General features: G+C 36.5%; 6 protein-coding genes, 3 long non-coding RNA genes and 2 other non-coding genes across 25 annotated transcripts; 5 read left to right on the forward strand and 6 right to left on the reverse strand.

Moving 5' to 3' along the window:
* Window positions 1–9,993: 9,993 nt before the first annotated feature.
* Window positions 9,994–14,391, forward strand: LOC113347480 (aspartic proteinase-like protein 1). Its single transcript, XM_026591144.1, has 10 exons — window positions 9,994–10,572; window positions 10,731–10,869; window positions 11,560–11,801; window positions 11,946–12,173; window positions 12,279–12,417; window positions 12,506–12,576; window positions 12,668–12,767; window positions 13,082–13,142; window positions 13,233–13,304; window positions 13,815–14,391. The coding sequence occupies exons 1-10, from the start codon at window positions 10,259–10,261 to the stop codon at window positions 14,045–14,047; spliced, it is 1,599 nt and encodes a 532-aa protein (XP_026446929.1). The 5' UTR covers window positions 9,994–10,258; the 3' UTR covers window positions 14,048–14,391.
* A 4,004-nt stretch (window positions 14,392–18,395) lies between these two features.
* Window positions 18,396–22,441, reverse strand: LOC113347481. 5 transcript variants are annotated; one of them, XR_003358996.1, is made up of 7 exons: window positions 21,822–22,441; window positions 21,450–21,711; window positions 21,207–21,319; window positions 20,871–21,093; window positions 20,464–20,666; window positions 19,480–19,603; window positions 18,396–19,322 (listed from the first exon to the last, which is right to left on the reverse strand). It is a non-coding gene; the product is annotated as an uncharacterized LOC113347481 (long non-coding RNA). The 5 variants fall into 5 exon arrangements; XR_003358995.1 differs by having other exon boundaries at window positions 21,442–21,711; XR_003358994.1 differs by having other exon boundaries at window positions 21,438–21,711.
* Window positions 22,442–25,913: 3,472 nt separating this feature from the next.
* LOC113347482 lies at window positions 25,914–29,773 on the reverse strand. 6 transcript variants are annotated; one of them, XR_003359001.1, is made up of 6 exons: window positions 29,468–29,773; window positions 27,323–29,326; window positions 27,121–27,222; window positions 26,749–26,908; window positions 26,528–26,648; window positions 25,914–26,303 (listed from the first exon to the last, which is right to left on the reverse strand). It is a non-coding gene; the product is annotated as an uncharacterized LOC113347482 (long non-coding RNA). The 6 variants fall into 6 exon arrangements; XR_003359000.1 differs by having other exon boundaries at window positions 29,435–29,773; XR_003358999.1 differs by having other exon boundaries at window positions 27,323–27,504; window positions 27,687–29,773.
* LOC113354782 lies at window positions 28,056–28,169 on the reverse strand. Its single transcript, XR_003361999.1, has one exon. It is a non-coding gene; the product is annotated as a small nucleolar RNA Z278 (small nucleolar RNA).
* Window positions 28,386–28,472, reverse strand: LOC113354889. The gene has a single exon (XR_003362091.1). It is a non-coding gene; the product is annotated as a small nucleolar RNA U36a (small nucleolar RNA).
* Window positions 29,774–48,045: 18,272 nt separating the features above from the next.
* Window positions 48,046–48,817, forward strand: LOC113353165 (heavy metal-associated isoprenylated plant protein 23-like). Its single transcript, XM_026596850.1, has 2 exons — window positions 48,046–48,324; window positions 48,426–48,817. The coding sequence occupies exons 1-2, from the start codon at window positions 48,105–48,107 to the stop codon at window positions 48,728–48,730; spliced, it is 525 nt and encodes a 174-aa protein (XP_026452635.1). The 5' UTR covers window positions 48,046–48,104; the 3' UTR covers window positions 48,731–48,817.
* Window positions 48,818–50,084: 1,267 nt separating this feature from the next.
* Window positions 50,085–52,914, reverse strand: LOC113353166 (sm-like protein LSM7). Of its 2 annotated transcripts, none has more exons than XM_026596852.1 (6): window positions 52,813–52,914; window positions 52,606–52,661; window positions 52,401–52,482; window positions 51,412–51,483; window positions 50,670–50,714; window positions 50,085–50,463 (listed from the first exon to the last, which is right to left on the reverse strand). In XM_026596852.1, the coding sequence occupies exons 2-6, from the start codon at window positions 52,606–52,608 to the stop codon at window positions 50,423–50,425; spliced, it is 243 nt and encodes an 80-aa protein (XP_026452637.1). In that variant the 5' UTR covers window positions 52,609–52,661; window positions 52,813–52,914; the 3' UTR covers window positions 50,085–50,422. The 2 variants fall into 2 exon arrangements, with proteins under 2 accessions (XP_026452637.1, XP_026452636.1); XM_026596851.1 differs by having other exon boundaries at window positions 50,662–50,714.
* Window positions 52,915–53,953: 1,039 nt separating this feature from the next.
* LOC113353168 (protein gamma response 1-like) lies at window positions 53,954–54,459 on the forward strand. The gene has a single exon (XM_026596854.1). The coding sequence runs from the start codon at window positions 53,956–53,958 to the stop codon at window positions 54,442–54,444; it is 489 nt and encodes a 162-aa protein (XP_026452639.1). The 5' UTR covers window positions 53,954–53,955; the 3' UTR covers window positions 54,445–54,459.
* An 85-nt stretch (window positions 54,460–54,544) lies between these two features.
* Window positions 54,545–55,704, forward strand: LOC113353167 (protein gamma response 1-like). Its single transcript, XM_026596853.1, has 2 exons — window positions 54,545–54,806; window positions 54,998–55,704. Exons 1-2 carry the CDS (start codon window positions 54,554–54,556, stop codon window positions 55,702–55,704), a joined length of 960 nt encoding a protein of 319 aa, XP_026452638.1. The 5' UTR covers window positions 54,545–54,553.
* Window positions 55,705–57,067: 1,363 nt separating this feature from the next.
* On the forward strand, window positions 57,068–60,345 carry LOC113353169 (agamous-like MADS-box protein AGL104). Of its 5 annotated transcripts, none has more exons than XM_026596855.1 (11): window positions 57,068–57,370; window positions 57,728–57,781; window positions 57,888–57,906; window positions 58,015–58,076; window positions 58,189–58,216; window positions 58,329–58,390; window positions 58,471–58,576; window positions 58,670–58,726; window positions 58,810–58,943; window positions 59,440–59,623; window positions 59,909–60,345. In XM_026596855.1, the coding sequence occupies exons 1-11, from the start codon at window positions 57,186–57,188 to the stop codon at window positions 60,062–60,064; spliced, it is 1,047 nt and encodes a 348-aa protein (XP_026452640.1). In that variant the 5' UTR covers window positions 57,068–57,185; the 3' UTR covers window positions 60,065–60,345. The 5 variants fall into 5 exon arrangements, with proteins under 5 accessions (XP_026452640.1, XP_026452641.1, XP_026452643.1 ...); XM_026596856.1 differs by having other exon boundaries at window positions 57,186–57,370; window positions 58,816–58,943; XM_026596858.1 differs by having other exon boundaries at window positions 57,228–57,370; window positions 57,863–57,906.
* A 3,476-nt stretch (window positions 60,346–63,821) lies between these two features.
* On the reverse strand, window positions 63,822–66,021 carry LOC113347483. The gene is made up of 2 exons (XR_003359004.1): window positions 65,586–66,021; window positions 63,822–64,342 (listed from the first exon to the last, which is right to left on the reverse strand). It is a non-coding gene; the product is annotated as an uncharacterized LOC113347483 (long non-coding RNA).
* Window positions 66,022–144,179: the final 78,158 nt, after the last annotated feature.

Raw genomic sequence — 144,179 nt, forward strand, 5'->3', positions numbered from 1 at the left:
TTGAAATTAGGGTTGGACTATATCTTTTGCAAGCTCTTTCTGCCCAACTTTTAAAAGTTGATAGAGTTTCAAAGTCATTTGCATAAAAAGCACTTTATAATATTTTTACCAAACACTCGGGTGAAAAAATATTGCTATAAATATGTTTTCAAAGTACTTTTCTTGAAAGAAAAAAGTAATACAAAACTCAGTCAGACTGGCAAACAATTATATTAGTGGACCGTAGAGATGGTGGCAAGTATTAGTGCGCAGTGAGTAATTTTTTATCGTCTCACTAATTTATTAATGAATGATTTAAAGTTATTTTCATTCGAAGATGATGGATAACATTTTTTATTATTATTAGAATATATTGTTATTAGGTTAAGTAGTTAACCATTTGACTTACTAACTAATATCATGGTTTCATTATTTTTATGCAACGAATAACCTCACATTTGGAAGGTTAATGTCGTAGAATGCAATGGCCTGACCTTTTTTCATTTGGCCATTGTGGTTATCCGACAGTATGGGATTTCCATGGTCGCCGCTGCGGTCATCCAAAGGCATTTTCCTAGGAGGTCACCCATCTCAGGAATAATACCTCCCGAACATGCTTAACTATAGAACTTTTTTCCAACTCTGAAGCCAATTATGTTAAAAGGGTCTCGGTGTTAGGAAAGAAAAAAACATTACCTATATTATATTCGACGAAACCTACCTGCCGAGTCAGAGTATTATAATACCACCACCTTAATTGTAGTCGTCCTCGGCTCCGGAATATGTTCAATCCTAGACTCTGGGGTTATTTGTCACTCATGAGACCCTTACCTGACACAACGTACCCCTCCAACATACTCTTTCACCCTCGACAGGTAACCCATGGTCGGCTCGGTTACCATTTGTAATGACATGATCTTCCGCCAATACTGTCCCCACTTAGCCACTGCGGTTATCTGACGATGCGGGGTTTTCAACTGAAACTGATGCAGTTATCCATCAATAGTTTCCGGGGAAGTAACCCATTCGTGGATTACTCTCGACCGATAATGCATAAATATAGAGTTTTTTGCCAACTCTGGATCCAACTATGCTGAAAACGCCTCAATGTTAGGAAATGACAAACCATTACCCATATTCAGTTCGGTGAACCATACCCTCCGAATTGGATTATGTACATACTATCTAGGTATTTTGAAGAATTAGATCCTATATGAGTAGAATGGTTTCCATCGGAAATGGCTTAACGTTTTAAAATATAGTAACTTAAGCGAATACATTAGTTGTTCTTTATGTTATTGAAATAGCAAGAACATACAATGCGATATGTATCGTTGAGTATTTTGAGTTTTACTCTTTTCAGACTATTCTTAAAGGGGACAAAATCAACAAGGATCTGAGTACTGTTAATACCTACATAATTATTCTCGAGACGTATGAGTTCAGGTGCTGGAATTTTGTTACAGCCTACATAGCTTAATAAGGGATATGCAGAAGGGCAATACCATTTCAAATGATTGATAAGATAAACATATCAAATAATGGTTCTTTTCTTTGTTTGGGAAAAATTATGGAAAACTAATACCGATATACTTCTATGGATGGATTGAGGATACAACTCGGGGAAAGGAGGGGCATAGTTTGGGAGAGCGACAAGACGGAAAATGCTATAAATGGATCATATATGAGTACATAGATTTGCGGACTGAAAAATAGAAATATTTATCTATTTTTCCTTTACCTTTATCATTGATAAAAAGGAAAGACTTAATAATTAATAAATATTATATTTAATATTCATGCGTAAAAAAAAATACATAACCAAATAAAAATTATGCATGTGCCGTTACGGCACGGGTTAAGCCCTCTTATATATACATAGGAAGAATTTCGTCAACAACGAAGAAGCCCGGTCGAAGATTCAAAATTGGATATCATTGACCTTTGTGGATGCTCAGTGTCCGGTAAAGAATTCTTTTCCTATGACTAAGAGGTTCCACCGAGTTGTTTAAGGTCATGAAAAAACCACACGTTTATCTGTAGTATTTTATTGGATGGATGAGTCCCCCTGGACAGACCCACCCACCTCTCCTGAGCAGGTTCGACCTAAACCCCGAATTAAATATGCAAGCATTCCTTAAATCCCCCCACCTTAGAGCATCCACAGTGGTACGATCAAAACCAAAGATCAAAGACCAAAACAAACGATCAAATTTGAGTTTAGTCTGTAGTGTCACGTTAAGGCAGTGGAGTATATTTAGTCGGGCGGATGTATAATCCACGCTTGCATGTGGAGCATTGGTATAATCTTCGTTTGGGCCGGGCGGAGATATAGTTAATGCTGGTTGTGGGGCGTTGGTAAAGAATACGCTGGTTGTGGGGCGTACATATAGTTCACGCTCGAAGAAGGGGCGTAGGTATAATCTACGCCTGGTGTGGCGAACGTATAATCAACGCCTGAATGAAGCGTACGTATAATCAACGCCTGTTTCAGGCGAACGTATAATCAACGCCTCATTCAGGCGTACGTATAATCAACGCCTCACTCAGGCGTACGTATAATCAACGCTTCTCTCAGGCGTACGTATAATCAACGCCTCACTCTTCTCTCAGGCGTACGTATAATCAACGCTTGGTTTCACTCAGGCGAATGAAGGAATCAACGCCTCATGGCAGGCGTACGTATAGTGTTGGAGTTGTATTAACACATGTATCGAGCACGTGTGGAATTAAAGCCCAGACAATCTCTAACCACCACGTATAGCCCACGTGTTCACTTGCCCTTTACCCTAATCGTCTCCGTCTTCTTCTTTTCTTTTCTACCTCCTCTTTGTTTCTACCGCCCACAAACACAGCTTCTAAACCAACACATCATAGTAACGAGCAGTAAAAGAAAACAAAAAAAACGAGATACTTGATGAACCCGGGTTACAAAAGAGGTATGTTTTTTTTTCTTAATCTCTTTTGTTTTATCCATATTGTTGTATAATTTATTTAGGGTTTTATTTGTTAAAATTATTTTATATAAAATTGGGTTTTAACGAACAAATATGAATATGAAATTGGTTAAATTTAATTGGGTATGTGTGTTTTATGTTTTTTTAGAGATTAATATGTATGTGAAAAAAACCATATTTGTTGCTTATGTAAATTTGGTTAAATTTTTTTTAAAATAGTTATAGAAGATCTAATTTGTGGGCGGAATAGATTTATAATTTTTGGGTATTGTAAAATCTGTGGTATGTAGATTATGTGGGAAATAGTTCTCACCCTCATCTGTTTCAATCAACCTATTTCAATTGAGAGCTTTTTTATTGCTTTTCTGCATGTTGTCTGTGGTAATTAATTTTAGTGAATATGGTTATCAATAATTGTAGTTATGTAAATTATTGGATTAATTTTAAAATTTATTGGATTAATTTTAAAATTGTAGTTATGTAAATTATTGGATTAATATTGCTTTTCTGCATGTTGTATGCATATGGTTACCAATAATTGAATTGTATTGTTTTTTATTGAATTTTGAGGTGATTAATTTTAGTTATGTAAATTGTAGTTATGTAAATTTTGGGAGTTACATATGTAGAAGAGCTAATTGCGTGAGTATGGAATTGATTTTTTAGTGATTTTTAATCTTGAAGTGATTAAATTGGGTTGTGGAATCTTGTAATGATTTTCGAAATGCATCGGTGACGATTTAATTTGTGTTTGTGGAATTATAGAATTTGGAATTGATATGGTTTGTGTTAAGGATTTATAGTATTTGGAATATAAATGGTGATGGACTAATAAAAATATTCGTTAATGAGGGTTGGTCTTTTAATAATGTAACTGCATCTATATTGTGTGTGCACAGATGTTGAACAAATTCACAGCGCGGTTCAATGGTCGCATGAAGACGAACAAGAAACAAAAATCTGTAGCCGAAGAGGATTATAACTTAATCCCTACTGGTACAATTAAGGAGGTTGATATTCCCCGGTTAGGGAGGTTTCCTATACTGCAAGATGATAAACCGCACGCTACTACGGACATCACATTTACAGGGGAGCACAAATTGAAGTATCAACATCGTGGATCTTTGGCATCGGTAATTCATCACTATCAAACTATTTCACAACACTGTCCTAGAGCTAAATATATTATTGAAAAAGCGGGATGGCAAAATTTACTGGACATACAATGTAGCGAAACCAACCATTCAATGGTTGATTATATTGCTGAGCGGTTTTGGGATACAACAAACACTTTTCACTTCCCATTTGGTGAGATGGGATTCACCCCCTAGATTGGCTCATGTTGACTGGACTGAGTATCGGTGATGGGCCTGATGTTCCTTATGATTCGGGGAAGTACCAATTTGAACATGTTCGTGAGCATATCTTTCCGGATATCCAAGATGTCACGCTCTGTCCAAAAGCACCGTCGTGGGTTTCAAATTCAATTACAATTAAATATTTAAGGTCATATTTCTTCGAAGACAAGTTGGTTGCGGCTGAAAATGATAGCACCCTTGCTCATAGAGTAGCAATTGCCTTTTTCATGTATGTTTTGGGACATTTTTTCTTTTCTAATGCAAAGACTTATATTGATGCTGGATGGTTAGCTGCTTTTGAAAATCTTGATGTATCCACGTATGACTGGGGTGGTGCTGCGTTTTCGAAATTGTATGCGGCACTCCGTTTATCTGGGAGGAGACAGAAGGCACTATGTGGTCCATTCCAAGTATTAGAGGTATTCTTTCAATCTAGTTATTTTTCCTCTCATTGTTTATTTTGTTGCTAAGTTATTAAATTGGCTAATTATTTTGATGGAGTAGTTTTGGGGGTATGAATACCTGGGCATATGTCGACCAGAAATCCCAGAGGCGAGTACAGAACAAAAATGGCCCGTATCTTCTAAATGGAATGTACCGAAGAATACAAATGATATTTTCCGTTGTAGGGATTTACTGAGTAAGCTTACTGCTGAACAAGTGACATGGCGCCCATGGGAATCATACAGAGAAGTTCTTGCATCTGATATGGGATGCACGGCTACGCGGCTATCAGACTCGAGATATATATTTTCTTACATGGGCATTGTGAGTTAATAATTAAATTTTATTATATAACATACTTACTATATAACATACTTTTTTTCTATATAACATACTTACTAAATTCTTATTCCCTTTCTAACTGTACAGCACAACATGTATCTTGGTGAAAGGTGTTGGCGGCAAAACCATTGTACTTTCGCTGTTCCTATAAGACTACACACAGTTATAGGGGATATTGGCAATATTCAAGCCGAACGCCTAAAAAAGAAGGTTTGGTCGATGCAACAGAGATAGTGCAAGTTGTTAAAGATTATGATATATATTTACAATACTGGAGAATGGTAACCAACTACAAAGATTACGTGACTCATCCTATTTGGGAAGCCCAACATATGGGTATGTCGGTGACTTGTATACGGACCAATTGAACAACCTGTGAACATGTACATATCCCTCCTCCACATCTATTATCCCACGTAAGTGTACTTTCGACTTTTTATTGTACGTTCGATTTTTGTTGGTATATTTGTACTTATGTATTTTATTTTTTCTTGACAGCATGAAGCTTACACATTATTTCAAGAAAATGCTGATTTTAATCAACAATTTCGCGAATTTACATTAAAACAAACGAAGGAGAGGATGGACGTTATTATGTCGAAAGAAGCAGAAATACAAAGGCTAAATAATGCGAACGTTGATTTGCAGCAACAACTATCTCTTTTCCGTATGCCGCACACTGTCCAACCTCCCCTTGGATACGGTTCCTTTTCCCAAACAATGCCATCACAAGTTTGGAGTTGTATGAATCAAGGATCAGCTTCAACAATGTCCTCAGTCAATACCAATCGAGAACGCACATGCCTTTTATGGCACCAAGATCGTCGACTTCGGATAATGATAATATGAAGGGTTAATTTGTTATGACTATTTAGATGACCTGTCTTTGGAGTTATCTTTTCTTATCTTATATATAGTATATCATATAGTAGTCATATCATATATAGTATAGTCATATCAGGTCACTGACAAACACTTTATCTTTTTTGGAAAACACTTTGCGTGAACCCAAAAAAATATCTATTTTTGGTTTTTTTTGCTCTTGAAAATGGGTTATAAATTAAAGACCTGATCACTCAATATATGAATAACAATACATCTCTTCTGCTTCATATAGTAATGGAACACTATGAGAAAACCGCTCATTATTGCTCTTCTGTTTCTTCTCTCTTCTTCTTCTAATAGTAGTTTTTATTCCTCGGATGATGATGCAATAGCAATTATGCAAAATAACATGGCCGTTAGTTTGGGAGTCCTTGTTACAAATTCAAAATGGCCTCAAACTCGTATCAGAATACCAAGAGATCGTGAGTCAGGGGCTGAACTTCTATGGAACGACTATTTCTCTCCGTACCCAAACCAACCACCCAATGTTTTTCGCAGAAGATTTAGAATGCGTCGACAATTGTTTAACCGGATAGTGGAAGGTGTTACCAATGCAAACAGATATTTTGTTCAAAAGCCCGATGCTTGTGGAGTTTTAGGATTAAACCCTCATCAAAAAGTAACAGCAGCAGTACGAATGTTAGCTTACGGATGTGCGGCAGATGCAATAGACGAGTACTTACGCATAGGAGAAACAACTGTGCTGGAAGCTACTCGTAGGTTCTGTAAGACGATTGTGAATGTGTATGGGAAAGAATATTTGCGTGAACCAACGGCTGGTGATATTGAACTGTTGCTCAAGCAAAACAAAGACCGGGGATTTCCTGGGATGCTGGGTAGTCTAGATTGCATGCATTGGAAATGGGATAAATGTCCGTCGGCAGAATCTGGGGCTTACACCGCGTATAAAGGGAGCGAAAGTATCGTGTTGGAGGCAGTGGTGTCGTATGACCTATGGTTTTGGCATGCTTTTTTTGGTATGCCCGGCTCTAACAACGATATTAATGTTATGAACCGTTCATATGTTTTTCGAAGTCTTGTAACAGGAAAAGCACCGCCGGTGAGCTATGAGGTGAACGGACATTCATATGATATGCCGTATTATCTAGGTGATGGAATATACCCAGAGATTCCTACTATTATTATGGCCATTAAACATCCGGTTGGTAGGAAAAAGGAAATATTTTCATCGATGCAAGAGGGTGCAAGAAAAGATGTTGAACGGGGATTTGGTGTACTTCAACAACAATTTGGAATCATCAAACAACCTGCAAGAATGTGGAATCCAGATGTGCTTGCCTATATCATGAAAACTTGTATTATCTTACATAATATGATAGTCGAGGATGAGCGTCTACCCGGTGACTGGCCACATGTTTATGAACAACGTAGCAACGCAGCACCGGTTAATATATTAAGAGGCAATAGTGACGAGTTTTCCCAAATTAGAGCTCAGCAACGCCGACGTGCAATGCGTAACAAAGATGCACATATTCGCTTGCGTGATGACTTGATCGAATATATATGGGCAGAATATGGGAATTAAAAATTGTCGTTTGTCATTTCCTTTCTATGTTAAATTTGGTAATCATCCTCAAGTTTTCCCAAATGATTTTGCTGTACGTTCTATTATCTCTTTGTATGTAAACATCCTCAAGTTTTAATTAAGGTCGTATGTTTCAAAAAAGTAGAAATTTAATTCAAATCAACGGAAGTAAATTTAAAATCCAAAAATTACATAATAATAATGCTAATTGTTCAGATAATAAGAAATTTAAAACATAATAATACTAATAATACTACTAATCACTAAATAGGAGAAATAATTAAGGTTTGAACTATTCCGCCTTTGTGTTAAGATTGGTTTCTTCTATTCCGAACTATCTCCGCCCTGCGAAGTTGGAAGTACTCTTGTTGTACAGGATCCATTTTTTGAAGATCCATCATAATGATGCGAAATTCGTCGTCTTCAGCTTGCTTGGCTATTTTTGCCGCATGTTCAGCTTGTTTTGCTGCAAACTCTGCTGCTCTTTGTTCCATCTTGAATCTTGATTGTGCTTGGTAATGAGTATTGAAATTTTGTTGTTCTTTAATAATTATTCCCATCAATTCCTCTTGGTGACTGGATTTCTCTCTCCCTGTTTTCTTCAATCTTTTTGCTGCTTTTTTCCCCATCTTACGAAGATATGTGTTCTCTATGTCTCCCCCATCTGTGTCGTTACCGGTCTCTCCTTGAGTTGTTGTTTGCGGTCCTTCATCATCTTCCTCGTTATTCTCATAAGTGTCCAAATCATGCGTCGTATCGAATACAAAAGTCGATCGCCGATTATATTTTATATTTTCTAACACAATTGGGTAGCACTCTTCGTGCTTAAATTTTTTCCCATCGTTGCATTCCTTGAACCTCTTGTTAACTTCTTCAAGCTGTTAATGTTTTTAAAAACACTTAAGTACATGGACGCTTATTAAATATTAGAAAACAATTGTTCGAAAAATCAAGAATGCTTACCTTCTTTTCAGGACCCCATCCAGTATGATATTCACCTTCAACTTCTGCCTCTTTTGCCGAAAATAACGCCACATCTTTACTTATTCCCTGATATCTTTTTTGCCAAGAACTCCAAGACCGCTCTGGATTATTAGGTAAATGAAGTTCAATATCATCCTTGATACGAGTCCACAACGTCGCCTCTGATTGATCAGCTCCAACACTAGAATCTTGAGATATAGATAAATGAATTTTACACATTGTTACATCTTCGATTGTCGTAAAATTTGGACCTCGTGCTACTCTTGGTGCCATTGTAAGCGAATCGGTGAAAATTTTCCAAATGATTTGAAAGCAGAAATAATATTTCTTCTTATTGGTGTGATAGATAGTTTGAAGTATTAGTCGTGGGAAAATGTCACAGGATCTCATGTGTATATATAGGTGTTTCTTCCGAAATTTTCAACGTTCCAAAATGTCTTCCAAACTTTCCAACGTTCCAAATTATCCAACGTTCCATTTTCTTCAACGTTCAAATTACCAACGGTATAAAAAAATTTCAAAATCAATTTTGTCTAACGTTTTAATTTTTTTTTTTAAACTCAAGCTTGGGGCGGAGCTATTAAGTCCGCTCAACAACAGGCGTTAACTATATAAACGCCTGGCGTGGGGCGTTAACAATATCAACGCCGGGCTGGGGCGTTAACTATATATACGCCTGGAGTGGGGCGTTAACTATATTAACGCCGGGATGGGGCGTTAACTATATAAACGCCTGGCGTGGGGCGTTAACAATATCAACGCCGGGCTGGGGCGTTAACTATATATACGCCTGGAGTGGGGCGTTAACAATATCAACGCCGGGATGGGGCGTTAACTATATATACGCCTGGCGTGGGGCGTTAACAATATCAACGCCGGGCTGGGGCGTTTGTATAATCTTCGTCTGAATGGGGCGTTAATTTTATGAACGCCTGGCGTGGGGCGTAAACTTTAGCAACGTCCCAACGGGCGAACATTTCAGCAACGCCTGAACCGGGCGTAACTTATATACACGTCTCTTTATGGGGCGGTGACTTTACGTACGTTTCACAACAGGCGTAGATTATATACACGCCCGATGACAAACGGTGATTATACATCCGCTTCACTATATATAGTTTTGGTCTTGGTCCCAGACCAAATATGGTCTGAAATTTGATTTTGGTCCAGATTTTAGTCTTTACTCCGTCCCGTTGCGTCTCGTCCATAGACCATAATTATAGGTTTGCTCGTCCACTGCAGTTGCTCTTAGTAGACCTTATGTAAAGTGGGATAGATTGTGATTGTTTGCTAACATTTCTACTAGTCGGAACTGAATCCTCGCCTTTCTACTTGCAAGGAAACAGAGAATGGGTAATTTTTTCTAATTATGACCGTTTTCAACTTTTCATAAACGGCTACAACACTGTTAATCGTTCCGAAGGAAGGATTTATCTAAGGCCCATGCGCACAAGCGTAAAGTAGCAGTCTCGGCGCAAATTCCTCTAGTAGTGTGCATATTCACAACAGAGGTTGGAAACACGAACACTTTCCTTTTCTGCTTTTTCAGTATACTTTCATTATTAATTCTCCAACCAAAAAAAGCTTTCTTGCATAAACCCTAGATTTCCATTTCTCCATAAATTACACTCAGCTGCTTAGATCTTCACCACCTAGTTTACCGCTACAAAATCTATAAGTTCATCTTATCTAATCGACGTGAAAAAAACACTAGAATGTGAAGAGAGTGAAGTCTATTTTCAATTATTTAGAGTGAACTAGTTATGGAGACTCGGTTACTGGTTTGTCTAGTAATGACTGCTCTTGTTCTTACTGATTTGAGTGTAGTAGTTGTCGCTGCTACTTTTACATCGAAGCTTATTCATAGATTCTCTGATGAAATGAAAGAATTTAGGGTTTCTAAAAATGGGGGAGATAAAATGTTAAGTTCATGGCCGAAACGTAAGAGTTTAGATTATTATCAGTTATTAGTGGGTAATGATTATCAGAGACAGAATATGAAACTTGGAGCTGAATATCAGTTCTTGTTTCCTTCTCAAGGGAGTAAAACTATTTCCTTTGGAGATGACTTTGGCTGGTGAGTTTTTTTTCCTTCTTTAGCTACTTTTGTAAGATTTTCTTAAATGTTGTGTATCTGGATGTTGAATTTAGTTAGAACAGCTAGGGTTCAATGGGCATAGTAGGAGACTTATAAATTTCAAATTCTTATACATTTGTATGGTTGTTGTTGGATAGGTTACATTATACATGGATTGATATTGGAACACCAAATGTTTCATTTCTTGTTGCTTTGGATGCTGGTAGTGATTTGCTATGGGTTCCATGTGATTGCATAGAATGCGCTCCACTTTCTGCTAGTCACTACAATAGTCTGGTATGCAAATCAACTGTACTTTCTTTCTTGATTTTGTTCAAATAAGAAAATGATTGCCCATATACATTTTTTGTTAATTATTACTTTGCGACCCAAGTTGCTGTAATCAAAGTGAGGGCTATTAGTTATTTCATAAATATTAATTGATAAGCTGTAATTTACTTGTTAATGCACTTCATCAACAAAACCGGTAAGCTTGAGTAACACCATCTTCATATAGAGATTTGTCATGGTTTATTCATCAACTTTATAAATTCGTACTAGAATAAATGTGTTGCACAAGTATGTTTCATTCAGGAAGGAGTGGTGCTTGTAAATGATGTTTATAATTTGTGTATAAACAATTTTATCAGGTTGGGAAGTAACAAATTTGGATTTCTTTACCTTTTTTGCATCTCAAAGTAACTATAACCCTCAGCATCTACTCAATTGTAACTTTGCTATTATCTATGAATCTGCTACAAAAAGAAAATCCCCATGCTTCTGGATTGTTACTTCGCCATCATGTAATCCATAGACCTTTAACAGAGCATTGTTAGTAAATTTGTTATCACTCTACTCACAAACATAATTCAGGATTCCTGATGCATCAAGTTTTAGGGTTTCATGCTAAGACTTGGTAACAGGTTTAGCACTTATTTCCAATGATTGATTGGCAGGTGCTCCCTGGTAGGAGCATCTATTATGCAGGATAGAGATTTGAGTGAGTATAGCCCATCTGAGTCAAGCACCAGCAAGCACGTATCTTGCAGCAATGAGTTGTGTCAGCTGGGTTCCAATTGCAAAACCCCAAAGCAACCCTGTCCTTATATTGCTAACTATTATTCAGATAATACGTCGAGTTCTGGGTTGCTAGTCGAAGATACACTACACTTGGCCTCAAGCAGTGGTCATGCATCAAAGAGTTTGGTGCAAGCTCCAGTCATCATAGGGTGTGTTCTATTTTGTCTTCTATCTACAGTTGTATATGTTGAAGTTCTCAATTCTAATGTTAGTATTTTCTTAGACTATGATTATTGATTTGATAAGTATTTTAATTTTGTCAGTACTAAGTCAGGGGTCTTTTCATCACACAGGTGTGGTAGAAAACAGAGTGGTGTATATTTGGACGGAGTTGCTCCTGATGGTGTAATGGGATTGGGACTAGGGGACATTTCAATTCTAAGTTCTCTAGCAAAAGCTGGATTGGCACCAAACTCTTTCTCAATGTGCTTTGATGATGATGATTCTGGTCGAATTTTCTTTGGGGACAAAGGAGCTGCATCTCAAAAATCCACATCTTTCTTGCCATTGGATGGGAAAATGTATGGCAGTCTTGACAACTTTATATGAAACATGTGCATTAGATTACCGTTGGTTGTCCACGTCATTAGTTATGCTTTGACTAATTTGGCTTTTGTTATATTCAGTGATGCCTACATGGTTGGAGTGGAGGGTTGTTGCATAGGGAGTTCTTGTTTGGAGCAAACCAAGTTCGAAGCACAGGTTGATAGTGGCACGTCATTCACGTTCCTTCCAAAGAAAGTATATGGGGAAGTCGTCTCGGAGGTAGTTCTTTTATCACAATTCCTTGGCTGAAATCTGTTTCTGTTTGGTTTGGTTCAATTACCATCTTATTTGTTATCCTTACTGATAGTTTGACAAGAAAATCAGTACTGAAAGGTCTAGTTATGAAGGATCCCCTTGGGAGTACTGCTACGAGACCAGGTATGATGTTTGTTAGATGTTGGTAAGAAGTTTCAGAATATTCCTGCGTGCTCCTTTTTGAGGTAACTTGTGTTTGCCTCGTGTTGAACAGTTCAGAGGGGTTGCACAAGATTCCTACCTTGTCTTTGATGTTTCCTCATAACAACAGCTTTGAGGTCCATAATCCTGTTTTTCTTATCTACGAAAATGAGGTAAATACCCTTCTCATATCTGTATTGCTTTCCCATAATCACATGCCCATATGGTGGGGGATATGAAGTGGATTTTGGATCATTCTGGATGAATTTTTGAGAGCAATTGGACTGCCATTATCATAACAATTTTTTTTTTGAGAAGCATATTAGACTGCCATTATCATAACAATTTTTTAAATCAAAATTAAAACACAGATCACTAAAATATCGAGTACTGGACCATGATGTATCTGTACAGTATTTATATTTATGCATGCACTGCTTCTAACTTACTAGTTGAATTCTCAAGTACTCTTAATTTTTCGCTACAGGAGGTTACTGGCTTTTGTTTGGCCATACAACCATCAGCAATAAATTACGGCATCATTGGCCGTAAGTTGAAAATTTTGCCTTTTGGAATCCTTTTTGTTCTCTGCATCCAAGTTTTTTTTTCTGATCACTAATTACATTTTTTTTTTGCAGAGAACTTTATGACGGGTTACCGTGTAGTGTTTGACAGGGAAAAGTTGAACCTGCATTGGTCACGTTCCAATTGTGAGTAACTGTGCTTCCATCTATTCTTGATAATATTAGCTAGGACTTGATAATCATTTCACAGTTAACAACGGTATTATCAATTTTGTTAGTGTTGGACTTTAGATGAATTTGGGTCATAAAGCTCCTTGAAGTTGCTACTTTTTAACATGTAATCGATGACAGAATTTAATGAGATTTGGCAGTGTCAAGACACACCTTCAGTCTGCACATCTTTACTCTAATTAATAATTATAGTTCAACCATATCAAACATTTAGTAATTCTGCAGTTGCGTACATTTGCCTTTCTCATTTTATAAGGTGCTTTGACCTCCCGCATAAGTACTACAATTTTGTGGAGACACTGCCATTTATGAGCAAGAATGGCTGAGTGATTGGTGTGGACAATCTGACATGATCATGATTTTATTCTTTTAATCACATGGGAATATTTCGTTAACCCACGTTAAATCCGAATTCGCTCCTTGAAAGCAGTGATCTGAGCCTAGTCTGTCATTGTTTACGTACAGGTCAAGATCTCAGCAATACAGAAGGTACCTCCGATCAAGATAAACCAGAGAACCCATTACCAACAAATGAGCAGCAGAGTACAGGTGGCGGTAAACATGCAGTCGCTCCTGCGGTAGCTGGCAGAACTACTACTCCCTCGACTGCCTCAAGACGGTTTATGAACAAATTGCAGTTACCTGCCCAATTGAGCTTATTACTTCTCGTCACCTCCCTCTTACGTTCAGTAATCTAAGTTAGGCAATATGTTCTCTTAGATTCTATCTATGTATAGAGAGATAGTATGCCTGTAAATGTTTTTAATCATGTCAAAGCTTTTTATGTTATCCAGTGTAGGGTTTTTTTTGTTTCCCTTTCAATAGTCATTGGATGCATTGGAGTTCGTAGAGAATACTTGGGGATGTTTACATTCACATTTTGGTTTCGCTATAGTTTTGAGTTTGCTATCCTTGTAAAACCGTAGGTTGTGTTACTGAGCTGTTTCACAGTATGTTGGGCGTAGCGATGCCGTTGTATCTGTAACTTGACACATGAATATTCTCTAGTTGGGATTATGATTTTTCATTTTTTTTCTTCTTCCGGATTTGATGAAAAGGGTACACGTCTTGCAGCGGCGACACGTTCCTTTATATGTTTGCGCCTTTTGTACATGGAGTCTAGGCATGGTTAAACTTTCTCACAAGGTTCTATCTGGTGCAGGTGGGGCCTTATCGTTCAGAATCCTACGTGTTTGCTTCCCTATACGGCAGTTAGTAGAATGCTTTGTCGATGCTGTCACTTTCTGACTCCTGACTCCGGCATCTAGTCATGCTTAGACCGGGTCTTATGGAGCTTCTCAAGCTCTTCCCCGCTGAAAAAATCGTAGTCTAAAGCACCTCTTACCTCTCCCCTTTCCTGCTCTGTGAGAATCTCAGTGGGAAGACTCCCGAGACAGACAATGGTTATCCGTTCTCAAAAAGGTGAAAATGGCTAGCCAGTCCGTTCTTCAATAAAACCCGGTTTAACTATTAACCGTTTAAGAGGAACGACTACTCATTAACCGTTTTTGTATTTTAGAAACGGGTACGCATTGTCTGTTTCTTGACCTTTTTCCGTTTAAACCCTGTCGACATTCACTTTTTAGTTTCATCAACCAACAAATTCTTGACATTCGGGCTGTGGTAGACGTTTCCGAGATTTCTTGTTATACGTGTTGATACATGAAAAATAATTCCCCTTAACTAGGCTGGGGTGCCCCACAGAGGGGAAAGGTCACACACAAAACATGGGGACTAAGGCCGAAATCCATCAAAGAAATATTCATAAGATAGAAGAGACAATAAAGGAATTAACAAGAAAGAAGAAGGTTATATTAGAGAAGTGATGGCATTAGTTGTAATTAAGGAAGTTTAGGACACATGGCAAGGTGTCATAGAAAGAAGGGGCTTTTGGAAAGTCTATATAAGAAAGGACAAGGTACAATGGAAAGACAACTCTCTCTCATACTATTCTAAGAAAAGTGAGGTCATCTTGGTATACTAGGACGGGTAGGACCTAACGAGAATTCCGGTAATAACAATACGAATTTTTCCGTTGCGTTGGATCAGCGTGTTTAAGGCGCATTGTGCTGACCATTTTTTAGAATGGCAATCTACCTAACGGGGTGTAGCATACACATTGAGTCGAGAAGTCGTATTAAGATCGATGATTGTAAATAGAAGCGAGAAATACGCGTAAAAAAATCATTTTATTCAGATACAACACAACGTAGTACACTTAATAATTATTGAAAACTAAACCTAGCTCACTGTCGTAGGCAACACAACTGCACTTAGCCCGTGCACTAAACCTTTAAACCTTTAGGTGTCCCTAACGACCGAGTGTAGTCTCGGGAGGGTTTGCCATAGGTTTACCCACAAAACCTTTACGGTCGGTACAACGGTACTAGTCTTCATCACCATCTTCACCAGAATCTCGGCATACCACATCGGGCAACCTCAGCTTCAGGAGTAAATAACATTCGTATAATTTGAATGGCTTGCCAATTGCGGCTTCGTATCTACCTTGCGACTCCATTTCCTATATGAAACTACAACCAAAAATTAACTAGTGTTTTATTAAAATATTGTTTTAACATAGTTTTAATTAAAACGGAAAACACATAAACATATGCTCAAAGCCATTAATTATACCTATCAAGTGTTAGTTCCTAAAATACAAAATACAAAACCCAAAAACCCCTGCTGATTACAGACCAACCAGTATGTGTAATGTTAGCTACAAAATTATTTCAAAATTTTTAGTTAACCGTCTTAAACCTCTTCTTGACAGACATTATATTTCCTACTCAAACTGTTATTATCACAGGTAGACATTTCCAAGACAATATCTTTATTGCTCATGAGATCCTGTATAGTATGAAACTTACAAAGATTAAGCAGGCTCTGGTAGGTCTGATGTCGAAAGCATTCGACAGGGAGGTATTTTTTGTTGTCTATTTTTTGGCAACTGGGTTTCGTAATGACTGGATTATTTCGATTGATCAGTGTATATGTACTTCAAATATCTCTATTCTTATTAATCATAGTCGTAGTTCAACTTATTCTACGATTCAGGGTATCCGCCAAGAAGATCCATTGTCTTCTTATTTATTTCTTTTCATCATGGAAGCTTTTTCTCGACTTTTGCAGCTTAGTATTGATTCTGGTCATCTTTCACAAATTAAAATTAATCAACATTGTCCTTCAATCAATCATCTGTTTTTTTTTTTTGCAGATGATTGTTTGTTATTTTTTCAAGCTAATTCTTCTCAGATGAGACATCTTCAACACTTGCTTTACATTTTCGGAAAGCTTCAGATCAGGTGATAAATATGCATAAATCTACTTTGTATTTTGGTAAACACACTTCTAATGCGTATAAGTTTAGTATAACTGGTATTTTTGGTATGAAAGGACTTGGAGAAAAATATTTGGTATACCTATTATGATGCACAAATCCAGACACAAGTATTATTGATAACATGTACAATAAGTTGCAGGGTTGGTAGAGTAAAATTGTTAATCAAGCTGGAAAAACTACTCAAGTGAATGTTGTTCTGAGCACCATAGCCATGTATCAAATGCAGGTTTTTAAATTACGTGAAAAAAAAATTCATCAAATTGACAGAATTTAGAGAAGTTATTGGTGGAATAATTACAACAACCCTCATTCTCAGAAATACATTTCATGGAAAAGGGTATGTGTTAGTGAAATTGGCACCCAGAGCACATCGGAACACATGATCACAAAGGGGAATTGGTGATTTGAATTAAACATGGGAAATATAATAAGAAATACAAAAGATAAAGAAGCACACACAATCACAACACAAGATATACATGGTTCACCTTTACATGTTACATCCACATCCAACAAACACCACCAGAAAAACTTCCATTATAAACCAAGATCATTACATGCTCTTTAACCAACCCATATAAGACCCAAAGAGTTAACAAGACATACCTGAGAACACCATTAAAGAAACAATAGAATCCAACTCTCTAAACCAGCCTCATGTCTTCTCTTTTACACTTTCTTCATGGTTGCTAGTAACATAGGAGAAACATAGAAACACTAGAGATTTGGCCTTAAACACTAGAACACCAAAATCCTCTCTAGACAAGCTTTGCTCTCACACCGATAGTAACCTTCATGGTAGCGCTCGACCCTCCTTACAAAAGAGACCAAAATCCTAGGCACAAGGATTTACTACTCTTTTAGGCTGGATGTCTACAAACCTACAATTCTAGTCCTATATATAAAGAACACAAACTTGGCCACCAAGTATTAGTCTCCTATTAGGATACCAAACTCTTTCCTAAACTCTATCAGACCTAGATAAGAAAATCCACCTCAATATGGTTTCAAACCTAAAATATGAAACCCATGGTTTTCCTAACAATGTTTGTAGCGGCTTAATAGAGTGTGTGTTCAATCTGGACTAGGTACCGAGGTTTTTCTGCATTTGCGGTTTCCTCGTACAAAATTTCTGGTGTCTGTGTTATTTATTTTCCGCATTATATTTGTTTATATAATTGAAATAATACAGGTTGTGCGTTGTTCAATCAATTAGAATATCCGACCTTTTGGTTGTTGATTTAAATTGATTGACACTTGGATATTGGTCTTTGGTATCATCCAAGATTATCTCTCTTGTATTTAAATTGAGACTCGCAGTTTGCTTGAGTAAGATTTAAATCGAGAGATAGAGATAAAATCTCTTTGATATACTTTTTGTCTAGATTGAGTCTGACTGTCTAGTTGATTCTCTAGAAAGTACATTGGATTTTGTCCATACAGATTGCTAAGCTAAATATTGGGTATGGTTGTTAGACCCCCGCTTTTTCAGGCATGTAGGTAATGGTACCCATTGACATCTGGACCTCTAAGTGGATTCATATTACGAATTATGCATTACAAAATTGGGGGATTTGGATACTTCAAAGTATCACTGGTTTTCAGATCTTATAGATACTCGTGCTGAAAAGTGGAATGTGGCGCTTCTTCGTCACCTTTTTACGCCTGATCAGGTGAACTCCATTTTAACTATACCCATTCAGTTAGATCAAGAAGATAAATTAATGGCTTTTTAAAAGTACTAGTATTTTTACAACTGCCTCAACTTACAAGATGCTTTGTGACAAGGATTTGATCACAGACAACTCTATGGGCTTATCTCAACATTTTTGGTTATCCTTCTGGAAGTTGAAAGGACCTTACGAGTTTCAAAATTTTCTAAAGCAGTTCCCAATGCATAATACTGATTTCATTGTGTGCTTTGCAGTCTACACCAGACAGAAAACCTGGATCATATGTTTCTTCATTGCCTTTCTCTAAGGCAATATGGCAGTATTTTTTTCCTCAACAATTTCATTCCATTTTGCAGCATTCTTCTATCTTATCTTGGATTCAGACTTGGCAGCTAAAAGATTCCATCATCAACATTCAGAAGACCCCTCAGATTATACAATTAGCCATGTGCATTATACATTTCATTCAGAAACTCAGATGTAGAGCTTTTTTTAGCAACATAACTCCCAATCATAACTCTTTCATCTATCCAGTTAATGCACATGTTGCACAACATCATCTAGGAATCTCTCCTACTACTCATAATCATTCCAACATTCATAATTATACCTTACATCATAATTGGGAACCTCCCTCCTATGCAGTTTTTGAAAATTAATATTGATGCTGCTTATAATTCTAGGTCTTTGTCAGATGGTATTGGAATTATAATTCGGAACTCCGCAGGAGCATATGTCATGGGAAGGGGAGCATTAAGGAGAGCTAGCAATGTCCAACAAGAAGAAGCCTGAGCTATGTTGGGACTACATAAGCCGAAATTTCAATTAACCTGCGTCCAACTTTCATTCCATCCATCATCCACATTCAACCACTTCATGTCAAAGTAGAACACAAACTCTTCCAAGTACCAAATTCTAAGGGAATACATAAGTTCCTAAATTCAGTTCACAGTGATCCTGTCCAATGATAAGGAAGTTGTTTAGAATGAATTTACATCTGACCCATTAGCATATAACAAGACTCATCGATCAAAACTCGTATATTATATCCTTTAAGAAGAATGAATTTCAAGGTAAATTTGAGGTTCTTGCACTATACAGAACAGTAGCAAACCTTGCAAAGTCGTGGGTTCCAAAGAACTGTACGCAAACTGATTTCTCAATTACATTGGATTTAAGAGCTTTAAATGCAGCAATATCTGATCCATTCACAACAACTGCTGGCCACATTGCGTAACCTACACCATAATTAATATAAAGACGCTTATAATCTCAGCTGAAGAGAAAAAGAGTGATACCCAAAATAACTTATTGAGTCACCAACAATTCGAGTGAAGTGTTTTTTTATACTAATTTGTACTAGACAAGCAAGAAAACATATTGCAGGCTAGTAATCTCATTAACACGGAACACATGCAATTCAGATACTGTAGGCTGTCTAACTTATCTACATCATTTAGCGGGAAAACAAAATCCCCGATTTAAAAGCAGTCTAGTAAAATTTGAGGGGATAGCAAAAATGGAATTCAATAGCCAGAAAGAATAATATATTCAAGGAACAAAAAAGAAGCAAAACTGAAAGTAATATCTTAGGACTTCAAAGATGGCGACGAAATGAGAGTTCCTTTACCATTTAAAAAAAACAAGGATAAGATAAGTGCTTCCTTGTCGTAATTATAAAAAAGGCTGCATTTGTTATCATAATGCTTCTTTACTAACAAAGAAGTGAATTTCGCACATCACTGTTTTCGTTCTAATGGTAAAAACATAATGCCTAAATCAAATAAAACCTGACCCCTAAAGAACAAAAACCAAGGTTGCCGGAGATAATATAAGATGCCCCAAAATCACATTTGAGATTCCCAGATTTCTACTCAGAGCAGACTAGATCAGACAAGATGGTGTATATCTATGATACCAATGGGCAGCGAGAGCATTGGAAAATCTGTATATGTCAGCCTGATTTAATTAACCGATGTTGTCCAAACCTACACTTATATTGAAGGCCACTAAAACAACCTTGGATGACACTGTCACGTCATGAAATGTGTACAGAATATACTTTTCACTGTACAATTAATTAACGTAGCTAACCAACCTGTTAATTTATCCCATATTATATCCCAGTTTCAAGCTCTGCGCAGCCAGCACAAGCATCTCATCATAGCCAAGGCCGCCAATGTCGCTGTTCGCAGAACGCGGTCTCAGTTTTAAAGACTGCATTTCCTCACGAGAAAGATAAAACTTTATCTTTTCAGTTGAAAGAGTTACATTTTCACAATCTCCGTCTTCATATTTAACCTGCATTTTATGTTGCACATGTAAACAATTGACTCCAGATATCATTGAGCACCCAGATAACCATATACATGCTTTCAAGCAAACAGTATGATCAAGATATAAGAATCATGCTAAGAAACTTTTGAAGTATATATCTAGTCTTTCAAACAGACAATGGGTTAATAAGTGAACACCACAGTTAAATGATGAAAGTAAGAAACAAACCTGATGCGCCTTGGTCTCTGGATCAAATCCCGCAACTGATCCTGGATACCAATCTTTATCTAAAGGCTGGTATACCTATAATTCAACCAGTTAAAATTCAGAAGAAAGACACAATAACTAAAAAATGATATAACCCAATCAATGAACGGCATAATGCCCCTAACTAATTTCCTTGCATGACATTCCAATGAATGTTTGCGGATCAACATCCTTCAAATTCAACCTACAATAGCAACAAACACGTATTTCTCAATCAAAATCCACTTTCCTAAAAATTAAAAATTTCCGAAACATTTATCCAATACAAACACTAGAAGAAAATATCGAAAAACTTACTCAACCCATTTCTTAACTGAACCAGATGCAGAACGCTTATTCAACTGGGGAGATGCGTGTTTACCTCCATCAACTCCTCCACCTACAAGCATCTGTTCATTAGCTGCATTTACCTGTCACAAGAAAAGGGTCATCAAATACTCATATCACAGAACAACCCCACATGGGCAATGCAAGCCAATATAAAATGTCACAGAATTTCACAATGAGTTATACAAATCTGACCAGCACCTACACCTCCACCTAATAGTAAAATTCTCCCAATTCGGAGCTCTTATTAGTCACCACCACCACCACAATGAGGTTTACATATCAGATCACCAATCCCACCACCTCCAGAATGAGGTCTACAATTCTGACCACACCTTCACAATTAATGAAGTTCACATTTCTGGTTACCAATCCGACCACCTCCGTACCGCCCTGCACCACCATCACCACCTCTGGAGTGGGGTTTGCAGTTCTGACTACCACCACCACTGTCAGGCCACTAAACCCACTAGACCTAAAACCCACAGAATCAGTAAATTAGTGACCAAACCCTAGAGATTTCAGAGTGAATTCAAAGGAATCAAATTGAATTGAGTAAATCTAAGAAATTTTAAGAAAACTTACAATGGCATCAGAAGTACCATTGATAGGCCACTTTCTGATATCACCTCTTCGAATTTTGACACTGCTTGATGAAAAAATTTTGAAAACCTAACTACCATCGTTAACAGTGCCTCCACTTTCGCCACCGTTAGACGCCATTGACGGTGTGATGAAAAGTGAAGTGGAGGAGGAGTCGGGGATGAGTGTAGCTTCTGAGGTAAGTGCAATATTTGTTGATGAAATTGAATTTCTTGTCGGGAGATTTCGATTTTGTGTGTATTGAAACCAATTTCTAGGGTTTGTTTTTGGTCGATAAGTTCGAGACAACACGACCCTTGCCGTCGTTATATTCTCTAACCCTAACTTCAACATCAGAGTAACCAGCTTCAGAAAGCTCTCTACAAATCGAACCCAAAACATGAACAAAACCCTAATGATGAAACCCTAAAATCTGATATAACAGATGATGAAACCCTAAAATAGAAAACAACTGATGATGACTTACACGGATCAAAACTGAAATCGAAACCTTAAACTCAATGAACAGTTCATTGAACATCAGTTTTCCAAAGATCAGAAAAGAGAAAATAGAGGCGGGTTTGAGAAAAGAGAGAGAAATGAAAGAAAATAAATGAAAGTGAGAAAATTCGAGATCGGAAAGGATTATCTAGGTTAGGGAGGAAATATTCTCTTGTTTAAGGATTTTTGGGTGGAAAAATATGTCACGCGTGTGAATGACACGCACAAAATCATAGTGTTACGAACAAAGTGTGGCCAGGCGTGTGAGTGGCACGCGTAAAAAACAATTGTAACGGCTTATTTCTGTTCGAATTTTTAAAAGTAACGGTTCCTGCCTGTTACGAATATTTTGTAACGGGCATTTGTAACGGGAATTTTGTAACGGGCACAAAGCCAATCCGGGAATTTGGTGTACTGGTAATGGTACTCATATTGACATCTGGACCTCTAAGTGGATTCCTATTACGAATTATGCATTACAATATTGGGGTGATTTGGATACTTCTAAGTATCACTGGGTTTCAGATCTTATAAATACTCGTGCTGAACAGTGGAATGTAGCGCTTTTTCATCATCTTTTTACTCCTGATCAGGTGAACTCCATTTTAACTATACCCATTCAGTTAGATCAAGAAGATAAATTAATGGCTTTTTAAAAGTACTGATTTTTTTACAACTTCCTCAACTTACAAGATGCTTTGTGACAAGGATTTGATCACAGACAACTCTATGGGCTTATCTCAACATTTTTGGTTATCCTTCTGGAAGTTGAAAGTAACTTACGAGTTTCAAAATTTTCTAGGGAAAACAGTTCACAGTGTTATTCCAGTTAAAGCAAGAATCTTCATTAGCCCTGTTTTCTAACCTTAGACGCGGCTTGACGTTGTGATGTATTGATATCTTTGTCGTGGGACATCGAAGAACCATATGACGAGGTTGGACCGCTAGATGCGCCAGAGAATCCAAAAGTGAGTAACATGATAAACAAATCCCGATAGTTTATAACAAAAATAAGGGGAGGAGAGAGGGAGAATCATTCATAAACGCATGACAGAATTTTGGTTACCTTGAAAGCCCCTAGTAGGAAACGCCACGTGGGTTGAGGACCCACCAACCACTGATCGATTAGACCTAGATGGTCTCATTGATTCTAGGACAGCATTAGGAGATATAGGCACTTCATTTGAATACGAACAGTCTGTGCCCGGGGAGGATTGACTGACAACACCTTCAGGCACGGAGAAACCCATCCGCCGCCACCCTCGGACAAGCTTCTTCTGAGATTGTGTAATTGATCGGAAAAGGAGGGAGATGAATTTTTGACAACACCATGAAGAGACTGCGACGCGCCTCTTTGATGAGACTGCCCAAATTGTAAAGGGGAAACGTTAGCAGAGGAACAAGGGCGCATAAGAAGATCCGAGAACTTGGCTGCTTCGCGTTTAGCCTTTTTAGCAAGACTCTTCTCGGTCCAGTCGCGTTCATGCATGTTTAAATACTCTTCCATTACATAAGAAGGGGCTTTACACCCCATAAAAGTGGAAGGCGGATCACCCTGGGTTCAGAGGGATTGCAAGGACTTGGAGGGCGGAGCACTCTGTTTTTTGGAAAGCTTTAGATCAGGTGATAAATATGCATAAATCTACTTGGTTTTTTGGTAAACACATTTTTAATGCGTATAAGTCTAGTATAACTGGTATTCTTGGTATGAAAGGACTTGGAGAAAAATATTTGGGTATAACTATTATGATGCACAAATCCAGACACAAGTATTATTGATAACATGTACAATAAGTTGCAGGGTTGGCAGAGTAAAATTGTTAATTTAGCTGGAAAAACTACTCAAGTGAATGTTGTTCTGAGTACCATAGCCATGTATCAAATGCATGTTTTTAAATTACGTGAAACAAAAATTCATCAAATGGACAAAATTTAGAGAAGTTATTGGTGGAATAATTACAACAATCCTCATTCTCAGAAACACATTTCATGGAAAAAGGTATGTTTGTTAGTGAAATTGGCACCCAAAGCGCAGCGGAACACATAATCACAAAGGGGAATTGGTGATTTGAATTAAACATGGGAAATATAATAAGAAATACAAAAGATAAAGAAGCACACACAATCACAACACAAGATGTACATGGTTCACCTTTGCATGCTACATCCACAGCCAACAAACACCACCAGAAAAACTTCCATTATAAACCAAGATCATTACATGCTTTTTAACCAACCCAGATAAGACCCAATGAGTTAACAAGACATACCCGAGAACACCATTAAAGAAACCATATAATCCAACTCTCTAAACCGGCCTCATGTCTTCTCTTTTACACTTTCTTCATGGTTGCTAGTAACTGAGGAGAAACATAGAAATACTAGAATTTTGGCCTTAAACACTAGAACACCAAAATCCTCTCTAGACAAGCTTTGCTCTCACACCGATAGTGACCTTCATGGTAGCGCTCGACCCTCCTTACAAAAGAGACCAAAATCCCGGGCACAAGGATTTACCACTCTTCTAGATTGGATGTCTACAAACCTACAATTCTAGTCCTATATATAAAGAACACAAACTTGGCCACCAAGTATTAGTCTCCTATTAGGATACCAAACTCTTTCCTAAACTCTATCAAACCTAGATAAGAAAATCCACCTCAATATGGAAACAAACCTAAAATAAGAAACCCATGGTTTTCCTAACAATGTTTACCTAAAAGGTTTGGTGGATTAGGCCTAAAAAATTTGAGTAGCTATAACATATCTTTTCTTGCAAAACTGGCTTGGCAATCTTTACACAACCAAGATGCTTTATGGGCAAAATTGTTGAAAGGTGAACATTTTCCTCGTAATGACTTGCAATTTTTCCCTCCACCAGTAAGCTCTAATTTAAGTTGAATTTGACAAAGTATTTATATTGCGCGTGAGATTGTTTTTGAAAAATGCTAAATGGCATTGTTAGAGCATTGCTCGGTCGAACTCGCATGCGTTGCTATCTCAAGCATGTTTGTCAATGTTAGTGATCAAAACAATAAGTCTTGATTTCTAGTCTACTATAGCTAAGATCTCGGACTCACTACACCATTTCCAGGATTTTGTCACAGGCTATTTTTGTTAGTTATTAAATTTGTAACGATTATAACCTGTTGTAAAAACGCTGTAATAAATAAGTGTGGTGTAATTCTGTAACTTTTTTATGTGACAATGGCCAAATACAGTCACACATAAACAATAATTAATTTTATAAATTCGACACGTGTCATATTTGTCACATTTATGTTCACGGTTTAACTGTTACTCGCTATTTGCAAAACTTCGCAATGCGACACGTGTCTGGCCCAACAACAAATACAGCAACGGTTAAACTGTTACTGAATCCTTGTCATGATTGTTTCGGCGACACGTGTCCTTTTTGTCACGAATGTAACATATATTTGTGTAACCATCGTTTTTGTAACATTTACTCACAGGAGTTTCGTCACGGCTAAACTGTTACTCTCATTTGTAACAACAGTAAGTTGATGACACGTGTAGTTTTTAGTTCAAAACTTTTGTAATAGTTATATCTGTGACAATTCTTTCTGTTGCAATAAAAAAAAATGGGTAGCCCAGACCATATTCATGGACACGGGCTTCCGATTTATAGGCCTGTAATTCAACTAAAACTAAACCTGGAACCCAGGCCTGCAATTTCAAATTTTTCAACTGTAGTTCATGCATTCTCAACAAATAAATCTAGTAGAAACTGCACCTGCAAAGATGCAATACAAATAAATCTAGTAAAAACTGCAGTTGCAAATGAAATCCATTCGCTTTCATCCTACAAACCCATTCAAATACTGCAATCCAGCACTTCTCCAGACCTTGATGTCTTTGCCACTGAAGTAGTAGTAGATGACATCAACATCATTCACCATGTAAGAAGTCCACAGCAAAGATGCAGTCTCTCGTAGATATTGTCAGGTGATCGATCCCATAAGACTGAAATCAAACAGAAGTAGATAGAAAAAGGGAAAAGGATTACTTCAACTTCTTTGACTTAACACTATCAGTTCACACTTATAAAAGATAAATACATATCAACAATCTGTTTAACCACTCTACGTCGTCGTGTTAAATGTATGATGATTTATAAGAGATATCTTCATCCATTCAAGTTCATGATAGTCCAAAATGAAAAATGGAGTATATGTTGTATACCTTACCTGTAGAATGACACCAATTTCTAAAAGGAGAGGTCCCAAAACGAAGCCACCACCAGAGCCTAGGAGACCACCAATTGTACTTTCCCTTTGAAACCATATTTCGATCTCAACCACATCACTCCTATCCATAAACATCATAAAACAGCATTACCAAATCAGCAACTCAGACATCTCAAAACAAACATTGCAGGGGTACAACACGGAATATTTGTAGTTGTTACCTTGATATGTTTCCTCTTCGACCGAGTGGGTATATCAGAACCAAGTAATCTGTAGTTATTTTTGATCGAGTTGGTATTTCAGATTCAAGAGGTGATAGTTATTTCCTAGACGCAAACAGACATAGCAGTTCACAACCTAAGTGGAGGGTAGTCTCATTCACTGCAAAAAAGAATTCACAAGAAAACAATACATAGGAAATCATAACACCAAAAAATCACAAACCTTAGCCTAAACACATCGTAGTAATACGCTGTTATTCAGGAAAAATCACACTTCGCATTACCAGGTTTCTCGGTACAATTGCTTTGATGCTTCAGATTGGAGAATTATGAAACAAACAATGAGTTTTAATGTAAAGTGGAGAAGCTTACATTTCCACTTTATGTCTAAGAGAGTTGCCGAGTCCACACATCGGATAAATTGACTGGGACATCTCTCAGGGAAACAACAATACTGAGTTTACCGACTGTTGGCTGACATAATAAAATTATAATAAGAAATTGGTCATTTAGTGGGTGTGGTTGTGATGGCCAAGGGAGTGATTAATCTGACTTAGAAAAGCAATTTCCCTACCGTGACATCTGTGCTCCAATTAACGCTCTTAAACCAGCTGAAACCGTGAACTCTGCCGAAACAAAGAAGGAAACCTGATGTCTCAATACTGCAGTAGCAAATCCACCACCAGCATTGTTACTAACACTCAAATTTCCACCAACTGCCATAGTAGAGACTGAGTTTCACTTGACATTGCCATCCTGGTCATTAATTTGAGAAGGAGTTAGTAATGCCAACAGATGAAAAAAAAAGAAAACTTCTCATACTATCGAAAAGTTGTATTAACAGCAAAATAAACAGATAAAAGGTCAAGCCATAAACTTCAACTAGCTACTTTCACTTATGGAAACAAATAGAAATAAAAATAAAGAACTACATTCACCGTTCTTCTAAATGTAACACTAATAACTGGGTTGTACCAAGCCATCATCATTATGGCCATCTGTATTAAAATCTTGTGCAACAGAACTGTAACTGCTTATCGTTTCTTCAACTGACGAAGATCATGATAACTCAAAGCTTTGCTCTTCTTCCGTCGAAAGAGCAATAACAACGAACAAAAGAACACTTACATTGGGGAAGTCATTATTCAAAAAATCAGGTACATAGAACGGAAACCTCTTAACAAGACACCAAGTTAAAACTCAAAATGTGCTAAAAAGCAAACTAAATAATTACAATGATGTATCATAAACTCAGCAAAAAAGAAGTACTGCAGACCAGGTCAAATCAGGGTGAAAAATGCCATAGTGCCTCAGTTAGATCCATTATTGGCATGCGAATATAGTTTCTCCAAGGGGTTCTCCCTGTAAACAGGGTCTCAGTTCCACTGCACCTCAACTAATTGGATAACATCATCATAGGCCTCTCAATTAACACAGTGATTATTAATCTTAATTTATAATATTCCATACACACATCTATAAAAAAGATAAACAAATTTCAGTTCTCTCTATCAAGAAATTTCTGAAGCAGAACTAGCATAAAAGCTGTGTGATGAATATCACAGCCAAATTCATAATTAATTCAATCACATAAATGAATAAAATATCCAATACTACATGGCCTAGTATATCAATTATGGCTCATATCAAGAAATTCAACCATTTTTACCTTTTCAACATCATAGATTACTCTCAGGAGTGCGGGTGTTTTGTAATCAAAGCGATTTATGATCATAGACTAAAACAAAAACATGTACTCACAATCTAACACAAATTCAATAGTTAAAATTGCAGACAAAATTTTTAGAGGTAAACCATCGAAATAAGCGAATGCCAAGCAGTTTGTTACTGGTTCTCAATAAAATGAAGAAAGTAAACATCGAAATTAAAGCCTAAAAGCCTCAAACTTGCGGAATATATCACCAAGGAGTTAAGCCATTCAGTCAAGAAATTTATGATGGTAACTACTATTCATCAAAAAGAGCATGACATTTAGGGGAGGCTACTTCTTATCATACACTTCCACATGAATCAGTCTAAAATGAACACATCTTACTTTACATGAAAAACTCATCCAAATAAAAAAATTGTCTTTCTCCTCTACCCAAATGATCCATATATAACCTTTAAAACAATCTTCAGAAACCAAATCCTAAATCATAAAACCCTCGTTATTACCCAAACCACAAATTTTTCATGCATATAAAATCTCGAAAACCCAAATTCAAATTTTTAAAAAAAATCTCAAAATAAACAACACAACACAACACAAAGAATCAAACCACAGAAAGAATAAATGTAAGACAAGTAATAAACCCAAGAGTTATTGAGAAACAAAGGATTTACAAAAATCAGGGTTTTTCTCTATGAAAACCCGCAAAAAAAAAATCGAAGCAGTAACAGACGTGCAAGGCTAGGGTTTCAGAGGAAAGATAAGGGTGTTGTACAAAGAGATAGCGAGTAGCTTCACTAAGTAAAACCGATTAACCCGTTTCTTATTTGAAACTAGAAGCAAGGAATTCATCAGTTCTTGCTGATGAATGTAGGGGTTCTCATCTTCCCGTCCTTCTCAAAAGACCTGATGAAATTAAACAAAAAAGAATTATAATTACTATCTCAAAAAACAACTTATAATCGATTTAAAAAAACAACTGAAACATAAATGTAAGTTATTAGATTCATTCACTTATCAGAATATGTAGGAGATGGAAAACATAACTCCTAGGTTTTAATGGGCTTTGTTGATTTGCTGTTGATTCTGAAAACTCAGGATTTGATTATGAAGTTAGGGCTTCCAATTTTCTAAAGAGATTTTGATGGGTTTTCATCTTCAAACAATTTCAAGAAATAAAACAATAATAATTTCATGAAATTATAAAGAGATTTGAAGAGAAGCAGATCGAGAGTGCTAACTCCATTACGATTTTGTGTGCTACTGTTTCAGTCTATAGAGAAGAAGGGTGAGTATGTTAGGGTTCCATTCGCAGGAGAAGGAGACGGTTGGGGAGAGGGAGAGGCGGAGAAGGAAAATAAATTTAGGTTTTGTTTTTGTTTTTCTCTCTCATCTAAGAATATATAGAAAACTCATGTTGTAGTAGAGCTGGACGATTAGTGTGTTCGACACCCATTTGACTGGTTTTAAAAGATCAAATGGTTAACTTCTTTTCACGTGTCACAAACAAATTCATTGAACGGCACTCATTACTTTAAATTAGGTGGTGCATTTTATCACTTACCAAACCATGTGACATCGTACCGTAGGGTCCATAACTTTGGAAAGAAAAAACTTAGAAGTTTACGTTTATTTAGACGCGTATACCACACTAAATTTAAAAAATATATATGAACAAGAATAAAAACGAATTACAAAAATGAGAAACTAAAAACTCTAAAAATCGGAAGTTGGCCTTCAATTAGATACAAATCCGAATAATACATAAAAATATGAACTGTAAAAATGAGAAATGAATCTCCCATAATCAACAATTGACCAGGTTAATAGAGATAGACCTAAGGTTTTAATTTCGATGAACGGGAGATAAAAAATATCAAATTATAAGATTCTTTAGAGGAACTAGTTATGTATAATACGAACTCAGGATACCATATTACTAGAGATAGACCTTGTGTTCTAATTCATATGAATTGGAGATGTCAAATATCATATATTAACATCTCAGGTTCAAAAATTACTAGAGTTAGACATGAGTTTCCCATTCGGATAAACTGAAGACAAAATATATCAGAATTGAACATCCCAGGTTCAAAGATTAATAGAGTTAGACCTGAGTTTCCCGTTCGGATGAATGGAAGAATACATATATCAGAATCGAACAACCCAGGTTGAAAGATTCCTAGAGTTAGACCTGAGTTTCCCATTCGGATGAACGGAAGACGAAATATATCAGAATTGAACATCCCGGGTTCAAAGATTACTAGAGTTAGACCTGAGTTTCCCGTTCGGATGAACGGAAGATGAAACATATCAGAATCGAACATCCCAGGTTGAAAGATTATTAGAGTTAGCCCTGAGTTTCCCGTTCGGGTGAACGGAAGGTAAATATATCAGCTTTTGAATATATCCGGGGTTCAAAGTTTACTAGAGTTAGACTTAAGTTTCCCGTTCGGAAGAACTGAAGACGAAATATATATCAGAATCGAACATCCCAGGTTCAAAGATTACTAGAGTTAGACTTGAGTTTCCCGTTCGGATGAATGGAAGATGAAATATATCAGAATCGAACATCCTGGGTTCAAAGATTACTAGAGTTAGACCTGAGTTTCCCGTTCGGATGAACGGAAGACGAAATATATCAGGATCGAACAACCCAGGTTCAAATATTACTAAAGTTAGACCTGAGTTTCCCGTTCAGGTGAACGGAAGATGAAATATATCATAATCGAACATCCCGGGTTCAAAAATTACTAGAGTTATACCTGAGTTTCCCGTTCGGATGAACTGAAGACGAAATATATCAGAATCGGACATATCCCAGGTTCAAAGATTACTAGAGTTAAACCTAAGTTTCCCGTTCGGATGAACGAAAGATTAAATATATCATAATCGAACATCCCTGGTTCAAAGATTGCTAGAGTTAGACCTGAGTTTCCGTTCGGATGAACTGAAGACGAAATATATCAGAATCGAACATCACAGGTTCAAAGATTATTAGAGTTAGACCTTAGTTTCTCGTTCGGATGAACTGGAGATGAAATATATCAGAGTCAAGCATCACATGTTCAAAGATTACTATAGTTAGACCTGAGTTTCCCATTGGATGAACTGGGGACGAAATATATCAGAATCAAACATCGCAGGTTCAAAGATTACTAGAGTTAGATATGAGTTCCCCGTTCGGATGAACTGGGGACGAAATATATCAGAATCGAACATCACAGGTTCAAAGATTACTAGACTTAGACCTAAGTTTCCCGTTAGGATGAACTGGAGACGATATATATCAGAATCGAACATCACAGATTCAAATATTACTAGAGTTAGACCTGAGTTTCCCGTTCGGATGAAATGGAGACGAGATATATCAGAATCGAACATCACGGGTTCAAAGATTACTAGAGTTAGACCTGAGTTTCCCGTTCAGATGAATTGGAGACGAAATATATCAGAATCGAGCATCACAGGTTCAAACACTACTAGAGTTAGACCTGAGTTACCCGTTCGGATGAACTGGGGACGAAATATAACATCACAAGTTCAAATATTACTAGACTTAGACCTAAGTTTCCCGTTCGGATGAACTGGAGACGAAATATATCAGAATCGAACATCACAGGTTCAAACACTACTAGAGTTAGACCTTAGTTTCCCGTTCGGATGACCTGGAGGCGAAATATATCATAATCGAACATCACAGGTTCAAAGATTGCTAGACTTAGACCTGAGTTTCCCGTTCGGATGAACTGGAGCAGAAATATATCAGTTTCGAACATCGTCGGTTCAAAGATTACTCGAGTTAGACATGAGTTTCTCATTCGGACGAACTGGATCAGAAATATATCAGAATCGAACATCACAGATTCAAAGATTACTAGAGTTAGACATGAGTTTCTCGTTCGGATGAACTGGAGCAGAAATATATCAAAATCGAACATCACAGGTTCAAAGATTACTAGAGTTAGACCTTAGTTTCTCGTTCGGATGAAGTGAATACGAAATATATCAGAATCGAACATCACAGGTTCAAAGATTACTAGAGTTAGACCTTAGTTTCTCGTTCGGATGAACTCGAGACGAAATATATTAGAATCAAACATCATAGGTTCAAAGATTACTAGAGTGAGACCCGAGTTTCCCGTTCGGATGAACTGGGGATGAAATATATCATAACCGAACATCACAGGTTCAAAGATTATTAGAGTTAGACCTGAGTTTCCCGTTTGGATGAACTGGGGACGAAATATATCAGAATCGAACATCACAGGTTCAAAGATTACTAGAGTTAGACATGAGTTTCTCGTTCGGATGAACTGGAGACGAAATATATCAGAACTGAACATCACAGTTTCAAAGATTACTAGAGTTGGACCCGAGTTTCCTGTTCGGAAGAAATGGAGACGAGATATATCAGAATCGAACATCACAGGTTCAAACACTACTAGAGTTAGACCTGAGTTTCCCGTTCGGATGAACTGGAGACGAGATATATCAGAATCGAACATCACAGGTTCAAAGATTACTAGAGTTAGACCTGAGTTTCTCGTTCGAATGAACTGGAGACGAAATATATCAGAATCGAACATCACAGGTTCAAAGATTACTAGAGTTAGACCTTAGTTTCTCGTTCAGATGAACTGGAGACGAAATATATTAGATTCGAACATCACAGGTTTAAAGATTGCTAGAGTTAGACCTGAGTTTCTCGTTCGGATGAACTGCAGACGAAATATATCAGATTCGAACATCACAGATTCAAAGATTGCTAGAGTTAGACCTGAGTTTCTCGTTCGGATAAACTGAAGACGAAATATATCAGATTTGTTAGTGCAATAAATATCATGGAGATAGTGAAAATGACCATAATACCTTTATCGGGAATAAGTGAAATAAATATTATAGATTGTGAAAATGAACATATTACCCTTACTAGATATAAGTGCAATAAATATCACGCAGACAGTGAAAATGACCATATTACCCTTACTAGGAATTAGTGCAATAAATATCATGGGGATATTGAATATGACCATACTACCCTTATCAGAAATAAGTGAAATAAATATTACAGATTCTGAAAATGACCATATTACTCTTACCAGAAATAAGTGCAATAAATATCACACAGATAGTGAAAATGACCATATTACCCTTACTAGGAATTAGTGCAATAAATATCATGGAGACAGTTAAAATGACCATACTACCCTTATCATATATAAGTAAAGCAAATATTACAGATTGTGAATATTACCATTACCAGAAATAAGTCAATAAATATAACAGAGACAGTGAAAATGACCAAACTACCCTTATCAAAAATAAGTAAAGTAAATATTATAGTCTGTGAAAATGACTATTTTACCCTTACCGGAAGTAAGTGTAATAAATATCATGGAGATTGTCAAAATTACCAAACTACCCTTATTGAAAATAAGTGCAATAAATATCACACATACGGTGAAAATGACTATACTACCCTTACTGGAAATTAGTGAAATAATATTATGGAAACTGTGAAAATGACCAGACTACCCTTAAGTAAAGTAAATATTACAGATTGTGAAAATGACTATTTTACCCTTACTGGAAATAAGTGCAATAAATATTATGGAGACTGTCAAAATGACCAGACTATCCTTATCGGAAATAAGTAAAGTGAATGTTATAGACAGTGAAAATGACCATACTACCCTTACTGGAAATAAGTGCAATGAATATTATGAAGACTGTGAAAATGACCAGACCATCCTTTTCGGATACGAGTAAGTAAATATTACAGTTTGTAAAAATAACCATTTTACCCCTTGCATGAAAGTTAAGCGAAACATCTATTGATTTGAAAAGTTTATAAAATGACCATTTTGCCCCTGGACCTTAATTCCACATAAGATAATTATTTTCTAAAATGACAATTTCGAACCCCGGTTAGTAAAATGGTGAAAGAGATTAGCATCGGGTAATATACAAGATAGAGCGAACTTGGCGTGATTCGAACACGCATCTTCTGACGTAGGGCCAGACGTGCTACCATTGCAACATAAGTTCCACATGTACACACAAATACCAAAAAATTTATAACAAAAAAAAGTTTAATGAAAGGTCGGGTATTATTTCAGCTAAAACCAAACTAAGAGATCCCTGCACCAAACAGACTAATTCTAAGTTGATGACCCACCGACGATGGTCTTACTAAAGTTAAAAGTTTTCACAAATAGGTGCAGACATAGTCTGTTAAGAATAGGTACTACTGCTCAGAGGTGCTAGACAGTACATTAATACACAAGTATGAAAAGGAAAACAATCACCATAGAATAAAATCTCATTTCCAAATCTCTAGACCACTGACATACGCGATTGCACATTTTATAGCCAATGCATGTATTGAAAATTACATGAAAATCAAAACTAGCTTGTACCAACTTCAATTTGTCTGTGTTAATCACTGAAATAGATTTCAACCAAGATCAGTACCTTGTCTGCAAGTGGATCGAATGTTGCATACAGTTCAAAATCCAACTAAGTGTAACTGCCAAAAGAACAAAAACTCCATTTAAATGCAAACAGCACTTTTTTTCGGTTCACATCCTCCATCGATATTCCAAAAAACACCCTAAAAGGAAAAGAAAAGATTTCATACCATAATTTTCATTTCTTCTAAAGTTGTGACTTTCTTATATGTCAATTTATATAAGGCCCTAAATCAGAGTGGACATCAGAAGCAGGTTACAGTATTAGCTTATGGAGCAAGACTGGACACTAAACTTGCACTTTTGAGTAAACCTCTGACAACAGAAATATGCACTTTTCTCCACAGAATCTTTTGTAGCAACTTGCAGCCTTGTCTTTAGAACAGAGACCGGGTATAACGCCACTGTAACCCCAGTAAAAAGCCCAGCTCCTACAACATAGAACTTTCTCTTGTCAAGCCTGCATAACCAAGAGACATTAACAGCATAAGAAACCCAATAAATCACCTGCCGATCACATGACCCATTTACATTCGCATTTCTTGGGATCACAAAATGCAATTAAGATCACTACAAACTACAACCAAAACAAGGCATTCTAAGAGCCATGGAACTGAAATTTCAGAAATAATTTACTAACACGAAAGAGGATATTGCAGAAATCATTGATACTTAAAATTTCGCAAAACCAGAATGCATCAGAGTTGCTCCAGATAGAATCATGGAAACTATGCACAAACCAGAACATAAGTTCAAGTATGACCCAATTTTACAGATAACTACATAAGTACTGAATTACACCATCTAACGCAACACTAACTTAGTGATTTTAGCTATTAAGTATTCACCTAAACCAGAATACTGGAAAAGTTCAAAGTTCATCAAGAAACAAATGCACAGGACATGAAGGATTAAGTCTCAACCAAGCATCAACACAGATAAGATGAAAATAATGTTTAAAAACCTGCAATTATAAAATCATTAGGATACAAGCTTTGAGTGTTTATAAAGTAAATTACTGTTTTATGAAGTAAATTACAGGACAAAGGAAAATAAGAAGAAAATGAAGGTGCAACAAAGTCATTGATATCAACTACAGGGAAACACATACTGATGGAGTGCTATCAGTCTAAAACTGCAAGAAGACTTGTTAAACTCAAGATAAGAGAAGCCAAACATGTAGTGAGTGACATCCGCAATAACCAAGTAAATCAATGGGAGGAAAGGAGCACAACTTCATATCAATGCAATGTGTTTTCTTGGTCTATTGAAGCCCAGGGATAAAATGACTAACATAAAAGTATAAGCATCTTACAAATTTTCACCTAAACCCAACTCTTAATGATAATCAATCCTACATGAGAAAGGAAAATCAACCAAATCTTATTTCTAAGGACCAATTTCTAAGCAAGTTTAGCGAGTTCACCCATTTACGAAATTCTAATTTAGCAAACAACATAACCAGAAAAGTACAAGTATTCTTGAAAAACAAAATGGCCAAAACACCTTCACCGGAGTTCAAACACCAACAACAACACCACATATCCATGTATAACTCCATCCCTGAAATCACCAGCAATAATAACTAACAGCTCAACCCCTTTAATTCTGGCTTCAATCACTTCATTTGACTTGAATCTTCACGGCAACAATATATATTCTAATTTCTCTTCTTCCATAACACAGCATCAGATCCCATTTCTGAAGCATACCCTAAATCAAGCACCTTCCTCATTCAACTAAAAACCCTTTAATTCTTCACTACCAAATACCAGAAACCCCAATCATAACTCTTTCATATATCCAGTTAATGCATATGTTGCACAACATCATCTAGGAATCTCTCCTACTACTCATAATCATTCTAACATTCATAATTATACCTTACATCATAATTGGTAACCTCCCTCTTATGCAGTTTTTGAAAATTAATATTGATGCTGCTTATAATTCTAGGTCTTTGTTAGATGGTGTTGGAATTATAATTCGGAACTCCGCAAGAGCATATGTTATGGGAAGGGGAGCATTAGGGAGAGCTAGCAATGTCCAACAAGAAGAAGACTGAGCTATGTTGGGACTATGCATCTGGAAGCAACAACTTGGCCTCATGTTATTTTTGAAACTGACAATCTTGGTATCTAATCTTACTTACAACCAAAATCTTCTCTTTGTCACAGGCATATCATGTCTTTACTGAGAAAATGTGTTAACATATGTAACATTAATACTGTGTGGTCTTATGCTTTTGTGTACATAACTTGTAATAAAGTTGCACATGTAATAACTAAGGCAGCTCGCAAACATAATCAATGTGGGAAATGGTGGTTTCATCCACTTGCTATGTTAATTTTTTACATAAACCATGATGTAAGAAATAATCCTATTTAATATGCAGTTGTTCTTCTGTTCAGAGAAAAAATAAAAATAAGGAGGAAATTATTCATTTATGTTTGCATAGTGCAAGCATATCACTAGAACACCGCTGCCACGGTGGGAGGACCGACCGAAAAAAGACGAAACACGCACCTGATTGCATAGCGCGCTATATATCTTTTTTTTGTCGTAATGTTATTTTTTATTCTGAGGCATCTACATCGTTTTAGTGGTTGCGTAACCAAATTAGTTGATGCATGAACCAAAATACGACTGAACTGTTATGCATCATTTGTGGTGGCTTTATAATTCGTTATGCATCTTTTCTTTTTTAGAATGATATTTTTAAGCATATACTACTTTCATTTCAGAAAAAGAGATACTTCACAATTTTATTTTTGCCTAAAAATAGGTCAAATTGAAAAAGTGAAAGTATCACGTTTCCTGAAACGAAATGAAAGTATCTCTTTTTTCAGAAACAGAATGTGAAAGTATCACTTTTTCTGAAACAAAAAATTATTCGATGCATGAACCAAAATATAGGTGCATAATGTGTTATGCATCTTTTGTGGTGGTTTGCAAAATTATCATTTTTTTGAGAATTTTTCATAAAGTGAAAGTATCATTTTTTTTGAAACGGAGTGAATGTATCGTTTTTGCAGTTAAAATGATTAATTAGATGGAATATAGTTGCAACGGAAAATTAGTTGATGCATAAACCAAAATAGGGGTATATAAAGTATTATGTATCCTTTGTAGTGGTTTACATAATGGATATATATATTCAATTTTTCTAGAATTGTGCCTAAAATGACAAACACCTCCGAATTTTTCATAAAAACTCTAAATTTGATATTGTTACTTGTACTCGTTGAGTAAATTTTTTTAAACCTTTCCAACGAGATAAAATTTGTAAAATTCCAAGACACAGGTTTTTAGATATGATATATTAAAAAGTTTGGTTGCTAATTATACCCTTAAAGAAGTATGATACATAAGGAGTTATAGTAATTGGACTAAAAAAGAGGGATATTTTGGTATCATCAAGTGCACACTACTAAAATCTTTTTATCAAATTGTAAATTTATATGAGGTTTCATTTAAAAAAAATGGTCATAAAAGAGACTCCCTCTTTTACGGCCCGGATTGGTCGGCCCAATTGTTGTGCACAATTAGCAGGGACCTGGACAAAATATCTAATCTCTAACTATTGACAGAGCCAATCATCAAGTGGTTTTGTGGTAGGCATGCTCCCTCCCACTGCAGAGGTAGGGGTTCGAACTCTATAATTACTGAAATTCACTCCAATTTAAGGAGTTTGGATGTAGTCTACGGACCACTAGTCTAGAACCAAAAAAAAAAAACTATTGACACCAAGTTAGATATTTGAATTTATGTGATTAAAAATACCATTAGGTTTGCCGAATACGTTGTTTAAGTGGTTGGTGCTAGATTCTAAGAACCTTTTGGGTTGGTGACTTCGTGTCACGGTCTTACGCAGTCTTGCATACACGCACAGTTAGAGTTGGAGAGTTGAGGCAGCCAACACCTGGTCGGTGTTTAAGAGAAGATATTAATATCATCTAAATGGGGGCTAATATAGAAAGTTAGGTTCCTTCGTGCGGTGTTTATTCTGAACAACTAATACGTTGAATATGTTAATCGTTCATCCATATCAACACCTCCCAACCAACTAGGAATAACCAAACTGGTCAGGGACACAATCTCATACACGCACAGCACACTTAAAGATTAGTAGTTCAAAAGCATAAACATAAGCATTTCACTAACCGGTGTAGCAGAATTTGCAGTTAATTGAGAGTAGAACATTGCATTTTTTTCTTTCTTTTTCTTTTCCTTGTAATTTAACAATAACTATACAATACCTTTAGACATCAAATACCGGCGGCAGCATTTTCCTTGATAGAACCTTCCTCTATTTCTTGTCTTATAGGAGGAAGTAATGTTGGGTGCAATCAAAAACAAGGAAAAATCAAATAAGCAAAAATTATTGATACTTAGCTCCTTTATAATGGAAGTGATCGATTTGATGAAACGGACAAGCTCTCCGTATCTCCGCAACAACAACAAGGCAAAACTTTGGAAAAACAGAGTGAGTCACGTGTTCAACACGTTGCCCTTAAAACATTAGCACCCGGCTACACTCAAGAGTGATGCTATATCCCTCACATGACGGATATCTCCAGGATAAAACACCCTACTACACCTACTACTAGCATATGTAGTAGATGCTCAACTTGAGCTTAAAACATTAGCACCCGGCTACACTCAATATAAAATGTTTTTTTTTCCTTAGGGGTCTCTCTAAATATAGAGCAACCCCTTTCCCATAGATTTTACAAAAGTAGTGAATTTGTTTATATAATTGACAAATACAACTTAAGAAGAAAAACTCTCCGATGTGGGACTAAAAGGTTTATATAGTTTCTTAAAACTATTAAAAATTGGAAACTCCACAATGTGGGACTAATAAATTTCATTCACAAAAGAAAACAATAAATTATAATTTTTATTAAAACTTTAAAAAATTATTTTTTAGTAATCATTTTCCAACAATCCCCCACATGAATGAAAACTCAACAAAACATGAAAACACAGATAGATCTTGGTAAATCAACATCCCAATCTCACGATCCAAACGGACTGATCGTGCAAGTGTTGAAATCATACTAGTCATTTCTACGTCCTCTCCCTCACACAAAAGTGTGTGGACCTCAGGGTCATACTATGGATTGCACAAATCATAATAGTATTGAGAGCTTTCATCTTTAGTTCTCACACGGTGAGACTATAGGTATCTTTCACCAAAGTGAAAAAGCATGAACTAGTGAACCCTTAGTGACTTTTAGGTCCTAAGTTCCAGTAATACCAAAACCATCAAAACGAAAATCACATAAAAAGCGCAGGAAATACCATTTTAGGCAGAGGTGTCCATGAGGTCTTGAACCTTTGCTTAGTGAGATATTACCGGAATTAATTGCTAGAGACAGTGAACTATGTCTTGAACTGCTAGCATTTGATGTAATTCGCGATAACAACCACGGGTGATATCTCCAAGGTTGCTGCCAAGCTCGTGCCGTTTTGTCCAATTTGGCCCTGGACATATCCTGTTTCTCAAAATGCTCTAGAGAATCAAAGCTCATATTCTCGTAGGAAGCGGCCCACTTCCTCATTCAGATAGGTGAGTTTTAATAAAGAGTGTTACTGCTACACCCCACTTCAATCTTAGATTGAAACTATAGAACTCATTAAGACTTCTTAAAAGTCATCCTTCACATGCAGTCACACTATCACGTCTACACCATAGGGAAGTGACAAAGAATAAAATTCTCTGATAGTGTTTACCTTTACCCACCACAAACTAGTTGTCTCATCGAAACCTTGATCTTGGGATCTCTATTTCCACAAACTAGTTGTCTCCTTCATGGAAAGTTTAATTTATGAGCTTAAGCCCCTTCCCCTCGATGCATTTCTAACTATCTCTTGGGATAAACCTTTCGTCAAAGGTTGCGCGATATTCTCCTTGTACTTTATCCAATCAATGGAAATAACGCCGGTTGAGATTGGTTATTTTCAGCTTTAGCTATTATAGCTTGGTGATAGAGACATTTTTGTGTCTAATTTGTCTTCAATGTCCGTATTGTTGGAACTCTATTTTTGTACTAATATTGTGTTTTTATGTATTTTTAGGAAATAAACATTTTTGGAAAATTCGGCTCGAAAAGTTGATTTTGGCACCCGGAGGACAAGTGTTATTCGGACTCTCGCTTTTGCATAAGGGGTAACCTAATTACTAAGGGGCACCCCCAGGTCACCCCCAATGCAGTTGTTATTCTCACCCCTATTATGGATAGGGGGCTACCAGTTTCTTCCCCATTTGAACCGAGATTTGGTGGGAAAAATAGTTCTTCACCTGCGTAATTGTTGAAGCAAATTTTGGACGTGATATAAGGAGATTCAAGGGCTAGTTTTCATTGGGTTGGACCTGCTATAGCCTAACAGGGATGGTATGGGTGTTCGAATCAAGTTATTTGGGCTGGATAATCGTGGGATGCAAAACAGGGAAGATATTCTCAAAACAGGGAAGATATTCTATTCTCGGAATTTTTGGATGGAATATACGTGCATGGGTCGACTGTATTGGTTGGAAACAAATTCTACAGCTCAGAGAAGACGCATGAAAGAGATAAACCAGGAAACAAATCCCGTAACAAGTCAGAAGAATAAAAAAAATATATCGGGAATATTTTCATTCACTGCCGAGTAATGGGAAGATTTTTTTGGATTAATGAGAAGTTATTCTTGGTCCAAAGGTGTATAAGTATAACTCTTGGGTTAGCATAGAGGGGTGTCGAGAGTTGGAGGTCGAGAGGATAGCTCAGGAGCAAGAAGTCACGAGTTGATCAAACTCTGTTTCTGCTGCTGATGAAGAACACCAAGAACACGAAGAACAGACTAGCGTAGACAGTCGATAATCAACAGTGTCTAAGACGCACACTGGAGGGTCGCAGTGCAGTCTCAACATCAGCAGCACCTGTCTCTTATCGTTCTTTTTGTGACGCCTTCTGTGGGTCGTACATTCACTGTTTTACTCATTTTTATCATTTTAATCAACTTTTGAGCAACAAACATGTATTTTGAGCAAGTGATTAATATGAGAAGCTAAATCCCAAACACTGGGACGACGGATGGAGCCCTATTTCACGCATGTGGTAATTTTAGTAATTCTTTTTATGACTTTTGCACTTGTTTTTAATTGATTTATGGTTCGAATTAATTAGTTATCATTTTATTTGATGGGCCATGCTTGCTTAAATGTTTGATGTTCCATGCTTACGATTTATAACTAATATTTTGAGAATCTATATTGGCATAGAATAAGAGTCCATATTTTTAATATTTGAGCTATAATTGCATGGAATTATTATTTGAATCACATGAACGGAATTTGGTGAAATTCTTAATCCCAGTACCTCTCACCATTGTTAATATTTTTTTTTGTATATAATTTTATTAAACCTTTAAATTTAATCTTCACAAGTCCGAGAGTTTGAACTTCATTACTACAACCCCATCAAGAAATTAAATCACTTGGCTAACACAATGTATAGATATAGCTGGCACTGGCCTATGCCAGAGAGGAATGTCTTCTAAAAAGCATCTTAGGCACTCGGCCCCCTCTCGTGCTTTATCTAACTCAATACTCTCAGATTCCATAATGAATTGAGCAATATATGTTTGTTTGTAAATCTTCCAAAAACAAACCCTCATGCTAGAGTGAAACAAATCCACTCGTAGACTTAGACTCCTCTGAGTCAACTATCCAGTTTACATCACAAAGTCCCTCAAGGACAGCAAGATACCTTTCATAAATCAAATAAAAGGTAATAAAGTATTTTAGGTACCATAATACTCTACTCAGTGCATCTGAATGCTATTGCTCTGGACTACAATTATATCTACTTAACTTACTCACAATATAGGCAATGTCTAGACTCTTACAGTTCATTAAATTCATCAGACATCCTATAACTCTTGAGTATTCAAGTTAAGATACTCAATTACCTTTTTTTTCTTGAGTCTGTAAGAATAATCGTACGGAGTACAAGCAGGCTTACAATCACGCTGATTGTATCTCTTAAGAATAAATTCAACATAATGAGAATGACTAAGACTACATATGTTAGATTATTTTCTAATCCTCATCCCTAAGATTACATCAACATGGCTTAAGTATTTCAAGTAAACGTTCTCATTCAGCGCCTGTTTTGTGTGGAATTAATCACATCTATATTTGTATCAAGTATAAGCATATCATCAACATACAAGCATACAATCACACATGCATCCTTAACAAGTTACTCGTAAATATACTTATCAGATTCATTAACTTAAATCCACTACACATTATCACATGATCAAATTTTCCATGTCACTGTGTACGTGCTTATTTTATAAACCATACAAATTTTTTTTCAACTTACAAACTTTGTCATCATAACCTTTCACTACAAAGTCCTCAGGTTGGTCTATGTAAATTTCTTTATCTAATTCACAATTTTAGAAAAGATGTCTTAACATCCATCTGATGTATCTCTAATTTGTTTATGAAAAAAATAACAATTAGCATCTCAACGGAAGTAAATCTCGTCACATGTGAATAAAAATCAAGGAAATATACACCTTCTTTTAGTTTATAGCCTTTAGCTACCAACTTAGCCTAATATTTTTCCACAGTTACATATACCTAATATTTCCTCTTAAAGACTCATTTACATCTCATGGTCTTACTCTCTGGAGGTAAACTAGAAACCTCCCAAGTCAGGTTCCGATGGAATGAGTCCATTTCACTAAATGAAGCTTCTTACCAGATTAGGGTTTCGGTAGATATCAAGGCTTCTTTACAAGTCCGGGGCTTGGACTAAGCTAGGCATGTTATGAAGTCGGCTTCATAAGAAGTCTCAAGTCTAATTGTTTTACTTCTCTTAGACTCAAACTTAACTTCATCTTCCTTTAAGATAAGTTCTGACTATTTGAAAATAAATCTAGGGGATCAACAACACATCTCTAATGAGGTACAGGTTTAAGAATAAACATGTTCAAAGAACTCAACATCCCTAGATTATGTAATAGTATTCACAACAAAGTCAGAAAAATCACACCAAAGTATGAAAAATCAGAACACACAACCAAAAATCTATATGTAGAAGTATACTCATCATACCCTATATGAAGACACAATCAACATTTTTGGTTTCTATCTAGTTCTTTTAGGAAGAGGAAGGACAATCTTAGTCAAACACCCCCCACAATTTGACCTATTCATAAGAAGGTCATCTACCTTTCCATAAATCATATGGATTTTCATCTGATCCTTAAGGGTACTATATTCAAGATATACTAGTTAAGAGGACTGCCTCTCCCCACAAGCCCACAGGTAATCCTGAACTAATCAACATGGCAATTATCATCTTCTTAAGGATACAATTGTTATGTTCAAGGCTTCTAATTGGTTTTGAACTTCAAGTTTAAATATCTTAAGGCTTCTAAGGCACCATCCTTATCCCCAAGAAAGTATACAAGATAGTACCTCGTACAATCATCCATGAAGTCATTAACCATCTTTTACCATAGTGGTTTTGGGTTGAACTCATGTCAACTAGGCCTAACTGAATTAATTCTAAGGGCTTAGAATTACTTTGAACATTTGTGCTAAATTTTTTTATAGCATATTCATTTTAATTTTGTGTTCAAGATCCAAACTAAATTTGGGTACGTAACCTATGCTAGGAAGTTTATGCATTGACTTATAATTTTACGGTTCCAAGTCTACCATGCAAAACATAAAGACACACAAAAGAAAGCATAAGAATCAACTATGTTCACTTCATCAGATTTTCCTTTAAACTTATATAAACCCTAAGTCCTATAACTGTTGCCTAAAAAATCAATGCCCTTAGTTATAACAAGTTTTCCACATTTAATTAAGATCTTCAATCTTTTACCATCTTCAAGAGAACAAGATACAAGATTCTTTCATATGCTCAGAACATGAAAACTTCATTCAGTGTGAGAATATTACAGATATGAGCTTATGCTCGACCTTTCCCTTTTATGCAACCTCTGTCGCAGATGAGTTACTCATATAGAGTTTCTCGACATCCCTTATCCTCTGATAAGAGGTGAACAGGTCTCTGTTTCAACAAACATACTTAGTGGCTCCAGAGTCCACCCACCAGTCTCTCACACTGGTTATTTAAAAATAACTTCCGACGTCATGTCAATGAACTCGTTCTGATTTGTTTCAACTAAATTAACATTAACTTTCTACTTATTAAGGTTTTATATTGTCTACACTTTACTGCAGTATGGCCAGGAATTTTACAAACATAACAATCGCCCTTAATTAAAGTAATGCCGGATTCAGTTTTACGAAACATACCTTTTTTATGAAGACTACGCTTAGAGTTGTGTTTGATGTTCTCGCCTTTGTCAGCTTTGGAAGACTTGTGTTCATCCACATGCGCCTGGTAGCCATGTTCCTTTTCAATTTCATGTCACAAACTTCGTTTATACTCTGACCACGGACACGGTAATTTCCTAATCACCTAATACACCACATCTCACAAACCTTAGTTCAGATAAAATATGAGTTTTGAAGATAATATCTATATTTATAAACTTCGTTTGAACCACCATATCAAAAAACTCATGGTTACCCCATAAAAACTACTTTAGTTAACAAAAAAATTCTGCCCATCAAAATTTTTCAGGAACGTTTCTCTGTTTTGTAAAATACCAAAAAAAATACTTTTACAACTCCAAAAATTCTGAAATTTTACGTGGATAACTATCAGGATGTCTACTACGTTGTGTCAAAAGGGTTCATCGAAATTCCTTCTAGGTTAAGAGATAAAATCGAAACTCTACAGCTGACCAAAAATTCGTTTTTGTTTTTCACTCCACAATTAACATCCATGATTCACAAACCAACCAACCATTTTCGATTATTACAAATTTTAATGTCTTAAGATTGTTTGGTGCAATCAAAAACAAGGAAAAATCAAATAAGCAAAAATTATTGATACTTAGCTCCTTTATAATGGATGTGATCGATTTGATGAAAAGGACAAGTTCCCCATATCTCCGCAACAACAACAAGGCAAAACTTTGGAAAAACAGAGTGAGTCACGTGTTCAACACGTTGCCCTTAAAACATTAGCGCCCGGCTACACTCAAAAGTGATGCTATAGCCCTCACAGGATGGATATCTCCAGGATAAAACACCCTACTACACCTACTACTAGCATATGTAGTAGATGCTCAACTTGAGCTTGGCAACTCCGAAAAAACCATAAATGAAAATCTCGAACACTTGAGAAAACAATATAAAATGTTTTTTCCCTTAGGGGTCCCTCTAAATATAGAGCAACCCCTTTCCCATAGATTTTACAAAAGTAGTGAATTTGTTTTTATAATTGACAAATATAACTTAAGAAGAAAAACTTTCCGATGTGGGACTAAAAGGTTTATATAGTTTCTTAAAACTATTAAAAATTGGAAACTCCGAAAAAATGAGACTAATAAATTTCATTCACAAAAGAAAATAATAAATTATAATTTTTATTAATCGTTTTCCAACAAGTAACACAAAAGATTGGTTGCTAAAGCAAATGTGTGTGGTCGGTTTCTTTATCTGTCAATCTTTATAAGCTAACTAAAAGGGTTTAAAGTTAAAACCTTCTAACAAAGTTGTCAACAAGAAAAGACCTTTAATAAAATGGAGGTAATTAAGCTTCAAATTCAAAAATTGTACTGGGAATTAATCATGCCCAAGGAAAAGAGTCGTATACATTTACAATAGCTGCTATGCCAAATTGCCACCGGAATCCTAACCAAAATATCCTAAACGCGTTTCCTTCTTCTTCCCTCTTTCTGTCTGTTTTTTTAATTTTCTAACAAACCGATCAAAGCAAAACAACTCATAGTCGTCAGCCACCATAAGAAGACACCTCAATTGCAAAAATATAAAGGACCCACATTACGTACCTGCTCCACTGGCTATGAAATTGCCACATAGGCGGTACCCTGCTGTAATTTTGCCAGTGGCAGCAAGTAAAGATATTAAACAGAAAAATGATGTCATGGAAGATATTTAAGTTAAACCATTGTATCGCGTGTTGTTACCTGAGCACTGAGTTTGCTCTTATTTGTGATGATTTCATTGGTGTAAGAGCTAGCAGACCTGACTAATTGAACTATCATGTCTCTTTCAAACTTCCACTCTTTTTACTGTCTTACTTGCACCCAAAGTTATGAATTTCTCTGATGGTCCAAGTTTACACACAAAATCACATTAGACAACCCTACTTTATAACCATCTGTAACCCAGATGGTCCTCCAGCACGTACGGTCAAATCGAGTAGATAGTAATTTTTCCTTTCCACACCTCATAATTTTGGTCAAAACGATTACTGCTCGCTCAGACTCAGTACTGCAGTGTAGTGACTGAATAGCCTATCAGCAAAAATGTTAAAAGCATAACTTAGCAATGCTGCTTATGGGGTACCATTTTGTTTGGAGGTGTACCAAATTGCACGTAAAACAAAACATGTTTCCATAAGAGATTGGTATACTCCAGTAAAATGGTACCCAATTAGCAGCCATGTAACTTAGGCCTTACGGTAATAATACAGGTGATACTTGGTCCACCTAGAAATGGATTGAGCACACTTTCTTATACTGGTAACCCTTTGTTGCACCCTACCCAATGTTTGTTTAAAAGGAAAATCAGGTCTTCTCTAATTTCAAATTGATAAATTTAAGTATTGAACCCTATGTGTACTCGTAAACCAAGTCATCATCTCTCTATCATGTACACATACAATCAACTTTTCTAGCTAACTTGGGTTGGTGTTTTCCTTTTAGTAGTAGGGGTCCATTATCCTTTTCTCTCTTCTTTAGTTTCGCTTTTATATGCATGCATTAGTAGGCATCTCAGGAAATAAAGAGTCTTAACCAAGCAGTGCAGTAATACATATACATAGCTGTGGCTTTGACGGCCATGGTCTGTGACAGGAAACGAATCCATTGTATGTGCCAGGAAATTTCCTTCTTAATTTTTTTTGTGTTTTAAATAAATAAATCACCTCTTTCTCTCTCTCTCTCTCTCTCTCTCTCTCTCTCATCGTCTTTGCTTATATATATATATATATATATATATATATATATATATATATATATATTCATCCAAAGTTAACTCATCCTTTCTCATCAAAGGCTCCTAGCACATTATCTCCATTAAACTTTTCTCTTGCATGCACCCTTTCTTTCCTTACAAACTTCTTCACTACAAAAAAAACTTCTCTCAAAAACACAAAATGGGTGTTAGTGGAACAATGGAATACTTGTCTGATTTAATGGGTAGTACTAATAAACACAAGAAAAGGAAGCAAATGCAAACTGTTGAACTCAAGATTAAAATGGACTGTGATGGTTGTGAACTTAAAGTCAAGAATGCTCTTTCTTCCATGAGTGGTATGTTCTCTAGATCTTTCTTTCTACATGCCCTTTTTGCTCTTGTTTTGAAATGGGTTTTGAGTTAAAACTTATAAATGTGATTTTCTTGTTGTTTGCAGGAGTGAAATCTGTGGAAATCAACAGGAAGCAACACAAAGTGACAGTAACAGGATATGTTGAAGCAAGCAAGGTTGTGAAAAAAGCTAAATCAACAGGGAAGAAAGTTGAGATTTGGCCATATGTTCCTTACAATCTTGTGCTTCATCCTTATACTGCTCAAGCTTATGACAAAAAAGCTCCACCTGGTTACGTTAGAAATGTTGAGATTACTTCTACTGTTACCACTAACATGGCGAGGCATGAAGATAACCAGTATACTACCATGTTCAGCGATGATAATCCAAATGCTTGTTCTATCATGTAGATCAGTATGGAAGGAACATTACTTAATGGGTTCTTTATCTTTTGTCTGATTACTGATGTATCTAAATGAGCAGGGTTTTGGGAATTATAATGCTGTTAGAATTTGTTTCTCTTTTTTGGGTATTATCATGTTGATGGAATTGGAGGTTTAGACATTAAAACCCTGAAGAAATTTTGTAGTTTTTGATTTCTGAATGAATCTTTTACATTATCTGTTACTTTATCTAGCCCCATCAAACAGTAAAAAAAACAAAGCCCAAACCTACAAACCATCTGGATTTTGTACTTCTCTTTCTCTCTATCTGCATCTTAGGTGTTGAAGAATCATATAATGATGTTTTAAGAGTAATTTGGTGGTTTTGTTTTTGTCTTAGGAGTTTGTGATATGGAAATTTGAATTAGAGTTGGTTTGGTTGGTACGAGACAGCTAATGTGTTTAGGTGTTTTCATACTTTAATTTATTGTGTGATGTTTATGTTGCTTTGCTTCCTTTTATGTCGTCTGGTATGACACACCATAAACTTTAACTTTACAAGAAATATCACTCATCCTCGTTTTTCCATTAGCCCCTACAATACATGGCGGTATTTGCATGTTTTTAGGCATCCTTGAAAAGACCCTACAGGCTATCTGATGCATTTAGTAGCTTAGGTTTGTAGACTGATATTGACACAGAAGCGTCAAGTGGAAGCACCACTCTGAGAGATTATTGTTCAATTGAAAAAAAAAGGTAGTTGGATGTAACAGAAGCAAGGAAAGTTAAAAGTAAAAATTGATAATAATAATAATATAGTCTCTAGGTGAAGCAAATTTTTGAAGTAAGTTTTTTAGCAGTAGTCTGGAAGCAAATCACAAGAATCCATAGTTATGAAAAATATGAACTGAACAAGGCCTCCCTACAGGTTCCCAGCATGTGCCAAGCCATTGTCATTGCAATCAGACTATCATTTTTTCAGATCAATATTTAGTGTCATCTCTAGCGCATGTTTGGATGATCCAGTAAGAGTGGACTGCTTCAGATGCTTAGTTTTCCATCAGTTCTATAACTGGGGGCTATGCTATTCTAACGGAAATGCTATTCTAATAAGAGAATAACGATTTGATGGAGGTACACAGTGGCCCCTCCTACATGTGTGACGATACTGAACCCAAAGAGACGTGTCTTTTTCTTAGCTGCCTAATACTCTGTGTGCTCAGTCTATGTAGTAGACTGTGGTTTCAGGTCATGGTCAAGTCTTCTGAATCATATCATAAAATTTCAGAAGCATCATAAGATACACCCTAATATAGTAGAGCAAGAGGTGACCCCCCTCTTTCGGATTTGTATGCAACTTTTCAAAACCTTACCGCAGTTGTGTGTCTACCGTACTCCTACTAATTAGTATTCATAAAATTCATAAGATACACATTAATATAGCAGAGCAAGAGGTGACCCTCTCTTGGAACACAGAACCTTAGGTACAGTTGTATTACTAAATACTGAGTTGATAAGCACCATTTCACTCCATAGATGGTCGAATTTCATCACTTGTACATCGACATCGATGATAATTAAGGTGTTCTTGATTGGGTGATAAAAACATACCCATAGAATTTTACTTCACACAAATGCAAGCTAAATTGAAGAGATATTTAGGGGGATAACTAAGCCCCATCTGGTTGGAGAAAGGGGTTAGCAATCTCATCTGTCCCATCAGTTGGTGATACAAGCATAACTGCAGTCCCTCGGCAGACCTACATCAGATTATACAAACTGATTCATAAGGATTAAGATAAAAGTAACCCAGACATGCTCAGGATATGAAATCAGTTACAGTATTCACCCACTTTTAATCAGTAGAATACTAAGATGTGGGTACGAAAAAGAAAAAAGAACCGGCTAATAACAGTGAGAAACAAAATGAGAAATTGTGTAAAGAAAAAGGAGCATACTATCAGACCAAGGCTCCTCGTCTGATCTGTGGTCTTCAATGGATCATCAGAATCTACAATAAAAAAACAACGAAATCACAATCAGTTCACATTGGTTTTGAGCTTTCATTAGAGTACCTAGTTTTCACCACCAAAAGTAAACAATTGTACTGAACACATTAAGCAGGAAATTTATCGTCGGGGATATACGTGTGAGACTGTGTGCAGACAAACAATGAAAGGGAAGAAGGAACACCAAAAATGCTACGTAATGGCACAGGTACTAGTGGCAGGGTCCAACACAGTAAACAAACACGGGGACACAAGAGCTAAAGTTAGGTTAAAGTTGAGTACATTCTTCTAAGGGAAGTAACAAAAGAAACCAAGTTTCTCACTGTCTTTCTTGTTCGATAAATTCAAAACCAAAATTCAACAGCTCACAGAGCTGTTGCCATGTCTACTGTGTCCGCCAAGAGTATGTTCCAGTGGATGGGCCATATATTGGATATTTGAAATTCAGTACATAAAGATGTAATTAATAGATCACGAAATGGCTTAGGTAGATAACTCGATGAGTGAAAACCATCAATAACAAAGACAACTTCCTCACATTCAAATGGGAGTGAAAGACACCATATCTTACCACAGTTAGAGCGAAAAGTATAAGTGCGAGGCTGTGAGAAAAACATAACAAAAGATGGGAAAGAAGATATAAAAAAGATCACTACCCATTGGCAGCGTTTTTACGAGTCTTGAGTGTCTGAATCTTACCTCTTAGGAATTCAACGGCTTCGTCCAGGACAAGGTTCAGTAACTGATCGTATCCTTTCAAAGTTCCAGTGACTACAGGAAAAAACAACCAAGTTAACAGGCAGGTAAAATGATACTTTATTGACATTGTAACAGGTCATGTGTATCATGAACCTCCATAGTACATCATGACTAGAAACCCCAAGCTAATAATAACCACTAACTCGGTAGAATGATAAATACACAACAGCACAAGAATGGGGTTCCCATTTAAACACTCAGGCACTGTTGGAAGTTTGAATTCCTTGTACAACCAGCATTCCAGCATTATTTTAAAAAATATACTAAGCAAGTTTTTGAGCAATCAGTTTCATGTCTCTTCCTCATAAACTAAGCAGAAAAGTACAGCATAGATACTTTTAAACCTTGATGCAGGAAAAACATAAGGAGAACTACATTAGAAAAATTTGTGGTCGAATTTTCTCTAACAAAGGGAGGTTGATGCAGGGAGATCTACGTAAGTCTTGTAATGCATTTTGGGCATTCAAGGGAATTGCAGAACTATCTAGAATTTCTTGGTTAGGGAGGTTATTAGGTAAGTACAATTATTTTGTCTGGCACTCTGGAGGGAGTTGTGTATACAAGCTCTATGTGGTAGAGATTATTCAGTTTTTGATTCTTAATACGAATGACTTTCAAGTGTAAAATGGGTTTCTACCCTAAAGCTCATATTCATCAAAGTTCTCATTGAATCTACCATAATGATCTCGTTAACCCTTTTTACTAATTAAGCAAGTCAAACAGTGCACCCTATTTTGAAAAAAAACAAGAGAAGAGCCATAACATGGTGCAAGCAATATAATCTAACATGCCACCAGTTATGTTTACTTTAATCCTTAATTTTTTTAAACTTTAAAAGTGACAACCTTCCCAAAACACACAGAACAAGTTGCACCGACCGGAATGAGTTTATGTGATAAGAAAAAATGTAGAATACAACAATGTCTCACCTTGTCTTCCCCCTGTAAGTTTCACTTGAACACCCTTATCAACAAACTTGGCAAGATCTAATACAGTTTCTTTCCTTCCTGACTGAAACAAATAACATCACAAAAAAAAGAAAAAGAAAAAAAATAAGAAGACACAAACTCAATAACACCTAAAAAACAACCCTAAAACCCCAATCAATGGATTGTTAATTTAGAATAACATTACCATAGTTTGAGTATCTCTTTGCAGCTAGTATTCCAATTTCACCTAAATATCAGTACCTACAAGAAAAGATCAAACCTATCAAAAGTCAATTTAAGCTCAAGAAACCCTAGAAAAACCCTAAGCCAGGTATGTCCTTGCACAAACTAAAGTGATTTTAACACAATAATAAGAAAAAGTCTCCAATGGTTCACTGTCTAACATACTTACTTTCCAGTTTCTTCAACGGAGACCACACAGTGATACAAGTTTGTTCGCCTTCTAACTCGATTTGGTTTTCCCACTTCTTTTCTGCACAGAGGGACTGATGAGAGACGGAAGAAAGATCTTTATAAGAGAGAATGTTATATCGGCTGAACGATTTATCGGGGAATGTATCGTTTCGACTTTTTATTTATTAAACGTTTTTCTCTGTCACGACTCACGTGGGTCCGATAACTCTCTTTTATCTTTTCAGTATCCCGCTTAAAATAGAGAGGGAGGGAAACTTGAAACACAAATCTTCCTCGCTACATTTAATTACTACTTTTACTTCTCTCTCTGCAGAATTCACTCTCTCCTCTTCAGTTTCGCGCGAATCTGAGGATATTAGGGTTTCCAAAGGTGAGATTTAATCGTTTTACAGTCTTTTAATTTATCTTTTTATCTTACGAGATTTTTCATTTTTATTTGGGTTTATAACCTCTTTAGCGATCTGAGATTCCTCATTGTTATGGATTTATATTTGGTTTTGATTTGAATATATGAATAGATCAGAGAAGATAGAACCTAGGATTTCTCGATTAGTGAAATCAGTACTTATTTCGATCGAGTTTTAGGTAGAATTTAGGATATTGAGTAAAAAAATTATTAGGGTTTTTAATTAAAAATGAAGAGAATATGTTAACTTTGTGTATGGCGAAATTGATTTGTTTTACAGTTTTATCAGATCGATTGCATATTTTCATTCTTAGTTTTGATTGACTATGAATGTTCTCGTGATTGTTTGATTTGTCTCCTTTGTAGTGCACCAATTTAACTGTAAACTGGTATTGTTGGATTATGCTAGTAGATCAAACATTTTGCTGTAAAAAAAAAATCAAAATCTTTCTTTCTAATCATCTGACAATTGAAGTTTGAGCTGTAAAGAAACGCGATACTAGTTGTTGTTGGAAAAGCGTCATCATTAGAATTGACAAATATTTCAAATTGAACAGTTGAAAATAAAGTCCATACCCATTTTAGGATAATGCTAGAATCCCGGATGTTGATTTTGCAACTCATTTTTTGTGTTCACTAGATATTGTGATGCCGGAGATGTTGATATGTTTTATTTGTTTATTATTATTTTCAGTTGTTATATTCACTCTGCAAATGGAATATAACTTGGAGATATCTCCAAATGTAATTGGTGACGATGATGGAAAGTCTTACTCTCAGCTCAGCACTGTTTTAGTAGCTACAATTCAAGAAGTGAAAGACCGAGTGTCTCAGATTGAATTTATTTTCTGTAGTCAGCTCTTCCCAGGTTACAAAGCTAGAACTAAAAGCCTTCACAAAAGATATATTGAAGCCAAGAAAGCTGCTGAAGAGAAGGAAAGTTGCCTAAGAGGAGAAATAGATGAGCTTCGTCTTGAGCAGAAACACTATCTTGAAGAAAGAGAGCGCTTGATTGCTTCTTTTGAGGAAGAGAAGGAAAAATTAATAAAGCAAAAAATGAAAGCTAAAGAGGATGAATGGAGAAGTGAAGAATATAGTCTTAGACACCACATAGATGTGTTTGAGCTTGAAAAGCAAAAGATAATTGAAGAAAAAAGGAACCTAGTTGCTTCTCTTGAACAGGAAAAGACATTTAAGGTGTAATAGCCAGTTACTGGATGACCTCCAAAACGAAAAAAAACTGCTTTTGGCCAAAGTAGAAAGTCTAGAGAAGAAGGAAGACGTTGCTGAGCTCCAACGTCAGGTGAAGCGGATGAATGAGGATCTGGCTGAGGAAAAGAGGTTGCATGAAAAATTACGACAACAGATTGAATTGAAAGATTATGAGATGATTCTCGAGAAGAAAAGGAACAGAAATATAGTCGACTCCTTTAAACGTTTGAAATCACAGCACAACTTTCTCCGTAGTAAGTGTGGTCTTAGCACAGATAATATGATCCCTTGCAATTCGGTGGAAGACAACAGCAATTCATCAAGAAATTATCAGAATCCAAGGATCCCAACTGGTAAGCTATTTAATCTTCTTTATATTTCTTTCATGTTTTTCTTCAGATAAGGTCATCACCATTAGAATCATAAATATTAGAAACACTTGCTGCATAAACTGTTTATTTTGTGCTCTATAGCCATTTTTCTAAGATGACTGCAGCACCCTAGAACTTGTAAAATCTGTGTTAATATTGTATCAAATTTATAGGTCCTGAAGGTAGAAATCCAGAAACATCTAGAGTTGCGCTAAAGACAAATAAACAAAAGGATGAGATCAGTTTGCCAGAAAAACTGGACAATAACAAAATGCAATTCTCAAGCTATGATACAACCACCAAAGTCCCTTCTACTTCCAGCTCATCTCAGCCTTTTAACTGCCCTGCTAATATGAAGTCTGAGCCACTCTCTGGCATACAGAAGCAACCACTACCTAATTGGAGAGCTACTCGCTCACGTCAAGAACCAGGAGGAGCAGATCCACATGATGATTTTCTCGACACTCCCTTGGAGAACATACATGATAATATTACCAGGGGTCTTCAAAGAGAAGAAACCCATGATTTCCCGGTTCTTCCTCCGAAGGACATGGATTTGGACAATTCAGATGATGAAACACAAGATCTGAATGGAGAGCCTGCTCCACAAAAGCAGAAAATCTCAATCATGAAGCCACCTAATGACAGAGGTTTTAAATATGCAGAACCCGTAAGGAAGAAGGCTGATAGAGAGAATTTGAAAGGAATTGAGTGCAAGCAATGCAAGAAATTCTATGATGCTGTTCTTCCTGGTGGAGACAAGAACAACAATAATTTGCGTTGCGAGCATCATGATGGTGTTTCTAGACATCGATATAGGTTTATTCCTCCCTCAACTCCTGAAGGATTCTGGAATATAGGTTTTGATTCTGAAATGTAATTTTTCTTCAATTTGAATTGTCATTAAGTTTTTTATTTGCGTTAGGTCCATAAATAACCAAGTAGTGTGATTTGAGACGTGGCCCTAGGTAAAATCTTTTCAGTTGGCTTGTTTTCTGAAGCTTAATAACAAAAGTTAAGGTTCTTCTATGAATCTTTAGCAAAAATGTTGTCAGAATTCTTAAGTGCAAAGTATGCTTTCATAATAATAATTAGCTTGTTAAAAGCTTATCTTTTATATAGCTTGGAGTGAACTAATGGTATTGGATTTTAATGAAATTGCTCGTTTATTGGTTTCTTTGGTTATGCGACGGGTTGTTTCTGAATAAAAATGTGAGTCAGAAGCGGCTAATGCTGTACAAATGTTTATATATTTTCGAAACTTGACAGCTTTGTGCAACTGAGGTCACTTGCCTCTTTAGATGTAAACAGCAGGCGTTCTTGCAGGTTGGAAGTTTTCAGTACCTATCACAACATCTCTGTAGCCATGATGCTTCAAGCTTGGAAGGGTCCTTATTGAGGTAAAAAATCTATAGTTTGTATTTGCAAGCCACACTTAATAGGATTCTAATAATTTTAATTCGGATCTCATGTGGTCAGCCTGCTATTTTAGGATTTGCCACAAAGAGCAGAGAACAAGTTTATTTGGTACATCTTTCCTTCGTCATTTTTCTGTTGATATTGGCCTGGTCTTTGTTGCTCTTGTCTGACAGTCTTTGAAAAGATGACTTCACTAATGAGTTGCTCCCTGAGCATTTTGCTTCCTGCTTAGCCAGCCTTAGATCATCATCTCCATGAAGTCTCAGATTTATGTGTTTCTTTTTTTGTGCCCCTGCACGTTTATTGTGGCACTTATTTATACATTCGGGTCCATCCATCTTCACTTTCCACTTTGAAAAATTGATAGAAATGATTTATGGTATTCCATTGTAATGGTTTTGAATAATCTTTTGTTTGTTCTGTTCTTTCTCTGAAGAGGTTATCACAAATCATGTCATTTGCTGTTGAATAGATGAGTCGCTTGTAAAATGCCGCGGAATCCATTTATCAAGGAGAGAATAAAACCCTCTCAACTTCTTCGACCCCTTCTTTACACACCCATGAAAATCTCCTGTTAAACCGCATCTCCTGTCCTCTTCCCTTCCCCTCTAAAAACCATCTCTCTCACTCCTTTCTCCCCTCTCTCTCTCTAACATTTCCCTTAATTTAGCTTTTCTTGTCGATCTTGAGTTCCTCTTGAAAAATATTTTCGATTTGTTTTTGAAGTTTTTTCCTTTTTTTTTTTATCGTTAATTTGCTTTATCTCTCTCATTCCCTTAATATAGCTCTTCTTTTTCCAACTTGGGTTCATTCTGATCTTATGGTTTATTTTTGAGTTGTTTCAGTTTTTTATTTTTATTTTTTAAATTTGTTCTACAACAAAAACAAATTAAAACAATCTTTTCTTAGAAGATTGAATATACTATATAGTTTGTCTTAATTATGGGTCGTGTTAAACTCCAGATTAAGAGAATAGAAAATAATACTAATCGACAGGTTACATTTTCAAAGCGTCGAAATGGACTCATTAAGAAGGCTTATGAACTTTCTATCCTCTGCGATATTGATATCGCCCTTATTATGTTTTCTCCTTCTGGACGTCTTAGTCATTTTTCCGGCAAGAGAAGGTGCAAACCATGAACCTAATAAATATATTGATATGTAGTAGTGAATAAATGTCAGTGGATTTGACCTGCAATGGACGATTTAACCAACTTGCATGCATTTATCAAGCCTTAATCAATGTCATACGTCTAAGATTGTTTGTTTCGAGAATCCAGTGCTCAAATTTATGAATTAAGGGATTCTCGTTTCCAATAAAATGTTCTTATGTTGATGTTAGTTAGAAAAGAAGGACGTACGATAAGATGATTGTTATATTGTGGTAATGATCTGTTAAAATATATATTGAGCTTGTTTTTGTGTTAATTCTATTTTTGATTGTTGTCTTTGAGATTTAATTATCTGTTATTCTCTTTGTATAGGATTGAAGATGTACTTACTCGGTACATAAATCTTCCGGAACATGATCGAGGAGGGTAAAATCAAATTCTCTTTGATCATTTATCAGATTCCATCGTATTTTGGTTCTTTCACATTCATTCTTTTTCTTATTTTAGGTTTTCTTTTTCTTTTTTGGTGCAGTGCCATTCAAAACCGAGAGGTACGTTCACAAAAAGAAAATCTTATTAATCTTTCTTTTCAATATTGTTTATATTTCTACTCATAAGAAACTTAGTATTTGAATTTTTTTTGTTTGTTTCCTTTGCAGTCACTGATATTAACTTTAAAGAACCTTAAGGGCCAAAGTGATATGGCACTTCAACTAGCTAAGTATGATACAACCCCCCTTTTGAATTATCCTTGAGTTTCGTGCTTTATAGAGAAGGCAGTACGTATCTTGCAGACCTCTTATTAAACTTTTGTTCTTTTTTCTCTGGACCAGTCCTGCAGCTGTTAATTCCAATATTGAGGTAATTGAATTTTACTTGAATATAAATTAGTTAATTAGCCCTTGTTTTCCTCTTTGCACTCTAATCACCATTTACTTTATCTAAATTCAGTTAAGATGTTTAAGTTTTTCAGGATCTCCAGCAAGAAATCAGTAGTTTTCAACAACAAATCCAGATGATTGAAGCAGAACTAAGGTGTGTTAGTAATATTGTAGAAAAAGTTTTTTTAGTTTGAAAATATGTTACTAATGATAACTGTTGAACATTTTAATCAGGAATTTTGATCCGGACCCAGTAAATATGTCATCAATGACAATGGGTGAAGTTGATTCGTGTGAGCGTAACTTACAGAAAACGTTAGACTGTATCACAAAAAGAAAGGTGGCTAACACTTACTAAAATGTTGCCGTAGTCCTAGTTCATCTTATCAATTATTAACACTTCATTGTTTGGTCATAAATAAATCTTATGCAGGAATATTTAGCGCATAATCAACAATTAAATTCTTATGATCCTTCTTCAAGCATACAGGTAACTACAGTAAAATTAACAAACCAAAAGCAGTTCAATTTATCTTGGTTGGATATATGGTAATTGTAATTGATTGAATTCAGATGCAGATGTTTTTGAATTCACAAGAAGGAATACCAACTTCATTTGGAAATGATGTTGCTAATTGGATGCCAGAAAGCCAACACAACCACCCTATCCAGATTAACTTTGGATCTGACCCTTTGATGTCCCTCAGGTATATATATTTTTTGGATTCACAAATTAATGCCAAGGAGGCACCAGAAGTACATTCTATACGTGTCCCAGATACCAGACATATGGCCAACACAAAACTCTTCTGTAGGGGACTTGCCGACCACGCTGAACTGCATTGTTTCTGTAGGGAACTTGCGACCATGGTGAACTGCATTGCGCAGGGTAGTGAATCATGCCATAACAGGAAAGAAAAAGTTGATTTACTACTGGTATTTCGATAGATTACGAAATACTAAGACAACTAGATAAGCTTAGGGTTGCCTTGTGGGCTGTCTCACTTTTGGCTAGACATAAACAGACAGTTACGTTTTATACCAGCCCTGTCAGTTACGTTTTATACCAGCCCTGTCAGTTAATCCCCTTCATGTATGCTTGCACTACAGCTGCCAATTTTCATCACTCATATCAGAAAACAAAATGCACACTAAAAGAACAGACTATAATAACTCTTGAAGTTTATTTGTTTGGAATTTCAGGGATCACTCGTCTAGTGTGTATGATCATCAACTACAGCATGGCTCAACAAGCTTACATGTAGATCCTCGCAACATGGGAGAGTGCCACGTAAGCAACCCCAGCGATGGAGACCTTCAGACGTGGAATCAGACGTTCCCTTCTACCGATTTCCTCTCTGCTCTCATGCCATCAACCTCTTTCCCTGTACGGTTAGCTTAGTCCTTAAACTACATGCAGTCTAAACATATTGTTAGTTGACCTGTTTCACTTCAAGCTATTAAGCATAAAATGAGACCATAATTAGAATAAGCAAAAAAACAAAATTTGTTGATTTTAGTTCCAAATTTTTGATATTCAGACAGAGCTTAAGCTATCGATAAAAAAAAGAAAAAAAAAAGAAAAAAAAGAAAGAAAGTGAACTTAACAAATTTAAAAAATGTTAGTTCTCAAATGATTTTGATATTTTATTTATGTTAATCATGATTACAGCATGAAATGGTTGGATCCAACATGCAACAAGGTATGTCGCAGATGCTGTCACGCGAGCAACTAGAGTCTCAACAAAACTGTTCACATATGCACCAACCACAGCCACCACAAACAAGTAACCATTGTGTTGATTATGAAAACATTGGCCAGCAATAGTTTACCAATGTTGACTCGCGTCCAAGCATGCATCAAGGTGTATTTTAGTCGCGTATCCAATTTATTTTCAATCAGATTGCTATGAGGCATCTATGTACATACGTTTTGCTCTGAGTTTCTGCAACGTGCTTTTGTATCACCTAGGCATGGGATGGGATGCTATTGCAGTGAAACGGGCGCAATGTTCTTTTTTCTTATTTGACATTCTTTTGTATTTGTTGAAATTTTGTAACTAGAAAAAAGAAAAGACAAATATAAATCATTTACCCTATAATTTTAAATTACATGTTATATTTGGATATCAAAAAGAAACATAGTGGATATGGATAACTATTTTTTCAATTCTGCTTATATCATTATTATCATAGCTGGACTTGGTGTGCTTTTTAACTTAATCAATTGCCAAAGTTACTTATTTCTATTTACGAGCCTTTAGTGCATCAACAAAGTGCAAATTACCACCAACGTATTACAATAACTAAAAAACTCCGCAAAATGGAGTTTCTAGAAATCAATCCATGTTTTAATAAAAGTGTTAATGGTGCCTTAGAATTTTAATTTTTTTTTTCCGATCTACACCAAAATGTGATTAGTGAAAGCTATTGTTAACCCTTTACTGTATGGGTTCAACAGTTAGAACCTATAAAATGGATCCTTCACTATCAATTCCATTCTTTCATATTTTGATATTTTTAGACCCAAAACTTTAAAATTCAGGGCTTGATAATAAAAGTATTATCCATAATAATTCTAATTAGGTTTAGTTTTTCATGGATTCCTTTTTCTCTTTCTTAAAAAAAAGTGGGAATTGTATAAATTCCCCTCCTTTTCAGGGTCTTCACAAATACTTCTAAGGACTTCACAAATATCCCTAAAGGGTGTATTTTAAGTTTTTAGGGTACGGAGGTTGAGGTTGACGTCTTCACGCGTCAAGAACATACTGGTTCATTTTCATTATCCAAAAAAGTACAAGTAAACAAAAGATTTTAACCTATTTATTAAAATCTGGATAAATGAGTTCTTACATAGTAATAGGGGTATGCAACGAACCGACGGTCGCGGATTAGGGATCACCCGCAACCAAACCGTCAAAGTTGCGGATTTGGAAAATTGAACCATGACCGGCCCAATCACCCGGGGATTTGACCTCTACGGATCTGCGAATTGTACGGGCCGGCCGGATGCGGATTAATCGCGGATTTAATAAATGAAAAAAAAATCATCACCGATCTGTCATGCTGTAGAATTGCTTTCATATTCGAGACTTCAGGCATCAGAGTATAAAACCCCAGTCTACCCAAGTTGGTTGCTCCACCAGTCATGCATTCACTCTCACTGGAACTTCCATCAAAGCTACATTTTCAAAAAAATTTGGTCTGCGAAGGGAGTTACAGGGGTTTTGTTTCTCACTTCTGAGGTGTTGCGTATGAGTGGACTGTTAATTTATACGGAAAATGGGTCATTTGTTCAAATATTTTTAAATCACGGTTCAAATGGACGGATAAAAAATAGTTTGGGTGAAATGGCCAAAAAAAAAATAGTAAGATCCTACCTTAAATTTAAAAAATAGCAAGGATGAAACTGGATACATCCTGTTTAAATTAAAAATAAGAAAAATATTTGAAAATAGGCACGATGAAATTGGTTACATCCTGCCTATTTTTACATTCTTGGCCATTTAAACAGTATCAAAATTTAACTGTCCATTTCATCCAGGAATTGTTGATTTTGGTCTTTTTAACCAATTTTGTGTAATTTATATTTTGCTTATGGGGAAGTATGGAGTTCGGTCATGGTTACCTTGGTTTCTTGCTTTCTCTGTGGACCTGACTGGAATGAGCATACTTTCTCATGTTAGACATTTTTGACACAGTAGATATGGAGGAAGTTCTTCTTTTTCAGCATCCGAAAAGGATGAGGTGACTATTTTTGGCTTCTTACTTTGTTTGAGGCCTTCCCTCTGAGCGGTTGTCATGAATTCGTGATATGTAATTTCCTATCCCGTTCATACTTGTACAGCGATAAAGAAGATTATATATTAAACTGAACCTTCCAATATTATCCTTGTTTTATGAGATTCCTTCACTAACCTACGATGAGGATAAATCCGCGGATTTACAAAATTAACCGCAACCAAATCGTCAAACCTTGCGGATTTGAGAATTAACCCGTAACCGGCCCATAGATTCTTGCAGATTGGTTTTCACCCGTAATTTTGCGGACGGTTGCGGATGAAATCCGCAGTTCCGGATTGTATGCACACCCCTACATAGTAGGCAAGCGAGCAACAAGCTGCGCATACTATCCTTTTGAATTGCAAATCCTATCCTTTTAAAAACAAACTTTCTCGAACCGGGGGTCATGACATCACTGTGCATGACTTTCTGGACTCTTTTGAGGAGTCCAACCGCCTCTGGAGTTAAGAAACCAAAAGTATCAAAAGCAAAGGGGATAAAAACATGTCAATTATCTATACATGCTTTCTCATGCTTTGCTATCTTACCTGAGGTAGCCCTCAATGCTGCTTGGCCAATTGTAAAGGAACCATATCCAATGCCTACTAACGGACAAACCCCCGTGAGGTCAACACATGCGTGTTTGCCATTAGCCCATCCAAAAATAAGTATATCCGCTGGCATGAGTATGGATCTTCCCTCCAGTGAGTTTGTCAAAAAGTTGACAGGTGCTTCCTTCTTTGCTGAAATACCCACTCGCCATAAAAGTACAAGTTCATTTTCATTATCCACTTAAAAAAAATCCTTTGGGGTATTTGTGAAGTCCTTAGGGGTATTTGTGAAGACCCTGAAAAGGAGGGGTATTTAAGTAATGTTCCCAACTTCTTAAAATCGCCCTGACTTGAAATGCGTGCAGAGTAGTCTTACAGCTTGGTTCTCTTACGCTCCCCAAGCTAGCAGTAACGGAAAAGTAAGGTAAAATTTCATCCAATATCATATTTGTGCTAATACCTTTGCGATTTTTGCAGGGTATTCAGCTGAAGTTGCTCAAGCTTCTCCGGTACCTATAGTAGCTTTTTCCTTTTCAAAAAAAAAAAAAAAAATTAAAAAAAAAACCCATAAATCAAACAAATCATCCTGTTCATCCCTTAAACCAAATTTCTCCCTGAACAACAAGTTTGTGGTGGGTGTTTCACTGTTCACTCATTTACACCTTCACCTGTTTGGTTTAGGCCTTTGGGGCAAACCTATGGCTATCTCATTGATGGTGTACTTCAACTATCCCTTTCCTCTCTGTCTACCCCTGTCCTTTACCTCTTCACAACTTTAAACCTCATCTTTTGCATTTATTTATTCTCATTTTAATTCTTTTCACCCCCGCATTGTTAGTAACCACCTCAACCACCAGCTACCTTATTTACTTCCTTCTCACTGGCCTGTTGTGGGCATCCTGCCCCGCTCAGCTAGCTATGGTAGTGGTACATCATAATAGGGTCTCTCTGCAAGAGTCTCTCATCCATTCAGTCAACACTAGAGTAATGTTTCTCCGGTGGTTATTCTGGATATGGCTTTTTGCAATAGTAACAATGTTAGCCATCTCCTGGTGTAAGAAACTCAAAACTTTTTTCACCAACATCTCCACTGACTACCTCAAGTTACCTACATCCTTTCTATCAATGAATCATTCAGAGAATACCACTGAAATTCTCAAAAAACTTGATATAAACAAAGTCTTTAACCTATCTGAGGAACAAATTGCTGAAAGTAGAGGTGGATCAAGTCTGCAGATCATCTCAAAGATTAACTGTGAGTTCAAACTAAAGAAAGAAAAAGCAATTGAGATTGTACAACAAGTTTGGCAACTAGATTATGCTCATAAAGTACATTGGTGTTCAGATGGAAAGAAAATAGCATTTTTTTGTTTAAGCTGCAATCAAGGAGTGATGTTCAATATGCTCACTCCATAAACATCTGGAGTCTTGGCCCTTTTCTGCTAGTGGTCCAAGAATATTTGTATGGAGTAGTACCTGCTTCAATCAACATGGATATCATAACTATATGGGCTAGACTTATGGATCTTCCTCCTGAGCTCTCTTGTGGACAGATTCCATATAATCTATCAAGCTCTATGGCTACTTGTCTCGTGGTAGAAAAACCCTCAAGAAGTGAGCAAAATCTATCATGTCCTAGAGCCCTTGTTGAGATCAATGTAAATCAAACGCTTTGGGACCACATACCAGTTAATGCAGGGAAACATGAAGTCATCAAAGTTAAACTGTTATTTGAGTAGCTCTCCAAAGGTTTCTGCAATCACTGCAGAATACTAAATCACCCAAAGAAAAAAAATGCTTATCTCAGCAACAACACCACAAAACTATAAAGGATACTCAAATGAAGGAACTTGAGGAAAAAGAAGCTGATGAAGCCTTTGTGGAAGAACAAATGCAAGCCATATCAAATGTAACCTTCAAAGCCACATCAACTTACTTTCTCCAAGGAACACAAAACTTTTAAAAGGGAGAATCTAGTAATGGGAAGGCTGACCATCAAAATGACTCACAGATGACTAATGAGGTGGTTACTCCAATGCAAGAACATACTCCCACAATACCTCCAGCTCCAGGGTTTAAGTTAGGAGTACTGTTAAAGGAGACTTTGATAAAAACTGAAGATGTGCACTCAAAAAGACAATTTACTGATGGAGAAGAAATGACACCACCACAGAAGATACAAATAATTGGAATTGAAAATGGGAGGTACTTCAAGAAGAGAGGAAGAAAATCAAGCAGTTTTCGTTTTATCCATGGACCACCTGAGGTGGTAAATTTTGCAACACATCTTAACTATGCTTTTCAATTGGTGGACTCTGCATCATTTGTTGAACCTCCTCCAGGCTTTGAAAATTTCACGAAGCATACTAGACCAACACGAAGAATATTTTTATCAAAGGTTCAAGGAAGGACTACAACTGAGAGGCACCAGAGGGACCAGGAGGAAAAATAAAAGGAGAATGTTACTGAGGAAACAACAGAGGTAGCTTTCTGCAATGGAAAAAAAAAAGGGAACTCTTATAGTTTAGAAGGCTATTGGAAAGAAGATCTACAAGTTTGAAGCACATACAAATGTAAAATCAGGACCTTGTCACACAAAACTTACAATCTCAGGAACAAAGGAACGGAACAATCAATCAAGCAACATACAGAAACTTGCACTTCCTGAGGGAGACAAAATGATGATAGTAGGAGAACAAGCACCAAAACAAAGGACTGGGAATGTCAACAACAAAACAATCATTAGGAGGAGGAGATCCACTGTTAAACTCTCAACGAAACTGATGAAAACAAACTATGAGCATACCCTGATGAAAGAAATGTTGCAAATCACAACGAAGAGGTAGAGAAAAGTGAAGGAAAAGGCCATCAAAATGGATTTTGCTTCGAGTCCTAACCTAAAACTACCACATCAACTATACCAGAAAAATGTAGAGGATCAACCAAACGTCCAAATGGTTTCTACTCAATAAATTCAGCACAATCAATCCCACTCCCATCACCCCATCCACTCACCTGAAAGAGCAGTTACAGGACACCATAGCAAGCCTACAGCCAAATTGTTCCCACACTCCTCACCTCAGCCACCTCCCATCTCAGGAAATTGTGTTGTTGATACCTTTTCATCTAAACCATTTTCACCATCTGCTATGAATAGAAACTTGGAGCCTAGCAGAGAGCAACTCCAGATGCATGCCCTGAAAGCTGTAACAAAGCACACGATGAAAAATGGGTGAAGACTGTGGACTTAATCACAACAAAAGAGACTACTAGATCAAGCAATTGGGGACAAAGCTTGGAGATGAATCAGGTAACATTTCACTTCCTACCCAATTTTATCTCTTTGTTCAGATTTATTTTCAGTCAATTTTCAATTATGTCTCTCAATTTCCTTTCATGGAATTTTTTAAGGTTTAAATAAAAATACAATCCTACATATACAAAACCTAATCAAAACCCAAAGCCCAGATATCTTATTTCTTCAGGAAACAGAATGAAGCTTACATAAAACCAATCATCAGAAAACTTCTGAAAAGACGAGGGTACCCAAATACACCACAATCTTTTATTTGATCACAACCTATTCAATCTCTACAGTGTATAAACCTCTTGGAGAAACAATCACTTAAGGAATATTTCAACACGGTGTCCACTTGAAATAGGGTTAGTCCGAACTGGCCTAACACGTGAATAATTATATAAAACAAGTGGAGAAATCCAATACACTTTGTGTGATCGTCTATGGATATGAATCGAGACAATACTACGACAAAGTGTTCACTTGATAACCGAAACCTTATAGGATAAATATCAAGTGCCTAGTTAACGTACAAGTGTAATTACTTTAATTATAATATAAAAACAATTATAATGCGGAAATAAAGTAAATCACACACCAGAATTTTGTTAACGAGGAAAACTACAATCTTATAGAAAAACCTCGGGACCTAGTCCAGATTTGAATACTCAATTAATTAAGACGCTACAAAAAGTAAACCTGCAACTTCGTGTAGACACTACTAAGTAAACTAAAATCCTAGTTACTCAGCTTTAGCAGTATTCTTGATTTGATAATATCTAGCAGAACCGAAGTTCTCAATAGATATTTGATACCCAATATCCTAGCATAACATACGTTCTCTTTAGGAGTAGATCTAGTATATCTTCTTAATGATTCACAACAACTTCTTCTTCAAATCTTCAAAATCTTCAATCTTCGATTTAATCTTCAAAGTAACAACCTGCATAAAAAAACTTGATTCCTTATTGATTTGTCGCACAGAGCGGAGTCTGTTAACAATGGAAAATCAATGAATCTATCTTACGGATCTAGAAAGACTTAGATCCGTAGAAACGTTGATCTTTGATCTAGTTTGAGTGAGCCTTATATCAAAAGAGAAGGTTCTCAAGAATAAAAAAACTAGGTGCAATCAAAGATTCAACAACCGTTAGTCAATCAAATCAATCGAAAACAAAAGGTAAACTGTAGTTTATCTAGTTTCCCACCAACGGTACTAATAGAGCTTCTCAATCCCAAAGAAGACTTTAAACTGAGCGGTCGTAAGAGATTTTGCCTAATTAGGTTACTCTCCTCTCCGAATAGGCGGCTACACCAGTAACAGTACAACAGAGGAAGTTTACTGTCACGAAGGATTAGTTTGCCCGAAATGCAAACTTCAAGTATTTATAGACAAGGAAGTTTGGACACCAAGGAATTTCCAAAACCGAAAATATTCTCAAAGATATTCAATACATTCCAAATTCGGTTTCCATAATTCCTGAGAGTGCTTTGTCCAAAATTTTGATCGAAAATCTCCTTGGAAAATATTTAACTAGTTAATGCACATTACTAATTCTTATTTTCATATATATAATTAAAAACCTTAACTAAAAGATTCTTAACTTATTTAATTTCGATCCTGGGATTTTCTTCCTTTTAGCGGTTAAGGAATATCTTTGAACAATAAAAGATACGCATTAGTGCACGTGTTCAAAGTGTGTCGACATCCTTACACATTAACCAAATATATTTTAGGTATCTCTAATATTTCTAGAATAATAGGAAATTCTAAAAGATATTTTTGGATAATTTTTTGTGTTAAAAACACAAAACGTGCTCGGATTTGATTGAGACTTTTTGTGGCCAACTGCACATGTTCAAAGGATGGGTTCCCCCTTGTTGCACATGTCCATATGATCGATTCCCCACATATTTATGGTATCTAACTTGTATGTGTTGCACATGTCCATAGGATCGGTTCCCCTTTGCCTAAAAACGTGTTGCACATGTTCAAAGGATCGGTTCCCCTTTGCTGCACCTCATACAGGGATCGATTTCCCTTTGTGATGTGTTGCACCTCTTACTTGGATCGGTTCCCCTTTACCCAGAGTTGGTCATACACAAATCACAAACTCGATCGTACCATCTCATGTGATTACTTAAGATCGGTTTCACTAATAAAAGTCATGCCAATACATAAGTCAGGCCTTTGTGAATAGTTTTACCAAGAACACAAACAAGTCGTAGGTTGGTTATACTAAATCACACATATTGGATGTTGACAAGATATGCAATGAATAACAATCCCAATAACGCCTGGAGATTTCCTTTTTCGATTCATAAACAAGTTCATGAACTTACTTCCTTAAAACACATGTAGAACATTGTTTCCTAGGATGAAATCCTCACCTTATACTCATACATAATCACAGTAGCATTCAACCGATTATGTCGATGTCTTATATACAAGGTTTAATGGTTAAGCAATAAACCTCGTATTGTATTCCTTAATACTCATGCTTTGCATTTTTGTTTTCAATATACACGACTTGAAAGACACAAGATAGATATGGAACAAGTCAAGTCATAGTTACTAACCTCATGCTGAAGGATATTGTCTTTGTTGTTTTCAATCCATCTTCATATATTTGTAAGTAACTGGAGCACAATACTTCTATCATTTCTAGTCTATCCTATCTAAGTTGACTGTAGTTTACATAATAGCGACTCGAGTTTTGGAACTAAATATGACAACCAAACTTGGCACACCAACGCTTGGTGGGTTCAACCGAGAAGTGCTCTAACAATATCCCCCTTTGTTAATTTAGTGACAAAACTCTATTACATATGGAGAAACAAATTACAAAAATAACTCATTCTACATACGCATTCACATTTCAACAACAAAATAACCTGGAGATATTCAAACCATAAATGTCGTTGTTGACATTATAATAACAAAGTTATACTACTCCCCCTAAAGGAAGGATATGTAGATTTTCAATCCATACGTCTTTGTTATACCACGTAATATGATATGTTACTCCCCCTTAGTATGTGCTTTCACTCTTTCGTTTAGATAAATGTTCAAGCACCAATGTTCTTTTTCCTTAGCGACACCAATTAATATAAAATCAATGCCAGTATCACTTGTTTACTCCATATATGTCTCCCCCTTTTTGTCACAAAAATGACAAAGAAGCGAAAAAATAAAGGACAATACGAAAAGAATCTTACAAATCTCAATAGACTTGCAACATGTAGAGTTAGGAACGAGGGTTCCACACATCATGTTCTGATAACCAATATCAAAACCGAAACTACAAGTAGTTTTATTTTGATATGTTACCAAGGAAACAATTGTCCGAAACAATTTTTAAAATTTAGTTTAGCAAACCAAAAATCAACTAAGCACCTTAGTCCCTTTGCTAAACCGATTGTTCAAAAACAACCGCTTAATTCGATAAGACCAAAATAAAGATAAACTCTATTTTTCTCACCAGGTTCTAATTATCCATAAACTTAGACCTTTCAATTTTAAACAAGACAAGTACTAGGTTAGTTAACTAGCATTTCTTGTTAAGGCATTCGATTAGACTTGAATAACCGAAACCTCACTTTGATAAGTCTAACTAAGATCGGAAGTAACTTAGTTTATCTTATCCGGAATTGAATTGGACTAAACAACTCATCCCGTACACCTTTTATTTCGTTAAGCCATAAATAATTCATACAAACCAAAATAAATCAACTTGCATAATTATTTACCTCAACCGGAAGCAATTAAAACAACATAGACATTAATAGCACCGCAATTGCACCAAAATTTTGTAAGTCTAAACAATTGATACCACACAATAAATCAAGATAACAATAGTTTTTCTTAACTGGAATCAATTGAATCACACACATCCACACACACATCATGGAATAAACATCAATTGAACCGAAATTTTGTTAAACAAAAGCAACAAATATATATAATATAAACTCAGGCTTTTCTTAAACAGGAAAACAATTAACTAACAAGATTTTTTACCTAAAATTTTCGCATCCTCTTTTCCTCATTGTTCTTCTAATCCTTTCGCAAAGACATAAGAACAGCAAAAGCAACCTTTACCAGAGAAAGGTTAAAATGGTTTTAACTATTACGTGCCAATAGTAATAAGCTAATACCAAAGACTCATATGTATACTATATAAACAACTTATGAGAAATAAATTGATAAGAGTATACCGTGACTCATATATGTGATTAATTATCATCATCCTTTTATGATTATTTGATTAAGCAACCCAACAAGTTAGATATGAAATACGCTAAATCAAAAGTCACAAAATCATAAAAAGGTAACCGGTTATGAGACCTATCTCATATAACGATGACAACACAGAGATACATTCATTTGTTCAAGAATTTTTAACACAATATTCTGAATGTCATGAGTATTGAAACTTATCATTCGAGTGTCATCATTGTGACTATCTTTTTATACCATCCTGGTTGTCTTTAGAGAAGACTTTGGACTCCATTTAGAAATGGGTTTTGCAGAAGCAACTTTGTTCTTCCTATTATTTCTTATTGAAACCCAAGATGAATCTCTTGAGGAAACATTAGGGTAACTGAAATGTTGAAAACTCTGAGAGTTAGCATTTCTCCAATTTGGAACATCAGATCTAGTCTTTACAAAGTTATCTCTCTTTTTGTAGTTTGAGTGATTTTGAGAAAACTTCGTAGAATCCTGATAATCAAACTTTGAACTATCATTACAATAATTCTTTTGTTCATTTTTAGGACAATCATGTCCTGATTTAGCACGAGAAACATTATTGAGTTCAGCCAATTTTGCGAAAACACGTGCATCTATGGCTTTTTCATTCCTTTTACGGAATCTGCATCCTCTTTCCAAGTGTCCTTTATTTCCACAATAAGAGCAATGCTTAGTAACATACGAACCATGGGGTTTAGTGTTACCTTGTTGTGGATTTTCTTTTATTGGAGTTTGACGGAATTTACGTTTTCCATCTTTTGCTGAAGATGAAGGTGCTACAGATTTTTCTTTGGAAGAGCAATCTTTTGTGGCAACTTTGGAAGCAATTTCTTCAGCAGAGTCTTTAGGATTTAGAAACTTTGTCTCCTGTTTAGAATTCAAAGTTTGTTTACCTTTGTAGCACAATCCTCGAGTGTCACGAGGAATTATATTTGACTTCAACATTGAGTCAAGTTGTTTTGTGCTACTATCGAACTTTTTCAAGTCCGTTTTTAGACTCATATTCTCTTTCTCCAACATTTTTATTTTTTCAAGAGCATCATCTAGATTAACCTTAAGTTTATCAATTTGAACTTTATAATATAAAGAAATTCCAGATTCGGTAGAATTACTCACCTTAGTGTTTTTTAGATTCTCCAGCTCCCTATGTAGTTTCCTTTCTCGATCATGACTTTCTTCGATATGCTCTCTGTAACATCTCATGCATTCAGGATAATTACAAGCACCAAGGATCTCAATATCGTTCTCCAATTCATCAAGTTCCTTTTTCAATCTTTCATTCTCTCCACGAAGATCACAGTCGAGTGCCTTTGGTTCCGGGCCTTCTCGATCATCACCTTTTTGTTTTCTGTATTTTTCCGAGACTTCAAGATAAGTCTCACAATTGCTTATACGTTCTATATCCTTATATAAAATATCAAGTTCCCTTCTAAGGTTTTCATTCTCTTTGCAGAGTTTATCACATTCAAGTGTTTTTGACTCTAAAGTTATTTCAATATCCTTTCCAGAAGTGCATTCAACAGTTGCATGGTAAGCTTTGTTCTCTTGATCCTCAGCACAATTAGAGTTATCAAAATTATTTTGTTCTTTATTATTTACACACTTTTGTGTTTTTGGAGAAGGAGAAGAATTCATTTTCTTTTGTCTTAATAACTTTCTAAATTCTCGTGAAGTCGTATCAACACTGCAATTCTTAGTTTTTGTATCTGAAGAACAAGTCTTAGTTACAGCTTTAAGGGTAATACCTACTTCATTCTTGAATTGATATTCAAGGTTAGAGATCTTTAATTTACCAACTAGAGCACTTCTAGATAGTGTGGAAAGATCATTAGCTTCCATGATGGCATGCTTTTTAGATTCGTATCTTGGTGGTAAAGACCTTAGAATTTTACACACAATATCTTTATCTGAAATAGTTTTTCCTAAAGCATAAGAGGCATTCACTATTTCAGAAAGTTTTTCATCAAACTCATCAAAGGTATCGTCTTCATTCATACGAAGATTTTCCCATCTAGAAGATAGGGTTAGAAGCCTAGCTTCTTGTTCAGAGGCATTCCCTTCAAATACGATATTTAGAATATCCGACTCCTCCTTTGATGTTTTACACTTGGTTACATGATGATGGAAGTCTCGAGTTACAGCATGTATAATGGCGTTTAATCCATAAGAATTTTGCTTCGAAAGCAATTTTTCTTCATTACTGAATTCTTTCAATTCCTTTAGTCTAAACTCAGTGGTTGAGTTGTCGACCAGTACTTTTGGGTGTACATACCCATCAATAACTAAAACCCAAGTGTTAAAGTCATGATCTTGAAGAAAAGACTGCATAGCCATTCTCCACCATAGATAGTTTGAGCCATCAAACCCTGGAGGTACGTTAACCGAATCAATTATCATTTGATTCAAAACTTTATAGGTTAGATCACACCAAACACAGATTGTTATATCTTTTCGTGTTTGCCTGCTCTGATACCAATTGAAAATACGAGGATACCCAAATACACCACAATCTTTTATTTGATCACAACATATTCAATCTCTACCGTGTATAAACCTCTTGGAGCAACAATCACTCAAGAAATATTTCAACACAGTGTCCACTTGAAATAGGGTTAGTCCGAACTGGCCTAACACGTGAATAATTATATCATACAAGTGGAGAAATCCAATACACTTTGTGTGATCGTCTATGGATATGAATCGAGACAATACTACGACAAAGTGTTCACTTGATAACCGAAACCTTATAGGATAAATATCAAGTGCCTAGTTAACATACAAGTGTAATTAATTTAATTATAATATAAAAACAATTATAATGCGGAAATAAAGTAAAGCACACACCAGAATTTTGTTAACGAGGAAAACTACAATCTTGTAGAAAAACCCCGGGACCTAGTCCAGATTTGAATACTCAATGAATTAAGACGCTACAAAAAGTAAACCTGCAACTTCGTGTAGACACTACTAAGTAAACTAAAATCCTAGTTACTCAGCTTCAGCAGTATTCTTGATTTGATAATATCTAGCAAAACCAAAGTTCTCAATAGATATTTGATACCCAATATCCTAGCAGAACAAACGTTCTCTTTAGGAGTAGATCTAGTATATCTTCTTAATGATTCACAACAACTTCTTCTTCAAATCTTCAAAATCTTCAATCTTCGATTTAATCTTCAAAGTAACAACCTGCAAAAACAAACTTGATTCCTTATTGATTTGTCGCACAGAGCGGAATCTGTTAACAATGGCAAATCAATGAATCTATCTTACGGATCTAGAAAGACTTAGATCCGTAGAAACGTTGATCTTTGATCTAGTTTGAGTGAGCCTTATATCAAAAGAGAAGGTTCTCAAGAATAAACAAACTAGGTGCAATCAAAGATTCAACAACCGTTAGTCAATCAAATCAATTAAAAACAAAAAGTAAACTGCAATTATCTAGTTTCCCACCAACGGTACTAATAAATCTTCTCAATCCCAAAGAATATTTTAAACTGAAAGTCCGTAAGAGATTTCGCCTAATTAGGTTACTCTCCTCTCCGAATAGGCGGCTACACCAGTAACAGTACAACAGAGGAAGTTTACTGCCACGAAGGATTAGTTTGCCCGAAATGAAAACTTCAAGTATTTATAGACAAGGAAGTTTGGACACCAAGGAATTTCAAAAACCGAAAATATTCTCAAGGATATTCAATACATTTCACATTCGGTTTCCATAATTCCTGAGAATGCTCTGTCCAAAATATTGATCGAAAATCTCCTTGGAAAATATTTAACCAGTAAATGCACATTACTAATTCTTATTTTCCATATATATAATTAAAAACCTTAATTAAAAGATTCTTAACTTATTTAATTTCGATCTTGGGATTTTCTTCCTTTTAGCGGTTAAGGAATATATTTGAACAATAAAAGATACGCATTAATGCACATGTTCAAAGTGTGTCGACATCCTTACACATTAACCAAATATATTTTAGGTATCTCTAATATTTCTAGAATAATAGGAAATTCGAAAAGATATTTTTGGATAATTTTTTGTGTTAAAAACACAAAACGTGCTCGGATTTGATTGAGACTTTTTGTGGCCGACTGCACATATTCAAAGGATGGTTTCCCCCTTGTTGCACATGTCCATATGATCGATTCCCCACATATTTATGGTATCTAACTTGTATGTGTTGCACATGTCCATAGGATCGGTTCCCCTTTGCCTAAAAACGTGTTGCACATGTTCATAGGATCGGTTCCCCTTTGCTGCACCTCATACAGGGATCGATTCCCCTTTGTGATGTGTTGCACCTCTTACTTGGATCGGTTCCCATTTACCCAAAATTGTTCATACACAAATCACAAACTCGATCATACCATCTCAGGTGATTACTTAAGATCGGTTTCACTAATAAAAGTCATACCAATACATAAGTCAGGCCTTTGTGAATAATTTTACCAAGAACACAAACAAGTCATGAGCGGTTATACTAAATCATACATATTGGATGTTGACAAGATATGCAGTGAATAACAATCCCAATAACGCTTGGCGATTTCCTTTTTCGATTCATAAACAAGTTTATGAACTTACTTCCTTAAAACACATGTAGAACATTGTTTCCTAGGATGAAATCCTCACCTTATACTCATACATAATCACAGTAGCATTCAGCCTATTATGTCGATGTCTTATATACAAAGTTTAATGGTTAAGCAATAAACCTCGTATTGTATTCCTTAATACCATGTCTGTCTAGAGTGTAATCATGCTTTGCAGTTTTTTTGTCAATATACACGACTTGAAAGACACAAGATAGATATGGAACAAGTCAAGTCATAGTTACTAACCTCATGCTGAAGGATAATGTCTCTGTTCTCTTCAATCCATCTTCATATCTTTGTGAGTAACTGGAGCACAATACTCCTATCATTTCTAGTATATCCTAGCGAAGTTGACTGTGGTTTACATAACAACGACTTGAGTTTTGGAACTAAATATGACAACCAAACTTGACATACCAACGCTTGGTGGTTCAACCGAGCAATGCTCTAACAACTTCAATACCTGGAAATAATTACTGTAGATCCCACATGAATGATTGGTACTGCAGGGGGGTTAGTTTTAGCTTCGTCTTTTAAGATCTCCATGAAAAAGTGGGGGTCTAACAACCACACCAAATATTTCGTTTGGAAATCTGAATACACAAACTCCAATATACTTGAATCGGTTCATGAACTTTATAGCCACGGTTTGCAAACTGCATTCCTTAGTCTTTCTAAGTTTAAGTTCAGAAATCATCTTTTGACATATAACCTTCTCAAGTTCGCAGACTAGGTTCGCGGACTTAAGTTACCGGGCGGAGTTTACAAACTCCGGCAGAAATTCTCGGGTATGAGAACTTCGCCGGTTCGCGGACTTAGCTTCACGCAAATAGTTTGTCAACTCGAGCAGAAATTCTCGGGTTTGAGAACTTCGGCAGTTCGCGGACTTGGCTCACGCCATTCTTCCGGTTCTCTTGATCAACAAAGTTCGCAAATTTTGGTTCAAGAAATAAGACTTATACATAAAAGTGTTTCCACAACAATGATTGTGTCCACCATTGGTTATATAATCTAAACTCTCATTCCAATCATTGAAACATTGTTAGAGGACGTTATATAGTTGTTATTCACAAACCATTTCTCGTCAAAGCCATTTTCAAAGTGATTGAAACATAACATGACTTTCGTCACTTGGTAAAGATGAACTTGGTTAAAGCGAATGCTCACCAAACATATTTCGATGAATATGTAAGCGAGATAAACTCAGCTCGAAACAATAAATTGTTCCACATATTCAGAAATTTCCCAACATAATATGTGCTCCCCAATTCTTTTGCAATCCTCACCGCATTTAATAGGGATATACGGTGAGGATGCACTTTCAACACAATCAAGTTGTGTTGAGGTGAGCAAAATCTTGCTCACGACAGGTATTCGAAACAAAATCAAACATGGAATCTAGGAATTTAACAACTTCCTTGAAACTTTCAATAATTGTTCCATACCTTTTTAAGATGTTATCCCTTGTCGAAATCTTGTCTGGGAGATACTTCTTAATAGTACTTGTTGCTTTATTATTATTCTTTGGTACCCATTTCTGAGCATCTTTTGGAGCAACATATTTCTTTTTCTACCTAATACAATTATGAAACTTCTTGGGGGGAATACTGAAAGAACTGATATTATGAGGCTCAGTTTTTCTCCAGTTTGGAACATCAGATCTTGTCCTCCTTACAGAATCAGATATGGTATTATCTCGTTTAAGAAATCTGCAATTCCTTTGCAAGTGACCTGGTTTTCCACAATAAAAACAATGTTTAGTAGAATGGAAAAAGTTATGTTTAGTATTACCTGAATGTGTATGTGCTTGCTTTAGAGCTTGCCATGATTTCCTCTTTTCACCATCCGTAGTTGGTAGAGATACTTTACTTTTGTCAACAGTGTAAGGTTTTGGTTGAGAAGAATCTTTAGCTTTGAAAAATTTTACCTCTTTGCAAATACTAGGAGGGTCTATTCTTTCATACCCCAATCCTCGTGTATCACGATGAATTCTACATGCTCCCAATATCGAGGATAATTTATCTGAGCTGCTATTTCTAGACAAACTCTCTTTTAAGATTGAGTTTTCTTCTTCCAAACTTTTGACCTTTCAAGTGCAATAACTAGATCATTCATGGATGATTCACATTGAACTTTGAGATCTTCTCGTTCCGAATCAAATAACAAGTTCATCTCCACGTTCTCCAAGTTATCTAGCTTTGCTTGAAGAATAATTTCCCGATCTCGACCTTCGGCAATTTCTTCTTTAAGCTTTCGTATTTTGTTGAGATAATCTCTTGCACCACTAGAATAAAGTTGGTCTTGCAAGTCTTTATTCCGACTACGAAGTCTGTTATATTTAACTTTCTCACTGAAAATGGTACTATCATCTTCCTAAAGTTTCCGATGACATTCTTTAAGAAGATTATTAGCAACTGGATCAACATGGAACACTTCTTCGTCAGAGTCAGAATCAGTATCCGAAAGAATTTTTCCAGAAGATAATGCAACCTCGCCTACGAGCTCTTAAGGATTATAATATTCAGGTCCATCATCAAGAGTAGGCAAATCTGCTGCACATGCCGATTGTCTACGGCTCCAGCTAGGACATACTGAAGACAAGTGCCCAAAACCACGACAGTTATAGCATTGTACATCATACTTAGGAGATGTTACACTTTTAGAAAAACTCTTTTTCTTATCTCTCAAGAATTTTCTAAATTGTCGTGGAGTAACATCCTTAGTATCTGGCGAACCAGATTTATCCTTAGAGAAAGGGATATGGGTAGTGTCACCCTTTCAAATGAAAGAGTGCACTACCAATTTGAGCAAATTAGGCTCTCCTATGGGTAGGTTTCAACCCACTTTTCCCCCAAATTCTTCCACACACTCGTTCCTTCGAACGAGTAGTTGAGAGTTTCATACTAGACGGGGGACTATCCCCCGTAAGAGAAAAGAAACTTTTAGTGCAAAACGGGGGAAAGTCCCCCGTTAAAACCTTTTTTTTTTTTTTTGACGGGGGACTATCCCCCGTCTATGTATAATTTTTTTAGCTTTTTTTTGTTGACGGGGGATTGTCCCCTGTCTAAGAAGATTTTTTTTTTGGACGGGGGACAGTCCCCCGTCTGGTCCAAAATCCAATTTTTTTTAATTAGACTGTCTCCCGTGTAGTGTCTTTTTTTTTTTTGTATTTTCCCATAGTAGCTTCACTCGTTCATCTGGGTGAGTAGTCTTTCATATGAAAGAGTTAGTCTCCATTTGGAGACTACCCATAGGATATGCTCTTAGAGGATTCAGAATTGTTTGCAGCTTTAAGAGAAATCACCTCTTTTCTTGCGTGTTCATTATCAAATATCTTTAACTTTCCATCAAGGGTATTTCTGGAGAGTGTAGAAAGATCGTTTCCTTCTTCAATGGCATGTTTCTTAGACTCGTATCTTGATGGTAGAGACCTGAGAAATTTGCACACAATATCTTTCTCCGGAATAGTTCTTCCTAATGCAAATGAGGAGTTAGCTATTTGAGAAAGTCTTTGGTTAAAATCATCAAAGGTTTCATCATCAGACATTAGAAGGTTTTCCCAGTCAGAAGCTAGATTTTGAAGCCTTGCTTCTTTCTCCGCGGCATTCCATTCGAATACAGTTTCTAAGATATCCGAAGCATCTTTAGACTTATTACACGTAGTAACGTGGTGCTGAAGATCTGGGGTAATGGCGTGGATGATCGCATTTAATCCTTCAGAATTTTGCTTTGCAACAAGAATCTCAAGATCATTATAGTCACCAATATTCTTTTCAACAGTTACACCGTCTACTGTAACTAGTGGAGGATCATATCCATTAACAATACGAACCCATGATTCAAAATCTCGCGCTTGAATGAAAGAACGCATAGAAATTTTCCACCATAAATAGTTCGTTCCATCGAAGACTGACGGTACGTTTATAAAGATAACACCTCTGTCCATAGAATCAGATTGCTACAAACACAGACTTATGAGGTCTTAGCGTGTTTGCTTGCTCTGATACCAATTGAAAAAGAAGGGGTCTAACAACCACACCAAATATTTCGTTTGGCAATCTGAATAGACAAACTCCAATATACTTTCTAGAGAATCAACCATACAGTCAGACTCAATCTAGATAAAAGTATATCAAAGATTTTTATATCTCTATCTCTTGATTCAATCCGCAATAAGCAAATAGGAATTTGCGATCCCGATTGAATATAAGAGGATTAACTTGAACAGTACCAAATACCAATGTTCAAGTGTCAATCAACTCACTCAACAACCCAAAGGCCGGATACAAGAACTGATTGATCTTAACGTACAACCTGTGATATTTCTATTATATAAATAAAATACAATGCGGAAAAGAAATAACACAGACACCAGAATTTTGTTAACGAGGAAACCGCAAAGGCAGAAAAACCCCGGACCTAGTCCAGAATAAACACACACTGATTATAAGTTGTTGCACCAATTTCCTACTACCTATTCGGACTAGATGTAATACTTGCTTCAACACTTATTGAACTCCTAGAAGAATACCGATTCTCTTTAGGAACTCTTCACACAAATCTTCTAGCAGAACCCAAAGTTCTCTTTAGAAGATACACCAAAACGATTGATACGATTTGATATTTTGTTTGCACAAAACACCAGTTTGATTTCCCTTTAGATGTGAATCAAGGTTTTGGAAATCTTGTGTTTGTTTTGATAAAAACAATTACTAGGTAAAAGCAATATCAAAAACAAACTTGTAGGGATTATTAATCTCTTCAAAAATAGGAAGAGAAACCTAATAACTCTACAACAAGAACAACTAGAATAAATCTAGAGATATCTTGTTTAAAACTTTTCAAGGATTTTTTACGAGATGCCTCAATAGAAGTTTTTCTTTCTAATCTCCGATTTCGACTAACAAGTGTTGGTATACGATCGGAAACTGAAATCTATCAATACCTAGGGTTTATGATCAACAACTCTTGAATGGTTTTATATTAGAAGAGAAAACCTTAGAATAGACAAGAGGTGAAAAACCTAGATTACAAGTTGTACAATCAATCACGAAGATTTAATTCAACTTGGCTTTGTGATCCCCTATACAAAGACTTTTATCTCACTCTTGTTCACAACGAACAGAATACATGGAAACAACCTGCAAAGCTTACGCCAATTTTTCAAAGGGGATAAAAACCGTGTAAACTCACGAACCCTTTATTTATAGTGAAAAGTTAGCTTGAAAACTAAGCATAGATATTTTCCTTTTTCAAGACTCTCCTAATTTTGGGAGTCTTTCCTAAGTTACAACTCTTGCCAAAATAATTAAATAAATAATTAATTTAGCAAATTGTATTTATGTGAATAAATCACAAATTAAAAATAGGAAGGAATCACAAGCACTTTAATATGGTAATCAAAGATGTTTGGAGTAATAGCTAACTTGCCTAGATAAGGAAACATCACCAACTTGACCAAAAATGCCTTTTAGTCACGTAATTGGGCCCAAGTCCATGAACTGTTACAAACAGCCCATGAATTGTTTCCTACTAACGAACTTTAATAAATTACTCATAACTTCATCGCTATAACTCGGAATTGAGTGATTCTTAGCTCGTTTGATTTATAAGCTCATTCACTGTAACATGAGATTCTTCTCCAAGGTCATGAATCAAATAACCTCAAGTATATATACATAAATGTACATTTACCGTCATTGGAATTGTTCCATAGAGTGAGCATTTATCTTGATATATTATAAAGATAGAATTGAACAAGAATCCAAATGAAATCAATCACATACCTTTGTTGATGAAGTACTTGTTGATGTCTTCTTGTAGTCTTCAATCTTCATCCTTTAAGGATAGCTTCGATTCAACTTCTTAGACCTAATCTAGTCCGAAACTATCTTTAGTATGCTAAATCAAGAATGTATTTTGGAAACTAAAATTTACAACTAACTTGACATACCAATGCTAGTAGGTTCAACCGATCAGTGCTCTAACCCTCCATCCAATTAATCCATAGCTCTGATAATCAAATTGATGTAGTTGTAACAGATATATCTAGAAATTTCGAATGGTTGTTGTCTGCGATCTATGGTTGTCCTTACAAGATTAAAAAGCATCTTAGTTGGAATTATTTCAAAGGATAGCGTGCACGGTTGATCTCCCCTGGATGGTAATAGGCGACATGAATTTTGTGCTTACTAAATAAGAGAAGAGAAGAGAGGAGGACAAACATCGAACTTTGAAGAGAAACGTTTTTTCTCTCAACTAGTTGATGAAGCGGGTCTGATGGAAATGGGCTTCGTAGGATATGAGTTTACCTGGTCCAATAAAAGAACTGTTAGAGCATTGCTCGGTTGAACCCACCAAGCGTTGGTATATCAAGTTTGGTTGTCATATTTTAGTGAATCAAAACTCATTTAAAGAGTCGCTTGATTATTTACTAGAGTCACTTCCTATAGGTTAGCTATAAAGTTACTAGGATATGATTCCCGCGTGAAAACTTAATTCGAGTTGTTGATCAAGTTCGTCAAACGAAAGTGGAAAATTACATTACTGATAGTTTATAAGGCATACAATTGAAGTTTTTTTCTCTTATGATTTGAGTGAATGAGTCCCAAGTGTGAATAATTAAAGAGATACAACGACGACATCATCTTTCCACTTGAGGTTAATAATATTTGACTTGAACTTTTTCAATCCTAACTTATCTTTCAAGTCGTGCATATTGAAAACATAACTGCGAAGATGTGAATGATTATAATCTAGTTAGATATATTATTAAGGAATTACAATACGAAGTGTAACGGCTATCTTTTGAACTTCGTATATAAGACATCGACATAATCGTACGAATGCTATTGTGATTATGTATGGGTATGGGTGAAGATTTCTTCCTAGGAAACAATGCTAGGCTTATTGGTATTTTTATTCATTGAAAATCTTTGGATTACCAATATGTGTGTTTAGTATAACCCCTCATAACTTGTTTATGTATCTTGGTAAAACAATTCACAATGCTTGACTTTTGTATTGGTATGACTTTTATTAGTGAAACCGATCTTAAGTAATCACCTGAGATGGTATGACCGATATATTGTAATTGGTATGACCAACTCTAGACATTGGGGAACCGATCCTAGTAAGAGGTGCAACCGATCACAAGTATGTGGAATCGATCCCTGTAAGAGGTGCAACAAGGCTTAGTAATTGGTAACCGATCCTATGACTTGTGCAACCGATCACAAGTAAAATACCATAAATATATGGTAACCGATCCTAGTACCCAGTCAACCAATTTTTGGAAAGCTACTGTGACCGATCCTAGTACCCACATGGAGGTAGAACCGAAGCTTTGTGATTTGGTAGAACCGTGAAACCCATTAATGGTGACTTGATAGGATAATCAATAACATAGTTCTTGGAAGTCAGATGAACCAATTCTAAACTCATTTGGAAGTTTGGAAAATCGGTTCCAAGATTGTAAATATGAAAAAGGATTTACAAAGTAAAGATGTCGACATACTTTGAATATGTGCAGTAACTCTTATCTTTTATTGTTCAAAGATATTCCTTAATAACTAAAGGAGAATCCTGGATCGAAATAAATTGAGAATCTTTTAATTAAGGTTTTTAGTTTTTACATGCTTTTAGTTTCTAGCAATTAAATGCATACCTTTAGAAAATAAAAATTGGTAATGTGCATTTACTAATTGGAGATTTTCTACTGAAATTTCGGTCAATATCGCAGAGCATTTCCAGGAATTATGAAAACCATATTTTCCCTTATTGCATATCTTTGAGAATATTCAGTTTTGCAAATTCCTTGGTGTCCAAACTTCATTGGTCTATAAATATTGAAGTTTGCATTTCGAGCAAACTAATCCCCAGAGCCAGCAAAACTACCTAGTTGTGTTGTTACTGGTGGAGCCTTCTATTCGGAGAGGAAAGTACCATAATTAGGCGAAATCTCTAATGACCGCTCGTTTTATAGACTTCTTTGGGATTGGGAAGCTCTACGAGTACTGTTGGTGGGAAACTAGATAATTTCAATTTATTATTAGTTTTCAATTGATTTGATTGACTAGCGGTTGTTGAACTTTGATTGCACCTAGTTTATTTATGATTGAGAATCTTCTCTTCTGATATAAGATTCACTCAAACTAGATCGAAGTATCAACGGGGATCTTTAGAACTGTTTGTAGATATAAAGACGTCTTGTGATACTCCATTGTTAACAGACTCCGTTCTGTGTGTGATTGATCACAAGATATTCAAGTTGTTTGTGTACAGGTGTTTATTGAAATCTAAGAAGTGTTAGAGCATAGCTCGGTTGAACCCACCAAGCGTTGGTATGTCAAGCCTGGTTGTCATATTTTAGTGAATCAAAACTTATGTTAAGAGTCGCTTGATTATGTAGTAGATTCAAATACGTATAGGTTAGCTTGAAAGTATTAGCATATGAGACATTACAAGTATTGCGAAGATTTGAAGATGTGAAGAAGCAAGGAGATGTAACGACAACAATCATCCTTCCACTTGAGGTTAGTGATATTTGACTTGAACTGTTTCATTCCCTAATGTATCTTTCAAGTGGTGCATATTGAAAAAAAAACTGCGAAGCATGTTTGAACTCTAGATAGACATAGTATTAAGCAATATAATACGAGGTTTATTGCTTAACCATTAAACTTTGTAGATAAGACATTTCCATAATCATTTAAATGCTATTGTGATTATATATGGGTATGAGGTGAGGATTTCATCCCAGGGAACAATGTTTACATGTGTTCTAAGGAAGTAAATTCATGAACTTGGTTTGTGAATCGAAAAGGAAATCGCCAGGTGTTATTGGTTTTGTTATTCATTGCTTATCTTATGAACAACCAATATGTGTGATTAGTAGAACCGTTCATGACTTATTGTGTTTTTGGTAAAACTATTCACAAAGGCCTGACTTATGTATTGGTATGAATTTTATTAGTGAAACCGATCTTAAGTAATCACCTGAGATGGTATGATCGGGTTTGTGATTTTATGTCTGAACAAAACTTGGAAAAGGGGAACCGATCCTAGTAAGAGGTGCAGTACATCACAAAAGGGAACCGATCCTTCTATGAGGTGCAGCAGGTTTATAACAGAAAGGGGAACCGATTCTATGGACATATGCAACGCGTTTTTAGGCAAAGGGGAACCGATTCTATGGAAATGTGCAACACATTCAAGCTAGATACCATATATATGTGGGGAACCGATCCTAGTACCTAGTCAACCGAATTTTGGGAAGCTAGTGTGACTATGCACCGTACTTACATGGAGGTAGAACCGAAGCTTGTTTTGGTAGAACCGTTAAACCCATGATTTGTGATTGAATGTTATTTGATCTATAGTTCTTGAAAGTCAGATGAACCAATTCTGAACTTGTTTGGAAGTGTGGCAAATCGGTTTCAAGGTTGTAAGTATGAAAGAGAACTTACAAAGTTAGGATGTCGACATACTTTGAACACGTGCTGTGAATGTTTGTTATTTAATTGTTCAAAGTCATTCCTTAATAGCTAAGGGAAGAGAATCCCAGGATCGAAACATAAATAAGTTAAGAATCTTTTAATTAAGGTTATTAATTTCATTTTTAGGAAAATAAGAATTAGTAACGTGCACTTACTAATTAAATATTTTCTGAGAGATTTCGATCATTATTTTTGGATAGAGCATTTCCAGGAATTATGGAAACCGAATTTGTGCTTTAATGAATATCTTGAGAATATTTTTGGTCTTTGAAATTCCTTGGTGTCCAAAATTCCTAGTCTATAAATACTTGAAGTTTGAATTTCTAGCAAACTAATCCTTCGTAATAGCAAACTACCTCTTGTTGTGCTGCTAGCGGTGAAGCCGTCTATTTGGAGAGGAGAGTAACCTAATTAGGCGAAATCTCTTACGACCGCTCGTTTTAAATTATTCATTGGGATTGAGAAGCTCTATTAGTACAGTTGGTGGGAAACTAGATAATTGCGGTTTATCTTTTGTTTTTGTTGATTTGATTGACTAACGGTGGTTGAACTTTGATTGCGCCTAGATTGTTTATGCTTGAGGATATTCTCTTCTGATATAAGATTCACTCAAACTAGTTCAGATTTTCGACAGGGATCTTTAGACTTTTGTTAGTTCTAAAGACGATCTTGTGATAATCCATTGTTAACAGACTTCGTTCTGTGCGTGATTGATCACAAGAGATTCAAGTGATTCTGTGCAGGTGTTTATTGAAGATCTAAGAAGATTTGAATACGAAGAAGATATTGAAGATTTCTGATTTGTGGGTCATAATCTTTGGTGTGCACAATGCTTGTTTCGGTAAAAATAGGATCCAATTAATAATCGGTTTTATCCTTGTGATAGAATTGGATTGATTAATTGAGTAGATCAGCATCAACACAATTCTTTGGATTAAGAGTGTTGATCGCAAAATTCTTAATGATTACTTTGGTAATTGAACATAAGATAGATCTAAGGACCTGACGAAGGAGTTTATGTTAAGATAAACAGAAGAGCCTTTGTCCGACTCATATCACTTGGTTGAAAAGAGTTGATACCAAACAACTTTGTTGTTCCTTTATGTTTGGAATACGAACCAAAGGAATTGTTCCAAGTACGTGACTTATTTATAAGTTGGAGGCGTGGGAATACAGACGGAACTAGGTGAACTATAGGTTTAGTTGCTTGGTCTCAACTATACGAAGTTAGGTGTAATTTTGTGTAGCGGCTTAATCCTGAGAGTATTCAATTCTGGACAACGTCTCGGGGTTTTTCTGCATTTGCGGTTTTCCTCGTTAACAAAATCTTGTTGTGTCATTTACTTTTATTTTCCGCATTATAATTGTTTTATTATAATTAAAGTAAATCACACAAACATTAATCCCTATTTACTTGATAAGTGAACCCTATTGTGTTTGGTTAAGTCCGAACCTTTTTATCAAGTAAACATAATTCGTTGTTGTATTGTCTCGATCTGTATCCATAGACGATCAGACGAAGTGTGAACCGATTAGTTGCATTGTCTCGACTCAGTCCACAAAAAATCACTTTCGGAGAAAGGACTTATATGTAGGAAAAGTTTTAGATTAAGGTATATTTGGGTACCCTCGTCTTTTCAATTGGTATCAGAGCAGGCAAACACGAAAAGATCTAACAATCTGTGTTTGGTGCGATCCAACCTATAATAAATTGAATCTATGTCCGATTCAGTTAACGTTATGCAAGAGTATGACTAGTCAAAGGTTGAAGATGTTACTACTTCGTTGACTCATGATCCAGGAGTTACGAGAACATCTATGTCTACCTCTGATAAAAGAAAAGATGCTGATAAATAGTTGGTAAAACTCCTAAAGCCTATACAATCTCTGTCTTCTAGAGTACTTATTTTAAAGAAAGAGTCAAATCTTCTTAAACAGGAGATCAGAGAAAAAGAATTCAACTGAATTGTCTAGCCAAAGAGAAAATGGATCTCAGTATCTCACTATCAAACTAGAGGCTATTGGTAAATATCTTACAGATAAAGACACACGTCCTATGATTCTAGCTAATGATGCTGTTGTGATTTATTCTGATGAGGAAACTAAAAGTCCTTGCTCGACTTCTACAGACTGTAATAAAACCGGTTTAATCACATCTGAAACAGATCAAGATGCTGGTAGTTTGCCTAACTACATCAAGTTAGAAGAGGATGATAAACCATCTTATAGATCTACCGATGATCAAACGAAATCTTGTCCAAATGAAACTTTGAACCGATTCCGTGATAGTAATCTCAAGGAATACAATTTTCAGTCACTTGACAGGAAACTTATACTTCTTCAACATACGGTGGTAAAATTTATGAAGGAAGTTTCTTGTCTTAAAAAAACTGAAAGACCATTCCTCAGTAGAAAGACAGATTATACCACATCCCGATAAGATCAACTCAAAAGAGTCAGAAGAAAGAGTTGATAATCGCTTCTGGAAAAAAGTTCCTCCTCACCCTTATCGAAAAAAGTCTAGTTTTGATGAAGAATGACTCCAGAAGGAAGGGAAAGAGAGAATCTATGCCAAAAAACACACTCAGGAATTTCCGATAGATGTTTCAGACAATCACACTAATGTGGAAAATAAGGAAGTCCTTAGAATGAGAAAATCTTATGAAAATCTCATTTAAAGAATTAAGACATATTTATCTATCTCTGAAAATTCTCACATTAGTACAGGTTCTCCACATGATCATATCTCTAGAGTTAGAAAAGATCATCGTCTTGGGAGAAATTATTTTGGGCAGAAAATCCCGAAGAGAAACATGAACTATGTTTCTGATATTCACTGTAAGATGGAAAAAGCTTACTCCGATGCGACTTAGTTGTATCAAAATTGTGCATTCTCATCCCTTTTCGTGCTCATAAACTTGGATGGGAAAGGCACAATAAAACAGGAGCACATTTGTTTTGTGTAGTTTTTTATCAGAAAAATTCTGTGACACTTTATGGATAGCTGCGAATCCATGGATGTCAAAAAAATGTTCATGTTTAAAATGATCTTCCAAAAAGAGGTTTTATTTAGAATTTTCGAATTTGAGTAAACCTTCCAGCTTGAGAAGTTCAGACTAAGGAAACAAAATATATTCTTTAATATTTTCGGATTCTCGTGAGGTCTTTTAGTCCGAAAGTTGTCTCTTTTAAAAAGAGAAACTATACCGCGTCTGTATTTTGAAACCATGATCAATCCTATTTATACATAACCGAGCATGCCTCCAATAACTCGCAGTGTCTCAAAGGCTAATAAGGAGGAAGCTCAAAAGGTTAAGGATTGTCAAGGAATCAATACAGGGAGGAAGAAGAAAAACATATCAAATATCATGTCTAAATTTGATTATGATAGTTCAGTTGGATCACAAGATGAGTCATGTCTGTTGGCTTACAACCTACAAGACCCAACCAAAACCAAGTCGATTCGTTCTGATAGTATGATTGATTATATCCAAGTTTTTGAGGAACTAAGAACCAATCTTATTATAACTATTCGAAATCAAGATTGGCTCAAAGATAAGATTGAGGAAACAAAAGCTGATATTGCTGATATGAAGATTCAAGTTAAAAAACTTGAGAAACAAGAAGTGGTTGCATACAAGTCTCTTGAGACATGCTTTAAGAGTTTGAACACTGAAGAGACCTCAGTGAACAAAAAGAGCACCACTAAAAATTAAGTTATATGCTGTAATACTTAATCTAGTAAAATAGACATCAATTTTTGATTTTTTTCAATGATTGTATTGGTCTGTTATGAATAAAACTATTATGAATAAAATTATTTGATTTATAATTTTTCTTGTGATAGTTTTTGATTTACATAGCCTGTGCTTGAATGCTTTTATATTATTGCTATGTATGTTTATGGGATGTATGATTTCGGTTTTACTACCTTAATATTCGATCTCATATGTTATGAACCCTTGTGGTTTGGGTGACTTTTTTATTTAGCAGGATTAAGTTCTAGCCCATGTTGGTAGGATTTATCAAAGAATCATGAGGGGTTATGGTAGAAACAATATGTGAAAAAGTCACAATATGTTGAATCGGTTTTGGTTTAGCATAAAAGCATATGTGTTTCGACGGTTTTTAACTTTTGCTTGCAATTGTTAAAACCGATTTTCAACTTTTCTCTGGTAAAGGTTGGTTGTTGTTATTCTTTTTTTTTTGCATAAGGATGACAACATAATGATATTTCGATATCAATTACCCCTGGACGAAGATGCAAACTTATTGGAGAAGTGGATGCGAAATTTGTGGTAACAATGTTGTTAGTTAACTGTTTTCCTGTTTAAGAAAATCCTGAGTTTATTTCATATATATTTATTGCTTTTTCTTAACAAAATTTCGGTACAATTTGATGTTTATTCCATTATGTGTTTATGTGTGTATGTATGTGTGATTCAATTGGTTCCGGTTAAGAAAAACTATTGTTATCTTGCTTTATTGTGTGGTATCAATTGTTTAGGCTTATAAAATTTCGGTGCAATTGTGATACGTTAATGTCTATGTTGTTTCAATTGCTTCCGGTTGAGGTGAATAATTATGCAAGTTGATTTATTTGTTTTGTATGAATTATTTATGGCTTAAAAAAATAAAAGGTTTACGGGATGAGTTGTTTAGTCCAATTCGATTCCGGATAAGAGAAACTAAGTTAATTCTGATCTTAGTTAGACTTACCGAAGTGAGGTTTCGGTTATTCAAGTCTAATCGAATGCCTTAATAAGAAATGCTAGTTAACTAACCTAGTACTTGTCTTGTTTAAAATTGAAAGGTCTAAGTTTATGGATAATTTGAACCTTATGAGAAAATAGAGTTATCTTTATTTTGGTCTTATCGAATAAGCGATTGTTTTTATACAATCGGTTTAGCAAAGGGACTAAGGTGCTTAGTTGATTTTTGGTTTGCTAAACTAAAATGGAAAAATTGTTTCGGACAATTGTTTCCTTGGTAACATATCAAAATAAAACTACTTGTAGTTTTGTTTTTGATATTGGTTATCAGAACATGGTGTGTGGAACCCTCGTGCCAAACTCTACAGGTTAAAAGTCTATTTTGAAATTTGTGAGATTCTTTTCGTGTTTCTTTGTCATTTTGTGACAAAAAAGGTGAGAAATATATGGAGTAAACAAGTGATACTGGCATTGATTTTATATTGATTGGTATCGCTAAGGAAAAGAACGTTGGTGCTTAAACGTTTAATCTAAACGAAAGAGTGAAAGCACAGACTAAGGGGAAGTAACATATCATATTAAGTGGTATAACAAAGACGTGCGGATTGAATATCTACCTATCTTCCTTAGTGGGAGTATTAGATTTGTTATTATAATGTCAACAACGACATTTTTGAGGATTAAATGTGTTAGAGCATTGCTCGGTCGAACTCGCATGCGTTGCTTTATCAAGCATGTTTGTCAATGTTAGTGATCAAAACTATAAGTCCTGATTTCTAGTCTACTATAGCTAAGTCTCGGACTAGGATAGAAAGTGTAGTTGAGCTCAAGGACTTCATGGCGATTCATCATACAAGAATAAGAACTACTTAAGGAACCGGTGGAACTTCTCGACAAAAAGGTATGTGAAGACTTGAACTTATCTGTCACTCAAAAGTCTATCTACTCTATCTCCTACTTCTTGAGACAAAAAGTCGTATGCTATATATAGACTTAGATTATACATATTTGGTATTTCGAGACAAGTATACCTCGCCTATCTATATCCTGAAATATGTGTTGGTAAGCTTCGACCATGTTTATCTTTACCTAGTGACGAAAGTCATGATATGTTTCAATCACTTTGAAAATTGCTTTGTCGAGAAATGGTGTAACAACTGTATAACGTCCTCTAAGATTGTTTCAATGGTTGGAATGAGAGTTTAGATTACATAACCAATGATGGACAAAAGTATTGTTGTGGAAACACATATGTGGATAAGTCCTATTCCTTGAACCAAAGTTTGCGAACTTTGTTGATCAAGAGAAACCGGAAGAATGGCTTGTTGCAAATTCCGCGAACTGCCGACCTTCTCATCCCGAGAAATTCTGCTGGAGTTGACAAACTTGTTACGTGAGTACCAGTCCGCGAACCGGCGGAAAGTGTTTGCTGAGATTTTCTGCTGGAGTTTGTAAACTCTGTCCGGTTGCTTAAGTCCGCGAACCTAGTGTGCGAACTTAAGAAGGTTATATATCTGAAAATGATTTTTGAACTTAAACTTATAAAGACTAAGGAATGAAAATTGCAAACCGTGGCTATAAATTTCATGAACCGATTCAAGTGAATCAAATCATCTTTGCTTCAATTGTGTCTTATGTAGTACATAAGATTTCCTTGCAATTGAACAACTCTCTAACTAGTTCATTTGAGTCACTTGAACTAGTTATGGTGAAGAAGAATATGGTTGGTATGAAATGCTTATATGGCTAACCTTTTGGTTAACTATTGTTGAACCAACAATGTATACGTTTGGGTACGGTTAACAAACCTAGAAGAGTACATTTCATTTGTGTATAACAAGCTAAGTTTTCGATCTAACGGTTGAGAAATATTAGCTTGAATCTAAATCAGGTTTTCATCTAACGGTAAATATTGTTTGCTTTGTGACCAAGGCGAAACCTTGATTTGAAAGACTATATAAGGGGACATCTAGCAACTCTGCAAAACTAATCCCCACACCTCACTTGTGATACTATTTTGCGTGCTAGAGTCGTTTCTCCTTTAACCTTTGGTTTTCTTCTTCTAAAACCAGGTTAACGACTTAAAGACTTCATTGAGATTGTGAAGCCAGATCGATACTACTTTTATCGTAGTTGTGTGATCTGATCTTGCATCTTATATCGTACGAGTACAATCATATTGATTGGCTTGAGATTAATATCTCCGATATTCAAGATATAAAAAGTAGTCACAAACATCTTCGTCTCATTGTTTGTGATTCCGCAATATCTTGTTTCGCTACCATACTATTAAGATTACTGTGAGGTGATTTATTTATCTAGGATGTTCTTCGGGAATATAAGACCGGATTATCAATTGGTTCCTATTCACCTTGATTATTATCAAAATACGGAACAAAAACTTTAGGGTTTTTCTGTGGGAGACAGATTGATCCTTTGATAGACTTGTCTGTGTGAGACAAATTTGTTTATTGTTAAAGCCTGAGATTTTGGGTCGTAGAAACTCTTAGTTGTGGGTGAGATCAGCTAAGGGAATCAAGTGCGCATTATCCTACTAGGATCAGATGCGTAGGGAGTACAACTGTACCTTGGATCAGTGGGAGACTGATTGGGGTTCAACTACAGTCCAGTCCGAAGTTAGCTTGGAGTAGGATAGTATCTGTAGCGGCTTAATACAGTGTGTTCAATCTGGACTAGGTCCCGGGGTTTTTCTGCATTTTCGGTTTCCTCGTTAACAAAATTTCTGGTGTCTGTGTTATTTAGGTTTCCGCATTATATTGTTTTATCTTTATAATTGAAATAATACAGGTTGTGCGTTAGATCATCAATTAGAGTAATCCAACCTATGGTTGTTGATTGTCATTGATTGATCCTTGCATATTGGTCTTTGGTACCATCCAAGTTATTCCTTGTGTTTGATTAAAGACTCGGTGATTTCTATTAGCTCGAGTGAATTAAAAAAAGAGAGAGATATTAACTCCTTGAGATAATTTTACCTAGATTGAGTCTGACTATCTAGTTGATTCTCTAGAAAGTATTTCGGAGTTAGTCCATACAGATTGCTAAGCGAAATATTGGATGGTGTTGTTAGACCCCTGCTTTTTCAATTGGTATCAGAGCTGGAAAACACCGTAAACCTAATAAGTGTGTGTTTGTTCGTTCCTTATAAATTGTCCTATGGGAAATTTCTTTGGAAAGCTTGCTCTTGGCATCTGTAACGCACGCCATAAATCCTTAAAGATTGTTCAAATATTATTTTGGCTAAAACCTCTGGTTTCTCATGATAATCTTACTCCATCTAAAAGGGGAAATTTAGATGTTAAGAATCAATCAGAAGGAAAAAATAAAAAGAAGGAAAGATTGAGAAAACGCTCAATACACTCAAGGATATGGAACCTCACTAGATTAATTGTTGATATCTTTGAGGAATACTATCGTAATGGATCAATTGATAAAGATCTGTTCAAAGCGTTCGAAGGCATTTTTAAGTTCTTAGAAAAACTGAAATCTATTAAGTCTAAGAATCATTCCGAAAAGGGTTCTGTATGTGTTAAATATGTTAATACTGTGCAACCCAGAAATCTCTAACTGCCCTGACTATCATCATTACTTTGATTATACTACAGGGACTGTTCACACATATCAACCAGAAATGTCGCATGAGAATTCCTCTGAGCATTATGCCTCTTGGTAACAAGGCTGGCATTTCCCCATTTGTATATATCTTGGAATGGGGCAAGAAATGGTTTGAGTTGTGTACAGTTTTGATTATTCGTTTTTTGAATATCAATTTAGCTTTCTATTGCATCCGTTATCATTCACATCTGTGTTATTGCGGAATGCATAACCTTTAATGTGCAAATGTCTAAGAAAATCCCATCTTTCCTATGTGGGTCGCAGTTCATAAACGGGTCCAAGCCCATGTGTGGTCTTATAAAGAAGAAGTTCGCGCACCCTAGTCTTCTTCTTTACCCGTCCGCGTACGTGAACCTATGGTTTTGTGTATTTCCTCCATTAAAGCCTTCTTGGAGAAAACGAAAGAAAGGGTATTCAAATCTCACTCCAAGTAAGTAAAATCCTCTTGCTCCTTTCAATTTCTTAGATCTATGATGAATTCTAAGGGCACAAAAAGGAGTTCTAAAAACTCAAAATCCTCTAGCTTGAATCCTCCTTGTGACCAAAACTCTCTTAGAATTAGGTTTGTGGATGATTCTTGTTCTAGAATGTTTGATAAGATTACTTCAAAAGGTTTCATTCTAGAAAAGAGGTTGGATTTCTCTAGTGGGCATGAAGAGGATTTGGTATGCTTTACAAAATTTAAGCTTGGAAATATCTTTGATGGTCTTGGTCATGGATTTGATTCTCTTACAAGGATTTTCTATGCCAATATTCATAATGTTGATTACAATAAGATGGAATTCAAATCCATGATTGGTAGAGAAAGGTTCCTTGTTGATAGAGAATTAATTTCAAGGATTACCAAAATCCCGTTGGGGAATGTACGGCTTCCTAGACCATGTGATGAACGTCCATCTTGTGATGATATCTCGGTTGGGCTTTGTGGCAAGAAGGTCGTTTGGAGTCAAGGAAAGTTCCCTACTAATGATCTTAGTATTGCTTTGATCGCTTTTGGAAAACTTGGTATCCCCAATCTTTGTCCCTCCACGATTGAAAATTCTTGGTGGAGTCACGAGTTTGCGGAATTGGTCTATTTCCTTGAGTCGGGTATTTCAAGTCTCGATATTTGTGGTTTCATTATATTTCAAATGATTTTGATGACTTCACCCGTCAAAATGTCGGGTTAGCCTTGCTTGATTAGTCAAATTTTCCGTAATCGTGGGTGTGATTCAATTGGCAACTCTCTTGGGGTCCCCAAACCGGTTCGTCCGCGTACCTTTAGGCGCATAAGGGAAAATGCTTGCAAGCGACAAAGAATTGCTTCTCTTGATTTTAGTGACACTACTACCATAAGCCTTCTTCAAAAAATTAATAAAGGTGTGTGCAAGGTTGATTTAAGAGTAAAGTGTGTTCAAGAACAATTTTCCTTGGTTGAAACAAAGTTTCCCGAGCTCAAGGAAGATTTGAACGCAATTCAAGCATCTTGGAGTATCTCTGATGAGGAAGAAGATGAGTAATTCGTGTTCTTATTGTTTCCTAGTATGTCTTCTTTTTGGTTAGATGGAAGAATATCTAGTGCTTGAATAACAATGATTGTGACTACACATAGCTATTATATTTTTCATCTTCTTGTTCTTTTCTAGGTTTATTGGTATTAAATTCTAAAAATATTTGGAGGATGATGGTTTTGATGTGATTTTAAATTGAGTTGTAGTAATAGGTTCGTTGAGACTTGTGAAAGCAATAGATTTTAGATTTAATTTTTAAGACTAAAAATATAGCAAATTTAAATAAAAGTGATATGGAAAATATGGAGAAGACTGGGGCTATGGAATCCACTGTTTACCAATATCAAAGTGATTTATATTCTTTAATTATAATCATGCAAATCATGCATTCAAATTGATTCTTAATATTGCAATAGTTGATTTTTTAGAAATAACAATTGTAGATCGAAAGTATGGGACATCAAAACCCTAGGCTAGCATGCTCCATCAATTGAAATGACAATTGTTTAACAAAAACCATTTTATCAATTTATTTATCTAGGCAAATAATCATATAATAATTGGATAAATTAGAGATTACCGCTTTTCATTGGTGAAATAGCTTCCTCCTTCTCCCCAGAGGATGGGTTTAGCTCATCAATGTGTAAACACACTCAAAATATTTTTTCATTGCTTCAAAAATTGTTTACAAAGATGAAATGGAGATAAAATATTAAAAACCGGGTTTGCAACAATTATAAGTGTTACAAACTGAAAAGAATGATAGAACAGAGTACTGTCGTTGATTCTCGACCCTCGCCTGTGTGTCATTTCCACTGTTGAGAAACGATTGTCTCTGTGCGTCTAAAGTTCTTCGTGTTCTTCAGTGCACCAGCAGAAACAATTTTCCTGCAACTTGATTTTCAGCTCTCTAATCTCCCCCAAACTCTCTGTCCCACCCCCAAAACTCTCCATAAACTCTGTTATATACTCACAGGCCATCCAATCTCGTAGTGAATGCAAATAATCCTCCCAAACCAAAAGCATTAACTCGGTAATATTTTCTTTTCTGATTTACTACTTCTACGCGTTTTGGAGATGTCAATGAATCCTTTTTTATCTCTACACACTCTTTTATTGGGTGAAACACATGTCCCACTCAGTTATACTTGGGGAATACAAACAGGATCACGTGAAGTTCTTTTTCTGGCAAACAACCCATGTAATCGAGTTATCCACCCAAACTTAGTCGAACCACATACCCATATGACGCCTGTTAAGCCAAAACAAGTACTCCCAATGAATTCCAGCGATTTAATCTGGCTAAAACACCTCCGTATCTTCCAACAGAATCTCCAAAATATATGTAACCTTTGTTTTCTTCCGCGCGTGAATACAACCCTCCATTTTCTAATTGAAGTCCATTACCAAGCCTGTTTACCCTTAACAAGCCTAAACCGAACTGAATCCACGAGAAAGTTGCATGAAATTACGTCCAAAATCCACCCCGAAAAGTCTGCATGTTACCGGAATTTCAAAAAGCACTTTTCCCGCCAAAATTCACTTAAACCGTGAAGAAGAAGGTCTCCCCCTATCCAGAGTAGGGGGTGCTGATAGCACTGGAGTGTATATAGTAAAGAAGGTGCCCCTTATAAATTGAGGTGTTGAGGATGAATTTGGGCTATGCATAACCCTGAGTACCCCTTAGACAAATCTGGGGTCCGTATAGCAAATGTCCTCCGGGGTCCAAATAACACTTTTTGAGCAACTTCTTCCACACAAGTGTATTTCTCCAAAAACACCTACACAAACATAAAAACACCATAATAAGTACAAAATCAAGCAATAGCAATAGAGACACTGAGGACAATTCAGACACAAAAATGTGTCTATCAAATACCCCCAAACTTATTATTTGCTAGTCCTTGAGCAAATCTAATATAAAATGACTACACTTAGCACGTGCAGCAAGCCGTTAAACCGCTAGGTCGCCCTAGCGGCGGAGTGTTGTCTCCGGAGGGTTTACCAGAGGTGTACCCACAAAACCTTTACTCCAGACCCTAGATATCTACGCTGAACCTTGGAAGGCACCAAAGAATCTCCTTGGTTGGCATACAATCATTGAATATAGGAGGAAGTACCCTGATGCGAAATTCCAATTACTGTACAGAGTTTGCACTCAGCATACTAAAATTCATATATAAGTGACAGAGCTCTACTCAGATAGTTTCTAGACATCATAACCGGAGTCAACCAATCACATGGAAAGATAAGAAGATGGATAAAGAGAAAAATAGATGGTTCAAGGTGAACGGTGTTTCCCATATCTGTCTGAATGCCTCTCCCAAGATGAACCTATCCTAATGGACTGAGATATCGGTCTGACTAATATCAACACAACTGGCATGTACAAGGGGACCAGTGGTCGATAAACCTAACTCTAGGTAAACACAACTGGCATATACAAGGGAACCAGTGGTCGACTTTATTGAATTTATTCCGGTTGGTCTGATGGTCTGGTCTCAAACTTTTTTTTCTTTCTTTTTCTTGTATCTCAATCACTCTATTTCACCTAGCAATGGTAACAACTTGAGTCGTGTACCCCGCCAAATCACTTAAGAAACAAAAACAGAAGGGATTAGGATTCAATGAGTTATGGCGAAACTACCATGTTTTTTTTTGTTTTAATTCTAACACCTGAGCTCTGTGCTTTTATGAATAGACTCTTTAGATGTTTCCATCTAATCATATTGGTTCCTCAACTCCTACAACCAAGATGTTCCCATCCACTTAGATTGGTTAGTGCCAATCTTAATAAGCATAAATTTCTAGGCTCTGGAGTTTATTTATTGCAACTAAAAGCTAACAAAAAGTTTCTTCCCCACCCCCAAACTTAAATCTAACATTGTCCTCAATGTTTCTAATGAAAGAGCAATACCAAAAAGCAAAGTAACATGAGGAATCAGTAAAGAGAGAAGTCGGAAAGATAGTACCTGGGTGAAGAGAGAAATCAAAAACTAATATACAACATACAATCGCCTCGATGGTCAATCAAGGGTAAACAGGGTCCTCCAGAGGGACCTCCTCAACATCACCTGTAGGAAAGGGCTAAAAAGGGTTTCAATCTCTGACCGTTAACCTTCGAAGAACTACTACCATCTGGTGTCTCGATCTCAACAGCCATGAGGAAAGACAGTGCGAACAATAAAAGGACCCGTCCACCGAGAACGTAACTTCCCAGGGAAAAGATGCAAGCGGGTATCATACAGAAGAACTTTTTGACCTGGAGAAAATGACTTTCTTAAAATATTCTTATCATGCACAAGTTTCATTTTGTTCTTATACTCCTTCGCACTATCGTAAGCATCTATACGAATCTCTTCCAACTCATTGAGCTGGAGTTTCCTATGGGCTCCTGCCTTGTCAAGTGAAAAATTAGCTGCTTAACAGCCCAATAAGCTCTATGTTCTAACTCAACAGGTAAATGACATGCCTTCCATACACAAGCCGATAAGGCGACATTCCAATGGGGGTCTTAAACGCAGTACGGTAAGCCCATAAGGCATCAGTAAGCCTAGACGACCAGTCTTTCCGATTAGGATTAACTGTTTTCTCTAATATACGCTTTATCTCCCTATTGGAAACCTCTACTGACCACTAGTCTGTGGATGATATGGGGTAGCTACCTTATGTGTAATACCATATTTCTTCATCAAAAGCCTAAAAGGTCCATTACAAAAGTGCGACCCTCCATCACTAATTATAGCTCGCGGTGTACCAAAACGTGTAAGTATATTATTTTCAAGAACTCAATCACAACCCTATGGTCATTGGTTTTACACGCAACCGCCTCAATCCACTTAGAGACATAGTCTACAGCGACAAGGATGTAAAGGTTACCAAAAGAATTAGGAAACGGACCCATAAAGTCAATACCCCACACATCAAAGACCTCAACAACTAAAATAGGGTTCAAGGGCATCATGTTCCTACGGGAAATGGTTCCTAATTTCTGGCAACGCTCACAAGTAACACATGACTATGGGAGTCTTTAAACAACGAAGGCCAATAGAATCCACACTGCAATATCTTAGCAGCAGTCTTCTTAGCACTAAAGTGACCCCCACAAGCATGATCATGACAAAAGGAAATAATACTGGACTGGTCACTCTCAGGTATACATCTCCTAATAATCTGGTCTGGACAATACTTAAAAAATAAGGATCATCCCAAAAGAAGTGCTTCACCTCGGCTAAAAACCTAGAACGATCTTGTTTACCCCAATGTTGGGGCATTCGACCAGTAACAAGATAATTCACTATATTCGCATACCAAGGTGCTTGGGTAACAAAGAACAGTTGTTCATCAGGAAAACTATCCCTAACAGGAGGAGAATCATTAAGGGTATCCACAACAAGCCTAGACAAGTGGTCTGCTACTACATTTTCTGCACCTTTTTTATCTCTAATGTCTAAGGAAAATTCCTGCAACAATAGGATCCATCTAATCAATCTAGGTTTAGTATCCTTCTTGGAAAGAAGATACTTCAAAGCAGCATGATCAGTAAAGATTATGACCTTAGAACCTAAGAGGTAGGATCTAAACTTGTCTAAGGCAAACACAATAGCTAATAGTTCCTTCTCCGTAGTGGTATAGTTCAACTGGGCATCATTCAGAGTTTTGCTAGCATAGTAAATCACATGAAGTAACTTATTTCTCGCTGACCTAGCACAACACCAATAGCATAATCTGAAGCATCACACATGATCTCAAAGGGTAGGTTCCAGTTGGGTGCCTGGACTATGGGGGGTAGTGAGTAAATTCTTAAGCTTCTCAAAAGCCTCTAAACAAGCATCATCAAAGACAAACTTAACGTCTTTTGCAAGCAAATTGCAAAGAGGTCTAGAAATTAAGCTAAAATCCTTAATGAATCGACGATAAAAACCTGCATGCCCTAAGAATGACCTAATATCTCTTACGGTTTTTGGGACCTGTAAAGTTTTAATGAGGTCAACTTTGGCTCTATCTACCTCTATACCCTTCGAAGATACGATATGCCCTAGAACAATTCCTGAACGAACCATGAAGTGACATTTCTCCCAATTAAGCACTAAATTCTTTTCCTTACACCTAGTCAAAACTAATGACAAATGATGCAAGCACTCATCGAAAGACGAACCAAACACTGAAAAATCATCCATAAAGACCTCTAAGAACCGTTCTACCATGTCAGAAAATATGCTCAACATACAACGCTGAAAGGTCGCAGGGGCATTACATAGCCCGAAAGGCATGCGTCTATACGCAAAGGTACCAAAGGGACAGGTAAAAGTGGTTTTCTCTGGTCTTCTGGGCTATGACAATCTGATTATAACCGCAGTATCCATCTAAAAAGAATAATGGCTACGTCCAGCTAATCTCTCTAGCATTTGGTCGATGAAGGGAAGGGGAAAGTGGTCCTTCCTAGTGACCTTGTTCAATTTCCTATAGTCAATACAGACACGCCAACCCGTGGTCACCCGGGTTGGGATTAACTCATTGTTATCATTCTGGACTACAGTAATACCGGATTTCTTGGGAACAACCTGAACGGGGCTGACCCACTTACTGTCTGAAATGGGGTAGATAATGCCTGCATCTAACAGCTTAAGAACCTCGGTTCGAACTACTTCTTTCATATTAGGGTTCAGTCGACGTTGCATCTCCCTAGAAGGTTTGGTGTCACTCTCTAAATAGATATGATGCATACAATCAGTAGGACTTATACCCTTAATGTCTGCTATGGTCCACCCTAAAGCTTCCTTGTTATTCTGAAGGACAGTCACTAGCCTACTTTCCTGATCACTATCCAAGTCGGATGCTATAATCACAGGTAAAGTTTCAGATGGGCCTAAAAACACATACTTCAGGGAATCTGGTAATGGTTTAAGGTCCAACTTAGGAGGCTTTTCTAACGAAGGAACTAGGGTAGACTCAGAAACGGGTAGAGGTTCGAACTTAGGTTTCCAGCCATTACTAGTGTCTATCAAAGGGGTTGAATCTAACAAAGCATTCACCTCATTAATCACATCGTCATCATCAAAATCAATCCCAAAGTGGGCTAGGCATTTCTCTAATGGATCTTCTAACAAAGTGTTTGGTAATGACTCCCGACTAATGTTCCTATCATGTTCACCTCTTCTATGCTCGAGTCATCTAGTTCAGAGGGTAGCTTACTAATATTAAAAATGTTCAGCTCAATAGTCATATTACCAAAAGACAAATTCATAATACCATTTCGACAGTTAATGATCGCATTGGATGTAGCTAAAAACGGGCGACCTAAAATCACTGGTATTTGGTTCTCTGGGTCAGGGACAGGTTGGGTATCTAGGATAACAAAATCCACTGGATAAATAAACTTGTCGACCTCAATAAGAACGTCCTCGATCACACCACGAGGAATTTTAACGGACCTATCAGCTAACTGAAGTGTCATCTGGGTAGGTTTCATCTCACCAAGTCCTAGCTTAAGGTACACATGGTATGGCAGTAAGTTCACACTGGCTCCTAAGTCAAGCAAAGCTTTCTCGACACGGTATTTACCTATTGTGCAAGAAATAGTAGGGGACCCTGGGTCTTTATACTTAGGAGTAGTGGTATTCTGATAATAGAACTCACATGACTAGCTAGGAAGGCTTTCTTCTGGACACTAAGTTTTCGCTTTCGCGTACACATATCCTTAAGAAACTTGGCATAAGCGGGAATCTGCTTAATCGCATCTAACAATGGGAGGTTGATAGTAACCTGCTTAAAAACCTCCAATATATCATTAAAGTTGGACTCCCTCTTAGTTGGAACTAGCAGCTGGGGGAACGGGGCTCTGGGAACAAAGCCGGGCTCAGGACCCTCATTGGTCTCTTTGGAGACTCTATCAGTCTCCTCATTTTCTGGCTCAGAAGGGTGAACTAACATGTTCACTATCAGGCATGGCAACCTTATTGTCAACTTTCTTTCCACTCCTAAGGGTTGTTATAGAATTCACATGATTGTACGATTTCTCTCCTTTAGGGTTAGGATCAGTTTGACTAGGGAATCTTCCATCTTCTCTTTCACTAAGAAACTTAGCTATTTGGCCGACTTGAAGTTCTAAGTTAGCAAGAGACTGGGAATTATTCTTAAAATTCTGCCTGGTTTCTTCTTGAAAACCACAGTGGTTCTTTGATAACATCTCATGGTTCTTTGCTAACATAGTAAGGGTTTCTTCTAAGGTGGAGATTTTTTCTCATTCTGAAACTGGGGTTGACCTGAAGAGTTCTTAGCATAACCAAAACCTGGGGGAGGCTGAGAATTACTAGACTGTCCTTGATTCTGACCCTTAGACCAAGAAAAATTAGGATGGTTTCTCCAACCAGGGTTGTAAGTCTCTGAGTATGGGTCAAACTTTTGACGGTTCTCAAACCTAGCATTGTTATAGACAGCATGGGCTTGCTCTTCACTAACCTGACCTTCCCAAAACGAGTTATTGGGTTCTACTCCACAACTAGACACTTTAGAGGTTCTAAACCTATCATCAAGTTCAACAAGACCTATGTTTAGGTTGATTCAATTCCAAAGCTTCTAACCTTCTAGACAAAGAAGCAAACTTAGCATCTGACCCGAAGCTTGTATCTACCATGTTGGTGCTACTTCTATTGACCAAGAGTCTTTTGGGGGATTCAACACAAGACTCCCACTGTTGGGATTTTTCAGCGACAGCTCCTAAGAAGGTAAAAGCATCATCATCACTTTTACTAGTGAACTCACCAGCGCACATAGACTCAACCATGGCTTTGGTTGAATAGTCTAAACCATCATAAATAATCTCTACGAGTTTCATCTTATCAAATCCATGGTGAGGACACTGGGATAGGAGATCATTGAATCTCTCTAAAACCTATAAAGAGACTCCCTCTTGTTGCACACTAGCACTAATTTTCTGCCTAACAGACGCAGTTTTATGCTTAGGGTAGAATTTCATATAGAAAGCAGCAATAAGTTCCTGCCATGTTTCAATGGATTCAGATGGTAGGTTCAGCCAGGTCTTGGCTTTATCTCTCAAGGAAAAGGGAAACATCTTAAGTTTCAAGACTTCATCAGTAAGGTCTTTTATTCTAATTGTCCCACAAATTTCCTCAAAGTCCCTAATATGAAAATAAGGGTTCTCATCATCTTTCCCTAAGAATATAGGGATCATCTGAAGAATACTAGGTTTTATCTCGAAATTAGCCGTAGTGGCTGGCAATTTAATGCACGAAGCTCGGGTGGACCTAGTTGGGAACATGTAATCTTTCAAAGTTGCCTTGCTGGCACAGCTGAAGTACTAGGGGTATTTTCCTCACGAAGAGACAGATTCTCAAAACTGAAGTTTCCAAAAACAGGGCTCTCAAAAGAAGAGTCTTCGAGCTCCCCGCTTCACAAGAAGAACTACTAGGTTTATCACTAATCAACAAAACGACCTAGAGTGTTTCTTTTCCAAGCCCGCTCTTTAATAACCTTGGGCATACACTAGAAAAACAAAAGAAAAGAAAGAAATCCTAAAAGGAAGGGAAGTTCTATGCAAACACAAACAAGGCTGACTCCACCAAGCAAACCTACTGATTTCTAGCAAACAAAAAGCATGATGGCTCCACTTAGATTGTTTCTAGACCAGCTTCTAATCCTTCGAAAGGGAATTCGTTACAATTTAAGCAAACCCCTCTGGAATCAATCCGAGTTTAAGTAAGTTGAATCGAGACGAGGGAAGCTCAATGGAGCTTTGATACCCAAGGCCTCACCGGCGTTACAAGGCGGCGTATTCAACTCACAGAAACCATCATGAACTTTGAATCATGCTTAAAAGAGTAACCAATATTTTTCGAATGACTTTCCTATTAAGCTCGTTACCCTATAGGTCTCGTTCTAGTCAAATTGTAGGCTTAGGTTCGCGTTTGGTTTCGTTTTCCTAAGGCGGGCAAGAAGGGAACGATGATGAAATCCGAACCCTTATCTTGTATGGCCAGTCCTTGCCCTTTACTAGGAAATTAAAGCAGCCGTTTTCAAATCCTCAGCATATATGCAAACGAAGGAATACAGTAACTCGCTGACAGGAGATTCGCGAGTGTTTCGACAAACTTACCTCCCGTACCAGACGGGGGATGAACCGCCGAAGTCGACTCGGGCCACGACTCCTATGTCATGTACGAACCCGAGGGGCCGAGGCGATATCGTAATCTCCGTCCTTCTCTGCAAACAATTAATATTTAAACTACCCTTCCGTAGGGTTTAAAAAAAATAAAGTCCCAAAGTCCATAGTCCAAAGTCCGAAAATAAAGTCCAAAAGAAAAAGATAATCTAAAAGAAATTCTAAAATAAAAAAAAAATATTGTCTCTCTCTTTTTTTTTTAATTAATTTTTCTTCTCCTTTTTTTCGCTCCTTTCGCTTTGCTTTTACTCCAAATCTTTAAGTATTCACCAAAAGCTTTGGCAAATTTTCTTTCGCTCCAAATTCCAAAATCTGTAAGGAAAAGATAAAAACCCAGAAACGTAAAGAAGAAAAAATAAAATAAAAATGAAAAACAAATAAAAACCTAAAAAAAATATATCTAAAAACTCTAGCCTAAAGACAAGTCAGCGTCGGCGGCGCCAAAAATTAATGTGATTTCAAATTGAGTTGTAGTAATAGGTTCGTTGAGACTTGTGAAAGCAATAGATTTTATATTTAATTTTTAAGACTAAAAATATAGAAAACTTAAACAAAAGTGATATGAAAAATATGGAGAAGACTGAGGCTATGGAATCCATTATTTACCAATATCAAAGTGATTTATATTCTCTAATTATAATCATGCAAATCATGCATTCAAATTGATTCTTAATATTACAATAGTTGATTTTTTAGAAATAACAATTGTAGATCGAAAGTATGGGACATCAAAACCATAGGCTAGCATGCTCCATCAATTGAAATGACAATTGTTTAACAAAAACCATTTTATCAATTTATTTATCTAGGCAAATAATCATATAATAATTGCATAAATTAGAGATTACCATTTTTCATTGGTGAAATAGCTTCCTCCTTCGCCCCAGAGGATGGGTTTAGCTCATCATTGTGTAAACACGCTCAAAATATTTGTTCATTGCTTCAAAAAATGTTTACAAAGATGAAATGGAGAGAAAATATTAAAAATCGGGTTTGCAACAGTTATAAGTGTTACAAACTGAAAAGAACGATAGAACAGAGTACTGTCACTGGTTCTCGACCCTCGCCTGTGTGTCGTTTCCACTGTTGAGAAACGATTGTCTCTGTGCGTCTAAAGTTCTTCATGTTCTTCAGTGCACCAGCAGAAAACGGTTTTCCTGCAACTTGATTTTCAGCTCTCTAATCTCCCCCAAACTCTACGTCCCACCCCCAAAACTCTCCATAAACTCTGTTATATACTCACTGGACATCCAATCTCGTAGTAAATGCAAATAATCCTCCAAAAACAAAAGAATTAACTCGATAATATTTTTTTTCCTGATTTACTATTTCTACGCGTTTTGGAGTTGTCAATGAATCCTTTTTTTTATCTCTACACACTCCTTGATTGAGTGAAACACATATCCCACTCAGTTATACTCGGGGAATACAAACAGGATCACGTGAAGTTATTTTTCTGGCAAACAACCCCTGTTTTCTTCAGCTCGAGTTATCCAGCCAAACTTAGTCGAACCACATACCCATATGACGCATGTTAAGCCAAAACAAGTACTCCCAATGAATTCCAGCGATTTAATCTGGCTAAAACACCTCCGCATCTTCCAACAGAATCTCCAAAATATATTTAACCTCTGTTTTCTTCCGCGCGTGAATACAACCCTCCGTTTTCTAATTGAAGTCCATTACCAAGCCTGTTTACCCTTAACAGGCCTAAACCGAACTAAATCCACGAGAAAGTTGCATGAAATTACGTTCAAAATCCGCCCTGAAAAGTCTGCATGTTACCGGAATTTCAAAAAGCACTTTTCCCGCCAAAATTCACTTGAACCGTGAAGAAGAAGGTCCCCCCCTATCCAGAGTAGGGGGTGCTGATAGCACTGGAGTGTATATAGTAAAGAAGGTGCCCCTTATAACTTGAGGTGCTGAGGATGAATTTGGGCTATGCATAACCCTGGGTGCCCCTTAGCCAAATATGGGGTCCGTATAGCAAATGTCCTCCGGGATCCAAATAGCACTTTTTGAGCAACTTTTTCCACGCAAGTGTATTTCTCCAAAAACACCTACACAAACATAAAAACACCATAATAAGTACAAAATCAAGCACTAGCAATAGAGACACTGAGGACAATTCATACACAAAAATGTGTCTATCAAGTTTGCAGTATTTAATCTTTATAATTTGTTAAATTGCAATTTGTTATGGGATATTGGTGTTTATGTCCGTGAACTATGTTATCCTATATTTTTTCAAAAGTAAAGTTGTTCATGATCGGTATTCATGTATTGATTTAAGGATGAATAGACTTTTGACATATACAAAAGTTAAGCCTATATTGTCAATTTTTTAATGGAAGATAGGTTAAAATCTTTTGTGTTCAAGGATTATGTCTATTAAAAATCGTTATGCAAATAGTGATAGAAGGTAGAATGAATCCTTGTGTATTCCACAGTATTGATCTTCGCTGATCCATATTATATATAATACTGTGAGTCTCCGTAATGTGTCTTATGTTGAGCACGATACAACCAAGTTGATTATTTTTGATTAGCTTTGTTGGTTGTTCCGTAAGTTACTTTATGTTGAGCATTCTTGAACTAAATTAATCATCTTGCTTGGTTATTTAGTTATTGCTCCATAAGTCTTTTTATGTCGAGCAAAAAAAATGACAATTAAATTGATTACTTTTGTAATTAGTTTGATTGTGTATTCCAATTAAATTAATTATGGGTTCTCTTGTAATTAATCTAGTTGAGTATTTTCATATACCATAAGATACCTCTTATGTTGAGTATGTGAACGACTATACTATTCATTTTTTGATGGGTATGTTAGTCGTATGCTCCATAAGTTCTCTTATGTCGAGCATAATCAATTAAGTTGATCACTTTTATGTTTAATTTGATTGCGTATTCCGATTAAATTAATCATGGGTTACTTGTGATTAATTTGATTGAGATTTTGGATATAGAAAATCATTCTCATGGTTTTTAGTGTCCAATAAAAATCCTTCTTTTCTTTTGAAATTAAGGTCGCTCTTGTTGTTCCCTTGGGAATGACAGCTAATGGGGGAGAGTTCTTTTGAACTTGTGCTTAATGGTCATATCTTGAGGGGTGTGCGGCTGTGGAATTTTAAAGGGGTTATCTTGTATCTTTTAAACTCCTTGATGAATGCTATTAGCTTCGGCTATATGATTGCATCTAAATTAGATGTATGTACTTTTTTTTCTTTTAGTCATGAAATGTCTCTTACGGAAATTTCATTATGATCCCGTTCTTGTACCTTTGCCAATTTTATTGACAAAAGGGGTAGAATTAATATGTAGTTCACACTACAAATACATATGGTTTTCGGATCATTGTGTAAGGGGGAGTGGTTTCCATGTGAGATGGAGTATTGACTAAGGGGGAGTGATACATATCACCATAGTATTATTGTTGAAGTTGTGATACAATTGGACTTTGACACTGTGTAATAATACTATGACACTGTATAACAATGATCGAGACCGATGCTTTCTCATTGTTATAGCTATGGATCTTCAACAACGGTGATTCTAAACTTACAACCTTTGGGATCATTGGAGTACTTGGAAGTGACGAAAATTTCGAGGAATGTTGAAGATTAGACATGTGGAATAGGAGCTACTAAAGTTTCTTTATCTTTTTTGTATTCCATATGTATTGATAATTTTGTCACTAAAATTGACAAAGGGGGAGATTGTTAGAGCATTGCTCGGTCGAACTCGCATGCGTTGCTATCTCAAGCATGTTTGTTATTGTTAGTGATCAAAACTATAAGTCTTGATTTCTAGTCTACTATAGCTAAGTCTCGAACTAGGATAGAAAGTGTAGTTGAGCTCAAGGACTTCATGGCGATTCATCATACAAGAAGAAGAACTACTCAAGGAACCGGTGGAACTTCTCGACAAAAAGGTATGTGAAGACTTGAACTTATCTGTGTCTATCCACTCTATCTCCTACTTCTTGAGATAAAAAGTCGTATGCTATATATAGACTTAGATTATAAACATTTGGTATTTCGAGCCGAGTATACCTCGCCTATCTATATCTCAAAATATGTGTTGGTAAGCTTCGACCATGTTTATCTTTACCTAGTGACGAAAGTCATGATATGTTTCAATCACTTTGAAAATTGCTTTGACGAGAAATGGTGTAGCAACTATATAACGTCCTCTAAGAATGTTTCAATGGTTATTACATAACCAATGATGGACGTGAGTATTGTTGTGGAAACACATATGTGCATAAGTACTATTCCTTGAACCAAAGTTTGCGAACTTTGTTGATCAAGAGAAACCGGAAGAATGGCTTGTTGCCAAGTCCGCGAACTCAGTCCCGGAGTGCCAAACTTCTCATCCCGAGAAATTCTGCTGGAGTTGACAAACTTGTCACGTGAGTACCAGTCCGCGAACCGGCGGAAAGTCATTGCCGAGATTTTCTGCTGGAGTTTGTAAACTCTGCCCGGTTGCTTAAGTCCGCGAACCTAGTATGCGAACTTAAGAAGGTTATATATCTGAAGATGATTTTTGAACTTAAACTTATAAAGACTAAGGAATGCAAATTACAAACCGTGGCCATAAAGTTCATGAACCGATTCAAGTGAATCAATTTATCTTTGCTTCAATTGTGTCTTATGTAGTACATAAGATTTCCTTGCAATTGAAAAACTCTCTAACTAGTTCATTTGAGTCACTTGAACTAGTTATGGTGAAGAATAATATGGTTGGTATGAAATGCTCATATGGCTAACCTTTTGGTTAACTATTGTTGAACCAAAAATGTACACGTTTGGGTACGATTAACAAACCTAGAAGCGTACATTTCATTTGTGTATAACAAGCTAAGTTTTCGATCTAACGGTTGAGAAATATTAGCTTGAATCTAAATCAGGTTTTCATCTAACGATAAATATTGTTTGCTTTGTGACCAAGGCGAAACCTTGATCTGAAAGACTATATAAGGGGACATCTAGCAACTCTGCAAAACTAATCCCCACACCTCAAGTGTGATACTAGTTTGCGTTCTAGAGTCGTTTCTCCTTTAACCTTTGGTTTTCTTCTTCTAAAACCAAGTTAACGACTTAAAGACTTCATTGGGATTGTGAAGCCAGACCGATACTACTTTTGTCGTAGTTGTGTGATCTGATCTTGCATCTTCTATCATACGAGTACAATCATATTGATTGGCTTGAGATTAATATCTCCGATAGGCAAGATATAAAAAGTAGTCACAAACATCTTCGTCTCATTGTTTGTGATTCTGCAACATCTTGTTTCGCTACCATACGATTAAGATTGTTGTGAGGTGATTGATTTAACTAGGATGTTCTTCGGGAATATAAGACCGGATTATCAATTGGTTCTTGTTCACCTTGATTATTATCAAAAGACGGAACAAAAACTTTAGGGTTTTTCTGTGGGAGACAGATTGATCCTTTGATAGACTTGTCTGTGTGAGACAGATTTGTTTATTGTTAAAGCCTGCGATTTTGGGTCGTAACAACTCTTAGTTGTGGGTGAGATCAGCTAAGGGAATTAAGTGCGCAGTATCCTGCTGGGATCAGAGGCGTAGTGAGTACAACTGTACCTTGGATCAGTGGGAGACTGATTGGGGTTCAACTACAATCCAGTCCGAAGTTAGCTTGGAGTAGGCTAGTTTCTGTAGCGGCTTAATACAGTGTGTGTTCAATCTGGACTAGGTCCCGGGGTTTTTCTGCATTTGCGGTTTCCTCGTTAGCAAAATTTCTGGTGTTTGTGTTATTTCAGTTTCCACATTATATTGTTTTATCTTTATAATTGAAATAATACAGGTTGTGCGTTAGATCATCAATTAGAGTAATCCAACCTTTGGTTATTGATTGTCATTGATTGATCCTTGGATATTGGTCTTTGGTACCATCCAAGTTATTCCTTGTGTTTGATTAAAGACTCGCTGATTTCTATTAGCTCGATTAAATCAAAACAAGAGAGAGATATTAACTCCTTGAGATACTTTTACCTAGATTGAGTCTGACTGTCTAGTTGATTCTCTAGAAAGTATTTCGGAGTTAGTCCATACAGATTGCTAAGCGAAATATTGAGTTGTGTTGTTAGACCCCTGCTTTTTCAAAATGTATGCAGTTTACTGTTCTGTTGAATTCGGGAATCAAGCGTATATGTAATGAATTCTTGTAATTTTTTTATCCATATGATGTAAGAGTTTTTTCACTAAAATTGACAAAGGGGGAGATTGTTAGAGCATAGCTCAGTTGAACCCACCAAGCATTGGTATTTCAAGTTGGTTGTCATATTTTAGTGAATCAAAACTCATGTTAAGAGTCGCTTGATTATGTACTAGAGTCAACTTCGTATAGGTTAGCTTGAAAGTATTAGGATATGAGACATTACAAGTATTACGAAGACTTGATGTGAAGAAGCAAGGATCTACAAGGACAACAATCATCCTTCCACTCGAGGTTAGTGATATTTGACTTGAACTGTTTCATTCCCTAACGTATCTTTCAAGTCGTGCATATTGAAAACAAAACTGCGAAGCATGTTTGAACTCTAGATAGACATAGTATTAAGGAATACAATACGAGGTTTATTGCTTAACCATTAAACTTCGTAGATAAGACATCGCCATAATCATTTGAATGCTATTGTGATTATGTATGGGTATGAGGTGAGGATTTCATCCTAGGGAACAATGTTTACATGTGTTCTAAGGAAGTAAATTCATGGACTTGGTTTGTGAATCGAAAAGGAAGTCTCCAGGTGTTATTGGTTTTTTTATTCATTGCTTATCTTATGAACAACCAATATGTGTGATTAGTAGAACTGTTCATGACTTGTTGTGTTCTTGGTAAAACTATTCACAAAGGCCTGACTTATGTATTGGTATGACTTTTATTAGTGAAACCGATCTTAAGTAATTACCTGAGATGGTATGATCGGGTTTGTGATTTTATGTCTGACCAAAACTGGGAAAATGATAACCGATCCTAGTAAGAGGTGCAGTACATCACAAAGGGGAACCGATCCTTCTATGAGGTGCAACAGGTTTATAGCAGAAAGGGGAACCGATCCTATGAACATGTGCAACACGTTTTTAGGCACAGGTGATAGACACATTTTTGTGTTTAATTTGTCCCAATTGTATATATTGTTAGTGCTCGATTTTGTACTTATTTGGTTATTTTATGTCTTTGTAGGTGTTTTTGAAGAAATAAGCTTTTGCGGCGAAATTAGCTCAAAATGTGGCTTTTGAACCTCCGTAGATAACGTACCAGAAACACCCCAGAAGTATGCCAGAGACACCCCAGAAATACCCCCGAGGAACCCCGAAAAAGAGTTGAAAACATCCCAGAAAAATTACTAAAGGCACCCAAGGGACAATTGTTATGCGGACCCCAGCACCCTGGATAAGGGGTAACCTAATTACTAGGGGAGGTCACCTTCACCTTTTGAATTTTGAAATTGGCGGGAAAAGAGAAACATCTCTGGCAGATTTGTTGTGCTTGATTTGGAGGAGTTTGAGGTCGACTAAACCTCTGATTTTCATAGGATAGACTCCTTATGGGTCTAGGAATCTAATATGGGTGTTGAAAACGATTAACTTGGGCTCAATCGACGGGGTTTTACCTCAACATCAAAATATGGAAAGTCACGTGTGTGACTTGTTTTAGGAAATTCTAGAGAGACTAAAGAGCTATAAACCTTCCCAAAGATTCATATATATCTAAGGAAGAGTTTGAAAGCTCAGAAACGCGTAGAAACTCTAAAACACGAAATTGCCGCAACTTTGCCGTGAAGAGAAAGGAAGAGATTTTGGAAGCAACTGGAGAGATTTAATCGGTCTTTTTGATATAAATAGATTTGTTGGGTCATATAGAAGAGGGGTCGAAAAGTTTGGGAACCTTAGGAGAGCCATAGAAGAAGAAATCAGAGTTTGATCAAAATATTTTTCTGCTGCTGCTGCTGCTGAAGAACACGAAGAACAGACCCTCACTGACAGTCGTTCTTCAACAGTGACTACGACCAGCGGCTGACGGTCTTAAAAAAACAGCCTAGCAGCACTTTTAATTTATCGTTCTTCTGTGACCCTTTCTGGCAGTCTTAAACTCACTGCTTTAGCACTATTTCATCTTTTAATCAACTTTTGGGCTATAAACATGTATTTTGAGCAAGTGATTAATATGAGGAGCTAAACCCCATTGCTGAGGCGACGGAGGAAGCCATTTTTCCAATTATTATGTGGTAAATTCTATTTAATTTAATTTTCGTAATTCTTTTATGATTATTTGCACTGAACTGAAATAGAATATATGATTCTGATTAAGTGGTTATGTTCTCAATTGATGGGTCATGCTTAGGTTAAATCTTTTGATGGTCCATGCTTTCGATTTACAACTATTTTGAGAATCTACTTGTCTAGGCGAAAATATTAGAATCACTTTAAACGTAAAGAGTTGCATAAATATTGACTAGATTAAATCACATAAAAATTGGAGATTGGTGGAATCCAAAGTCTCAGTTCTTTTTATAAAATTGAATGCAATTTATTTTTAAGTTTTCTATTTTAATTTGAGTCTAAAATCGAGTCTACATAATCCGAGTTGAACGAACTTTACTACCACTTAAAAACTACATCAATTTTTGGCGCCGCCGACGCGGATTTGTATTAGGTTTTAGGTTTTAGATTTATTTTATCTCTTTTAGAATTTTTGTTCTCTTTTACGCCTTTGGTATTTTTTGATTCTTTTCAGATTTTGAGCGAAGCTACAAGGAAAGAAAAAGTGCTATAAAAGGAAAGCATCGCCAAAGAAGGAAAGAAAAGAGGAATCCGAAAGGAGTGAAGAAGAAGATTTTGTATATAGTTATTTTGGTTTATTTTTAGAAACTGTAAATAGAGTTTTATTTTTTGTAATTTTTCTTTTTATTTTTGGACACTTTTTTGGACTTTATTTTTGGACTGGGACATTATTGTTTTTAAACCCTACAGAAGGGTTGGTTTAAATAAAAACTGTGTGCAGAGAAGGACGATGATTACGATATCGCCTCGGCCCCTCGGGTTCGTACATGAAATAGGAGTCGTGGACCGAATCGACTTCAGCGGTTCTTCGCCCGTCTGGTATGGGAGGTAAGTTTTTCGAAACACCCGCGAATCTCCTGTCAGCGGGTTTACTGTATTCCTTCGTATTCATATATGCCGAGGACTTTAAAACGGATTCTTTAATTTCCTAGTAAAGGGCAAGGACTGGCCATACAAGATAAGGGTTCGGATTTCATCACCGTTCTCTTCTTGCCCGCCTTAGGAAAACGAAACCAAACGCGAACCTAAGCCTAAAATTTTGACTAGAACGAGACCGATAGGGTAACGAGCTTAATAGGAAAGTCGTTCGAAAAATATTGGTTACTCTTTTGAGCATACTTCGAAGTTCATGATGGTTTCTGTGAGTTGAATGCGTGACTGCGCCGCCTTGTAACCGGTGAGGCCTTGGGTATCAAAGCTCCACTGAGCTTCCCTCGCCTCGATTCAACTTACTTTGACTCGGATTGATTCCAGAGGGGTTTGCTCAGATTGTTACGAGTTCCTTTTCGAAAGAATAGAAGCTGTTCTAGAAACAATCTAAGTGGAACCATCATGCTTTTTGTTTGCTAGAAAATTAGGTTTGATTTGGTTGAGTCAGCCTTGTTTTGTGATTGCATAGAATCCCAAATATCCCGATAGTGCCAGCAGTGACAACTTTGAAAGCTTTGTTGAACCCAACTAGGACTACTCGTCCTTCTTGTATCAGGTTAGTCGAAACTGAAGCAAATTATGAACTTAGGCTTGGGACCCTACAGATGCTCCCAATCTTTTTAGGGAAAGAAAATGAAAACCCATACTTCCATGTTAGGGATTTTGAGGAAATTTGAAGTACCCTAAAGATTAGAGACCTTGATGATGATGCTTTGAAACTTAGGTTATTTCCTTTTTCCCTGAAAGATAAAGCCAAATCGTGGCTATATAGTTTGGCTTCCGGTTCAATAGAAACATATGAACAACTTACATCTGCCTTTTTGAACAAGTTTTTCCCTAGGCACAAAACATCGTCTATTAGGACGCAAATCTGCACATTTTCTCAACAGGAGGGAGAGTCTTTGTATAGGTATTTGGAAAGGTTCAATGACTTATTATCCCAATGTCCTCATCATGGTTTAGAAAAGGTTAGGCTAGTTCAAATATTTTATGAGGGTTTATATTATTCGACAACAACCATGGTTGAGTCTTTATGCACTAGTGGTTTTGAAAACCAAACTGTTGATGCGGCGATGGAATTTTTGAATGAAATCGCCGAAAAGACCCAGCAATGGGAATATAGTAGGGAACCCAAGAAAACAATTCTTCTAGGTAGAGGAAACGTTAATAGGGTAGAAGGAGGCTATGAATCAGATGCCAAAATTGTTGCTATAGCAAAAAGGTTAGAAGCCTTAGAATTGGGTCATACTAGTGGTAGAATAGATCCTTTTTGGGAAGGCCATAATAATGAAGAGCAAGCCAATGCTCTCTATAATAACACTAGGTTTGATAACCGTCAGAAGTTTGACCCATATTCAGAAACCTATAGTCCTGGTTGGAGAAACCATCCGAACCTTTCATGGTCTAAGAGCCAGAGTCTAGGTCAGTTTAGTAATTCTATTGCTCCCCCAGATTTTGGTTACACTAAGAATTCATCAGGCCCAGAAAATAAAACGACTAGCTTAGAGGAATTTATTAAGATGTTAGCAAAAACTCAGGATATGTTAGCACAGAGCCAAATTAGTTTTCAGCAGGAAACCAAGCAGAACTTTCAAACTAATGCTCAGAGCCTTGCTAAGCTAGAACTTCAAGTCGGCCAAATAGCTAAGACCTTAAGTGAGAGAGATAACAGAAGGCTCCATAGTCAGACTACCCCCAACCCTAGAGGATTTCATGAAGTAGGTGAAAAACCATTTAATCAAGTAAATTCTGTCACAACCCTTAGGAGTGGTAAAACGGTAGACAATAGGGTAGCCAAGCCTAATAGTGGACATACTGTAGATCCACCTTCTAGTTCCTAAGATGAGCCCCAGAAGGAGCCACTAACTGAAGAAACCGATAAAATTTCTAGTGATGCCAATGTGGTTCCCGACAGGTCTCATTTTGTACCCAAAGCCCCATATCCACAGTTGTTAGCTCCAACAAAGAGAGAGTCGACTTTCAACGAAATACTAGAGATATTTAAGCAGGTAAACATTAACATCCCTTTATTAGAAGCAATTAGGCAAATGCCTGCTTATGCCAAGTTCCTTAAGGACCTTTATACACGAAAGCGTAAGCTTAATGTCCATAAGAAAGCCTTTTTAGCTGGTCAGGTAAGTTCAATCCTTCTGAACCAAACAACCCCTAAGTATAAAGATCCTGGATGCCCCACCATATCTTGTGTGATCGGTAATTATTCAGTAGATAAGGCATTGCTTCACTTAGGAGCTAGTGTGAACTTACTCCCTTATCATGTATACAACCAGCTAGGTCTTGGAAAGTTGAAACCGACTAAAATGACATTGCAATTAGCTGATAGGTCTGTCAAAGTACCTCGTGGTGTCATAGAGGATTTTTTATTGAGGTTGATAAATTTATTTATCCAGTGGATTTCGTTGTTCTAGATACTCAGCCTGCTCAGGATCCTAGTGCTCAAATATCGGTGATTTTAGGTCGCCCATTTTTAGACACAACTAACGCTGTCATCAACTGTAGGACCGGACTTATGAACATATCCTTTGGTAATATGACCACTGAACTAAATGTCTTTAATGTTAATAGACAACCTTCCGATGCTTTAGAAGAAGTGAATATGATTAGCACTTTAGTTCAGGATCTAACTCAGGATAATTGGGACGACACTTTATTTGGTGATTCCTTAGATGAACTTGATGAGGAAATTCTCTTAAGTCAGTTAGGTGACCAAACTTTTGAACTAGAAGAAGCTCTTGAGTATTTTAAAGACTCTGAGGATCCAGAAATTCAAGCAATAGTTAGAGGTTTGTCCGAGAATACTGACTACCCTAAGTTTGGGGGTAGTAATGGTCAATTATCTCCATTAGAAGTCCCTTACTTGGGATTCGAGCCTAGTGTACCTGAGGTATTACTTGAGACACTTCCGACTCCGCAACCGGATCCTCCTGATATTGTCCAGGAGAAAATTCTAAAGACTTGTTCGAATGAGTCAATTTGTCAAAACACTCATATGAAGCCCAAATGGGCACAACAGAAAAACCCAGTTGTCTTGCAGGAAACCTTGGATGAGGATGTGCTATGTCTGTTCATTTTTCTGATTTGGTGCAGTTGTCTGATAATTGTGGCAATTTTATTTGCTTTTGTTGACCCACAGTTGTTTCGACTATTGATATATGATTTGAAAGGTAATTAGCCATTTTGTGGTATTTGACGTCTGGCTGAAGTCTTTAAATTTAGCACTTTTTGGGAGGTAACCCAATCTCATGCAACATGGTAATATCTTTCCTTATCTCTTTTGCTTCAAATGGTAACAGTTTCTCCTTGTTCATGCTTTTAATTTTATCTTTAGAACATTGAGGACAATGTTAGATTTAAGTTTGGGGGTATGGGAGAAACTTTTTAGTTGCAGTATGAATAAATAAACTCCAGAGCTTAGAAATTTATTCCTATTTAGGATTGCACTAACTAATCTAAGTGGATGGAAGCATGTTGGTTGTAGGAGTTGAGGAACCAATCTGATTAGATAGAAACATCTAGAAGAGTCTATTCATAAAAGCACAGAGCTCAGGTGTTAGAAATAACATGATAGTTTCACCATATCTCGTTGAGTCCTTTTCACTTCTATTTTTATTTTATTTTGTTTTTAAACCATGTTTCTCTAAGTGATAGGTGGGGCCCATGATTCAAGTTGTTACCAATGCTAGGGTGAATTAGAGTGATTGAGTTACAAAGAAAAAAAAAGAAAGACCAGACCAATTAGACCAAACGGATCAAAAAAAAAAAAAAAAAAGAAAAAAAGAAAGTGAATAAAGTCGACCACTGGTACCCTTGTATATGCCAGTTGTGTTGAACTAGAATTAGGATTATCGATCACTGGTTCCCTTGTATATGCCAGTTGTGTTGATATTAGTCAGACTAGTATCAATCCATTAGGATAGGTTCATTTTGGCGGAGGCCTTCAGACAGATATGGGAAACACCGTTCACTTAGTAAACATCAAAACCATCTATGTTTTTCTATATCCATTTCTTAATCTATCCATGTGATTGGTTTGACTCTGAATATTGATGTCCATAGTGCAACTATCTGAGTAGAGCTCTGTCACTTTATATGAATTTTAGTATGCTTGAATGCAAACTCGTGTACAACAATTGGAATTTCGCATCAGGGTACTTCCTCCTGTAGTCAATAAGTATGCCAACCAAGGAGATTCTTTAGTGCCTTCCAAGGTTCGTTGTAGATAGCTAGGGTCTGGAGTATTAAGGTTTTGTGGGTATATCTCTTGTAAGCCCTCCGGAGACAACACTCCGCCACTAGGGACACTTAGGGGTTTAAAGGATTATTGCATACGCTAAATGCAATCGACGATGCCTGCGACAGTGAGTTAGGATTTTGTTTTCTATTTTAGTTTTGCTCGAGGACTAGCAAATAATAAGTTTGGGGGTATTTGATAGACACATTTTTGTGTCTAATTTGTCCCAATTGTATATATTGTTAGTGCTCGATTTTGTACTTATTTGATTATTTTATGTCTTTGTAGGTGTTTTTGGAGAAATAAGCTTTTGCGGCGAAATTGGCTCAAAATGTGGCATTTGAACCTCCGTAGATAACGTACTAGAAGCACCCCAGAAGTATGCCAGAGACACCCCAGAAATACCCCGGAGGAACCCCGAAAAAGTGTTGAAAACATCCCAGAAAAATTACTAAAGGCACCCAAGGGACAAGTGTTATGCGGACCCCAGCACACTGGATAAGGGGTAACCTAATTACTAGGGGGAGGTCACCTTCACCTTTTGAATTTTGAAATTGGCGGGAAAATAGAAACATCTCTGGCAGATTTGTTGTGCGTGATTTGGAGGAGTTTGAGGTCGACTAAACCTCTGATTTTCATAGGATAGACTCCTATGGGTCTAGGAATCTAATATGGGTGTTGGAAACGATTAACTTGGGCTCAATTAACGGGTTTTTACCTCAACATCAAAATATGGAAAGTCACGTGTGTGACTTGTTTTAGGAAATTATAGAGAGACTAAAGAGCTATAAACCTTCCCAAAGATTCATATATATCTAAGGAAGAGTTTAGAATCAAAAGGAAAGCTCAGAAACGCGTAGAAACTCTAAAACACGAAATTGCCGCAACTTTGCCGTGAAGAGAAAGGAAGAGATTTTGGAAGATTCTGGAGAGATTTAATCGGTCTTTTTGATATTAATATATTTGTTGGGTCATATAGAAGATGGGTCGAAAAGTTTGGGAACCTTAGGAGAGCCATAGAAGAAGAAATCAGAGTTTGATCAAAATATTTTTCTGTTGCTGCTGCTGCTGAAGAACACGAAGAACAGACCCTCACTGACAGTCGTTCTTCAACAGTGACTACGACCAGCGGATGACGGTCTTAAAACAACAGCGTAGCAACACTTTTAATTTATCGTTCTTCTGTGACCCTTTCTGGCAGTCTTAAACTCACTGCTTTAGCACTATTTCATCTTTTAATCAACTTTATGGCTATAAACATGTATTTTGAGCAAGTGATTAATATGAGGAGCTAAACCCCATTGTTGAGGCGACGGAGGAATCCATTTTTCCAATTATTATGTGGTAAATTCTATTTAATTTAATTTCGTAATTCTTTTATGATTATTTGCACTGAACTGAAATCGAATATATGATTCTGATTAAGTGGTTGTGTTCTCAATTGATGGGTCATGCTTAGGTTAAATCTTTTGATGGTCCATTCTTTCGATTTACAACTATTGTTTTGAGAATCTACTTGTCTAGGCGAAAATATTAGAATCACTTTAAACGTAAAGAGTTGCATAAATATTAACTAGATTAAATCACATAAAAATTGGAGATTAGTGGAATCCAAAGTCTCAGTGCTTTTTATAAACTTGAATACAATTTCTTTTTAAGTTTTCTATTTTAATTTGAGTCTAAAATCGAGTCTACATAATCCGAGTTGAACGAACTTTACTACTACTTAAAAACTACATCAAAAGGGGAACCGATCCTATGGATATGTGCAACACATTCAAGTTAGATACCATATGTATGTGGGGAAACGATCCTAGTACCTAGTCAACCGAATTTTGGAAAGCTAGTGTGACTATGCATAGTACTCACATAGAGGTAGAACCGAAACTTGTTTTGGTAGAACCGTTAAACCTATGATTTGTGATTGAATGTTATTTGATCAATCGCATAGTTCTTGAAAGTCATATGAACCAATTCCAAACTTGTTTGGTAGTTTGGCAAATCGGTTTCAAGGTTTTAAGTATGAAAGAGAACTTACAAAGTTAGGATATCGACATACTTTGAACATGTGTTGTGAATTTTTATTATTTAATTGTTCAAAGTTATTCCTTAATAACTAAGGGAAGAGAATCCCAGGATCGAAACATAAATAAGTTAAGATTCTTTTAATTAAGTTTATTAATTTCATTTTTAGGATAAGAATTAGTAATGTGCATTTATTAATTAAAGATTTCCTGAGAGATTTCGATCATTATTTTTGGACAGAGCATTTCCAGGAATTATGGAAACCGAATTTGTGCTTTAATGAATATCTTGAGAATATTTTCGGTTTTGGAAATTCCTTGATGTCCAAACTTCCTAGTCTATAAATACTTGAAGTTTGCATTACTAGCAAACTAATCCTTTGTAACAACAAACTACCTCTTGTTGTGCTTCTACTGGTGAAGCCGCCTTTTCAGAGAGGAGAGTAACCTAATTAGGCGAAATCTCTTACGGCCGCTCGTTTTAAAGTCTTCTTTGGGATTGAGAAGCTCTATTAGTACCGTTGGTGGGAAACTAGATAATTGCGGTTTATCTTTTGTTTTCATTGATTTTATTGACTAACGGTGGTTGAACTTTGATTGCACTTAGTTTGTTTATGCTTGAGGATTTTCTCTTTTGATATAATATTCACTCAAACTAGTTCAGAGTTTCGACAGGAATATTTAGACTGTTGTTAGTTCTAAAGACAATTTTGTGATAATCCATTGTTAACAGACCCCGTTCTGTGCGTGATTGATCACAAGAGATTCAAGTGATTGTGTGCAGGTGTTTATTGAAGATCTAAGAAGATTTGAAGACGAAGAAGATATTGAAGATTTCTGATTTCTGGGTTCATAATCTTTTGTGTGCACAATACTTGTTTCGGTAAAAAGAGGATCCAATTAATAACCGGTTTTATCCTTGTGATAGAATTGGATTGATTAATTGAGTAGATCGGCGTCAACACAATTCTTTGGATTAAGATTGTTGATCGCAAAATTCTTAACGATTACTTTGGTAATTGAACATAAGATAGATCTAAGGACCTGACGAAGGAGTTTATGTTAAGATAAACAGAAGAGCTTTTGTCCGACTCATATCACTTGGTTGAAGAGAGTTGATACCAAACAGATTTGTTGTTCCTTTACTGTATGGAATACGAACCAAAGGAATTGTTCCAAGTACGTGATTTATTTATAAGTCGGAGGCGTAGGAATACAGACGGAACAAGGTGAACTATAGGTTTAGTTGCTTGGTCCCAACTATACGAAGTTAGGTGTAATTTTGTGTAGCGGCTTAATCCTGAGAGTATTCAATTCTGGATAAGGTCCCGGGGTTTTTCTGCACTTGCAGTTTTCCTCGTTAACAAAAAATTATGCTGTGTCATTTACTTTTATTTTCCTCATTATAATTGTTTTATTATAATTAAAGTAAATCACACAAACGTTAATTCCTATTTACTTGATAAGTGAATCCTATTGTGTCTGGTTAAGTCTGAACCTTTTTATCAAGTAAACATACTTCGTCGTTGTATTGTCTCGATCTCGTATCCATAGACGATCACACGAAGTGTGAACCGATTAGTTGCATTGTCTCGACTCAGTCCATAGACAATCACTTTCGGATAAAGGACTTATAGGTAGGAAAAGTTTTAGATTGAGGTATATTTGGGTACCCTAGTCTTTTCAATAAGATTTTAAGACAAAGAAGATTTATTATTTGAGTTCATAATCTTTGGCGTGCACAAAACTTGATCGGTTGGGGATCCAACTATAATCGGTTTATCTTTGTGATAACCTTGATTGATTAGTTGAGTAGATCGGCATCAATATATTGTCTTTGTGACTAAGAGTATTGATTACAAAATATAGACCCAACTACTTTGGTAGTTGTATTTTTAGATAGATCTATAAACCTGACAAAGGAGTTTATTGGGATAAACGGAAGACCCTTTTGTAAAACTCATATCACTTGTTTGAAAAGAGTTGTTACCGAACAGATTTTTTGTTCCTTTACTGTTTGGAATACGAACCAAAGGAATTTTTCCAAGTGCGTTACTTATTACAAGTTGCGGGCGTAGGGATACTGATGGAACTATGTGAACTATAGGTTTAGTTGCTTGGTCTCAACTATACGAAGTTGGTTTAGATTTTGTATAGCGGCTTAATTCTGAGAGTATTCAATTCTGGACAAGGTCCCGGGGTTTTTCTGCATTTGCGGTTTCCTCGTTAACAAAATCTTGTTGTGTCTTTTACTTTTCTATTTCCGCAATTATAATGTTTTAATATAATTAGAAGTAAAATACACAAACGTTAATTCCTATTTACTTGATAGCAATCCTATTATGTTTGGTTAAGTCCGAACCTATTATCAAGTAATCATACTTCGTTGTTGTATTTTCTCGATCTTGCATCAATAGTCAATCACACAAGTTATCTTGTTGTCGTATTGTCTCTATCTCGTATCCATAGACGATCACACGAAGTGTGAACCGATTAGTTGTATTGTCTCGACTTAGTCAATAGAAAATCACATTCAGAGAAAGGACTTATAGGTGGAAAAGTTTTAGATTGAGGTGATTTGGGTACCCTCGTCTTTTCAAGAACGGGTAAAGAATTCATAGAGGCTAGACTGGACAGGATTTTTATAAACCCAGAAATGTTTGACCTTTTCCCTAGAGTTATAGTCTATCACCTTCCACCGATAGGGTCAGACCATAGACCTATACTCCTAAGGACGTCCCCATGTTGGAAAGATGGAGCTAAACCCTTTAAGTTTTTTAGCATTACCTGCATGAACCTTCTTGTTTTAAAGTCATTGAAAAAGCCTGGGCTCTAGAAACAGATGGTTCACAGGCTTTTAAGTTTTTCTCTAGACTTAAAAATGTGAAAAAACTCATCAAAATCTGGAAAAGAGAATACTTTGGAAATATTCAAAACAATATTAAAAATATAAACAAAACTCTCTTACATGCTAAAAATATTTTGAACTTCCGGACAATTGCTCCAGGGTTCAGCTCATCCAAGAAGCCCTGGAAATATGATATAATTTTGAGGAAGCTTTTTGGAAAATTAAAGCCACGGATAATAATCTCAATTTGGGGGAAAAAAACACTGGATATTTCTATTCAACATCTAAATATAGAGAAAAAAAGTTAAGAATGGAGGCTATTCATAAGGAAAATGGGGAATGGTGCCATAATCGTAACGATATTGAAGATAATTTCTTTAAACACTTTAGTAAAATGGCCACTTCCACCCAACCAGATATCCAAGCCCAAATTTTGAACCTAATACCCGAAACAATCTCTGCAGAGGATAATATCAAACTTTTAAGGATTCCGACGGAACTGGAAATAAAACTAATTGTTTTCGTTATGCATCCGGATAAATCTCTGGGACCTGATGGATTTCCAGTAGGTTTCTACCAAAAAATTGGTACCTTCTGAAAGAGGATGTTACCAAATTGATCTTGTAGCGCCCCCTAAGCTAGCAGCTGTCTAATCCAAGAGATTAATTAAAAGAGGCACTAAAACTAAATCATTTACTTAAACATTTAAATAAGAAATCTGTTACGAAACTGAATCCGAATCTTTTATCAAGTAAACATACTTCGTCGTTGTATTGTGTCGATCTCGTATCCATAGACGATCACACGAAGTGTGAACCGATTAGTTGCATTGTCTCGACTCAGTCCATAGACAATCACTTTCGGAGAAAGGACTTATAGGTAGGAAAAGTTTTAGATTGAGGTATATTTGGGTACCCTAGTCTTTTCAATAAGATTTGAAGACAAAAAAGATTTCTTATTTGAGTTCATAATCTTTAGTATGCACAAAACTTGATCGGCTGGGGATCCAACTATAATCGGTTTATCTTTGTGATAACCTTGATTGATTAGTTGAGTATATCGGCATCAATATATTGTCTTTGTGACTAAGAGTATTGATTGCAAAATATAGACCCAACTAATTTGGTAGTTGTATTTTTAGATAGATCTATGAACCCGACAAAGGAGTTTAATGGGATAAACGGAAGAGCCTTTTGTCAAACTCATATCACTTGTTTGAAAAAAGTTGTTACCGAACATATTTTTTGTTCCTTTACTGTTTGGAATACGAACCAAAGGAATTTTTCCAAGTGCGTGACTTATTACAAGTTGCGGGCGTAGGGATACTGAGGGAACTATGTGAACTATAGGTTTAGTTGCTTGGTCTCAACTATACGAAGTTGGTTTAGATTTTGTATAGCGGCTTAATTCTGAGAGTATTCAATTCTGGACAAGGTCCCGGGGTTTTTCTGCATTTGCAGTTTCCTCGTTAACAAAATCTTGTTGTGTCTTTTACTTTTCTATTTCCGCAATTATAATTGTTTTAATATAATTAGAAGTAATATACACAAACGTTAATTCCTATTTACTTGATAGCAATCCTATTGTGTTTGGTTAAGTCCGAACCTATTATCAAGTAATCATACTTCGTTGTTGTATTGTCTCGATCTTGCATCCATAGTCAATCACACAAGTTATCTTGTTGTCGTATTGTCTCTATCTCGTATCCATAGACGATCACATGAAGTGTGAACCGATTAGTGTATTGTCTCGACTTAGTCCATAGAAAATCACATTCGGAGAAAGGACTTATAGGTGGAAAAGTTTTAGATTGAGGTGATTTGGGTACCCTCGTTTTTTCAAGAACGGGTAAAGAATTCATAGAGGCTAGACGGGACAGGATTTTTACAAACCCAGAAATGTTTGACCTTTTCCCTAGAGTTATAGTCTATCACCTTCCACCGATAGGGTCAGACCATGGCCCTATACTCCTAAGGATGTCCCCATGTTGGAAAGATGGAGCTAAACCCTTTAAGTTTTTTAGCATTACCTGCATGAACCTTCTTGTTTTAAAGTCATTGAAAAAGCCTGGGCTCTAGAAACAGATGGTTCACAGGCTTTTAAGTTTTTCTCTAGACTTAAAAATGTGAAAAAACTCATCAAAATCTGGAAAAGAGAATACTTTGGAAATATTCAAAACAATATTAAAAATATAAGCAAAACTCTCTTACATGCTAAAAATATTTTAAACTTCCGGACAATTGCTCCAGGGTTCAGCTCATCCAAGAAGCCCTGGAAATATGATATAATTTTGAGGAAGCTTTTTGGAAAATTAAAGGCATGGATAATAATCTCAATTTGGAGGAAAAAAACACTGGATATTTCTATTCAACAGCTAAATATAGAGAAAAAAAGTTAAAAATGGAGGCTATTCATAAGGAAAATGGGGAATGGTGCCATAATCGTAACAATATTGAAGATAATTTCTTTAAACACTTTAGTAAAATGGCCACTTCCACCCAACCAGATATCCAAGCCCAAATTTTGAACCTAATACCCGAAACAATCTCTGCAGAGGATAATATCAAACTTTTAAGGATTCCGACGGAACTGGAAATAAAACTAATTGTTTTCGTTATGCATCCGGATAAATCTCTGGGCCCTGATGATACATATACAATAGTAACCCATAACTAGACCCGCTCTGAAATATATAAATAAGAATTCCTCTCAAATGATACATATACAATAGTCATTTGGTTTACAAATACAATATGCAATATAGAAAAACATAGTAAAAGTTAACCAACTAACGAAACCATCCCTTGAAGCTTGCGTTGGGCAAATCTGATCTGTCTCTGAAACTGAAAGTGGGAATGTGTGAGCACATCATACCTAAAATGGGTGCTCAATAGGAATAACATTTAACTTTCAAGTAATCATGGCAAGATTCAGAAAAAAATAATGTTTTCCCAAACATTAAAAAGTGACCAAGTCACTGAAACAAACAAACATGTATATGGAAAAACTCCTTCTTCAAACAATGTATGATATTCGTGTTAACCACACTCAATAGCTATTGATATCACCAAGACCATGATGACTCACTCTAAGCATAAAAACAGAATTCATGTAGGTATAAATGTGAAGGAGCATATCCTATATACCACACGTGGAAATTCTTATTTCCCATAACAATTCATATTGACAACAAAACATTACAGGTCCTTTCCAAATCGTGGAAAGATTCAAAGAATCAACAGAACAATCGTAATGCAAACTAAAAAAATGCATGAAATGAACAAACAGACAATGCATGAGTAAAGAAACAACAATGGTTACAAGAGAGTCGAATGTATTCCCACCTCTTTTGATGACTAGCCACGCCTACCTCGAGATTCACGATCCAATGGTTCTTCCTTTGAATCGATCGTTGTTAATATAGACTAACTGTTAATCACAGAAGAACTCTAAGAATCTAACCAAAGACTCATACAAGAATCATACAATTCTGTATAATGGTTCTAAGCCCATTTATGGTTCTACACTTTTTCATTCTCTATCTTTAGCATAAATAAGGTTTACTAATTGAATTTGGGTTGTATCTACAGTCCATTAGCTAAGTATTATGAATACCTACAACTTTGTAGAATAAGTCAAAGGCTAATTCATACCATAAGGGTCTAACTCATGTTTAATAGAAATCTGGCTTTAAACCCAAGTCCACTAAACTCGGCCCATTAAACCGAGGCCCGGTCCATTTGGTCAACAAACGGTCACTAACAGTCACAAGGTCTACTAAGGGTCAATCGTCAGTCAAAGTCCAATGTCAAATGGTCCTGGTTAAATGGTCAACTGAGTCAAACCTATTCAACTCAGTTTAAAAGGGTTAACTCGACTCAGTCAGATAACTAAGTCAGATAACTAAGTCAGACTGACTAAGTTCAGTCAGACAAGCCATAGGTTCTTACCCATATGCAATTCTAACTTCAGTTCAACTTTAACCTATTTCATTGCAACAAAATATTCATTTCAATTTATAAATCTAAATTGATTCACAAAGGCAATACAACCTTGACCTGCAATTGCAGGCTTTCACAAACTACTTCCATTTCAACAAAACAACTACTCATTTTCCATATTACTTCACTTACAAAAGTTCATAAATCCCCTAATTCACACATTTAAGCTTCAACTCAGATAATATTGTCCATCTGCAATACCTACAAACATTCATCCATCACCTGACTATAATTACAAGCATAACTCGAGCTCAATTGTCACTGCAACGCCATTACCAGCAGCTACACTCTCTAAACCTTCTCCAGTTATTCATTCCCCTGTAATCTCAACACAACCACCTGCATACCCTCAACTTTTAAACCATTCATCTTTCTTCAGTTGCATTACAGAACACAGATAACCACCCCAACTCAGTTTAACTAAGTTTCACAAAGATGAACTCAACCTGCACTCGATACAACCTTAACTTCAAGTCCACTTTGTTCCCGTAACAGTCACATACACAACCACCAACAATAACCAATTCTTCATCATAAACAACCACAGTTGTATCACCTATATACCATGTCATTTAAATCTCCATTTTGATTAACATATAATCAAACAATGAAACTGAATAACTAAATTGAATTACCTCAGAGAAACAATTACCTCAAATTAGCTTTACACAGGTAATTGAGGTCGAGCTATTTCTTCCTCCACCTCAATTGAACAATCATCTTAGAACTATATACACCCAACAATCTTCATCACCCTCAATGATTCACGAGAAACTCCAAAACTTTTCAATTCTTTCATCTTTCTAATGTGAGTTCCACACTTCGATTCCCCCCTCAAATCACCACACCCAGCCTTCAATTTCTTCTTGTCTAACTCCAAATTTAATCTTCATTCGATATCCAAAAACCCTATTCTTAACTTTGGGAAGAACATGAAACCCTAACTCTCTGATTCTACCACCAACATAACCTCAATACGTTAATTAAACATCAACCCATGTGTTCTTCATCTAGCCATAGCTCTATATCTTTCTAAATCTCCAAAACAATAACCAAATCCTCAAACCCTCATTCTTGATTCTTCTCTGAAATTTGAGAATCAAACTCTAATTTATCTTCTTTGCTTCCAACACACAGAACCCCCTTTAATCACTTAAGTTCATCCTCAATTGTTTAAATATTCAATCGATTCCCAATCTCAGAAACCCTAAATCCACTTACAGTAACATCATCTTCTTCTTCTCCCGAGACCAAAACATCTTCAGTATCATCATAAGTTTCCTCGATTCATCAGGTTACAAAGCTTTCATGAATCAAACGCACAATATCGCTTAATCTTCTTGACTTGAGATCGACAGAAGAGAAGAAGCGAAAATAGAAGAAAGAAGAAAAGAAAGAAGAAAGAGAAATAAGAATATTGGATGATCTTATCTGCTCAATCAATTATGATAAGGCTAAGGACAAATGATAGAGGTACCCACCCAAATGATATGGGGAGCCCAGGTCGACTGAGTTGCAAAATGAGTATTTTTCCCTTCGAAAAAATCTGATGATATATTCTTCGTTCGATATCTGAATGACACGTTCAAGTAGTCAATTTCGCTTAACTTTTCGAGATCTATCGAGTGGCACTAAATTCGAATATATATCGTTGTTAGATTAGTTTCTATTAATTAATTTCCGTGTTAAACTAATCGAGTTATTAACGGCTAATACGTCTCTTGGCTGGTCTAATAGCGTTGACGAGCTTGAGGGTCCTTACATTTTCCCCACCTTATATCATTTTCGTCCTCGAAAATCAAACCATTCTTCTGGTCTTCAAAAACTCCCCACCTTATAAAATAATCCCCATCTCTTATCTAAGCTCAAACAACATAACACAAACCACAAACCTATATGGCTTTCTACAACTAAAATTTGTGGCTCTAGGTCCAACTATGTTGATTTTAAGTTCTGTCCAATACGGAAGTCTAAATTTCTTACACTAATTTCTATCTTATAAAATACTTGTCTCTAATTATAAGGGAGATTCCTATGAATCTTTCTAAATGATATTATATCTATAAGTTTACTAAAGAATTAAACCAAACTTCTATGATCGGTCATCTCTGAATGCAGTTGCCCTGACAAGGTTGGACAAGTCCAACAATGCCTTCCTACAAACATAGAAAACACAACCTTCACTATTCTCCAGTGCTAGATTAATCAAGGTGTTAACTTATTACGACTAACTAATCTCTATATTTTTATCATAACTAGTGTAACCTAAAAATTTACTTCATGTTATGCACATACATCAAGAGAAAAGAAACAGACAGACAACTAATTCTTTTAGTTCTTGATAGCTTTTAGTAATTAAGATTTATCTCACACCCTAACCCAGTTCTAAACTAATCTAGTTCAATTACTGGCACTGGCTATTTCTATCTTTTCCCATATAAGATCTAATAGTGAGCTATGATACCAACATTGTAGCGCCCCCTAAGCTAGCAGTTGTCTAATCCAAGAGATTAATTAAAAGAGGCACTGAAACTAAATCATTTACTTAAACACTTAAATAGGAAATCTGTTACAAAACTTATTCCATAACTAGCCCCGCTCTGAAATATATAAATAAGAAGTCCTCTCAAATGATACATATACAATAGTCATTTGGTTTACAAATACAATATGTAATATAGAAAAACATAGTAAAAGTTAACCAACTAACGAAACCATCTCTTGAAGCTCTCGTTGCGCAACTCTGATCTGTCTCTGAAACTGAAAGTGGGAATGGGTGAGCACATCATCCTTAACAGGGGTGCTCAATAGGAATAACATTTAACTTTCAAGTAATCATGGCAAGATTCGGAAAACAATAATGTTTTCCCAAACATTAAAAAGTGACCAAGTCACTGAAAAAACAAACATGTATATGGACAAACTCCTTTTTCAAACAATGTATAATATTCGTGCTAACCACACTCAATAGCTATTGATATCACCAAGACCATGATGACCCACTCTAAGCATAAAAACAGAATTCATGTAGGTATAAATGTGAAGGAGCGTATCCTATATACCACACGTGGAAATTCTTATTTCCCATAACAATTCATATTGACAACAAAACATTATAGGTCCTTTCCAAATTATGGAAAGATTCAAAGAATCAATAGAACAATCGTAATGCAAACTAAACAATGCATGGAATGAACAAACAAACAATGCATGAGTAAAGAAACAACAATGGTTACAAGAGAGTCGAATGTATTCCCACCTGTTTTGATGACTAGCCACGCCTACCTCGAGATCTACGATCCACTGGTTCTTCCTTTGAATCGATCGTTGTTAATATATACTAACGGTTAATCACACAAGAACTCTAAGAATCTAGCCAAAGACTCATACAAGAATTATACAATTATGTCTAATGGTTCTAAGCCCATTTATGGTTCTACACTTTTTCATTCTCTATCTTTAGCATAAATAAGGTTTACTAATTGAATTTGGGTTGTATCTAAAGTCCATTATCTAAGTCTTATGAATATCTACAACTCTGTAGAATAAGTCAAAGGCTAATTCAGACCATAAGGGTCTAACTCATGTTTAATAAAAATCTGGCTTTAAACCCAAGTCCACTAAACCCGGTCCATTTGGTCAACAAACGGTCACTAACAGTCACAAGGTCTACTAAGGTTCAATCGTCAGTCAAAGTCCAATGTCAAATGGTCCTGGTCAAATGGTCAACTAAGTCAAACCTATTCAACTCAATTTAAAAGGGTTAACTCGACTCAGTCAGATAACTAAGTCAGCTAAAAGAAAACGAGTCAGACTGACTAAGTTCAGTTAGACAAGCCATAGGTTCTTACCCATATGCAATTATAACATCAGTTCAACTTTAACCTATTTCATTGCAACAAAATATTCATTTCAATTTATAACTCTAAATTGATTCACAAAGGCAATACAGTTTACCTTGATCTGCAATTGCAGGCTTTCATTTACTTTAATTTTCAAACCGATTTGAGCTCATCTTTAATGGATTTTGTTCTTGGAAGATTGTTTTAAGTTCAATCTATATTTTCTACATTCAGTACCTTGTCTTGAAGATGAAATCTTAATAGATGAATATAACTGGAAGCATACGGTTGAATCTAAGCAACTTCAACAACTATTTTGATAGAAAATCAGTGAAATAAGATAAGTTTCTTTGATTTTTTTTATGATTCATGAGATTGATGAATAAAACTTGTAGAACAGGTAGGTTAAATATGTATGAACTTTGATTTTAGTTTGCTTATTTTGAGTGTTGGCCTACAAATATGCAGTTTGATTAAAGAATTTGTGGTGGTGTTGATGGTGGAGGATGAGGAGGCAGTGGTGGTAGTGGTACTGGATCAGGTTTGGAGGATAATTTGGATTTGGAGTTAGTGGTGATATTTTGGTATGAACCTGAGAGGTTTGGTATGGATGTTGGAGTTGTACTGGAGACTGTAAGTTAGATCTACTTTACATTCTGCTTGTCTTAGCTTTGTTTTTTTATATATGTTGGTAGTCATGATATTGGTAGAGCATGTGTGAACAATCATAAGTTGATACTGGTTCTTCAGGTCGACTATTTGTTGGTTTCAAATGGTTTTGTAGTTGGAAATTTCTTGCACCTATTAGACATTGACAAACACATATTAGAAATTGTTTGAATAGCTTTACCGTAGTCGCTCATTTCCTGCAGTTGAGTATTCATTTGCTTTACACATTGACTTGAGCTCAGTTTAGGCGAGAGCTAGATAGTACCGGTCCCTTTGAGAAGTCATTCACTGTTATAGCACTGCTCGGTCGAACTCGCAAGCGTTTCTATCTCAAGCTTGTTTGTCAAGTTTAGTTGCCAAAACTATAAGTCTTGATTTTTAGTCTACTTATAGCTAAGTCTCGGATTCGGATAGTAAGTGTAGTTGAGCTTTAGACTTCACGGCGTTCATCGAATGAAGACGAATAACTACTCAAGGGAACTTATGGAACTTCATCAACAAAAGGTATGTGGAGACTTGAACTCATCTATCACTCAAAAATCTATCTACTCTATCTTCTATTTGAGACAAAAATTCGTATTGCTATATAGACTTCAATTATACACATTTGGTATTTCGAGCCGAGTTTATCTCGCTTATCTATTTCTCAAAATATATATTGGTAAGCTTTCGATTTAACCAAGTTCATCTTTTATTCTTGACGAAAGTCAAAAGATGATCATGTGAAAATCTCCTTGTAACATCTTACATGATTTGTGTGAGAAAGTCATTTGATGTAGACTCGGAATGTTTCATATTGATCATTCGATCACTTGAAAATTGCTTTGAAGCTAATAGTTTGTGTGAGACAACTATTGTCGTCTTCCAAGAATGTTTCAATGATTGAAATGATGGTTTAGAACATAGTGTGTATTCACATTTGTGTAAAGTCCAAAACAGGGAACCATGGTATGCGTACCCGTACGCATACTGGTTGGTTGTTCGAAGTCCGAGAACTAAGTATGCGTACCCGTACGCGTACTGGCTGAAGTTCAAGTTCCGTGATTTTTTCTTGGAGTTTGGAAGTGTAAAATGGTATGCGTACACGTACGTGTACTGGCGTAACCAAACTCAGTCTGGCTACTAAGGTGTGCGTACCCGTTTGTATACTTAAGTAGGTTATGTTCTAAAATCAGTTTGTTCATGAGCTAATACATTTATATAATAAGGAATGCAATCTTTTGCAAACTGTGGATATAATGCTCATGAAATTATTCGAGTGAATCAAAATCGATTTTGCTTCAATTGTGTCTTGTATACTTCTATGAGAATATAAATAATTGAACAAATCTCTAACTAGTTTCATTTGAGTCATTTGAACTAGTTATGATAAAGATGAATCAGGTTGATATGAAAGTGCTCATATGGCTAACTATTGTTGAGCTAAGTGTACACGTTTAGGTACGGTTACCTTTATCTAAATGATGGTACATTTCATTTGTGTATAACAAGCTAAGTTCGATCTAACGATTGAAAGATATTAGCTTGAATCTAATCAGGTTTTCATCTAATGGTGAATGTTGAATGCTTTGTTACCAAGGTAACATTGATTGCAAACCCTGATTTGAAGACTATATGAAAGAGAACTCAAGCAACTTGTAAAACTAATCCCCACACCTCCTGTGTGATACTAGTTGCGACTAGAGTCGATTCTCCTTTAACCTTAGGTTTTTCACGAAACCCTGTAGGTTAATGACTTGAAGACATCATTGAGATTGTGAAGCCAGACCCAACTATTTTTTTTGTAGTTGCTTGTTCTGATCTTGCTTTATTCTATTGTGTTGAGTACTATCTTCTTTAAAATTTGCTCGATATTTATTCTCCGATAGGCAAGATTGAAAAGTAGTCACAAACATCTTCGTCTCATCGTTTGTGATTCCACAATATCTTGTTTCGTTAACCGATTAAGATTATTGTGAGGTGATTGATAATACTAGACTGTTCTTCGAGAATATAAGTCCAGTTTATCAATTAGTTCCTGTTCACCTTGATTTATCAAAAGACGGAACGAAACTCTGTAGATGGTGAATTTTCAACAAAGAACGAAATCGTAAAATCATGATACTGCATGTTTCTGACACGGCTTTCAGGCATGTGATGATTCATATATTTACGATCCATGGTGAATTTTTTCCGAAAGGCCTCCACTAGTTGAGCGTTCGATACCTCGCATTTCATCATGACCTCTATGTATAATAACGTAATTGGGCGGTTCTCCGTAAGATTGAGAGCAACAACGCCTTCAGGACGTCGGTGACTCGTTGTTCCCTGACTACATGAGAGAGACCCACCTCTATATAGAAGAACGATTGGGCGGTTCTCCGTAAGATTGAGAGCAACAACGCCTTCAGGACGTCTATGACACTTAATGTTCCCTGACTATGTAGAGAGACCGTGTATAGACCCAGGCGGTTCTCCGTAAGATTAAGAGCAATAACGTCTTCATGACATCAGAAACACTCGTTGTTTCCTGACTATGCACCTCAGAACGGGTGTGACGCTTTAACTGGATAATATCCCTTCTGCAATAGATTAATTCTACCGTGAAATTGACCACTAAATTCCTAGAAGATAATCTATTTTATCTCATTACTCCGATTTCATGATCGAGTCCGTGTATGATCTCATAAGATGGTAATAGATAATCTCATTACTCTGATTTCATGATCGAATCTACGGCTGATCTCATGGGATGGTAATAACTACTTTCATTACTCCGATTCTGTGGTCGAATCCACGATCCCATGGAATGGTAATACTAATTTTAATTTTATTCCGAATTCATGGTCGAATCCACGGCTGATCCTATGGATTGATAATAATAAATTACTCACTTTTATTGCTCAATTTCATGAATCATTCTCCATTGAATTTCATAAATTAGTAATAAATATTCAACAATCGGGCATCTGGACTATTCCTGAGTGAGTCATATAAAATGGTGCAAGTGTACTCAACCATGATGCACGAACGAGCACCCAAATACGCGAACGAGCATCCAAAATATGGACGAATGAGGAATCCTACACAAAATATGAGAGAGAAAATAATAACATTAAAGTAATGAAGAGGCGCCCATGTGCCGGCCGGCCATGCCCTAGCCATGGCCGGTCCCATGCCTCTCCCATTATTTTTCCTTATTTTTGCTATTTTCATGAACTCATGAAGACTCCTCAATTCTAACAACTTCCCTTGTTTAAGCAAAACTCATGGTTTCTCCATATTTTCGTGGTTTCATAAAAAATAATAATACAAAACAGGGAAAGTTGTCACGGGTCCGGGCAACTTAGCCGGCCGGCCATACCCTAGCCGTGTTTGGTACCATACGTTGCAATCCCTAATATTTAATAAATTCTTATTTCTCTCATCTTGTGAAACATCCATGTTTCATTAAAAATCAGGGTTTCTCCATATTTTCTCAAATATTGCTCGAACCATAAAAAATCCACAAGTCAACATGGTCACAGGACCGACTAGGCTACTTACGAAAAACATATTAAAATATTTTTATTTTAATATTCACGAAATATTGATCAAACGGGCATACTTGCTCATTCAAGCAAAATCGAGAATTCCAGTCAAAAATCGAACTCTTCTGAAAATCCATGATATTTCTCAAACGTACATCAAAAAATGCCTAAACTCTCAGGACTGAGACTCGGGCATTATGGTGACACGATCATGCTCCCTTGACCGACCAAGGGCGGCTCTAAGGCTTTCAACAAGCTGGTCCCACACGTTTTCACAATTTTGACCTAATTTGCGCAATTTCTCATATTGGGTCCAAATTCTTTCCAACCAACTTGGGGTTTGCTCGAACGCCCACCAGCTGTCCCACGACCACCAAGGTCCGGTCTCATGCCATCTTGGTTGGTCCCTCACTTTTCCATAATTAGGTTTTATCGCCTAATGCTCAATCGAGCACTATTTCAATAAATGATGAAACCAGCATTTAATCATCATTCCTTCACCAACCGGTCAACTCAGGACCCTAATGCATGCTCACTCGAGCAATTTGGAATCACATGGACGTCCATAATCCCATGTGGTCGGTTCCTCCTTCGCTCATGACTTATTTTCAGTAATTCGTCAATTAATGAGCAATTGATCAAAAATTAGGGTTTCGAACAAACGCTCAACAAATCATCATTCTGAGCAAGTTCAAACACTAAATAAATTTATGTTGATCCAGCAAACAACACGTGTATTAATTATATAATATTCGGTAATCTACCAATATTTTAATTAATATTTTATTGGGTCACTCACCAGTAAATAATTCGTCAAATTGAGCAATACTTGCTCAGTTGCTCAAATATTGATCCACTATCAATATTCAGTAATTTATCAGTAATTCGTGGAATTGAGAAATACTTGCTCAATTGCTCGAATATTGATCCAACTATCAATATTCAGTAATTCGGCGAATTGAGCAATACTTGCTCAATTGCTCGAATATTGATCAAACTATCAATATTCAGTAATTCGTCGAGCAGTACTTGCTCAGTTGCTCAAATTTACAATATTCGAGCAATGTCTAACATGTTCCATTGAGAATTCGATCACTCATGCTCGATTCAACTGAAACTTAGATTCACTATCTAAACAGTCAACAACTGGCTAATAAAATACACGTCTGTCATGCAGACTCCACGATTCGTGAGACTCCAATCACGTCACATGGGGGATATCAATTAGGGTTTTGGTCTGGCGTCCTACGGCACGTGGATTCACCCACGATAAGAATGTGAGTAAATCGTGCAACGGTTGAAGGAGTTAGCAAAGCAGTGGGTGGACGGTTAACCAAGTCTCCGCACGACCTGGAACTGGTTTCACCATGATCTTCCACTTTCCCACTCTTTCACTCAAGAAATCGTCACACTTACAGGGATCAGGGTGTTCATCATTCTTGCAATATAAATAAGTCTAAATCTAGGACAACAAAGGGGGATCATCATTCGTCAACAACTCGATTAAAACTTATTCACAGAACTAAACTTTATAAGTTCATCAATTTTCAGAAACCTTCAACACATCAACAATCCTTGATCATCATTGATCCCACACAATTCTCAGCTTCCCTCCTACAGATCAACCCATCTCCCTCTTTGTGACCGAATTGATTCTGGAACGGCCATTGACTTGGTTTAGGCCGGAGTCCTACAGATTGATCTCTCGAACCTAAGCACTCCCTTTGCAGTGCATCTGTGTGAGGTTCAGAAGTTTGCTCGGTTGAGGAGTCTCGTCTGCACGCTCGACTCTTCACTTTCCTAAAAAATCAGCAAACCGTTTTTCCCCATCCACAGATTGGCGACCACAGTGGGAGATTAATCTCTCGGTTGCAATCTCACATTTTCACAAAATGGCTGGTCTTAGTTCTGGGTTGGTCACAAATGCAAATGACGCTAGCACTATCAACAATAACAATGATGGTATTCCAGAAACTATTCCTACTTCCAACAATGGTGGTGACATTATTCCTACTGAAACCAATGTTGAAAATCATCTTCTCTTCGGCCAGAATCCTGAGGAAATCAGAGAAAATCCACCCACCATCGCTGATCTCATGAAAGTCCAGGAAGTTCTCGCCAAAAATAAAACTGATATGGATGCTACTCAGAAGGATCTATGTAACTACCTCAAAACTCTTACTGACAAGATGTCAGACAAAACTCAGGAGAAAGGAAAAGACAAGGAAACATCTCCAACTACGGATCCTGAAGTTATTCCAGTTCACGACGATGATGAAGCCCACAAAGCTGCAGAACCTGCTTGTTTCATCACTCGTGAAGACCTGAAATGTTTTATGGAGAATCGGAGAAAGGGCCATACACCGTCCGTACACCGTCATCAACCTCTGTGCCCCGATGCTACGCAAAGAATCTCTCTCCCAAAGGGCTACACTTCTCCAATGTTCACACTCTACAATGGAATGGGGAATTCTCGAGAACACGTTTCTCGATTCTTGGAAGCATTAGGATAGCATGAACACAACCATGTTGTCCGTTTGAAGGAGTTTTCAAAATCCCTGACGGGTCGAGCATATACTTGGTACAACAACATCGCACTAGGGAGCATAACAAATTGGGGAGAAATGATTAATGCTTTCTACAGGAAATAATTCTTTGTTTCTGAGCAAGTTACTCTTTCCGACTTAGGAAGGATGACTTAGAAGAGTACTGAAAATCCGAACGACTATGTGAAGAAGTTTTGAATTCAAGCTTTGGATTGTCATGATCCTAATGTTACTGAACAAAAACTGGTGGACTTGTGTATCAACGGTATGATTCCGGTTATAGATCCTTGCTGGAAAACCTCCGGTTTCAAACCTTTTCAGAACTTCATGAAGCGTCCAAGCGATTGGCAACTACTTCTCCAGCTTTGCTAGAAAGAACCAAAACCGTCAAAGTTGAGGAGCCGAACGCTCGAAGAAACAACAACATGCGTTTAATCAACAAGCAATACAATGTTGAAGCTTCCATGAATGTTGCTGAAGGGAGCAAGAGGAAAGCTGAAGCACAACAACATAAAAATGATCCTCCACCTCATTCTCCAAAAGCGCCAAGAAAAGATAACCAGGCTAGAAATACACAACCACCAGTTCAACATCAACAGAATGACCTGGAAGCACCTGACTTCTCTTTTCCTATTGAAGAGGTAATCGAGTTATTGGAAGTATGGATTCAAGAAGGTGCGGTCAAGTTACCTCCTGTCAAAAAGGAACCAACTGAGGAACAAATGGAAAATCCACGCTACTTACGCTTCCATAGGTATGTCAGTCATCCAACAAGTGATTGCAGAACTCTGAAGCGCATATTCAAAGAAAAGGATGATTCAGGGGAATTGGGGACTGAAGGAGTACACATGAATCCTTTCCCGATCAGAACATTTGCACTCTCCGAGCAGCCGGTCAAGAAAGCAGTTCAATCCTTAATTGAGCATGTCTGCGAGTTGTTGTACTTGTCAAAGGCCCAAAGAGATGACATATTTACTGCACTGAACCACATTGTGTCAGGGAAGCGACTAACAATTCAGGAGACACTCCCTGAACCTACAGAAACAGACAAAGAGATGTATGACTGGGGACTTATCACTACAATCCATCTCAAAGGAAATGAATTCAAGCGAGCGTTGGTCGACGTTGGCACTGATGTTAACATCATACCCTTGAAAACCCTCATAGATGCTGAAATCACTCGACAAGAAGCAACTCATGCTCCTATCTCAGTCAGAGACCATGAAGGAATCTCCAGGGATGCTTACGGTTACATCATTATCAAGATAATAAATGATTCAATCTAGACAAAAACTAAATTCTTCATAATTAAAGAGGATCTGGGATATGACATGGTTCTTGGGCAAGCATGGATTCATGATGGAAAAGTTGATGCACATTTCTCCGTTGAAGAAAGCTCTGACTCGGAAGATGATCAACCGTTCGAGCATTTAGGAAAAGTCGAAGCCTTATTGGAACTCACACAAAAACCTGGGGAAAGCGCCCACGAATTCTTCAGAAGGTTTCGCACTCATGCAAGTCTTATTCCCCCTGATGTATATGTATTACCAACTTTCAAATATGCTACCCTAGTCCGGGGACTCAGTTCTGCTCAAAACCTAGCTATCACCAAACGCTATGAGTGGTTAGTCTCGCCTCAGCAATACTTCACCAAATAGTTAGATGCGGAACCTCTCCGAATCCATCGTCTCACTAACACATTCATTGATAGAATAATGACTGAATTTCACAATCAATATCCCAAATATTATCCCTCGCGCGAGTGTCCACATATGCTGCAGAATTAGAAAGATCCACCAACATGGAATCCATGAGGAATTCCGAACCAACAGAAAATATTCAGGGCACGAGCAACCAAGCCTAACAAGTTCCATGAAGGAGATTTGTTTCTTAAGACAACTAAACGTAACTTTCATTCCACAAAGAATTCTAACTGGGAAGGGACTTTTATGATTGCTAAGTCAGCAACTGGAGGATATTACAAATTGGCTGACATCAAGGGCAGACAAGTATACCAGTGATTCATGAGAATTGGCTCAAGAGTTTTGACGCATGAAGCATTCAACATTGGGTGTTTTATGTCCAAGGCAAACGCTCAAGACATATGGCGTTTTGCATCTTAGGAATTTCTTTTACCTGTATTTTCAATTCCTCCAATCCGTTTGCAATACTTGCATCCAGTATTTGAATTCAGCAATTTATAAAAGTTCTTTTATTTAAGAAAAATATCTATCAGATCCAAAATTCAAAAGAAATCCTCAGTCACTCATAAATTCAAAACCGATCAAAAGTTCAAAACAAAAATAAAACCTCACATCTCTCAGAAGTTCAATGTTCGGAGGTTATCGAAAGAAAACTAACGAAAGCCATCAAAGTATGATTTCTGCTTCTCATCATTCTCCAAGACTTGCAAAGCCGTTTTCTCCAACTCCAGCTTTTTGGTCAGCTCAGCAATCTTGGTTATTTTCTCCATCATGGGGTCATTATTAAAATAGATGTTCTTCACTACTGCATCCTTGATGGTGTTGATCTCCTGACGAAGCCACTTCAAGTTAAAGCCAAGTCTCTCAGAATTCTCCAAGTTGTACTTCCAATCAAAGAATACATCTCAAGTAACAGTATTTTCCTAATTGCATTTTCAAGAAGTAGCTATGTTCAGGATCTCTTATAACGACAATATGGCCATACATCTTCCACAACTTCTCATACATGCTGGCATACCTAGTGGGAATGCTGAATCCACCAAAAGATACATGATACAGGAGTGAAGCACCAAATGAAGGCTCACAAACAATTCCTGCGATTCTGAATTACTGGAGTAGCTTTTATAGTCACTGCAACAGCTTCTTCTGGAACAATCTTTTCTGCTCTTGGCTCGGTTCGGTCTGTCAGAGCGATAACAACCGGGGTCTCAGTTTCCTCGAAAACCTTAGTGACGATATTCATGGCACTGAGGTGCATAGATCATAACATCATCGACTTGGTCCACCATATGATTCGAATCATTATTTGCTCCATTATTCTCCATTTCTGCATTTGATACCTAATACGAAGATTACATGAGATTAGAGCAATTCGAGCATGAAACCAAAGGCAATCATAAAATACAGCATGTAAGTAAACTAACACTATCTAAGTTCTTTATTATGCATCCAAGACATGAGAAAATGGTGTGAAGGTTATGAAACACATTTTTCAATAAACCCGACTGAAGAGATTTTATACTGCCCTATATAAGACGACGAACTGGGAGAAATTAGTAAGGAATCTAAGGTTGATTTATATGCTTTTCTCTTTGTATGCATGTTTTCTAAAACTTATCAAAATTTCATAGAAATTGGATAAATTAGTAAAGAGTTGTGACCAACACATTGGACTACATGTCATCTGAAAAATTCCTGAAAGTCTCTTGGAGGTCACTGTTTCGCTTATTTCGGCCCCTAAACATGCTCAAAACTCTAAAAGCTTCTATGTTAAAGCTTGGAAATTTCCTGGGAATAAGGATACATGGGTAGATTACGAAAACCCGATGTCGCATAAAGATTTTACGACGTTTTTGTTCAAAGGATGAGTTCTGAATTTTCTGGTGACGTATTTCATTAAAGTTTCCTCATTAATTCGCGTGAATTCTCATTCATTCAATTTCAAGTCAGCAATGTTATACTCCTATGAAGAAAGTATGAAGTGGGTACTTACTTGAGGAGTCTCCAAGTCATTCGAAGGGTTAACAAGGTCGGCATTAACATTGGGAGCATCATTACCTCCATTCGGTTCCAACTCTCGAAGGTTCTCGTTCTCACCATTATTTGAAGACGAATGGAAATCTGGCCGTGTCGGCTTTCCATAACAGCCTCCTCCTGGACGCATCAACAATAATCATCATTATTTCATTCAAATAAATGCCGAAATCACTTACACAAAAGGATACTCACATCAACCTCTCCATCGATGCTGGATTCCTGAATTGTTTGTATGGAGGAAAGATGAAGATCATCAATAACTGATGGAGCAAAAATCTGAAACAAATTAACATCATTCTTTTGGGATCCTAATTACATGGACGAGAAAATCACAACGATAAGGGAGATACTAACAACTCACCAAAGAAGCGGTTAGAGACTGCGTATTATTCGCTATCATTCTGTAATTCATCCTGCTCCTTCTTTCTCCACTCTGGGGACTGTCTTGCCATTCAGAGAAGTCTACATGAATTCTAGGCCTCACTGCACGACCTCCCTACAATGAGTTAATCGAAACAATTAAAGGTGCGATTATCATGCTTTTACCAAAAATCATAAGAAAATATCTACATGTGAATATTCTGGAGATGTTTTTCTTTTATCACCACTAGAAAGAGGTTTCAACCGTGGTAGATCCAAGAGCATCTCAATAAAAGGAAACCCTCATGTCGGAGACTTGACATCCATCACGAAATTATATAAGCGTTCGAGTTGCTGATTCCAGAATTCTGCATAACCTGGAGTTACATGAATATCCCGGTCGGTAAAAGAAGACACATAATCATTCCCTTCCACATGTGTGTTATCTAAATGAGCCTTCAGATACTCAAACGATGGTTTATTCATTCGATGAGCTGGAGCACACTGATCGAGACCCATTTGTCGAGCTGCTCTGTCGATAATATATTCTTCCACCTGAAATTCTCCTTGCATCACTGACACTATGTAACCAGGAGTGTAACTCAGCACAAAAGATTTCTCTCCATCACTCAACTCGGTGCCAGACTTCAAAGTGATTATCTCTTCAGTATCATTGAAAGTGATCAATTGCGAGAAGAAAGGAGGAACTGTCGTCCATGGACGGAAGTTGAACTCAGATTCAGTGTCTAAAATACTAGCAAGACATGTCTTTTGCCGTGGTCGCTTCGTATACCAACGCATAATCCTAGCACTATTTTTCTCAAGGATGGCATGACGGGTATCCACATTGGGTCCTTGCAAGACACTACGGGGAGTTGGAGCATATTTCTCAAGGTGCTCCCACATTAAGGCTTGGAGGAACACGGTATGAGCATATGTCTCAATCTTCATGAAACCATTTGAGACACTGGAATCCATTACTAAAGAATCCAAGTTAGCAAACAGTGAACCCGGAAACAAACTACCAATAGGAAGTTTCTCACCTTTAACCATTTTTATAGCAAAAGGGATCACAAATGACTTCAATAAATTTCCACTGTCTTCAAGAATGTCTCTGGAGAGCCACAAACATAAGAAAACAGTAATGATCAAAGTATCAGGTTCTTCAGGAATCACGTCTCTCGGCCACCAGTGTTTCAGCCATCGAGCATAGCAAACTATGGGCAACTTCTTGAGCTCTTGTATTTTGGATTTCAGAATGCCAGATATTGCATTTTCCTCCGTTGAGAGCTCTTCAGGGAAATCACCAGCAAACGACTTCAATAAATTTCCACTGTCTTCAAGAATGTCTCTGGAGAGCCACAAACATAAGAAAACAGTAATGATCAAAGTATCAGGTTCTTCAGGAATCACGTCTCTCGGCCACCAGTGTTTCAGCCATCGAGCATAGAAAACTATGGGCAACTTCTTGATCTCTTGCATTTTGGATTTCAGAATGCCAGATATTGCATTTTCCTCCGTTGAAAGCTCTTCAGGGAAATCACCAGCAACTGGGAGATGCAATAAAGCGACTATATCTTCCAAGGTGACAGTGAATTCTCCCCATCTGCATATGAATGTGTGAGTAGGAATGCACCAACGGGCAAGCAGATCCACCATACCTGGTATGTCGTGATTGATCACTAAATCCCCAGTCGCTTGAATAGCTCGTGTCACTTGTGCACGATCCAGCATAGTTCTTACATGACTATAGCCCAACATATGACGTGCCCATCCGGAGAAATGCGCCAGGGGTTTTCGAGAAAGTTTGAGTTCCACGTGAGAACCCAAATAGTGCTTCCCACTCAAACAAAACCTAATTATCGCCTGAGGAGTTACCAGCTTGTTCTGAGTAGTGCTTCTGGGATTTATGAGCAACCGGAATGCGGAACCTGAAGGACGCTTTTCGGGTTTGTAGTGAAACACGAATAATTCGTCATTAGTATTTGGGATGTTCTTGGTCTTATACTCCCTTTTCCTAGAGGTCCTAGAATCATCATTTCTGGAAGATACACATGCAGAAGCATCCTCTCTGGAAGAGTCCTCTCTAGAAGCATCCTCTCCGGAAGAATTCTCTCTGGAACCATCCTCTCTGGAAGACTCTTCCCTATAAGCATCTTCAGAAGCGCTGTCCTGATGATCAATCATCTTTACAAAGTCGCTGTGACATCCACACATAAAATTCATCAGTAGAATTAAAGCAAAAGGAATAATCATGATGCTCACATCAGCTTCTACAAAAAAATGGTAATCCTCAACTCTTACCTATTTACGATTCACGAACTTAGTGATAACAATGTAAAACTTGCTCGTTTCTTCAAACCTGCAAGGACGAGAAAAATTTAAAGTCAAACACCTGACTTTTCATGAAACCATGAATGATTCATATAACCTTCCATATGAACATTCGCTGATTTTTACGTGTACATACACTATAAAGTCACCAAACTCATACATACACTACGAGTTAACGAACTCACCAAATATTGTTTGCTTTTAACAATTTTTCATAAATCAATATTTGATTTTTAGAAAAAAACGTGAATAAGTCACATAAATTTTTTTAAAAAAATTCGTGAGCTAATAACTCACGTAAACTTTTTATATAAAAAAAAAAAACTTTTTGCTCATACGAGCATTCGTCTATAAAACGAGAATCTTTACTATTTTTTGTAAAAGTATACATGTTCAAAACAAAGTTTTGAAAGTTCACGAATAAATTTTATCATGAACTACAGGTCTTTTCAAAATTCCTTTAATTCTAAAGATCATTATTTATTACTTCTATTACGAACGAACCTACGTTCCTAAAAGTATTTGTGAAAGTTCATGCTTTGAAAACAAATTTGGGTTTTCATGAAACCTCATAAACAAAATTTTCTCTACTGCAACTAGACCATGCCTATTCAATAATATATGTATCTCTTTCATATTATGGATTTTTGCTCGTTTCTTAAACTATTGAACAAACGTGCATACGTATTCTCCAAAGCAACAAATTTCATAAAACTTACGTATACATACTTGCATGAAATTTTTCTTTTATGAAAAACTCATGAAAAACACCAAACACACAGCAAAAAAAAAGGTTCAGACTTACCTGTCGGCGCCGGCCGGAACTTGATCAGACGGCAGTCGGTGACGGCTGAATCCGTCAGAAAATCTTCCCCTCCTGCTGGTACTCATGTGAAGGTGGTGAAGAGATGAAGAAGTCTGGTCGGTCAAGAATAAAAAATTATTAGGGTTTCTTCCCTTTTATATCAATTTTATTTCCAAAACCTAATAAAACATGGGTTTCCTTTTTTGGACTCGGGCCCATAAATCCTAAATCGACCAAAACTGGACTTTTGACCGACCAAATCAGCGATGCTTCATCTCTCCGTGCTCACGGAATCACGCTTTATCACACTATCAGGGTCCTCTCCCGAACATTTGCTCGTACATGATACCATTGGAGCAAATCGAGGATTCTGAAAATACCTTTGTATGACTGAGTTCAACCGCTGATCTCGTCGATTGAAAATCATCATTTAATGCGTACTGCGGAACATGACTGTCCCTCACTAAGCAGTGGACTTAATGTATATGGTGGATTTTCAACAAAGAACGAAACCGTAAAATCATGATACTGCATGTTTCTGACATGGATTTCAGGCATGTGATGATTCATATTTTACGATCCATGGTGAATTTGTTTTCGAAAGGCCTCCACTAGCTGAGCGTTGGATACCTCGCATTTCATCATGACCTCTATGTAGAATAACGTAATTGGGCGGTTCTCCGTAAGATTGAGAGCAACAACGCCTTCAGGACATCAGTGACTCGATGTTCCCTGACTACATGAGAGAGACCCACCTCTACATAGAAGAACGA

The sequence above is a fragment of the Papaver somniferum genome, chromosome 2, assembly GCF_003573695.1.
Source record: "Papaver somniferum cultivar HN1 chromosome 2, ASM357369v1, whole genome shotgun sequence".
Lineage (NCBI taxonomy): Eukaryota > Viridiplantae > Streptophyta > Magnoliopsida > Ranunculales > Papaveraceae > Papaver > Papaver somniferum.

Coding starts and splice junctions, on each gene's coding strand:
- LOC113353169 (XM_026596855.1), top strand. CDS start 57,186: ATGGGTCGTGTTAAACTCCAGATTAAGAGAATAGAAAATAATACTAAT. Junction 58,577..58,669: donor ACTGTATCACAAAAAGAAAG/GTGGCTAACACT, acceptor AATCTTATGCAG/GAATATTTAGCGCATAATCA. Junction 58,727..58,809: donor ATCCTTCTTCAAGCATACAG/GTAACTACAGTA, acceptor GATTGAATTCAG/ATGCAGATGTTTTTGAATTC.
- LOC113353167 (XM_026596853.1), top strand. CDS start 54,554: ATGAATGAGGATCTGGCTGAGGAAAAGAGGTTGCATGAAAAATTACGA. Junction 54,807..54,997: donor GAATCCAAGGATCCCAACTG/GTAAGCTATTTA, acceptor TCAAATTTATAG/GTCCTGAAGGTAGAAATCCA.
- LOC113353165 (XM_026596850.1), top strand. CDS start 48,105: ATGCACCCTTTCTTTCCTTACAAACTTCTTCACTACAAAAAAAACTTC. Junction 48,325..48,425: donor TGCTCTTTCTTCCATGAGTG/GTATGTTCTCTA, acceptor TGTTGTTTGCAG/GAGTGAAATCTGTGGAAATC.
- LOC113347480 (XM_026591144.1), top strand. CDS start 10,259: ATGGAGACTCGGTTACTGGTTTGTCTAGTAATGACTGCTCTTGTTCTT. Junction 10,573..10,730: donor TTTGGAGATGACTTTGGCTG/GTGAGTTTTTTT, acceptor GTTGTTGGATAG/GTTACATTATACATGGATTG. Junction 12,174..12,278: donor TTGCCATTGGATGGGAAAAT/GTATGGCAGTCT, acceptor TGTTATATTCAG/TGATGCCTACATGGTTGGAG.
- LOC113353168 (XM_026596854.1), top strand. CDS start 53,956: ATGGAATATAACTTGGAGATATCTCCAAATGTAATTGGTGACGATGAT.
- LOC113353166 (XM_026596851.1), bottom strand. Junction 51,484..52,400: donor ACTTACAGGGGGAAGACAAG/GTGAGACATTGT, acceptor TTTTTCCTGTAG/TCACTGGAACTTTGAAAGGA. Junction 50,464..50,661: donor CGAGGAGCCTTGGTCTGATA/GTATGCTCCTTT, acceptor AATCTGATGTAG/GTCTGCCGAGGGACTGCAGT.